The sequence below is a fragment of the Carettochelys insculpta genome, chromosome 4 (assembly GCF_033958435.1).
Source record: "Carettochelys insculpta isolate YL-2023 chromosome 4, ASM3395843v1, whole genome shotgun sequence".
Taxonomy (NCBI): domain Eukaryota; kingdom Metazoa; phylum Chordata; order Testudines; family Carettochelyidae; genus Carettochelys; species Carettochelys insculpta.
The window spans coordinates 139,298,050-139,412,617 of record NC_134140.1 but is presented as its reverse complement, the minus strand read 5'-3'; the positions used below and the strand labels follow the sequence as shown (position 1 = coordinate 139,412,617).

Below are 114,568 nucleotides of genomic sequence, written 5' to 3'. Positions count from 1 at the left end.
GGATGGCAGACGAGCCGCCTCCCACCCACGCTTCAGGCCATCCGGTGGAGCGCGGGTCCGCTGCTCTATCTGCCACGCATCCCTCTCCGCTGGAAAACTGGCAAGGCCTAGAGAGCAGGGTCGCTGAGCGGTTGCGGAGGCGGACGGGGCTACTCCAGTGTCTCTCCCTCCGAGGGAGAGCGCTGGTGTTGAACCAACTAGTCCTGTCCATGCTCTGGCACCGCCTCAGCACCCTGGTCCCACCCCCCGGGTTCCTGAACCAGCTCCAGAGGTTAATCCTGGAGTTCTTCTGGCCAGGACTGCACTGGGTCCCTGCAGGGGTACTCCATCTTCCCCCGGAGGAGGGGGGACAGGGCCTGACCTGCACGCGCACTTAGGTCCATGTCTTCCGCCTCCGGGTCCTGCAGAGGCTTCTCAACACCAACAGTGCAGATAGTCTGGCATGGAGCACGCTGGCGCACGCTTTCCTCCGCCATTACCGAGGGCTCCGATACGACCGGCAGCTCCTCTATTTATCCTGCAGAGACCGTCCGCGAGGCCTCTCAGAGCTGCCGGCCTTCTACCAGGACCTCCTCTGCACTTGGCGGCTGCTCGCAGCCTCCAGGTCCTTAGGGGCCACCGTGGGAGAAGACCTCCTCGCGGAGCCCCTGTTACACAACCCCCACCTTCGTGTGCAGGTGGCGGAGTCTCGCACGGTGCGCTGGAGGCTGGTCCTAGGTGGAATCACCAGGGTCGGAGACCTCCCGGACTACGACCGGGGGGACTGGATGGAGGCCCCGGCGCTCGCCCGGTGCATGGGGCTCTCCGACCTACGCTCCCCCCATCGCGTACTCCAGGAGGTGAAGGCTGTCCTGCCCTCCACCGCTCATAGTTACTTCGGCCGGGTCCTGTGACAGGGTGCACCCCGCCCCCCTCCCACTCCTAGCCCTCCGGACCTCTCCGTGGGCCCCCGGCTTCGCGATCCTGCCCGCCCCCCTCGCCCCCATCCCCTCAGCCGGCTGCACACTTTCCAGCTGGTCCCCTTCCGAACCGCGCCTAGACATCTTCTGTACGCGCTCGTGCTTCACACGCTCCACTTCCCCACCCTCGTGTCCCGCCCCGATCACAAATGGCGGGACCTCTTGCCGTCATCGGAGGGTGGGGACCCCCGGTGGGCCGGCCTCTACTCCACCTTGGTCCCGCGGCCCGCCAGGGACATCAGCTGGAGAATCCTCCACGGAGCGGTGAGCACGGGCGTGTACCTGGCGCGGTTCACCCCCATCCCAGACACCTGTACCTTTTGCGGCACGAGGGAGAACCTGGTGCACATCTACATCGAGTGTGCCAGGCTGCAGCCCCTCTTCCAGCTCCTCCAGAACCTCCTCTTGAGGTTCTGGCTGCACTTCTCCCCACACCTTCTCATCCTCTCACACCCTATCCGTGGCCCCACAAAGTCGCGGGACCTCCTCGTCAGCCTCCTCCTGGCCACGGCCAAAATGGCCATTTACAAAACCAGGGAGAGGAGGCTGGCGGGGGGGGGCGACCTGCGACTGTGGGGCCTACTTCCGTTCCTCCCTCCGTTCATGAATCCGAGCAGAGTTCCTCTGGGCGGTGTCCACCAACTCCCTGGACGCCTCTGAGGAACGGTGGGCGCTGTCTGGGGTCCTCTGCTTGGTGTCCCCCTCCGGCTCCCTTATTTTAAACCTTTGACCCTCACTCCCATTCTTGGTTTTCTTTCATTGTCCCCCGTATTTATTTGGGACCGGGCTGTTTTTAATGGGTCCCCTCTCATCGTGGAATTCCAATATGTTAAACCCTAACCCTAACCCCTAACCCCAACCCTAACCCCTAACCATAATTATCTGCTCTCAATGGGACAGCGCTTGCCTTGCATTGATAATGCTCTGGGCTCACCCCCTCACATGCTTTCCATCACATCACAGGAGTAGACTGATGCTTTACTTCTTTTCCTTGGCTACTAAACACAGCACAGAAGAGAAAACAAGCCACTTAGCATCTCAATCAGCAATATCACATAACCTCAGCTTTTCATGGCTGGCACACCACTTGACACCACTACTCCCTCTCATTACCACTGTAGGACTCCAAGTAGAAAGGTGATAGTTATCCCTATACCCCAAAGAGTCATTCTACATACTCTATTGCTCACTGTCCCCTACCCAGGAAAAGTCAAGACCTGTCAAGAAACCTACAGCCAGCACAGATGAGGAATTCAGAGCACAGACCACTCACAGCCAGTTATGTGGAAGGCAGGAAGCTGAAGACTGTTCATGCCTCCTTAGAAGGGTGTCTAGGCTGCTCAGGTGCACTTCTGCCAGCTTCTCCTTTGGATGTAGCTCCTGGGTGACTCGTCTACAAGTGCAGCAAAGAAAGCTCAGAATGAACCACTATTACACTAAGCTCTTTTGCTGTGAGGAATCTTGCTTCTATCTCCTTCCTCCCTCTCCCATCCCTATTAGCCGCACTCGTTGACCAACAATTGAATCAATAATATCAGATCTTCGCTCTCATGTCTCCTAACCCAGATAATTTGTGTTCCTTCTTACTTTCCCACAAGTCCCTAGACCTTGTCTGCGGAGAAGCTCAGCTAGAATGCCTGCCCACGTTCTGTGGTAGACAGCACGAGCAGAGGTAACAACAAACAAAACAGAAAGAAATATCGTGTTGGCCAGCACACTGGAGAAGACAGAGGCAGAGACACACAGAAGAAACAAGGCAAGTAAGCAACTCTCTACCTCAAGTCACTCTTCTACACACCCATCTCTCTGCTGAGGAGGACATCCTGCTTTTGCCCAGAGAAATGAGCAGTACCTGTAAATGGTGACCTGGTCTCCCTTGTTCCTACTAGTCAGGAAGCCCTGCTTACAAACCCAGCCCTAGTTAACACAACACCCCTACCTGAAGCTCCCAGCTGGACGGCCCTTGCATGCTTTTTTCCCCACTTTGTGTGATGGGAGTGGACCGACTGTTCACTTCTTTTACCTTGGCACTCAACCCAGCACAAGGGGGTACAAACAAACAAACTAGTTAGTATCTCAGTTAACAACAGTGCTTATAACTTCTTTCTCTCGCACCTAACATGTCACAGGGATCCCACCATCAGCCATTCTGCTCCCATTACCACTGTAGGAACACGACAAGAAAGGAGCTCATTGCACCTTCATCCAAAATAATCATTTTGCTTAGCACATTATTGCTCTTTCCCCAGACTCAATTCTGCAGGGGTTCCTGCCCAAACAGGAAGCTGACAGCCTGTAAAGAAACCTGCAGTGAGTACAGAGGAAAATTCAGAAAGGTGACAACTCACACACAGCTAGTTATGAGGACAGCGGAAAGCTAAGGATTGTGCACGTCTCCTTAGAAGAACATCCAGGCTACTCAGATTCATTTCTGCCAGCTTCTCATCTGAAGGGGAATCCTGGATGAGGCTGCTGCAAGCAGAGCAGAAAAATACAAGCGTGAACTATCAGCACACTAAGCTCTACTGGTGTGTGAAATTTTGCCTTCTTGCCTGCCTCCCTCTCCCATCTATCATTCCCACACTCCTGCCACAGCCCCTCCCTGGGTATGCTTTATATTCCTCCCTATTTCCCCATCTCTCCTGAGCCCATGCCTGTGGGAATGCACACCTAGAATGCCCGCTCGCATCTTGTACCAGGAGACAGCACAAGCAGAGGCAAAGACAGAAAGAGAGTGTGCTGGCCAACACACTAGAGAAGAAGAGTGCGACACGTATGGGAGGAATGCAAACAACTCATCACCTGAAGTCATGATCCTACATCCATCTATCTGATGAGGATGACACGCTGCTTTGGCCCAGAGAAATCAACAGCCTCTGAAAATGAGGACCCTATTTGACTTGCAACCACTGTTGCTAGTTGGGAAGCTCTGCTTACAAAGCCAGGCGTCCCTACTTGGATTTAGGTGGGCCATGAACAGATGCAGTGCCAAACCAGACACTTTTCCTCACTATGGCGATGCGTTCCCTAACTGCCATGGGGTGTCATAGTTTGTCCATGAGAAACCCTCTCGGGATTTCGGGGTATTGTTGCTGCAAGGGGGTTGGGGTGGAGGAAACACTGCACATTGCACCAACTGACCACCAAGTGTCACTGCTGCACCAAGTGAAGCGCAATCCTCATCTCACGTCGTTGACTACGGGGTGGTCCTGCCACTCCATGGGAAAGACTATTATTATACTACAGCAACGAAGGGTCCTGTGGCACCTTACAGACTAACAGAAAAGTTTTGAGCATGAGCTTTCGTGACCACAGACTCACTTCATCAGATGCTGGTTATTACTATTACTCTACCTGACCGCTGTGTGGTGCTTCTGGCTCCATGGGAGATGCTTGCTGCAGTTGCCTGAAGTAGCCCGAGTGTCACTGCAACTCAGTGGAAGGTGATCACATGGGGGGGGGTGATTGCCTAGCCTCCATTTTTTTCCAATCTACAGAATAAAATTTCTTCTGTGCACCAAGGCCAGTACAGATGTGCACCAACCCTAGAAACGCACACTGCCAGCTCGGGGCACTCTGGTAATAGCTGGGCAGTACCTGAATCTCTCCTGGGCCCTCACCCCAGCATTAAGCATACTCTGAACACCGGAGAGGGGAGTAGGGGAAGCACGGGGGCAAGCGGGTAGGGTCAACTCTGTATGCTAGCCAAATAAGTAAAAGCCTCAGAAATGCAGGGCCAGGATTTTATGATGTGCCAACTGCATTATGCATAAGACCTGCCAGTCTTAAAAAAGAACAAACAAGGTTTCATTGCGATAAGTAAATTTCCCCTACCCCTTTCACTTTTCCTAGACCATCAGCAATTCTCAATTTTCTAACTGTCTAATACTTCTATTACTATTCTATAATTCTAAGCTAATGTATCCCCTCTGCCGGAAGGAGACGGCAGCAACCACGGCTGGATTCAACATCTAGGGGTTCCTTTTCATCCATCTCACATAGAACCAGCTCGAATCCCCAGCCAGTAGCCTGGGAAATTCACACACCTCTGGGCTCCTCAGAGGGGCAATGCTTCCCCACCCACGAGCACAGAGTCTGAGTATTGAAAAGAAACTTTTCATGAAAAAGGCAGAAAAGGCATATGGCATAAACTTAGGAAAATACCACACCCAGAGTTCATAACCAATCTTCAAGTAACTGTCCCAGCTCAAAAGGATTGAGCAGTGTCCTTTACCTCTCAGGCTCACCAGTCCAGTACTGTAAACAGCAAATCCACAAAGCCAAACTTTCTCCAGACCCTGCTTCAAATGCCCCACTTACAACTCTGTCCAGTCCATGCAGGCCCTGACACATCACCCTGATGCATTCCCTCACTGAACCTGAGGCCATAACACCTTTGCACTGGTCCAGCATTCCGCTTGCCCCCTGCCCACCGCCCACAGGCCGTTCACCAGTCAGTCTTGCCAGCCACGGGTCATGCCTGCCAGCCGCCTGCTGCTTCTCCTACTGGCCGGCCACCAGCTGTCGGTTATGCCTGCCAGCCATCCATGGCTCCTCCTACCTGCTGTCCACTGCTCACCTTCTGCTGTCTTGTGGGTTTGCTGTAGGCAAAACCCTATGATTCCAGCTGTCCATAGCTTCAGCTACCAGTGATTTCAGCTCATATTAGCATTCAGTTCTGGGCCTAGCCACGGTATCTCAGTGTCCGCCAAGATGGATTCTCATAGAATAACTATAGACCTATCTTTAGGTCTACCTTTGAACAGCATGGAGGGAGAACTAGTCAAACCAATCTTACAGCTGGGCTATATCTACACTAGAAGCATCTGTCAACAGAACAAAAAAGCAGTCAAGTAGCACTTTAAAGACTAACAAAATAATTTATTAGGTGAGCTTTCATGGCACAGACCCACTTCTTCAGACCATAGCTATACCAGAACAGACTCTGTATTTCAGGCACAGAGAACCAAAAATAGTAATCAAGGTAGAGAAATCAGAAAAAAAATTATCAATGTGAGCACATCAGAGAGTAGAAGCGCAGAAGGTAGTGGGGGGAGTCAAGAATTAGATTAAGCCAAGTATGCAAATGAGCCCCTATAGTGACCCAGAAAATTCCAATCTCGGTTCAAACCATGTGTTAATGTGTCGAATTTGAATATGCAAGAGAGTTCAGCAGCCTCTCTTTGAAAGGTGTTGTGAAAATTTCTCTTCAGTAACACGCAAACTCTTAAGTCATTAACAGAATGGCCCACTCCATTAAAATGCCGACTAACAGGTTTGTGGTTCAGGAGTGTTTTTATGTCTGTTTTGTGCCCATAAACTCTTTGTCTAAGAGAGTTTGAAGTCTGTCCAATATACAAAGCATCTGGGCATTGTTGGCACATGATGGCATATATGATGTTAGTTGAGGAACATGACAATGTGCCCATGATTCTGTGAATAACCTGGTTAGATCCAGTAATGGTATCTCCAGAAAAGATATGTGGACAAAGCTGGCAGCAGGCTTTGTTGCAAGGAAAAGTCCCAGGACTGGTGTTCCTGTGGTACAGACTGTGGCTGTTGGTCAGAATCCTCGTAAGGTTGGAGGCTGTCTGTAGGAGAGAACAGACCTGTCACCTATTGCCCTGTGCACGCACAGTAGGGAGCAAAAACCAAACCAGTTAGCATCTCAGTTGGCAGTATCACATAACTTCTTGTCTCTAACATATCACAGGGCTCTATGAGCCCATCCTACTTCTGCTGGAAGAAGTCCAAGGCATGTACATCCAAAATAGTCACTCTGCATAGATTATTGTTCCTTCCCCAGAATCATTTTAAGAAGGTCCTGTGCCCAATGAGGACACATGCATACTGTAATGAAAAACTTACATTCGGTACAGATGAGGAAATAAAAAAAAACAACTACTTGCTCACAGACAGGTATGCAGAGAGCAGATATTATGCTTTAAACGAAGTACACAAGATTTTGTATAGGGGAAAAGGCAGTTTGCCGCATTTATTGAGAATATAACAGTAGCATATGCTTTTCAGTAACACCCACATACACATACCATGCACACAGTCCCACCAAACCATGTTATAGTTACCATTCCAGAGCCTGGATCAATCTAGTGGCCAGCTAGATTGATCACAGAGGGAGGAGCAGGGCCTTGTTGGGCGTGATCTGATGCTGTCCTAGAGTTGGTGGCAAGACGAACCCAAAGTCCCATGGCAAAGCATCCTGCTTTTATAATCCTTTTCTCCATTGAGGTTTTCTGTGTCAGTCTGTGACAGATATGTTATCTTCTTGATAACAGTCGTTCTCGAAACATCTCCGCAACGCTCATCCTGTAATCAGTTGTCTTTTGGGTGCCTGCTCCATGCTTTAGAGTTGCCAATCTGCCAATGCAATCACTTCTTGACTGAGTACACACTGATAGTCCTTCTCTGACACCATTAAGTCTTTCTTCATCCATGCTTCACCCCTCCTTTCTTGGCCATCTGGCTCTGGGGATAACCTTCGCACCTTTATCTCAACACAAACACACCACTTTCACACATAAACAATTCTTACAAGGATTCTCAGAGAAAAGCAGAGTAAAAGGCATTGTAAATCAAACAATGAAGGCTTCAGCCTTCAGCATCACTCTGTAATCTTAAGGTAGACATAATACCAAAACTGTCTCTTTACCTACTAAAGGCACTAAACTCTAAAACAAAAAGAGACATAATTAATTAAATAACTTAATCAATAAAATCAATAAAATGTTGTGCTAATGGCTATGTCTACACTAGCCCCAAACTCCGAAATGGCCATCTAAATGGCCATTTTGAAGTTTACTAATGAAGCGCTGAAATATATATTCAGCACCTCATTAGCATGCGGGTGGCTGCGGCACTTCAAAATTGATGTGGCTCGTCCCGACAGGGCTCCTTTTTGAAAGGACCCCGCCTACTTCGAAGTCCCCTTATTCCTGTGAGCAGATGGGAATAAGGGGACTTCGAAGTAGGCAGGGTCCTTTCGAAAAGAAGCCCCGTCGGGACGAGCCGCACAGCAGTGAGCCGTGTCAATTTTGAAGTGCCATGGCTGCCCGCATGCTAATGAGGTGCTGAATATGTATTTCAGTGCTTCATTAGTAAACTTCGAAATGGCCATTTACATAGCCATTTCAAAGTTTGGGGCTAGTGTAGACACGGCCAACATGTTACCTTACATTGCTACATTGTTGAGCCTAAAATTCAAAGTTTAAAGAGAATAAAACTTTCAACTCCAACACAGATAAGAGCTGTTTTGTCTCCTTAGAATAACGTCTAGTCTGCTTGGGCCCAGTTACACATCTCATAGAACTCTAAGGGGCCTCAGGAGGTCATTTTGTTCAGTCCCCTGCCTTCTTGGCACAACCAAGCACCATTCTTCCCTCCCACCCTTTCATCTATTTTGCCACAGATCCCTAAAGGGCCCCCTCAAGGACTGAGCTCACAACCCTGGGTTTAGCAGGCCAATACTCAAACCACTGAGCTATCCCTGCCCCCAACTTCTTCCAGCTTCGCCCCCTTGGCAGGGCTACTGGATGATTCCCCTGCAAAGGGACGAAAAAAAGCCAAACAAGAGTCATGACAACACTAAGCTCCACTGACGTGCAAACTCTTATTTTCATCCCCAATGCCCTGTCCCATCCATATTGGCCCCACTCCATGACCAGACACTGAGTCAACAACCACAATCACAGCTCCTCCCACACACCCACTGCTCAATGGGATTTACATCCATTCCCACTTTCTTATGTAAGACTCTGCCTGATGTGATGTACACCTGGAAGACCTGCCTGTTTCCCACATAAGCAAGAGGAACAAGTACACGGAAAGACAAAAAGTGAAAATATGTTGGCCAACACGCTAAAGGAGAGAGGGGGAAAATATGGGAGGGAGGCAAGCAACATGCTACCTGAAGTCATCCTGGATCTAACTAGCTATCTGCTGGCAGAAGTAGAATGTCCTTCATAGAAGAAATTAGGAGTTCCAGGGAATTGGGACCTTGTGACCTTCATAACCACCGCTGCTAGTTGGGAAGCTCTGCTTACAAACCCAACTGCACCTAACTAGCTATTCCTACCTGGATTCAGGTGGGCCTTGAGGAGAGACATCTCCAAATTAGACACTTATCTCAAGGATATTGGTGGCAGCTCCTCTCTCAGCTGGATGGCTCTTGCCTGGCATCAGTAATGCTTGCACGCTTGCTATTCTCACTCTTTCCATCGCATGACAGGTGTAGACTTGGACTGTTGACTTCTTTTCCCTTGCTATTAAATCCATCATGGGGAAGAGGTGGGTGGGGGGAGAACACGTTAGCATCTCAGTCACCAATATCCCTGTAAACTTTTCTTCTTGCATCTAACACCCTGAGGGCTGCAACATCAGCCATCCTCCTCCCATTAATGCCGTAGGAGCCTGTTGCACCTATCTCCTAAATAATCACCCTGTAGATCAGACTATTGTCCCTTCTCCAGTCTCAATTCCATGGGACCCTGTGCCCAGTCAGGAAAATTACAGCCTTTGAAGAAATCTACAGTGAATACAGATGACGAGTTCAAAAAGCTAATCACTCAGTCAGTTTTGCACTAGCGAGAAAGTGAAGGATTACTCCTGTATCCTTAGAAGGATGTCCAGGATGTTTGAGCCCACTTCTGCCAGCTTCACCTGCAGTACAGGCTTCAGGATCATTCCTGTGCAAGCACATGAGAAAAAACCCAGTGTGAGCTATCACTAGAGCAGGCTCTACTGGCATGTGAAATCTTGCTTTCCTCTCTTCTATCTATACCAGCCCCACTCAAACAGAGATTTGGTCAACCACCACAGTCTCAGCTCCACTGCCTCCACAATTTACCTCCCCCTCTTGCTTCTCTATGGCTCCCAAGACCTTGCCTATAAGGCTGCATTTCTGGAATGTTGATCATGTGTTGCAGAAGGAGACTGCCCAAGGAAAGGCAAGGACAAAAAGACTGTGCTGGCCAGCACAGGAAAGAAGAGGGTGTGTGGGGTGCGGGGGAAGAGAAACATGGGAGGAAGGCAAACAACTCACCATCCAAAGTCATACTCTTAGATCCATCTGTCTGCTGAAGACCATATTGTGCTCTTACCTAGAGAAATGAGCAACACCTGAAAATGGTGACCTTGTCTCCCTTGTAACCACTACCGCTAATCTGGAAGCTCTGCTTAACACCCATCTCATGATGACAGGGGATCCCTACTATGAGGCAGGTGGGCCATGAGCAGAATCCTCACCAAACCAAACACTTATCTCACTGACAAGGGAGCTACTCTACTCCCAGCTGGACGTCTCTCACCTCGCATCAATGATGCTCATAAACTTGCTGCTCTCTCTCTTTCTTCACATAAAAGGAGTAGACTTTGGCTGCGTCTACACATGCACGCTACTTCGAAGTAGCGGCACCAACTTCGAAATAGCGCCCGTCACGTCTACACGCGTCGGGCGCTATTTCGAAGTTAACTTCGACGTTAGGCGGCGAGACGTCGAAGCCGCTAACCTCATGAGGAGATAGGAATAGCGCCCTACTTCGACGTTCAACGTCGAAGTAGGGACAGTGTAGACGATCCGCGTCCCGCAACGTCGAAATTGCTGGGTCCTCCATGGCGGCCATCAGCTGGGGGGTTGAGAGATGCTCTCTCTCCAGCCCCTGCGGGGCTCTATGGTCACTGTGGGCAGCAGCCCTTAGCCCAGGGCTTCTGGCTGCTTCTGCGGCAGCTGGGGATCTATGCTGCAGGCACAGGGTCTGCAACCAGTTGTCAGCTCTGTGTATCTTGTGTTGTTTAGTGCAACTGTGTCTGGGAGGGGCCCTTTAAGGGAGCGGCTTGCTGTTGAGTCCGCCCTGTGACCCTGTCTGCAGCTGTGCCTGGCATCCCTATTTTGATGTGTGCTACTTTGACGTGTAGACGTTCCCTCGCTGTGCCTATTTCGATGTTGGGCTGAGCAACGTCGAAGTTGAACATCGACGTTGCCGGCCCTGGAGGACGTGTAGACGTTATTCATCGAAATAGCCTATTTCGATGTTGGCTGCACGTGTAGACGTAGCCTTTGACGGCTGACTTCTTTTCCCTTTAAAGTGTGCGTTTATTGGGGGAGAGAGAAACAATCAGTATCTCACTTGGCAACGTCACATAATCTCTTCTTCTCACATCTAACATAATGCAGGCCCCCACCATCAGCCATCTCCCTGCCAGTTGGAACAAAATCTGGACACTGTATGAAGCAAGCAGGAGGGTTTATTATACACAGCGCTGGTAGAGTGCCACTTCACTCATCACGACTTAGTGGAGCACTGACACACAATAGATTACAATTGATTATATCGATTATTTGTAGGCGTGGGGGTGGAAACTACAGCATGGGTGTTACTCAAGGCTGGATAGGTCCTAGCAGCAAGATGAAATGAGCACAGTAAGCCAATAATCTAAAAAGATTACAGAGTATCCTAGCCCATAGTTTACAGAACATTTTATCTTGAGTACAAGTGGTTTTCTTTAACAAGTTACTTAAATAAAGCAGACATGTAACAACATCTATGTGTCTAATTGAATAGATGATGCATCTACAAGAGCAATGATGGTGCCTTTACATGGGCATGTTCACAGGTGATTATCTAGAAGATTAAAGCAAAAGACCGTAACAGCATAGGGCAATAACATATTTGTTTTGAGTACCAGCCTGGGATAGCAAATGGGATAGTGCTATATCCTGGTTCTCCATCCATTCTCATTTGCATGGCCTCTTATTGGAATGTGGCTGCCGGGGCAATTATCCCGCCCTCCAAACTCCAAGGCCCTGTTCACGTTGGGACAGCCTTCACTGGGTTTTGCAAGTGAAATGGGGGAGGGGCCCCAAGCGGGGATAACCTTCCACTCATGCTAACTGGGTTTCTGAACTACGGGATTATAGGCCTACTCCAGACTTTAGGATTTGAATAGGGAATCCTTAGCAGAACACCATAACCTGCCTCAGAAATTTTCATCCTACATTCCCATTACTGTTGGAGGGCAAAAAACTACAAAGTATCACATCTCACCTACTTCCAAACAAGTCACTTTGTAGAACAGACTATTGTCAGTCATTCCCTCAGACTCTGTTCCACAGGGCCATGGGCACATGCAGGAGGGGAGAGACTGAAGAACCTACAGCAAGTACAGATGAGAAGTTCAAAAACTGACCATTTACTCTCAGCCAGTTCTGAAGAAGGCAGAAAGCTAAGGATTGTTCGCATCTCCTTAGCAAGACGTCCAGGCTGATTGCATTCACGTTTGTCAGTTCTCCTGTGACTGGAGCTCTGAACCATTCTTCTGCAAATGCAGGAAAAAAAAAGCATAAACCATCCCTACACCAAGCTATACAAGTGTGTGATATCTCATCTTCATCCCTGCCTCCCTCTCACATCAACAGTGGCCGCACTCAATGAGCACAGACTAAATCAACAGCTACAGTCATAGTTCCACCTTCGCTCCCACCACCCTACATGGTTTATATGTCTCTCCTGCTTCTGCAAGGCTCTCAAGATGTAGCCTGTGAGGACACAAATCCAGAATACCTGCCCATGTCCCATATGAAGGGGCAACACAAGCAAAAGAAAGGACCAAGAAACACCATGTGTCAGGCAACACACTGGGGAAGAGCGAAAGAATACACAAGAGAAAGATAAGCAAAACGCTACTGGAGTCATCCCACTGGGTCCAACATTGTGAACAGGACACTCAGCTTCAACCCCTGAAATTGTGGACTTCTGCTTACAAATGCAGCCCTACATAATAGAGCATCCTTATCTGGAGCCACGAGGAGGAGGAATCCTTGCCACACCAGACACTTACATCAGTGACAGTGATAGCTGCTCCGCTCCCAGCTGGACGTCTCTTGCCTCATATCAATAATGCTCGCAGGCTCGCTAACTGGGGACTTCTTTTCCCTTGGTACTCAAAGTACCACAAGGGGGGAAAACTCAAGAATCTGAGTTAGAGCTGAGTAACCACTTCTTGTCACATCCAACACATTGTGGGGCTTTGCCACCCTCTCCCATTACCGCTTCAGGACTACAGCTAGACAGTAGTCCATTGCACCTTCATCCAAAATAATCACTTTGCACAGCAAACTATTGCTCCTTCCCCAGATTCAATGCCATAGGTCCTGTGAAAAATCCCACAGTCAGTAGAGATGAGGACCTGAAAAAAAATGATCACTGACTCATACTCAGTTATGCAGAAGGCAGAAAGCTGTTTAAGACTGTTTCTATATCCTCAGAAGGATGTCCAGGCTGCTTGGATCCATTTCTGCCACCTTCTCCTCTGGTCAGGTCTCCTGCATGGCACCTCTGCCAGAGCAACAGAAAAAGCCCAGCATGAGCTATCATTACGCTAAAGTCTGTTGCTGTGTGAAATCTTGCTTTCATCCCTGCATCCCTCTCTCATCCACATCAGCACTACTTGATGAACAGAGGATGAGTCAACAATGGCAGAGGTCTGCTCTCTCATCCTCTACCCTGCATGATTTACATCCCTTCCTACTTCCCCATGGCTCCTGAGACTTAGCCTTTGAAGATGCATACATGGAACACCTGTCCATGTACTTTAGGAGATGCTACCCTCAGAGGACAGAGAGAGAGAAAGAGAGTGTGTGTTGGCCAACACACAGGGAAAGGCAGGACAGAGTAACACACAAGGCAGAGGGACAAAGTAACAAATCCAGAGAAGAGCAGAGCAACAAGAATGACTAAAGGCCTAGAGAACATGAGCTATGAGGGAAGACTGAAAGAACTAGGCTTGTTAAGTTTAGAAAGGAGGAGGATACTGAGAGGAAACATGATAGTGGGTTCCAAGTGCCTGAAAGAAGGTTACAAGAAGGAGGCAGAAAATGTGTTCTGCTTGTTCTCTGAGGACAGGCCAAGAAGCAATGGACTTAAACTGCTATAAGAGAGGTTTAGGTTGGACATTAGGAAAACTGAATTGCCAGGGGGGTTAAACACTGGAATAAATTGCCTAGGGAGGTTGTGGAATCTCCGGCACTGGAGACATATAAAAGCAGGATAGACAGACATCAGGAAAGTCTAGACAGTGCTTGGTCCTGCTGAGGGCAAGGGACTGGACTTGACCTCTCAAGCCCCCTTCCAGTTCTAGTGTTTTCTGCGAGGAAAACAATCAACTCACCATCTGCAGTCATCCTCCTACTACATCCATCTAGCTGCTGAGGATACACTGCTTATGCCCAGAGAAATGAGCAGACCCTAAAATGGTGACCTCCCTCATAACCAATACTGCTAGTTAGAAAGCTCTGCTTAGAACCCCAGTGCTAGCTACTGCAGCTTCTCCGTCTGAAACCAGAGGCCATGAGCAGCGCCCTCTCCAAAACAGATACTTATCTCAGTGAAACTATCTGCTTCTCTGCTCCCAGCAGGACAGCTCTTGCCTTGCATCAATAATGCTTGTGGGCTGGCTGCTCTCACTCACTTTCCACCACGTCACAGGAGTAGACTGACACTTTACTTCTTCTGCCTTGCTACTGAACACAGCACAAAAGAAGAAAACAAACCAGTTAACATCACAATCAGCAATGTCACACAACCCCTTATTTTCACACCTGGCACACCATTCAGTGCTGCCACTCCCTCTCATTACCACTGTGGGACTCCACGTAGAAAGGTGATCATCATCCCTACATCCAAGGTTGTTGCTTTGCATTGCACACTATTGCCGCTTCTCCAGACTCAATTGCTCACCGTGCCCTGCCCAATCAGGAAAGTCACAGCCTGTTAAAAGATCTACAGCCAGTGCAGATGAGCAATCTACAGCACAGAGCACTCACAGCCAGTTATGCAAAGGCAGGAAGCTGAAGATGGTTCATGTCTCCTTAGAAGGGTGACCAGGCTGCTCGGATCCACTTCTGCCAGCTTCTCCTTTGGATGTGGCTCCTGGATGATTCCTCTACAAATGCAGCAGAAAAACCTCAGGATGAGCCATCATTACACTAAGTACTTTTGCTTTGAGAAATCTTGCTTCTATTCTTGCTTCTCTCTCTCATCCATATTGGTCCCACTTGTGGGCCACAGTAATATACAGCTTCACTCTCATCTCCTACTCCACACAATTTGTGTTCCTGCCTACTTTCTCATGGCTCCCTAGACCTTGTCTGTGGGGAAACTCAACTAGAATGCCTGCTCACATTCTGTGGGAGACAGAACAAGCAGAAGTAACAACAACAATGAAAGAGAAAGAGACCATGTTGGCCAACACACTAGAGAAGACAGAGGCAGACACACACACCAATGGGAGGAATCATGACAAGTAATCAACTCTCTACCTCAAGTCATCCTCCTACATACCCCATCTCTCTGCTGAGGATGACATCCTGGCTCTGCCCAGAGAAATGAGCAGTACCTGAAAATGGTGACCTGGTCTCCCTTGTTCCTACTAGTCAGGAAGCTCTGCTTACAAACCCAGCCCTAATTAACAAGATATGCCTACCTGAACGCACGTGGGTCACGAGCGGAGCCCTCTCCAAACTAGACACTTACCTAATCAGAAAAGAATCTGTATAGCTATGATCTGAAGAAGTGGGTCTGTCCTACAAAAGCTCATCACCTAATAAATTATTTTGTTAGTCTTTAAAGTGCTACATGACTGCATTTTTATTCCAGAAAAGGGTGGACGCAGAGCCATGTCACAGGTGTTCAGTGAAACAGGAGGCTGGAGGTATAACAGGCTTCCCTTTCCAGAGATTACTGCTGCTCCTACAACAGTTAGTTGAACTGTTGTTCCCATTTATTTAAAGTCAGTCTCTTGACAGGAACCCTGGAGTGAACTCCTGGCCCCGTCTACATGAATGATAAAATAGCCAATGAAGTCAGTGGGAGCAGTTAGGCCACCAATGAGCCTTGCAGCTTGTATAGACATCTATTGAAGGGACACTTAGAATACAGGATGGTCTTATATTAAATAGGAACTAAAATATACAGGCACAACAGGTGAATTAAAATACAGAATCTAGGACAATGGTACTGTAGTTAGAAAAGGAAAAGATCTGTTAGATCAGTAAGCCATTTCCTTGTCAAAGCAGGCTATATATCAACAGTTACAGACTGAAAAATGTAACTAAAGCTAATATTTGAAATCAAGTTCATGTTACACAAATTTAAGGAAAGGCACTGTACATCTGGGGTCAAGCTTGGGTTATAAATAATTACAAGTAAAGGTTACAAAAAGATATATAGGGTATATAATGAGCACTGTCCCAGATTACGGTGAGTGAGTTTTAAAGCGTTAGGCAGCAAGTTGTTCTTGGGTACACCATCCCATAAAGTGCATAGAGTCAGAGTCAGTAGCAATAAAGCAAATATGTATAGGAGTGGAGTTTGTCCCTTGGTCCGTTGGAGTCTGGTGGGTCTTCTATAGAAACAGAGTTTGTCGGGGAAGGAATTGGGTAATTTCCCTGAGTCACTTGTCAATGTTCTTATTCATGTGTCCTGGTATTTTTGGTATCCTGTGATGCACTCTGTGTATATGTCTCTGGACCATATTTGATGGTGTCCAATGCCATGATCTGCCTCAACATGTGAGCATAGAGCCAACCACTTCCACATGCTTGCAGCATCAGCTCATTATCAGGGTCCCATGTAGATGCACCCAGGGCTCCGAAGATCAGGGCATGGATTTAGATGTTGTAATCCTGGGCTCTCAGGGTGTTGGTCAATGTGGTATTTTTTTCCACCTTCCAAGATAAGGCCCTGTGGAAGGCAAACGTGCTATTCTGGAAGGGTACTGTAAGAGTCCTGGGACACCCAGGCCCTTGGCCTAGGGCGGGGCGGCAACCAAAAAGGGTTATAACACGGGCCCAGCCCTCAGTTTGGGGCGGGGCAGCAATTCACAAAAGTAACACAGTACAGTCCCAGCCCTCAGTTCAGGGCGGGCAGCAGTTCACAGTTGTAACACAATCCCAGCCCAGCCCTCAGTCTAGGGTGGGGCAGCAGTTCACAAGGGTTTGAGCACACGCCCAGCCCTCAGTTTGGGGCGGGGCAACAGCACAAGGGTTTGAGCACAGGCCCAGCACGGGCTGGCCCTGTCAAGGAGGGGGTAGGGGCTCGCAGGCCCTCCCACTCCACTGCGACCTGGCCCGGGGGATTGCTCACACACGACCATGACAGTGGGGATCCAGGCCGCAACACACTGCCATGGGTTTGGGAGCGTCGTTCCCCAGGCCACTTCCTACCTCTACCTCCACCAGGGGAAGGTCCCAGTCCATCTGGTCAGGGGGTCCCGCAGGGTCGGTCTCCTCCAAATCGTCCACTTTCGGGGGCTCCGGCTAGTCGCTCATGTCGATGTCATTGGGATAGTCTGGCGGCAGTAGCATGGTGGGCCTGAGGCGATCGTAGGCCTGGGGGCTGCAGGGGTCCGCCGGGACTCTGGGGCAGGCCGCTCCTGGGGCCTTGTGGTCGCTCACCCTCGCCAGTCTGGCCGCGTCCGGAGTTTCCTCCAAGGCGGGGGGTCTCCACCGGGTCTGGGAAGGTCTGGGAAGTCCGGGTAGTCCCCCTGGGGCATCTGGATCCGTGGTTGCTCGGGGCCGCTGGGGGCTTGCTCCTCCAGCCTGGCCGGGCGGCAACAGGCCCTCTGCCCCTGGCGCTGGGGAGCTCACGCAGGCGCCTCCTCCCTGCCAGAGGCCCGGGCTTTAATGGGTCCCGAGCCCTGCCCTTGGCTCTTCTAGCCCTAGGCCCTGACCTCTGAGGGGCGGGCCACTGGTGTTCTGGCTCCGGGCCCACCCACCAGGGCCTCTGCGCAGCCTCCTCTGCCTCTGAGTCAGCAGGAGGCAATACTGACTCACTACACTCCCCCCCCTCAAGTCTGTCTCCTGTGCCATGGGGGCAGACTCCTCCATCTCCCCCAGGCGTGAAAGGAAGTCAGCATTTGTATGGTCCTTACCTGCCCAATGACGTACGTCGAACGCATATGGCTGTAACGCCAAATAGCAGCGCATAATTCGGGCGTTGGTATCCTTCATTCGGGACAGCCACTGTAAAGGAGCATGGTCCATAATTAGGATGAAGGGGGCTCCCAACAGGTAATATCTAAGGGCGTCGCAGGCCCACTTCACAGCCAGGGCCTAACTTTCTATTACAGCGTAGCACTGTTCCCTTGGGAAAAGCTTCCGGCTTATATAGACCACTGGATGATCTTCTCTGTCAATCTCCTGGGATAGGACAGCCCCCAGGCCTACCCCCAAGGCATCAGTTTGCAGGATGAACGGACGGGTGAAGTCGGGGCTGTAGAGGACAGGTTCCTGCATTAGGCACTGTTTCAGTGTATGGAATGCCTTGTCCGTAGCTGCGGTCCATACCACCCTTTGCGGCTGGGCTTTTGTCAAAAGCTGAGTCGGGGGGCGGCAATTGAGGCAAACTGCAGGATGAAGCGTCGATAGCACCCTGCCAGTCCCAAGAACCGTCATACCTGCCGTTTGGTACTGGGGGGAGGGCAGGCCGCTAGGGCCTGCACCTTGTCCACGAGGGGCTTTACCTGGCCCCCTCCTATAGTGTACCTGAGATAAGTCGTCTCTTGCCATCCAATGCGGCACTTCTTCAGGTTCATCGTCAGGCCAGCTGCCCTCAGGGACCTAAGGACCGCTGCCACCCGGTCCAGGTGTTCCTCCCAATGGCGACTATATACGACGATGTCGTCGAGGTAGGCTGCGGCGTAGTCCCGGTGGGGCTGAAGTAGATGGTCCATAAGCCGCTGGAAGGTCGCTGGGGTGCCGTGGAGACCAAAGGGCATTCAGGTGAACTGGTACAGGCCTGATGGAGTTGCAAAGGCCGTCTTCTCTCATGAAGAAGGCACTAAGGGGATCTGCCAGTGCCCTTTACTGAGGTCAAGGGTACTGAAATAGCAGGCCGCCCCCAGACGTCCCAACAATTCGTCAAGCCGGGGTATTGGATACGCATCGAATTTGGAGATTGCGTTCACCCACCTAAAGTCGATGCAAAATCTCCGAGTGCCATTGGGCTTAGGGACGAGCACTACAGGGCTGCGCCACTCACTTTGGGATGGTTCTATCACTCCCAGGGCCAGCATCGCCCGTACCTCCTCTTCCACTACCTCCCGCATCTGGAAGGGTAGTGGGCGCGTGGCGTCACGAACCCCCTTCCCAGGCTCCGTACAGATGACATGGCAGACCAGGGAGGTGTGTCCGGGGAGGGTGGTGAAATTCTCCTGGAATGCCTGGAGGAGTCACTGGGCCTGCTTCCATTGCTTGTCAGTCAGCGTTGCCCCAAGGACCGGTTGTGCAGGTTCCTCCCTGTGAGGCACCTGGGGTCCCAATTCGGGGTCCAGGGGGCAGGGGTTTATCATGAAGCCCTCCCAGTCCTGCCACGGTTTTAAGAGGTTGATATGGTATCGCTGCGTCTTCTTACGGTGGTCGGGTTGGTAAACTTCATAGGTGACAGGCCCCACGGCTCAAATAATCTCGTAAGGTCCCTGCCACCTAGCCAGCAACTCAGATTCGCTGGAAGGTAGCAGGACCAGGACCTGGTCACCTGGCTCGAAACTGCGGCTCCGCACCTCCTGGTTGTAGGTTCGGGCTTGGGACGCCTGTGCAGCTCTCAGGTTTTCTTCTGCGAGGGTCCCTACCTGTTCCAGGCGCTTCTGGAGCTGGAAGACATATTGTAGCAGTCCCTATGAGGGGGACGCGGTTTGCTCCCAGACCTCCCGCATAAGGTCGAGTACTCCCCAGGGGGCGGCATCCGTACAGTAACTCGAATGGAGAGAAACGCGTGGAGGACTGGGGCACCTCCCAGATGGCCAAAAGCAAGGGAGGTAGCAGCTGATCCCACTGGTGTAGGTCCTCTGGTGGGACTTTGCGCAGCATCTCCTTCAGCGTACGGTTAAAGCGCTCTACCAGGCCATCCGTCTGGGGGTGGTACACAGAGGTGTGTAGTTGCTTAATCCCCAGGAGCGCACAGACCTGCTTCATCAGGCGGGATGTAAAATTGGTTCCCTGATCGGTGAGAAGTTCCCACAGCAGCCCTACTCGGGCGAAGATCTTCATTAGCTCTCCCGCGATAGTGCGGGCCATAATATTGCACAGTGGGATGGCTTCCGGGAAATGGGTGGCATAGTCTACAAGGACCAATACAAACTGATACCCGGCCACGCTCTTAGGGAGCGGGCCCGCCAGATCCATAGCCACCCGCTCGAACGGGGTCCCTACCACTGGCATCGGGATTAACAGGGCCTTAGGGACCCGTGGGGGAGCAGCAAGCTGGCACGCGGGGCAGGAGCTACAATAGTTCTTGACCTCCTGGTGGACCCCTGGCCAGAAGAATCAGGAAAGTATCCAGGCTAAGGTCTTTTCTTGGCCCAAGTGGCCGGCGGTGGGGATAACATGGGCCAACTTCATTATGGCCCGTCGGTGGCATTTCAGCACCAGTAGCTGTGCTCGTTGCTCCTGGGTCTGGGGGTCCCGCTCCACCCAGCACAGCCGTTCCTGGCGCAGCTCGAAGTGGGGCCACTGTGCCACGAGCTGGAGGTCCGTTGCCACCCCGTCGACTGCCACAACCTGGGCATAGGCCCGGCTTAGCGTGGGGTCGTCTCTCTGGTCCCGGCAGACATCTGAGGTTACCCCGTCATCAGGGCTGGTCCCCTTTGAGCCTTTGGCGGATCCTTCAGTTAGGGGTCCCAGGTCCAGCCCCACCCTCTCCTCAGGTGGATCCTCTGGAGTATTCCCCTCCAGGACAGGGGCCGCCTCCCCCCTGAGTCCGGTGGCCGGGCGGAAGATACCCACAAAGCCTGGTCAGTCCTGGCCTAACACCACTGGCTACGCCAGTCGGGGCGCTAGGCCGACCACCAAATGATGGGTCACCCCTGCCACCATCAGGGGCACCCACGCGCTGGGGTATGGACGCACGTCGCCATGAATGCACTGCAGCTGAATGGTCCCTAGAGTGGGGTCAGCCTCCAGGCCAGCCCATTGGCGGACTAGGGTCTGGCTGCACCGAGTCCACTAAGGCGACCATGGCCTCAGTCCCCACGAGGACCGGGACCATAATCGTGGGCGCCTGTGGGGGTCGCGCCCTCTTTTCGGCCGCCCATACTCAGCCAAAGCTGCAGAGTTGTTCTGGACAGTCCCTTTGGAGATGTCCCCATTGCCCACAGTGGAAGCAGGGTCCCAGCACTGGTTGGGGCCCCCCGTGGGTCTGGCACCCACCTGGACCTGGTAGCCGCATGTTGGTAGCCCTGTCGGATCCTGTCTGGGGGTTACTGGGGCCTGGCTTCCAGGGTAGCCTCCGATGGGGACCGGTTGATTCTCGTAGCAGGCCGGGCAGTTCAGAGCGGGGCTCCCCTTGTTTCTCGACTCCCCGGCGAGTAGGCCGTGCCACCTGGGCCGCACCCATGGGTGCCTCTGGCTCCTCCGCGGCAAGGACGTCCTCCATAAGGTTGACAGCAGCCTGAACGGTGGTAGGCCGGTGGCACCGCACCCAAGCCCGCCCTCTTGGAGGGAGGATACGGAGGACCTGCTCCATGAGCTCTAGGGAGGTCCTCACTTCCGGTTGCAGCCACCTCCGGCACGCGTCCCTTAGCTCCTGGGCCACGCACCGCGGCCGGGCCCCCGGGTCATAGGTCAGGGTCCGGAACCGCTGGCGGAAGGTCTCGGGGTAACATCCAGGGCATCGAGGACGGCTGCTTTCACCCGGTCATAATCTTGGGCATCTTCAATAGATAGGGCCCGATAAGCCCTCTGGGCCCCCCCGGTCAAATAAGGGGCCAGCAGGGTAGCCCACTGGTTCCCGAGGCCACCCAGCCACCACCGCTACTTGTTCAAAGGTGACTAGGAAGGCCTCCAGATCATCCGCTGGTCCCATCTTGGTTAGCCGTACTGGCAGGACTGATGCGGGGCCTCCCCCTTGGGCTCCCTGCCGTGGCTCTGCCGGCAATGGCACCAGGGCTGCTAGTTGCTGCAGACATTGCCTCTGGTGCTCCTGGTTCTGGGCCATCAGTTCAGTCAGCAGCTGTGTCTGCTGTGCTCCTAGCTGCTGGAGCAGCTGCTGTTGCTGGGCAGTCTGCTGCTTTTGCTGACTTTCTGCTAAGTACTTCAGCAGCTTGTCAATCTCCATCATTGGAGTGGGGATAGCAACAACAACAACCAACAAAAAAAAAAAGTGGATAGTTACCCGCACTGTCTGGAGGTCTCTTCTGCTCTGTGGGCCTGCGAGCCCACTCCCTCACCCTTTACGTCAGGGGCGGGGACCGACTACCCCCATTCTCCACCACGTGTAAGAGTCCTGGGACGCCCAGCCCATGGCCTAGGGCGGGGCAGCAACCAAAAAAGGGTTATAACACGGGCCCAGCCCTCAGTCTAGGGCGGGGCAGCAGTTCACAATACTAACACAGTACAGGCCCAGCCCTCAATTCAGGGCAGGCAGCAGTTCACAGTTGTAACACAATCCCGGCCCAGCCCTCAGTCTAGGGTGGGGCAGCAGTTCACAAGGGTTTGAGCACAGGCCCAGCACGGACTGGCCCTATCAAGGAGCGGGTAGGGGCTCGCAGGCCCTCCCACTCCACTGCAACCCGGCCCAGGGGGTCGCTCACACACGACCACGGCAGTGGGGATCCAGGCCGCAACATGCTGCCATGGGTTTGGGAGCGTCGTTCCCCGGGCCACTTCCTACCTCTACCTCCACCAGGGGAAGGTCCCAGTCCATCTGGTCAGGGGGTCCCGCAGGGTCGGTCTCCTCCAAATCGTCCACCTTCGGGGGCTCCGGCCAGTCGCTCATGTCGATGTCATTGGGATAGTCTGGCGGCAGTAGCATGGTGGGCCTGAGGCGATCCTAGGCCTGGGGGCTGCAGGGGTCCGCCGGGACTCTGGGGCAGGCCGCTCCTGGGGCCTCGTGGTCGCTCACCCTCGCCAGTCTGGCCACGTCCGGAGTTTCCTCCAAGGCGGGGGGTCTCCACCGGCGTGAGGGTCCTGGCAGGTCTGGGAAGTCCGGGTAGTCCCCCTGGGGCATCTGGATCCGTGGTTGCTCGGGGCCGCTGGGGGCTTGCTCCTCCAGCCTGACCGGGCGGCAACAGGCCCTCTGCCCCTGGCACTGGGGAGCTCGCGCAGGCGCCTCCTCCCTGCCCGGAGGCCCAGGCTTTAATGGGTCCCGAGCCCTGCCCTTGGCTCTTCCAGCCCTAGGCCCTGCCCTCTGATGGGCAGGCCTCTGGTGTTCTGGTTCCGGGGCCGCCCACCAGGGCCTCTGCGCAGCCTCCTCGGCTTCTGAGTCAGCAGGAGGCCAGCTGCAGGTGCTCCTGCAGGGCTGCTGCTGCTGCCGTGGGACCCTCTCCCACGGCTGGAAGGCGAGCATCTGGGGGCTGGCCGGCCTCGGCTGGCTGAAGCCCCCACAGGGCTGCCTTCCCCACCGCCCTCCCTTTCTGGGGTCAGCCTCCCTCCTGCCTCGGGCAGGCAGGCTCTATCTTCTCCCCCCAACCCTCACCCAGTTCTTTTAGGAACTGCTGAGTGGGTGGAGGGTGGGGGCCTCTTGCCCCCTGCCCTACATCAGGGCCCCCTCCCCTTTTTCCATCTTTTGGGGGAGAAACTGCTGGCCCCCCATTTGGGCCCACCTTCCAACCAGCAGCTGCTGCATCCTCACCACCTGGAGAAGGTAGGGGGCTCTCTTAAAGCGGCAGTTGGGCTCCCTCCACACAGCCTCCTGTGGAGTGGCTTGGGGAGGGGTGAGTTTGGGCAGGGCCCCTCTCCACCGGGGCTCCGGGGGGGAGCTGCATAGCCAGGGGTGGGGTGTTAGGGCGTGGCCCCTGCCCCACCCCTGCAGCCACCCCCCCCCCCTTCTACTGCCCCCCACACACCCAGCTGCCGCTGGGGCCCCCTCCACCTGGGCCCCTCCAATCAGCTGCCCCTGCCTTCTCCCCTGCCATCTCGAGGCTCTGCAGCAGCAGCTGCTGCGGGCCTGCCCCTCAGGCGCACGTGGGCAACCCCTCTCCCCATTAACCCCGCCATCCCCCTTAAGTTGGCTGTGCCTCCTCCTTTGCCCCCCACGTGCCCACGCCCCTTCCCCCCCCTTTTCTGTTTACTTAAGCGCCTGAGCCCCCCCACAACCCACACACACAAACAAACTTTGATTCCCTCCACACCCCAGTGCAGAAACAGGAGCCCTCTTACCCTCTTGTGCTGGGAGTTGTGGCCTTTCTTTTGTGTCTCCCTTTCCCTGACCTTGCTGCCCTTGCCCTGCCCTTCCCCCATCTGACTGGGTCCTCAGCCCGGCCAGTGGGGGAGGGGCAGCCACGCCTCACTCCTTCCTTCCCTTCCACTCTCCTCCCCCTCCCCCGCTCCCTCTTAAAGGCCCCCACCCTCAATAAACTTTTTCCCCCTCAAACCCACCAATATGACCCCCACGCCCACTGGAGGGTCATCTGGTGACCCCTCCCTCCCTCTCCCCTCCACTGTCACCCCTCCTATCCCCGAAACGGCGGCCCACTCGTCCAGGGCTGCCAGAACTTCACGACCACGTCGGCTGAGGGTGCGGGCGCAGGCTCCGGGGCTCCTACTGCCTCCGCCGCGGTGCCCCCTGGCGACCCAGCCCCAAACCCTCCCCCCCAAAAGGGCAGGAAGGGCCAGGGGACAAGAAAGGGCAAGAGCCCCGCCCGGAAGGCCAAACCTCCCGTGGCAGGGACTCTCCCCCAGGCTGCCCAAACACCCAGTGCAGCCTCCCCTTCTCCCCTTCCCCCTGCTCCCTCCACCGCTCCTGGGGGCCCCGACCTCTCGGCCCCCAGGTCGTACGCCCAGGCGGCAGCCGCTGCCCCGCCCCCTGCTCCTGCCGCCTCTGCCAGGACTACCATCCCCAACGGTCGCGGCCCCTTCCCCGCGCTCACCAGGAGGCACGGAGTCCGCTGCCTCCTGGTGGCTGCCTCGCCCCACGTGGAGACCTACGTGCGGGCGTTGGCACGGGTGGTGGGGCCCGCAGCCGTGGTGGCGGCCTCTCGGATGTTCGGGAAGATCGTCTTCTTCCTGGCTTCGGAGGCCGCCGCCCAGGAGGCGGTGGAGAGGGGCCTGGTGGTTGGGGGCGTGCACGTGCCCCTGGAGCCGCTGGAGGACCTGGGCGTGCGGGTGGTTTTTTCCTCTGTTCCACCCTTCCTTCCCAACTCTGCCCTTCTGCCTTTCCTCACCGCCCTGGGCCGGCCTTTGACGGTCCTGAGTCCCCTCCCACTAGGCTGTAAAGACCCCGCCCTCCGGCACGTGCTCTCCTTCCGCCGGGGTGGCCCAGGAGGGGACTATACTGGTGCCCTATCAAGGGGCCCAGTACCGGGTCTTTTATACCCTGGGGGAGGCCCGGTGCTTTATGTGCCGGGCGGCGGGGCACGTCCGGAGGGACTGCCCCCTGGCCCGGCACGAAGGGGAGCCCGGGACCTCCTCCGACCCGGGGGGCGTCAGCCACGGGATCGGCGGCGCCCCGACCGCGACAGGCCCCGGGACCGACCCTCCTCCTCTCGTCCCGGACGGATCCATCGCCGCTCGGGCGTCGGAGGATGCCCGGCCGCATGGTGCTGGGCAAGAAGAAGCAGGCGCTGGCGCCCGAGCGGGCACAAGAGCCGGGCCTGCGGAGGAGAGGGAGGAGGGGCCGGCGGCAGGACTAGAAGAGGGCCCGTCCCGGGGCGGGTCGTCCCTCCCCCTTGCCGCCCCGCCCCCCTTACCTCCCTTCCTCCTCGTCGGCCCTGTCCCCTGGCCCCTCCTCCTCTACTGCCCAGCCCGCCTCCTCGGAGGGCTGGGTGCTGGTGGGGGGGAAACGAAAGAAAAAAAGTGCGCGCACCCGGCACCCCACCCTGTCGGAGGACGGGGTGGAGGCGCCGCGCAAAGCGCTAAAAAGAGCCGCCAGCCCAGACCCACCTGCCGAACCCCCGGCTACTGATCACCCGCCGGGGGCGACGGAGGCTGCCGCGGTGGCGGCTGAGTATGGTACCATCCCCTCCGCCCCGGAGCCAGAGCCTCAGGAAGCTGAGAAGGTGTTTTGTGCACCCGTGCCCTCCCCCGACACCCCTCCGGCCGCGACCCAGACTGCTGCTGCGGAGCATCCGGAGGAGGTGAGCCCCGGCCTCGCCCTCCTCTCGCAGGAGGTCGAGGCCCTAGGCCTCACCCCGGTGGCCCTGGACGTGGACAGCCTCCTACTGGAGGCCTGTGGGCCGTCCGTCCACTCACCCCCGCCCCCTCCACTCTCCCCCTCACCATATACCAGCGATCCCTCAACTACCACCTCTCTCTGCCTTGGGACGTCCCAGGAGGCGACCCCCCCCTTAATTAGGGATGACCTCCCCACGGGAGTCGGCCAGCCCCTGGGCGCCCTGGGAGAAGCAGAGTTCCCCATGTCCCCCGCCTTTGGCCCCGAAAATGAAGACCCCAACACCCACCCCCTCGACCAGTTGGCACCTCCTGCCGAGCATGTCGGCACTTCGCCCCTCACCCCCTCCCCCGCCCCACCACCCGAGGAAGCCCCTCCTCCCGAGACACCTTCTCTCCATATCCCCGCCCCTGCCCCCATCTTAGCCCCACCACCTGCCATCATCCCCGTACCTTCTCCCAGCCAACGCCCCGCCCCAGAACTTGCAATCCTACCCCCCCCAGACCCTCCTCTCCCTCCACTCCCTCCTCTTCCTCCTCCCCCTCCCCCACTGCCCGCTCTCCCTCCCCCTCATGAACCTTCCCCTCCCCTGATGAGCCCCATCCCCCCTGCCCTCCCCCCTACCCCTCCTCCTCCTACCCCTCCCCCTGATCCCTGCCCACTCATACCTGCCCCTGAAACCGTAATACCTCGGGAGGCCCCCCCTACATCGCCCTCTCCCAGCACTTCCGGGGCTGCTCTCCCTCCGCCGCCCTCATCCCCCCCAAAACCAGACCCCAGTCCCTATCCCAATCTTTTCTGTGGCCGTGGGGCCCAAAGCAACACAAGGCCGACGGGTACTGGAGACCCCGAGGCCTCGGCACCCCATGCGCTGGTGGGAGAGATGCGCCGGTTCTTGGAGGACATTCGTGGCTCCAAGAACAAGGTTGCTCTCGCCCTCCAGCGCTGGGGGGACTTCCACACCATCCTGGAATCCGTGAGGGCCCTTCTCAAGGAGGGCAAGGGGACCGGGAGGAGGGACGCCTCGGCTTACCAACGGGCCCGCAGCTTCCGTGACGCCCTCGTCGCCTTCGGGGTTGGTCACGGTTTGCTGCGTGGCCCCACGGGAACCGTCGGTACTCCCTCCGGCGAGGATCCTCCCCAGCCCTCCAAATGGCGCCGATCCTCTTTGCCACTCTAAATGCCAGGGGCTGCGGGTCGGGTCTCCGTAGGTGCCGAGTGCTCTCCTTCCTTTGGGAGGGGGGGTACTCGGTCACCTTCCTACAGGAGACCTACACTACCCCAGCCGCCGAAGCTAAGTGGCGGCTGGAGTGGGGAGACGGGGTCCACTTTAGTCACCTCTCGGCCCATCGGGCCGGGGTGGCGACCCTGTTCTCCCCAGACCTGCGGCCCGAGGTGCTGGGGAGCGTCGAGGTTGTGCCCGGCCACCTGCTGTATCTCCGGGTGCGGGTGGAGGGGCTGCCTCTCCATCTCGTCAATGTCTATGCCCCGTCACGCAGCCCGGAGAGAACCCCCTTCTTCCGGCAGGCGGCAGCCTTCCTCGACACCATCGATCCTCGCGAGTGCCTGGTCCTCGGCGGGGATTTCAACTGCACCCTCGAGGAGCGGGACCGCACGGGGGCCGAGCATTGCCAGGCCGCTGCGGGCGTCCTCAGGGAGCTTCTCATCCATCGCTCCCTGGTGGACGTCTGGCGCAGCCACCACCCGGACGAGGCCGCTGGTTTTACCTGCGTCTGGGTGGTGGGCCATCACTCTGTACACTCCCGGTTGGACCGCATCTACATCTCACGGCACCATCTCTCCCGGGCCCACGCCTCCAGCGTGCGGCCGGCCCCCTTCTTGGACCACCACCTGGTGGCCGTGAAGGCTTCCCTCTCGCTGGGGAAGCGGGGGTCGGCCTACTGGCACTTCAATAACAGCCTGCTGGAGGACGTGGGCTTCGAGGCGTCCTTCCGGGAGTTCTGGCTGGCCTGGCGCGAGCAACGGTGTGCCTTTCCCTCGGCGCGGCGGTGGTGGGATCTGGGAAAGGTGCGCGCGCGGCTCTTCTGCCGCGACTATACTCGGGGGGCCAGCCGGCGGCGGGATGCGCTGATAGGGCAGCTGGAACGGGAGGTTCTTGAGCTGGAGAGGCGTCTAGCCGCCAGCCCCAACGATCCATCCCTCTGCGGCACGTACCAGGAGAAGAGGGACGAGCTCAGGGCCCTCGACGCCCTCCGGGCACAGGGGGCCTTGGTGAGGTCGCGAATCCAACTCCTCCGGGAGATGGACCGCGGCTCCCGCTTCTTCTACGCCTTGGAGAAAAAGAGGGGTGCCGAAAAACACATCCTCTGCCTTCTTGCGGAGGACGGCACCCCTCTTACGGATCCGGTGGAGATGCGCGAGAGGGCCCGCGCCTTCTACGCCACCCTTTTCTCCCCGGATCCGACCGACGCTGACGCCTGCAGGGTGCTCTGGGACCAACTGCCGTCGGTCAGCACGGGCGACCGGGACCGGCTAGAGCTTCCTCTCACTCTGGCCGAGCTCTCGGAAGCCCTCTGCCTCATGCCCACCAACAAATCCCCAGGCATGGACGGGCTGACCGTGGAGTTTTACCGCGTGTTTTGGGACGTCCTCGGCCCAGACCTGCTCGGCGTCTGGGCCGAGGCCTTGCAAAGCGGGGTCCTCCCCCTGTCATGCAGGCGTGCCGTCCTCACCCTGCTGCCCAAGAAGGGGGACCCCCGCGACCTCAGGAACTGGCGTCCCATCTCGCTCCTCAGCACGGACTACAAGATCATCGCTAAAGCCATCTCCCGTCGCTTGGGGTCCGTGCTGCAGGACGTGGTCCACCCCGACCAGACCTACACCGTCCCGGGCCGCACCATCCTCCATAATCTGTCCTTGGTCCGGGATCTCCTAGAGCTTGGGTGTAGGGACGGCCTGTCGTTCGCCCTCCTGTCCTTGGATCAGGAGAAGGCGTTCGACAGGGTGGACCACGGGTACCTCCTGGGCACCCTGCAGGCCTTCGGCTTCGGACCCCGCTTCGTCGGGTTTCTCCGGGTGCTGTACGCTGCCTCGGAGTGCATGGTCAAGCTCAACTGGACCCTGACCGCTCCGGTCAGCTTCGGACGGGGAGTACGACAAGGCTGCCCGCTCTCAGGACAGCTGTACGCTCTGGCCATCGAGGCCTTCCTCTGTCTCCTTCGTCGACGGTTGATGGGGTTGGTGCTTCCAGAGGCAGGGCTGCGGCTAGTCCTGTCGGCGTACGCCGACGACGTGCTCCTCGTGGTTCAGGACCCGGGAGACCTGGCGCGTCTGGAGGCTTGCCAAGCTATCTACTCGGCAGCCTCCTCCGCCCGGGTCAACTGGGTCAAGAGCTCTGGCCTGGTGGTCGGGACTGGATGGCAGACGAGCCGCCTCCCGCCCGCGCTTCAGGCCATCCGGTGGAGCGCGGGTCCGCTGCTCTATCTAGGCGTCTTTCTATCCGCCACGCATCCCTCTCCGCCGGAAAACTGGCAGGGTTTAGAGGGCAGGGTTGCTGAGCGGTTACGGAGGTGGACAGGGCTGCTCCAGTGCCTCTCCCTGCGGGGGAGAGCACTGGTGCTGAACCAACTCGTCCTGTCCATGCTCTGGTACCGCCTCAGCACCCTGGTCCCACCCCCAAAGTTCCTGGACCAGCTCCAGAAGTTAATCCTGGAGTTTTTCTGGCCAGGACTGCACTGGGTCTCTGCAGGGGTACTCCACCTCCCCCCGGAGGAGGGAGGACAGGGCCTGACTTGCATGCGCACTCAGGTCCATGTCCTCCGCCTCCGGGCCCTGCAGGGACTTCTCATCGCCAACACCAACAGTGCAGATAGTCCGGCATGGAGTACGCTGGCGCACGCTTTCCTCCGCCGTCACCGAGAGCTCCGATACGACCGGCAGCTCTTTTATTTATCTTGGAGAGACCGTCCGCGAGGCCTCTCGGAGCTGCCGGCCTTCTACCAGGACCTCCTCCGCACTTGGCGGCTGCTCGCAGCCTCCAGGTCCTTAGGGGCCACCACGGGGGAAGACCTCCTCGCGGAGCCCCTGCTACACAACCCCCACCTTCGTGTGCAGGTGGCGGAGTCTCCTGTGGTGCGCCGGAGGTTGGTCCTAGGTGGAATCACCAGGGTCGGAGACCTCCTGGACTACGATCGGGGAGACTGGATGGAGGCCCCGGCACTCGCCCAGCGCATGGGGCTCTCCAGCCTACGCTCCCCCCGTCGCGTACTCGAGGAGGTGAAGGCCGCCCTGCCGCCCACTGCTCACGTTTACCTCGGCCGGGTCCTGCGAGAGGGTGCGCCCCGTCCCCCTCTCACTCCTAGCCCTCCGGATCTCTCCGTGGGCCCCCGGCTTCGCGATCCTGCCCGCCCCCCTCCCCTCCACCACCTCAGCCGGCTGCATACCATGCAGCCGGTCCCCTTCCGAACCGCGCCTAAGCATTTTCTGTACGCGCTCGTGCTTCACACGCTCCACTTCCCCACCCTCGTGTCCCGCCCCGACCACAAGTGGCGGGACCTCTTGCCGCCATCGGAGGGTGGGGAGCCCCGGTGGGCCAGCCTCTATTCCACCCTGGTCCCGCGGCCCGCCGGGGACGTCAGCTGGAGAATGCTCCATGGAGCGGTGAGCACGGGCGTGTACCTGGCGCGGTTCACCCCCATCCCAGACACCTGCACCTTCTGCGGCACGAGGGAGAACCTGGCGCACATCTACGTTGAGTGCGCCAGGCTGCAGCCCCTCTTCCGGCTCCTCCAGAACCTCCTCTTGAGGTTCTGGCTGCACTTTTCCCCGCACCTCCTTATCCTGTCACACCCTATCCGCGGCCCCACAAAGTCACGGGACCTCCTCGTCTGCCTCCTCCTGGCCACGGCCAAAATGGCCATCTATAAAACCAGGGAGAGGAGGCTGGCAGAGGGGGCGACCTGTGACTGTGGGGCCTACTTCCGTTCCTCCCTTCGCTCACGAATCCGGGCAGAGTTCCTCTGGGCGGCGTCCACCGACTCCCTGGACACCTTCGAGGAGCGGTGGGCGCTGTCCGGGGCTCTCTGCTCGGTATCCCCTTCTGGCTCCCTCGTTCTAAACCTTTGACCCTCACTCCCGTTCCTGTTTTTTTTCCCTTTGTTGTCCCCCGCATTCATTTGGTGACTGGGTGTTTTTAGTGGGCCCCCCCCTCACTGTGAGAGGGGACTTTTAGCCATGGGCAGGCCATGCCTGCCCACCACCCCCCCAGTAACACCAATAGGAGCAGGAAGCCTGCTGCAGGCGCTCCTGCAGGGCTGTTGCTGCCGCTGTGGGACCCCCCTCCCATGGTTGGAAGGCGAGGTACCAAGGGCCGGCAGGCCTTGGCTGCCTTCCCCGCCCCCCCGTTCTGGGGTCAGCCCCCCTCCTGCCTCAGGCAGGCAGGCTCTACCTTTCTCCCCCCCCTCCTCCACTTCTCCAGCTAGTTCTTTGAGGAACTGCTGAGTGGGTGGAGGGTGGGGGCCTCTTGCCCCCTGCCTTACAGCAGGGGCCCCCCCCCCTTTTTTCCATCTTTTGGGGGAGAAACTGCTGGCCCCCCATTTGGGCCCACCTTCCATCGAGCAGCTGCTGCATCCTCACCACCTGGAGAAGGTAGGGGGCTCTCTCAAAGCGGCGGTTGGGCTCCCTCCACACAGCCTCCTGTGGAGTGGCTTGGGGAGGGGTGAGTTTGGGCAGGGCCCCTCTCCACTGGGGCTCCAGAGGAGGGGCTGCATAGCCGGGGGTGGGGTGTTAGGGCGTGGCCCCTGCCCCGCCCCTGCAGCCACCCCCTCTCCTACTGCCCCCCCCCAACACCCAGCTGCTGCTGGGGCCCCCTCCACCTGGGCCCCTCCAATCAGCTGCCCCTTCCTTCTCCCTCTGTCATCTTGAGGCTCTGCAGCAGCTGCTACAGGCCCACCCCTCAGGCGCACGTGGGCACACCCCTCCCCCCATTAACCCTGCCATCCCCCCTAAGTTGGCTGTGCCTCCTCCTTCGCACCCCCACGTGCCCACGCCCCTTCCCCCCCCTTTTTTGTTCACTTAAGCGCCTGAGCCCCCCCCCACCCACACACAAACACACACACAAACTTTGATTCCCTCCACATCCCAGTGCAGAAACAGGAGCCCTCTTACCATCTTGTGCTGGGAGTTGTGGCCTTCTTTGTGTCTCCCTTTCCCTGACCTCACTCCCCTTGCCCTGCCCTTCCCCCATCTGACTGGGTCCTCAGCCCGGCCAGTGGGGGAGGGGCAGCCACGCCTCACTCCTTCCTTCCCTTCCACTCTCCTCCCCCTCCCCCGCTCTTTCTTAAAGGCCCCCACCCCCAATAAACTTTTTCCCTCTCAGACCCAACAATATGACCCCCACGCCCACTGGAGGGTCATCTGGTGACCCCTCCCTCCCTCTCCCCTCCACTGTCACCCCTCCTATCCCTGAAACGGTGGCCCACTCGTCCAGGGCTGCCCAGAACTTTACCACCATGTCAGCTGAGGGTGCGGGCGCAGGCTCCGGGGCTCCTACTGCCTCCGCCGCGGCGTCCCCTGGCGACCCAGCCCCAAACCCTCCCCCCCAAAAGGGCAGGAAGGGCCAGGGGAAAAGAAAGGGCAAGAGCCCCGCCCGGAAGGCCAAACCTCCCGTGGCGGGGACTCTCCCCCAGGCTGCTCAAACACCGAATGCAGCCTCCCCTTCTTCCCTTCCCCCTGCTCCCTCCACCGCTCCTGGGGGCCCCGACCTCTCGGCCCCCAGGTCGTACGCCCAGGCGGCGGCCGCCGCCCCGCACTCTACTCCTGCCGCCTCTGCCGGGACTACCATCCCCAACGGTCGTGGCCCCTTCCCCGCGCTCACCAGGAGGCACGGAGTCCGCTGCCTCCTGGTGGCTGCCTCGCCCCACGTGGAGACCTACGTGCGGGCGTTGGCACGGGTGGTGGGGCCCGCGGCCGTGGTGGCGGCCTCCCGGATGTTCGGGAAGATTGTCTTCTTCCTGGCTTCGGAGGCCGCCGCCCAAGAGGTGGTGGAGAGGGGCCTGGCGGTTGGGGGCGTGCATGTGCCCCTGGAACCGCTGGAAGACCTGGGCGTGCAGGTGGTTTTTTCTTCTGTTCCACCCTTCCTTCCCAACTCTGCCCTTCTGCCTTTCCTCACTGCCCTGGGCCAGCCTTTGACGGTCCTGAGTCCCCTCCCACTAGGCTGTAAAGACCCCGCCCTACGGCACGTGCTCTCCTTCCGCCGGCAGGCCCGGGTCCAACTGCCGCCGGCGGCAGCACGGGGTGGGGTGGCCCAGGAGGGGACTATACTGGTGCCCTATCAAGGGGCCCAGTACCGGGTCTTTTATACCCTGGGGGAGGCCCGGTGCTTTATGTGCCGGGCGGCGGGGCACGTCCGGAGGGATTGCCCCCTGGCCCGGCACGAAGGGGAGCCCGGAACCTCCTCCGACCCGGGGGGCGTCAGCCACGAGATCGGCGGCGCCCCGACCGCGACAGGCCCCGGGACCGACCCTCCTCCTCTCGTCCCGGACGGATCCATCGCCGCTCGGGCGTCGGAGGATGCCCGGCCGCATGGTGCCGGGCAAGAAGAAGCAGGCACTGGCCCCCGAGCGGGCACAAGAGCCGGGCCTGCGGAGGAGAGGGAGGAGGGGCCGGCAGCAGGACCAGAAGAGGGCCCGTCCTGGGGCGGGTCGTCCCTCCCCCTTGCCGCCCCGCCCCCTTCTTACCTCCCTTCCTCCTCGTCGGCCCTGTCCCCTGGCCTCTCCTCCTCTACTGCCCAGCCTGCCTCCTCGGAGGGCTGGGTGTTGGTGGGGGGGAAACGAAAGAAAAAGAGTGCGCGCACCCGTCACCCCACCCTGTCAGAGGACGGGGTGGAGGCGCCGCGCAAAGCACTCAAAAGGGCTGCCAGCCCAGAGCCACCTGCCGAACCCCCGGCTACCGATCATCTGCCGGGGGCGACGGGGGCTGCCGCGGTGGCGGCTGAGAAAGGTGACATCCCCCCTGCCCCGGAGCCAGAGACTCAGGAGGCTGGGAAGGTTTTTTGTGCACCCGTGCCCTCCCCCGACACCCCTCCGTCTGCCACCCAGACTGCTGCTGCGGAGCACCCGGAGGAGGTGAGCCCCGGCTTCGCCCTCCTCTCGCAGGAGGTCGAGGCCCTAGGCCTCACCCCGGTGGCCCTGGACGTGGACAGCCTCCTACTGGAGGCCTGTGGGCCGTCCGTCCACTCACCCCCACCCCCTCCACTCTCCCCCTCCCCATCTACCAGCGACCCCTTAATTACCACCTCCCTCTGTCTTGGGACGTCCCAGGAGGCGACCCCCCCCTTAATTAGGGATGACTTCCCCGCGGGAGTCAGCCAGCCCCTGGGCGCCCTGGGGGAAGCAGAGTTCCCCATGTCCCCCGCCTTTGGCCCCGAAACAAAAGACCCTGGCACCCACCCCCTTGACCAGTTGGCACCTCCTGCCGAGCATGTCGGCACCTCGCCCCTACCCCCCTCCCCCGCCACACCATCCGAGGAAGCCCCTCCTCCCGAGACACCTTCTCCCCATATCCCCGCCCCTGCTCCCATCTTAGCCCCATCACCTGCCATCATCCCCGTACCTTCCCCCAGCCAACGCCCCGCCCCAGAACTTGCAATCCTACCCCCTCCAGACCCTCCTCTCCCTCCACTCCCTCCTCCCCCTCCCCCACTACCCCCTCTCCCTCCCCCTCATGAACCTTCCCCTCCCCTGATGAGTCTCATCCCCCCTACCCTTACCCCCACCCCTCCTCCTCCTACCCCTCCCCTTGATCCCTGCCCACTCATACCTGCCCCCGAGACCGTAATCCCTCGGGAGGCCCCCCCTACATCGCCCTCTCCCAGCACTTCCGGGGCTGCTCTCCCTCCGCTGCCCTCATCCCCCCCAAAACCAGACCCCAGTCCCCACCCCAATCTTTTCTGTGGCCGTGGGGCCCAAAGGGATACAAGGCCGACGGGTACTGGAGACCCCGAGGCCTCGGCACCCCATGCGCTGGTGGGAGAGATGCGCCGGTTCTTGGAGGACATTCGTGCCTCCAAGAACAAGGTTGCTCTCGCCCTCCAGCGCTGGGGGTACTTTCATACCATCCTGAAATCCATGAGGGCCCTTCTCAAAGAGGGCAAGGGGACCGGGAGGAGGGATGCCACGACCTACCAACGGGCCCGCAGCTTCCGTGACGCCCTCGTCGCCTTCGGAGTTGGTCACGGTTTGCTGCGTGGCCCCACGGGAACCGTCGGTACTCCCTCTGGCGAGGATCCTCCCCAGCCCTCCAAATGGCGCCGATCATCTTTGCCACTCTAAATACCAGGGGCTGCGGGTCGGGTCTCCGTAGGTGCCGAGTGCTCTCCTTCCTTCGGGAGGGGGGGTACTCGGTCACCTTCCTACAGGAGACCTACACTACCCCAGCCGCCGAAGTGAAGTGGCGGCTGGAGTGGGGAGACGGGGTCCACTTCAGTCACCTCTCGGCCCACCGGGCCGGGGTGGCGACCCTGTTCTCCCCAGACCTGCGGCCCGAGGTGCTGGGGAGCGTCGAGGTTGTGCCCGGCCGCCTGCTGTACCTCCGGGTGCGGGTGGAGGGGCTGCCTCTCCATCTCGTCAATGTCTATGCCCCGTCACGCAGCCCAGAGAGAACCCCCTTCTTCCGGCAGGCGGCAGCCTTCCTCGACACCATCGATCCTCGCGAGTGCCTGGTCCTCGGCGGGGATTTCAACTGCACCCTCGAGGAGCAGGACTGCACGGGGGCCGAGCATTGCCAGGCCGCTGCGGGCGTCCTCAGGGAGCTTCTCATCCATCGCTCCCTGGTGGACGTCTGGCGCAGCCACCACTCGGACGACGACGCTGGTTTCACCTGTGTCCGAGTGGTGGGCCATACATCTGTACACTCCTGGTTGGACCGCATTTACATCTCACGGCACCATCTCTCCCGGGCCCACGCCTCCAGCGTGCGGCCGGCCCCCTTCTCGGACCACCACCTGGTGGCCGTGAAGGCTTCCCTCTCGCTGGGGAAGCGGGGGTCGGCCTACTGGCACTTCAATAACAGCCTGCTGGAGGACGTGGGCTTCGAGGCGTCCTTCCGGGAGTTCTGGCTGGCCTGGCGCAAGCAACGGCGTGCCTTTCCCTCGGCACGGCGGTGGTGGGATCTGGGAAAGGTGCGCGCGCGGCTCTTCTGCCGCGACTGTACTCGGGGGGCCAGCCGGCGGCGGGATGCGCTGATAGGGCAGCTGGAACGGGAGGTTCTTGAGCTGGAGAGGCGTCTAGCCGCCAGCCCCAACGAACCATCCCTCTGCGGCACGTACCAGGAGAAGAGGGACGAGCTCAGGGCCCTCGACGCCCTCCGGGCACAGGGGGCCTTGGTGAGGTCGCGAATCCAACTCCTCTGGGAGATGGACTGTGGCTCCCGCTTCTTCTACGCCCTGGAGAAAAAGAGGGGTGCCAAAAAACACATCCTCTGCCTCCTTGCGGAGGATGGCACCCCTCTCACGGATCTGGTGGAGATGCGCGAGAGGGCTCGCGCCTTCTACGCCACCCTTTTCTCCCCGGATCTGACCGACGCTGACGCCTGCAGGGTGCTCTGGGACCAACTGCTGTTGGTCAGCATGGGCGACCGGGACCGGCTAGAGCTCCCTCTCACTCTGGCCGAGCTCTCGGAAGCCCTCCGCCTCATGCTCACCAATAAATCCCCGGGCATGGACGGGCTGACCGTGGAGTTTTACCGCGTGTTTTGGGACGTCCTCGGCCCAGACCTGCTCCGTGTCTGGGCCGAGGCCTTGCAAAGTGGGGTCCTCCCCCTGTCATGCAGGGGTGCCGTCCTCACCCTGCTGCCCAAGAAGGGGGACCCCCGCGACCTCAGGAACTGGCGTCCCATCTCGCTCCTCAGCACGGACTACAAGATCATTGCTAAAGCCATCTCCCGTCGCTTGGGGTCCGTGCTGCAGGACGTGGTCCACCCCGACCAGACCTACACCGTCCCGGGCCGCACCATCCTCCATAATCTGTCCTTGGTCCGGGATCTCCTAGAGCTTGGGTGTAGGGACGGCCTGTCGTTCGCCCTCCTGCCCTTGGATCAGGAGAAGGCGTTCGACAGGGTGGACCACGGGTATCTCCTGGGCACCCTGTAGGCCTTCGGCTTCGGACCCCGCTTCGTCGGGTTTCTCCGGGTGCTGTACGCTGCCTCGGAGTGCATGGTCAAGCTCAACTGGACCCTGACCGCTCCGGTCAGCTTCGGACGGGGAGTACGACAAGGCTGCCCGCTCTCAGGACAGCTCTACGCCCTGGCCATCGAGCCCTTCCTCTGTCTCCTTCGTCGAAGGTTGATGGGGTTGGTGCTTCCAGAGGCAGGGCTGCGGCTGGTCCAGTCGGCGTACGCCGACGACGTGCTCCTCGTGGTTCAGGACCCGGGAGACCTGGCACGTCTGGAGGCTTGCCAAGCCATCTACTCGGCAGCCTCCTCCGCCCGGGTCAACTGGGTCAAGAGCTCTGGCCTGGTGGTCAGGACTGGATGGCAGGCGAGCCGCCTCCCGCCCGCACTTCAGGCCATCCAGTGGAGCGCGGGTCCGCTGCCCTATCTGGGCGTTTTTCTATCCGCCACGCATCCATCTCCGCCAGAAAACTGGCAGGGTTTAGAGGGCAGGGTCGCTGAGCGGTTGCGGAGGTGGGCAGGGCTGCTCCAGTGTCTCTCCCTATGCGGGAGAGCACTGGTGCTGAACCAACTAGTCCTGTCCATGCTCTGGTACCGCCTCAGCACCCTGGTCCCACCCCCGAAGTTCCTGGACCAGCTCCAGAAGTTAATCCTGGAGTTTTTCTGGCCAGGACTGCACTGGGTCTCTGCAGGGGTACTCCACCTACCCCCGGAGGAGGGAGGACAGGGCCTGACTTGCATGCGCACTCAGGTCCATGTCTTCCGCCTCCGGGCCCTGCAGGGACTCCTCAACACCAACACCAACAGTGCAGATAGTCCGGCATGGAGTACGCTGGCGCACGCTTTCCTCCGCCGTTACCGAGGGCTCCGATACGACCGGCAGCTCTTTTATTTATCCTGGAGAGACCGTCCGTGAGGCCTCTCGGAGCTGCCGACCTTCTACCAGGACCTCCTCCGCACTTGGCGGCTGCTCGCAGCCTCCAGGTCCTTAGGGGCCACCACGGGGGAAGACCTCCTCACGGAGCCCCTGCTACACAACCCCCACCTTCGTGTGCAGGCAGCGGAGTCTCCCGAGGTGCACCGGAGGTTGGTCCTAGACCTCCTGGACTACGACCGGGGAGACTGGATGGAGGCCCCGGCGCTCGCCCAGCGCATGGGGCTCTCCAGCCTACGCTCCCCCCGTCGCGTACTCGAGGAGGTGAAGGCCGCCCTGCCACCCACTGCTCACGTCTACCTCGGCCGGGTCCTGCGAGAGGGTGCACCCCGCCCCCCTCTCACTCCTATCCCTCCGGACCTCTCCGTGGGCCCCCGGCTTCGCGATCCTGCCCGCCCCCCTCCCCTCCACCACCTCAGCCGGCTGCATACCTTGCAGCCGGTCCCCTTCCGAACCGCGCCTAGACATCTTCTGTACGCGCTCCTGCTTCCAACGCTCCACTTCCCCACCCTCGTGTCTCCTCGTCTGCCTCCTCCTGGCCATGGCCAAAATGGCCATCTACAAAACCAGGGAGAGGAGGCTGGCAGAGGGGGCGACCTGCGACTGTGGGGCCTACCTCCGTTCCTCCCTTCGCTCACGAATCCGAGCAGAGTTCCTCTGGGCGGCGTCCACCAACTCCCTGGATACCTTCGAGGAGCGGTGGGCGCTGTCCGGGGCTCTCTGCTCGGTATCCCCTTCTGGCTCCCTCGTTCTAAACCTTTGACCCTCACTCCCGTCCCTGTTTTCTCCTTTGTTGTCCACCGTATTCATTTGGTGACTGGGTGTTTTTAGTAGGCCCCCCCTCACTGTGAGAGGGGCCTTTTAGCCGTGGGCAGACCATGCCTGCCCACCCCCCCCAGTAACACCAATATGAGCAGGAGGCCATACTGACTCACTACAGGTACCTTAACATCTACCATAATGACCCTCCTCTGCTCTTCACTGGTCACTACTATGTTGGGCATAGCTGTCTGTCTGTTCCAGAGATGGTGGAATTGACTTCTGTGGAATGGGGGGTTGGCAGCCACAAAGGACATGGGGCAGCTTCTTATTAGCATAGTTATACTTCTTGTAGTGCTTGTTTGGTGCCTGTGGTAGATGGCTCATTTGAAGGGAACACAGATGAGCCACAACTGATTGATTGTTTTCTTCTTTCTTCAAAACACATTGACTTAAAAGTTGAAAATATATTTTAAGGCTGAAAAATCAGTTTATCTTTGGAAATGCTGACACCATAAGTAGACACAGTAACCAGTACTGGTCTCACTGAAGACATATATGGTGGTATCAAAACAAAACGCAGTCAAGTAGCACTTTAAAGACTAGCAAAATAGTTTATTAGGTGAGCTTTCGTGGGACAGACCCACTTCTTCAGACCATAGCCAGACCAGAACAGACTCAATATTTAAGGCACAGAGAATCAAAAACAGTAAGCAAGGAGGACAAATCAGAAAAAGATAATCAAGGTGAGCAAATCAGAGAGTGGAGGGGTGGGGGGGGAAGGTCAAGAATTAGATTGAGCCAAGTATGCAGACGAGCCCCTATAGTGACTCAGAAAGTTCCCATCACGATTTAAACCATGTGTTAATGCGCTGAATTTGAATATAAAAGCCAGCTCGGCTGCTTCCCTTTCCAGAACGGTGCGATAATTGTTCTTCAGTAACACACATACCTTTAGGTCATTGACAGAATGTCCCATTCCATTAAAATGTTGACTATATATACGGTGGTGATACCACTTCACTTTGCCTATTTAATAGTCTCCTGCCAATTCATCCCAGGATGGCATTTGCTGTCTTAGTTAAGAGCATCACAGGGGGAGCTCACGATCATATGCTTTCCATCAAGATTTCTACGTTCTCTTCTGAGCCAGTACTTTCCAGAATGCAGTCTTGCTTCCCTGGTTTATTTATTCTTGGTTTATAACATTAGTTAGTCCACTTTACCACATGATCCAGATCTCTCTGTATAACTGATTTTTCCTTAACACCATTCACCACTCTATCAATATGTATGACAGATCCTAACTTTACAAAAAATGATTGTATATATTCTTCCAGAATGCCAGCTCTATATAGCAGGATGTCACCATAGAAGCCCAAAAAGTCGCTATATGTCACTATTTAAGCATTCAAGAGGCCTCAAAATGTCCATAATCAGAGACAAAAACAACTGGAAGTCCTATGGCACCTTATAGGCTAACAGATATTTTGGAGCATAAGCTTTTGTGGGCAAAGACTGCTTTCTAATCAGAGAACTTGAGATTTCTGAGCCGGAACAAGAGGACACTCCCAGCTGCTGATGAGGAAGCAGCAGCAATGCTGGGAACGTCCGCTCTTGTTGGAGCTTGTTTGTTAGCACTGGCCGGCTCTGATAGCGTCTCGGCTGTCTGCGGCGGGCTCGGGGGTTGGCTGCTCTAGTTACATGAGGCAGGGCTCGGGTGCCCCCTACGTCTTTAGCAGGCATTGGATTGTCTCTCCATCCCTTTCTTTAGAGCTCTGCTGCCCCGCGGCGCAGTCCTGATTTCCTGAGCCCAGACTGCCTCTCTTGGGCAGCGCAGAATGAGTACCACGCAAGGCTTGTCTCAAGGTCTGCCCGGCACGGCTCATCCCCGAAGGGGTCCAGGGAATCTGTTACGTCATGCCGACAGACAGGCAGCGGCCGCTACACGGTGGTGTGCCAGGTCTGGAGTAACTGGGACATAGGACAGTGGGGGTGCCGGTCCCAGGCAATGGGTCCCTGACCCTGGCCACGGCCGAAGAAGGTAGAAAGGGCTCCGTTTCCGGTGGTAGAGCCGGGCGTGGCGGCCAGGCTGCGTCCCTCCCCTGGTAGGGCCGGTTACGCGCTGGCGTGGGGGCGGGCTCCAAGCCAAGCGGGGCGGGCGGGCTGGCCGGCCGGTGCCCCTCCCCCGGCGGGCGGTGCTGCGCTCTGCTCCGCTCCCCTCTCCTCTCCCAGAGCCGGCCCGGCGCCCAGTATGGCGCTGACGGCTGCTCAGGCAGTGGCGGGCAGGGGAGGCCCCGGCCCCTGGGCAAAAGGGGACTACGCTGAGCGCCCCGCCCAGCCCCTAGGGCCATGACCGAGACCGAGCCCCCCGCGGCGGCCCGGCGGTGGCGAGACGCCGCCCTGCGCGCTCGGAAGCTGCGGAGCAACCTGCGGCAGCTGAGTCTGGGCCCCCGCGAGGAACCGGAGCCCGCGGGGCCGCCCGCGCCGGGCCCAGGGCCGGGCGAGCCGGCGGCGCTGAGCCTGAGCGGGTGCGGCCTGGAGGAGCTGCCCGAGGGGCTGGGCGCCGCGCTAGGCAGCCTGCACGTCCTCAGCCTGCGCAGGAACCGGCTTGTCCGCCTGCCTGCAGCGCTGCGCCACCTGGGCAGCCTGGCCGAGCTCGACCTCAGCTACAACCGGCTGGGCGGCCTGGGGGACGGCGAGGCGCTGGCGCTGCTGCAGGAACTACGCAAGCTGAGCCTGAGCCACAATCAGCTGGGCGCGGACGGCGCAACGCTGCCTGAGCTGCTGGGCGCGCTGTGGAAGCTGGAGGAGCTGGACCTCAGCTTCAACCGCCTGCGCCGCTTGCCCGAAGCGCTGGGACGCCTGCAGCGGTTGCGCTCCCTGGACGTCGACCACAACCAGTTGCCCTCCTTCCCGGCGCCCCTGCTGGAGCTGGGCGCGCTGGAGGAGCTGGACTGCTCCGGCAACCGACAGCTGCGCGTCCTGCCTGAGGGCATTGCTGCCCTGCGCCGCCTGAAGATCTTGTGGCTGAGTGGCACAGGGCTGGGTGCCCTTCCTGATGGGCTGTGCCAGCTGGCTGCGCTGGAAAGCCTCATGCTGGATGGGAACCAGCTGAGGGCCCTGCCCCCTGGCTTTGGGTGCCTGCAGAACCTCAAGATGCTGAACCTCTCCTCTAACCTGCTGGGTGACTTCCCTGAGGCTGTGCTCGCCCTACCCAATGTGGAAGAGCTGTACCTGAGCCGCAACCAGCTTACCCTGTTGCCCACCCGCCTCTGCCAGCTGCGCCAGCTCCGCACCCTTTGGGTGGACAACAATCGCATCCGCTACTTGCCTGACTCCATTGTGCAGCTCCACAGCCTGGAGGAGCTCGTGCTGCAGGGCAACCAGATTGCCATCCTGCCCGAGGGCTTTGGGCAGCTCTCCCATGTCAGTCTCTGGAAGATCAAGGACAACCCACTTATCCAGCCGCCATATGAGGTTTGCATGAAGGGGATCCCTTACATTGCTGCTTACCAACAGGAACTGGCACACTCCCAGCCAGCTCTCAAGCCCCGGCTCAAGCTAGTCCTCATGGGCCTGAAGGATGCTGGCAAGACCTTGCTGAGAAGGTGCCTGATGGAGGAGGAGAGGCAGCGAGACTCTCCCCTGGTTGCAGCTGGCAAAAATGGTGGGAGAACCCAACCCAAAGGATACTCTACACAGCAGCAACAAGACATCAGCCTGGGCCTGGCTCCTGAAGGTGCTGGGAAAATGAAACTGCACCATAGCCCCATTGCTGAGCCTGGAGATGCTACGTCTTCAAAAGACACCTCATTAGGACCTGTCTTCATTGAGCAGCAGTACCCTCTGCTGTCCCCTTCCCTTAAAGTTGCTGGAAAAACCAAACTAGAGCATCATCCTACTGAGCACCAGGATGTCTGCCTGTCTCAATCACCAACAGTTAATGGAGAAGCCCAGATAGGACACGTTCCCCAACTGCTGGAGCAAGATGCCCCCTTGAGACCATTGGTAGCAGGACTGCCAGGCACCAGCCAAGGCATTGAGGTGACAGACTGGACAGCAGATGCAGAGCGGGGTCTGACCTTCATTGTGTATGAGCTGGCAGGGGACCCGAGCTATGATGTGATCCAATCCTTCTTCCTTTCACCTGGAGCCCTGTATGTGCTGGTGGTGAATCTGAGTGCCTACACTCCACATCGCTTTTACTCCTCAGTTGGCTACTTTCTGCACTGGTTAGGTGCCAAAGTGCCCCATGCTGTAGTGTGCATGGTGGGCACCCATGCTGACCTGTGTGGTGAGCGTGAACTGGAGGAGAAGTGTCTGGATATCCACCATCAAATTGCTGTGCAGGAGAAGCGGGATGCTGAGGAGCTCCAGAGCTTAGCCCAGCAGGTGGATGAAGCCCTTGGGCAGGACTTTGATCTGCGCTGCTCCAGCCCCCATACTGCTTTTTCTGGGGTTTCAGACAAAAATCTGAGGCGCAAGAAGGCCCAATTCCAATATATGCTTAACCATCGGCTCCAGATCCTCTCACCGGTGCTGTGCATCAGCTGCCAGGACCATGACCTGGTGTGCCGCCTGCGGGAAAAGCTGCTGTCAGTCGCTGAGCACCGGGATATCTTCCCAAACCTGCACCGGGTGGTACCCAAATCCTGGCAGGTGCTGGAAGAACTGCACTTCCAGCCACGGGCTCAGCAACTGTGGCTCAGCTGGTGGGATTCAGCACGGCTGGGCTTGCAGGCGGGACTGACTGAGGACCGACTCCAGAGTGCCCTGTCCTATCTGCATGAAAGTGGCAAGCTGCTGTACTTTGAAGAGCATCTGACTCTTCGGGAGTATGTATTTCACAATCTGCCCAGGCTCATTGATATTCTCAATGTCTTTTGTCAGTGGGATGCCGCTGTGCTGCTCCAGAAACTGCTTAGTGACATCCATATAGATGAACTGAGAACCACCCAGCTCCACCACTATGTGGAAGGGTTCCTGCTGTATGGACTCCTTCCTGCCCATGTTATCCGCCTGCTCCTCAAGCCCCATATCCAGAGCCGGGAGGATCTGCAGCTTATCCTGGAGCTTCTAGAAAAAATGGGGCTTTGCTACTGCATCAATAAGCCCAAATGCAAACCCCTGAATGGGGCTGCTGCTTGGTACAAGTTCCCCTGCTATGTGAAGAATGAGGTGCCTCATGCCGAGGCGTGGATCAATGGTACCAGCCTGAGTGGACAGTCTCTTGCTGTTGAACAGTTGCAGATTGAATACATCTTTCCCTTCATCTTCCCCCCTGGGTTATTTGCCCGCTACAGTGTCCAGATTAACAGCCATGTGGTTCAGCGGTCCGATGGCAAATACCAGATTTATGCCTACAGGGGGAAGGTGCCAGTAGTGGTGAGTTACAGGCCTGCTAGCAGCAAGCTGCACCCTGATACTCTGTCTATTGCTAGTCATGCATCTCTACCAAATATATGGACAGCCTGGCAAGCTATAAGTCCCTTAATGGAAGAACTGAATGTACTGCTTCAAGAATGGCCAGGTCTTTACTACACTGTGCATGTCCTCTGTTCCAAGTGCCTTAAAAGAGGATCACCAAACCCACATGCTTTCCCAGGTAAGGTGTGAATCAACTTGCCTTTGATAGCCTTTAAATAATTTAAGTATCACTCATTCTTCCAAAACAACAAGACGTTTTGTGGCACCTTACAGACTAACATATTTTGGAGCATAAGCACAAACATTATGCTCCAAAATGTTAGTTTACAATGTACCAGAGGACTTCTTGTTGTTTTTGAAGATACAGACTAACTTGACTGCCTCTGATACTTGTCTTTCTTCCAAGGCATTGGTTATCAAAGCTGTTTGATTTTTTGTGGGTAACTTTTTGGAAAGTTCTTTCTTAGCCTAATTCTGTCCCTTCTCTTCAACGACAGTACTTGGGAGAACATCAGTATAGCTGGAAGGAGGCAGGCTGAAAATAAACCTCATGAGAGCTTCTGCAGGGCTATATTAGCCCCCCCCCCCCCCCCCCCCGCCCTCCAGCCCACTTGGCTGCCTTCTTGTTTTATGGTCTATTTTTGTCCCTTAATAATATTATCGTCCCATAGAGTAAGACTCAACCCCCAGATTAGCTGCATTTTCTGTTGTTTTGTTTGCCTTCACTTTGGGGCTGGCTGTAACTTTGTCGTGTTTGAATTTACATAATCAAAATACCCAAAAGTTTCAAAAGGACTCTTCGGAATGCAAAGGTTTGTGTTCATTTAAAAAACCTTCAGAAAGGCTCAAATTCCTTTCTAGATCAAGGAGGAAGAGTCAGTTAAACAGCTTTGCAAACCACCTAGAAGTGGGTCTCAGATCTCAGTTTGAGAACCATTGTTTGGAGAATAGCGCAAACATTTTTAAAACAAATTTGCATTGACACTCTAAGTATACGTGAAACTTTATAACCAATGTTTTGCAAGAGGAGGTGGTTACCACAGCAGTATGTATCTTGGTAATGGAAGTTTTCAGATGACCTGTGGTTTGGATTCTGTTCCGTGTAGTATGTAGGCAGATGCTGCTATCTCAGTTTATAAAGCTGTTGCCAACTTTGCTGCTGCAGCCTCAAAGAGAGCCAGAAAAGAATGCTTTACCAATCTGTGTATGTGTTCATGCAAAATCAAATAAACTCTGAACCTTAAGCAATACTCTGAGCTTTCTAGCTTTTCCCACCCAATAATGAAAGTACTTTTGAGATGTATTTTATTTGTAAAGATTTTTAATTGGAAGAGAGGTGGAGTAGTACTTGTAGAGCTGCTGCTTCAGATCCTGTGGTATGTGGACAATTTAATCATTTCTTGGGCTCTTTAAACCTTAGAGTTGCTTCTTGTGCTCCAGTCTATGTCCAGCTCACTTACATTTTCTCAGTAGATTTAAGTTTATAAGTGGTTGAAGGGGAGTGTGAGCTTCCATTTCTGGAGGCTTTTGCTTGGGTGTATTGGTAACTTGAAATTTGAGGAATGTACCTGGACTTCTCTATTGTGGACACCCAGTACAGTTTTTCTTGAATGTTGATCCATCTGATGTTTATGCTATATGGAATTTGTTAATCATAGAATACTAGGACTGGAAGGGACCTCAAGAGGCCATCGAGTCCAGCCCCCTGCCCCAATGGCAGGACCAAGTACTGTCTAAACCATCCCTGATAGACATCTTTCTAACCTGTTCTTAAATATCTCCAGTGATGGAGATTCCACAACCTCCCTTGGCAATTTATTCCACTGTTTGACCACCCTGACAGTTAGGAACTTTTTCCTAATGTCCAACCTAAATCTCCCTTGCTGCAGTTTAAGTCCATTACCTCTTGTTGTATCCTCACAGGCCAAAACAAACAAGTTTTCTCCCTCCTCCTTATGACACCCTTTTAGATATCTGAAAACTGCTATCATGTCTCCCCTCAGTCTTCTTTTTTCCAAAGTAAACAAGCCCAGTTCTTTCAGCCTTTCTTCATAGGTCACATTCCCTAGACCTTTAATCATTCTTGTTGCTCTTTTCTGGACCCTCTCTAATTTCTCCATATCTTTCTTGAACTGCGGTGCCCAGAACTGGACACAATATTCTAGCTGAGGCCTAACCAGCGCAGAGTAGAGCAGAAGAATGACTTCTTGTGTCTTGTTCACAACACACCTTTTAATGCATCCCAGAATCATGTTTGCTTTTTTTGCACACCGTTGACTCATATTTAGCTTGCGGTCCACTATAACCCTAGATCCCTTTCTGCTGTAGTCATTCCTAGATAGTTTCTGCCCATTCTGTATGTGTGAAACTGATTGTTCCTTCCCAAGTGGAGCACTTTGCATTTGTCCTTATTAAACTTCATCTGGTTTACCTCAGACCGTTTCTCCAATTTATCCAGATCATTTTGAATTATGACTCTATCCTCCAAAGCAGTTGCAACACCTCCCAGCTTGGTATCATCTGCAAACATAATAAGCATACTTTCTATGCCAATATCTAAATTGTTGATGAAGATATTAAACAGAACCAGTCCTAACACAGACCCTTGCGGAACCCCACTTGTTATACTTTTCCAGCAGGATTGAGAACCATTAAGAACTACTCTGAGTATGGAAGCAAAGGAAATAATATAAGTAAAATGAAAAAATAGCATCAGTCAGTACAGGTTGAACCTCTCTAATCCAACACGCTCTTGTCTCGCAACATCCATAAAACAGCATGATTTTAGTTGGCCAACCAATAATCATGAGTGTGCCAAGTTTCCCGTGATCCTATAAAATTTGTTTACAGCCACGAGTCCTGGTTCTCAGTGTTCTGTGTTATTTATCTGTAATTTACAGATGTGTCTTCTAAAAGCTGGGTAAGCAATGGAAGTCTTGGAAATGCTGCTAGACAATATTGATCTAACATAGTCCAGTAAATTCTCTCATTTTGCACTGGTCACGTCCTGAGGGTGCCGGCCTACTGAGGTTCATCTTGTACTGTATGTGCATGCTTCTCTAGCTGGTGTTCCTTGTCCCCTCCCTCTCCCTTGGTCTTTGATAGTTCCAGCCCTGGAATGATCGCTGCTGGACCAGTGGCATTAATAAATGGAAAATTCCACTTCCAGCACTTGTCAGGTGAACTAAATACATCTAAAAATGAAGTACAAAGGAAACCAACTCTCTCTCAACTTTGGCAAAAGCTGTTGAGTACTTCCACTCACCTGAATGAGATGGGTAACAGAAATCCCACTCAGACCTAAATAATCCTTTTTCCTCTTTGTGTTTAGTTTCTTGAAATTATTGCTCTTTGATTTTTTTTTCCCCAATTGCATTTTTTGGCAGCTGTGTAAAAGAGTTTATTAATGAAAACCTTGGGTGGAATTTGTATTTATGTGGAAGAAACTACATGAGTAGTGCTGATGAATTGTGTGTTACTCATTTTGCATGAATGCTTTGACACTTGACATAAGGAGGCTTGCTGTTTGTAGAATCTGTTGCAACTAGGCTACATCTATATTAACTCCTGAAGATTGACTGATTAGGTTCATGTGAAATGGCATGATCAGGGGGTCAACATCGACCTTGGAATGCCTCACGAGCTGCAAGGATTAAGAAAGGTCAACAGGAGGGGCACTCCCATCGACCTTCTACTGTGAAGAAAGTCGTGGAAGTCAATGGCTGCAGTTGATTTTGGTACACGATTGGCATACCAAAAATCATATAGCAGCCACTGACATTCCAGGTAAGTGTAGACATAGCCTACAAAGATTAGATCTTTTAATTGTTATGAGTGGTATTTGAATTCTTTTTGCTTGAAAACCTTATCAACAAAATCAGTCTTCAGTTTGAAATAGATTAAATTATTTTGAATTTTTATCCTGTTATCAGTCTTTCCAATTATGGCAGCTTTTTGTTCAGTTAAGAATTATACACTCTGTAGGTTAAAATGTAATTTTGGACTCCCAGGAAAATGCTAGGTCGAGATTTCCAAAATTGTCCAATGCAAAGCTCCACAATTACCTGATTTTTCAAAAAGACACTGCAGCCAGTAGGTCTCGTTGACTCAAAGCTTCTACTTTATATATATAGATATAGATATAGATATAAAAAACTTTGCATTTTACGAAAGAGGTTAAAATAGAAAAAAAAAAAAGCAGTCAAGTAGCACTTTAAAGACTAACAGTCATTTATTAGGTGGTGAGCTTTCGTGGGACAGAGCCACTTCTTCAGAAGCCATGTTAGGTTTTTTTCTTCTGATTATGTGAAATGGTATGCATAGACAAAATGCAAGTATTGTTTTCTTAAAAGTTAACGTATCAAAGTGTAGAAAGACGATGAAGGAAAATCTAGCAACTTGCTGTTTGTAAATTCTGGGTAGCACTTTTGATGAAGATGATTTGTGCAGTGGGAGAGAACTCTTTTTTCAGTATAAACTCTGCCTATGTAAGAGGGAATAGCTATGTAAGTTGGAAAAGCTGTCCTGATGATGTGGCTCTGTCCACACTGGGCTGAGGTTTGTGTAACTTAAGTTTCTCTGGATGTGCATTATTCAGACCCGTGAATGATGTAAGTTATATCAAAGTAAGCTGTAATATAGACCAACACTCAGTTTGTGTCATTGGGAGCAGCGGGTTACTTTAATAGAACCATAGAGTTGGAAGAGAAACCTCAGGGGGTCATTGAGGTAAACCCCCTGACTTTGGATATTTTCCTAACTTTTGTCAGATATCAAAGAATTAAACTGATCTGTTTGATTTTGGAGAGTACTTAGGAGAATGTGTGTCTGAAAACAGTGGAACAAAACCAAATCAGAAATAAGATGTTAAAGTAAGAAAATTATGTGCTGGTTGTGGTTGAAACACAGCTAGTGTTCTTTTTTTTTTTTTTTTTTCCAAGGCAATTGATTCTACTGCATAATATATGCAGTATTGGTTACCATATCTTGAAAAGGCTATTGTAGAACATTACCATTCTTTTACTAATAAAACTTGTTATTTGCAATTGAATGTAGTCTGTATACTACATTTGTTGTTCTTGCTGATCAGGAGGAGGATGCACTATATCTATATACTTTCATTTAAATAATGAAATAGCTTAAGTTACAATGAATCAATTAAATGCTTATATTTTTATGTTATGAAATGGTGAATGACACATTTCTTAATTACTAGATTAATTTTATGTGTAGTTTGTTAAACTCTGGATGGAAAATAAAATTCAGTTATAATACACAATTAGAATTTTTTGTTAAAGCTACTAAAAATCTCGATCAAAATATATTTTAAATACAAAACTGATCTTTTTTTAATGCAAAGAAGTATCTGTAACTAATTAAGTATTTGTTTCTGGTCACTTTCAAGATTTAGGGTTAATGGGATTTGTCCTCCTATAGTTTATTCATATTTCTTGCTTTTTTATACTCAACTTTTTTTTATTTTTGAATGAACTAGTCATTGAACTGAATTAACTGAATAAGCAGAAATTAAGGAAATAGTCAGAGTACTTGGAGAATGTGTGTCTGAGAGTGTGTCTTTGCACCTGCAGAAGAGGCTACTGTTGTCAAAAGCTGATTTTAGCATTTCGGCAAGTGCTGGTTTCACATGCTTAGCCAGAGACTTCCACCAATTTAGTAGTGTGACTTTCTTTAAAATCAGCAGCAAACATTATAAAATACATTTACTCCATAAAATTAAATGTGTTGAATTTTTAAAAATTGGATTTTTGATTTAAATCAAAAAATTTTAGTTAAATAAAATAATGTTTGTTCAGTCTGCCAGCTTGCACTGGAAGTCACTGGGAAGAGAAACTACAATTTTCTCTCTCTCCTTGAGATTGGGACCCTAATTGTTCATGTTAAAGGTGTTTTTTTGGTCTGCCTCTACAGGGAATGGAAAATGCCAACAGACTTGCCACATGTTGGCAGAAATCCAGTAATTTGTAAAAAATACTGATACTTTTTAAAAAGCAACCTTTACCTTCACCTTGGTTAAAGTTATTGTGTCAAGCATGACATGGATGCCTTGATACAATGTAATCTCAGAGTTATGAACACTTTAGGAATGGAGGTTGTTTGTAACTCTGAAATGTTTTTGAATCAGACATTGGTCTTTCAAATGTTTCCAACTGCACAGTGACTTAATCCATCTTTGAAACTTTACTATGCAGAAAAAGTGCTACTTTTAACTGTCTTTAAAGGAAATAAGCAGTTTCCTTACCTTTTCATTTTTTTAAGAAACCTTTCCCTTTTTTGTAGTTTACATTTAACACAATCCTGTACTGGTTTTTTTTGTTTTTGTTTTTCAGCGTGGTTGGGTTTTTGTTTTTTGTATTTGACTCTGCTGCTGATTTTATACTTCCAGTTCTAAATAAAGTGTGTCAATAACTGCACAGTTCATAACTCTTGTATTTGTAACTCTGTGGCTTGGCTGCATTTTCTTTTTTTTGACCGCTTGTTTATGTCAGTCCTATGCTAATTTGTGCACAGGGGTTGGAGTCTTCTGTTAGCATTATCTTTTAGGGCTTGCTCTGGCATCCTCTGCAGACCTGGGCTCATGTGCTGGTATGTGGGGCACTGCCACCCTGCACCCTCTCAGTTCGTTCTCACTGCCATTGACAGTGGCTGGAATATTCCTTGCTCTTGGCAAGTGCCCTTGATGGTGTTTCTAGACTCTGACTTATCTTCCTGTAAACAATTGAGTTGCTTGTTGTTGGATAAAGTCTCTTCAGGAATGAAACATGCAGGGTTTAAGCCATGCATTGCTTGTTATATACCAGTGCTGGCTAGTGACCTGCACCCAAGTTGCTTGATGTGTTTGGGTGTACATGTTATGGAAGAGTGCCAAATCTGTAAGGTTTCAGACCACACACTCTCAAAGGACAGAGGTCTCCAAGTCAAAGCCCTTCTCTTGTAAGCTCTCCTGCACCTGGCATCAAAGCAGCACGCTGCCAGCACTGGGCCCATCCTGTCACCAATCCCCCTCACTTCATCCTAAGAAGAATCACAAGAAGTTACAGCCAGCCAGGAGTGTCTCCCCTCTACAGTGGGAGCCTGTAGATGTGTTGAGACCTCTGCCTGGCCTCTATGTCAGCCCAAGAATGGTACTGAATTCCCAGTGGCTGTAGTGCAGTGGATGCTCCAGGTTGAGGATGAATTGCCTGTGCAGCCTGTGGCTGCATTCTCTTCTCCTGATGAAGTGTGGGCTAGGACAGCTAATGTGCTGCTGCCTGATGACTTTTGGGCCCATCAGGAGGTCCTCTAGTGTGTAGCCTCCAATCTAGATCTACAAATTGAAGGGGTCAAAGAACAAACTGGCCGTCTTTTCAACATTTGGGCAGTGGCTGCTGCTCCCTTAAAGGTGTCCTGGCTGGTGCATGGCAGGATTCTCAAATAGGTCAAAGCACTGTGGTAGACACCACCTTCTCTAATCCTCATGTGTAAGTGGGTAGAAGAAAAAGTATGTTGTTCCAGCCCAGTGGTATGAATCTAAGTATACCCACAGTTCTCCTGGATCATTGGTTGTGCCAACAGCCAATGAATGGGAACAGAAGGAGGCAGTTCAATGCAACTATGAAAAATGAGGATGCCAAAAAGCTGAACCTTTTTGCAAGAAAGATGTATTGTACCACCAGCTTACACTTGTGCATCACCAAGCAGTAAACACTGCTGGGGCAGTAAGCCTTTAATACTTGGAAACCTATGTCCAAGTTCATAGACTCCCTTTTCTAGGACTCAAAGCAAGAAGTAGTTGCCACTGATGAGGGTAAAGCTGTGGGCAGCACCAACCTCCCAGTAGTGCTATCTGCAGCAGATGTGGCAGCATGATCCAAGGAATTGGCAGTCTTCATAAGACTGCAGTTCCTGGCTCCACTCCATAGGGCTCTCACAGGAGGTCCAGTCATCTATTCAGGACCTTCCCTTCAAAGGCGGCACTATTCGCACAGTACAGTAAACAGACACCAGATGGAACTGGATTGAAGGGCTCCAGAGCCTCCCTGTGGTCCCTGGGCCTATATGCAATTCAGGCCTTAAGGAAGCAATTGTCTGCCCCCACCTCAAACCAGATACTTGGTGCTGTTGCACCAGAGCTTTTAGGACAAACAGTAGGGGCTTCAGGCACTGCCATTCTGGCCCACCGTTTCTGCCCAGTAGCTGGCTCCTGCTTCCACTCCAGTGGGTATAGGCAGGAATTTTGAAGGTGTGCGTGAGAGTGACACACCAGACTCTGCAAAGGATCTTTTGTTTTAAAGACAGCTGGCCGGCTTTCCACCAGCATGGCACTGAATTGCATCAGACTGCTGGGTGCTCAGTAGCTTTGAGACTAGTTATACCCTACAGGTATTTTTTATGCATTCTTCCCACCCCAATTCCTCATCTTTCTTCATAGACCTTTTAATGAACAGTGCTTCATCTAGGAGGTGAACTACTTCTTGTGCCTGCAGACCGTGGAAGAGATTGCTCTAGAACTGAGAGGGAAGAGCATCTGCTTTTGGTACTTCCTAATCCCAAAGGCCAAGGGGGCCTTCAGACCCTGGACTGGCATCTCCTCACCAAGTATCTCAAGAGTTGAGGTTCTGCATGGTCTCTTGCTGGATTCAGAAGACTGGTATGCTGCCCTCAACTTCAAGGACGTATACTTCCCTATTTCTGCTTTCTACGGCCACAGGCATTTCCTCCATTACTGTAGCAGACAGATGCCGTTTCCAGTTTATCATGCTGCCTTTTGCCTTGTGACCTTGTCACAAATCTTCAAAAAAGTGGATAGTGGTGAAACATTGAGGATTGCAGATTTTCCTCTACCTCAACAATTGGTCAATCAGAGATTGGTCTTAGGCCCAAACTGAGCATAAGCTTGATCAATTATGGATTGCCTGTTGGGATATAGGTCTACAAACTAGCAGAAACCTACTCTTTCCCTGGATAGCATTTATGGTGTGGTTCTTGACTACCTAGGCCAGAGCCTTCTTGCCAAAATACCAAGCCTAAGCCCTGTCAGATCTAATTGCTTGCAGAGCACCCAATCCCTACCAGTCCTCAAGCTGTTAGATCATATGGAAGCATGTGCATATGTGATCAGGTATGTGAGGCTATGACTACAGCCTCTTCTGGTTTGGCTTGCAACAACCTATAGTCCCAAGAGCTAAAGTTTTTAGACCATCTGGTTGCTGCCCCATCACTTATTCTAGCATCCCTCAGATGCTGGACATATCTCATATCAATGCTGCAGGTAATTCCCTTTTGCAACCCAGACTCCTTTGATGATGCTGATCTCCAATGCCTCAGTGATTGCAGCATGCAAGGTCTCTGGTCATAAAGCAGTTGTTCTCTCCACATAAAAGTCAGGGAACTCAAAGGCTATATGCCTAGCTTGCCAGGAGTTTCTCCCCTATCTGAAGGGCAGGGTAGCTCACATTTTGATCTACACTAACGGTGCAAAATTCGATATCAACAAGCAAGTCGAAGTTCACTCCTTGACCCTATGCTGTTAAGCCATCTGGCTTTGGGACTTAAGTGCATTATGTCACTCATCCAGTAGCTTCACACCTCCCTGGGGGGTCAGGAATTCATTAGCAGATCTCATCAACAGCTCTTTTTTTGTCTTACCACAGTTGGTCTCTTCATCCCTGGAAATGGCAAGTATGACTTTCCCAAGGTGGAGATCTTGCCAGGGGATCTGTTTGCATACAGATTGAAGAAGTGTCAACAATTCTGCCTGATTCAGGGGTTTAACAAGGCCTGGCTTTCTGGCTGACCTTTTACTATACTGATGGCTATCAGCACTCTTCTGTGCTTTTTCCACCTATACCCCGCATGCACAAGATCTTAAAAATAAAGAGACCAGGTAAAAGTCATCCTGATAGCTTCCTCAGTGGCCTTTCTTGTGCAACTCCCAATTCAAGATATCTGCAGGACTGCTATTATATTGTGTCCCATTACACCAGCACACCAAGGACGATGCCAGATTCAGCCAATCAGTTTTGCAAGCCATGTGACCGTGGACTGCAAACGCATCTCCAAGGATACTGCCTGTAAGTCACCTAGCATGCATTTGAAGAGGAAAAGATGGTTACTCACTGTAGCTGTTCAAGGTATGTTGCTCATGTTCAATCTATGACCCACCCTCAGTCCCTTCTACTGGACGAGAAGGAACAGAAAGATTGTGGGGCCAGTGGCACCCCCGTACAGGCACATGAGTGCGGGACTCCGGAGGGTACCAGAGCTGGCCTCACAGACATTATTAGGGGAGAATTCTCCTGCTGCTGTGCACATTGGCATACACAGACCACAGAATGGACATGGGGAATACATCTTGAAGAGCAAGAGTTACAAAACATAATTGTCTTTTTATAAGATATTACTACTGTTACTAAAGTGGTAGGAAATGTGCCAATACATTGTTACACTTGGAAACTTTCCATCTACTATATATTTGAGAGAGTGTGTCCATCTGAGTCCATTTGTTGAAGAACTCCTAGTAAATGGTAATAGCTAGGACCGCCAAATTTGGTGTGCAGCTCCCTCATGTCATAACTTAAAAGTCAGGGTTTAGTTGTGCCAGGACAATGGGATGTGCATGGAATGTGATCCTTTCTCATCAAATGGAAAGGGGAGGGTTCTGTTAGCAGGGGCAGTTATATTCCAGAATGATCACTGGGATGAAGCCAGGGGCAGCAAGCACGTCTCCCCTCCAGCCCTGCAGATTTATGGTGCAGCTGCCTGCCAAGATCATAGAATCTTAGAATGCTAGGACTAGAAGGGACCTTGAGAGGTCATCGAGTCCAGCCCCCTGCCCTCATGGCAGGACGAAGTACTGTCTATAACATCCCTGATAAACATTTATCTGACCTGTTCTGTTCTTAAATATCTCCAGAGATGGAGATTTCACAACCTCCGTAGGCAATTTATTCCAGTGCTTGACCACCCTGACAGTTAGGAGCTTTTTCCTAATGTCCAACCTAAACCTCCCTTGCTGCAGTTTAAGCCCATTGCTTCTTGCTCTATCCTCAGAGGCCAAGAAGAACAAGTTTTCTCCCTCCTCCTTATGTGACACCCTTTTAGATACTTGAAAACTGCTATCATGTCCCCCCTTAATCTTCTTTCTTCCAAACTAAACAAGTTCAGTTCTTTCAGCCTTTCTTCATAGGTCATGTTCTCTAGATCTCTGATCATTCTTGTTGCTCTTTTCTGGACCCTTTCCAATTTTACTTTGCATTTGTCTTTATTAAACTTAACCCTGTTTACCTCAGACCATTTCTCCAATTTGTCCAGATCATTTTGAATTTTGACCCTATTCTCCAAAGCAGCTGCAACCCCTCCTAGCTTGGTATCATCTGCAAACTAAATAAGCATACTGTCTATGCCAATATCTAAATTGTTGAGGAAGATATTGAACAGAACCAGTCCCAGTACAGACCCCCTACAGAACCATGCTTGTTATACCTTTCCAGCAGGATTGAGAACCATTAATAACTACTCGGAGTACGGTTATCCAGCTAGTTTTGCACCCACCTTATAGTAGCCTCCTCTGAGTTTTATTTGCCTAGTTTATTGATAAGAATATCATGCAAGACCCTATCAGATGCCTTACTAAAATCTAGGTATACCACATCCACCACTTCTCCCTTGTCCACAAGGCTCATTTATCCTATCAAAGAAAGCTAACAGATTGGTTTGACGTGATTTGTTCTTTGCAAATCTATGCTGGCTGTTCCCTGTCGGCTTACCACCTTCCAAGTGTTTGCAGATGATTTCGTTAATTACTTGTTCCATTATCTTTCCTGGCACAGAAGGTAAACTGACCAGTCTGTCGTTTCCTTCTCATTCCCCTTTTTGTAGGTGGGCAGTATATTTGACTTTTCCCAGTCTTCTGGAATCTCTCCTGTCTCCCATGATTTTCCAAAGATGATAGCTAATGGCTCAGATACCTCCTCCAGTATTCTAGGATGCATTTCATCAGGCCCTGGTTCCCAAGGAGCAACACTGACAACTGAGTCATGCCCACCTCTGCCACCCCGGTCCGGCCCTGGGGAACAGCTCCCACCTGCTTCCTACCTCTTGCCCTGAGCCCCCCAACCTCTCCAACCCCCTGCACTGAGTCCTGTCCTCAGCCTCTTGCCCTTAAGGACCTGAGCAATGCCAGGTAAGTCTTCTAGTTATTACATATTTAAGGTGTTTGGAGTGTAGTGGATCCCTGACTTGTGCGCGAATTATGTTCTGGGGGACCAGGCGTAATGTGAATTTTGCATGAGTCAAGGGTAGGGGCAGGGCTGCCAGCTCCAGCCAGGAGCGGGCCAGAGTGCAGTGCTTTGCCAGCTTTACCCCCGGGGAGCTGCCGGGGCTGGAGAACTCTGGCAGCAAAGCAAGCTGTGAGCCAGGTGGAGCAGTGCTCCACTGCTGGTTCCAGCTGCCCCGGCTCTGGGAAGCGGCGCCACTGCCCCAGTCTGCCCCCGACTCCCCCAGCTGTGGGAAGCCATGCCACTGCACCGGTCTGCCCTGCCTGTTCCCATAGCTGGGAAAAGCCGGGTGGCAACTGTACCACTGTGCCTGTCTGGTCCCCAGCCCCCCCAGCTGGGGAACCTGGGGGCACCAGCTCCAGCCCCCAGGGAGCTGCTGGGGTTGGGGGAATCCTTGGCAGGAAGGCAGCTGAGAGCCAGCTGAGCACAGCCCCTTTGCTGCCAGGGATTCCCCTGACCAGTGGTACCCTGGATCCAGAGCTGCAGACCGCTGCACTGGGCCAGCCCCTGGGCTGCTGGGATCCTCCAGGGCTGGAATTGCTGGTGTAGCTCCTGTTGAGTCCCAGCAACAAATTTTACTCATGTTAAGGCAAGAAACACGCAAGTCAAATTTGTGTAAATCAGGGGTTTACTGTATGTGATAAGCTTAATATCATATAATACTGTTGGTTTATTGACTGGGTAGAAATTCTGAAACAGCTACATAGAAAAGCAGTAGTTCAATAAAACTTCTTTGTATTTGAAGCAAAGAAGATTGGTAGGCTGGAAATGGGGTGTATTCTTTTTCATGTTGGCACAGAGTCTGCATTTTTAATGCATATAACTCTCTTGAATTTTTTAAAATTTCTAATGATACTGAACAACTCTTATATCCCTCTCTTCCTTGCTGCCCCTTTCCTTAAAATATTTGGGTAGCCCAAAATGCTCAAGCAACACTTCAGTAAGTAGTCAACAAGTCTGCATGTGATCAAAGGAAATTCTCATGGGCCTATATTATAAATTATACCCGTTGAACCTCTCTTGTCTGGCAACATTCATAATTTGTCATTATTTTGGTTAGACAGATGTCTGGTTACCATGGGTGTGGCCAAGTTTCCCTTTGTCCCATAAAGGTTGTTTACAGCCCCCAGCCTCTGTGTTTTGTGCTGTTATTTAGCTGTAATTTACCCCTGAATGTCTTCTAACAGCACAGTAAGCAGTGGAAGTGTTTGGTAGTGCTGCTAGACAATATTGACATCCTGTGGTCTGGTAAATTCTCTGGTTCGGCACCAGTCAGGGCCCAAGGGTGCTGGCCCAGAGTAGTTCAACCTGTAGTGGGGGTGGGGGGAAATAGTGTTTAAAACAGCTTACAATTATTGTACTTTTGTTAAGGAACCATGGTTAACCAATATAAAATTGGTTTATTAATTCAACACATTTTCTTGGTCTTGGTCCTGGCGTTGCAGGACATGACATGCCTTGTAGACAGTCATCTGTTGCTGTAGGCCCACTAGCTCAGTGATGATAGTATAATGCTATGTTCAATTAATGGATCTTTTAGTTTGGCTACTGAAGCAAAACAGAATTCTGTGGCTTTATTGCATTACTTTTTAGACTTGCTGGATTTGTTTGTGCAGGAAGTGACCTGTAAAAGGAACACACTGCTTTGAATTGGTCTTTGTTTTCAGTTACATAAATGTTAATAGACACTTTTCTGAGTTTGTTCATTTTGTTGATGTAAAGTTCACATAGATTTTTGCTTTAGGGATTAGATTGAATGCATTCATGTGTTCTCTGTTGCGTTTTATGCCATATGCTAATGTGTCTTGTGTACTGGCTGGAGACGCTGTTCTATAGGGATTCCTCTGTCTCTGACCACTTGTATCAGAATCTTGTATTGTCTGCTTGGTTTAAAAACTTGTAGTTCTAGTGGTCGTGTATCACATGACTGCTGGTTTGTTTGGTTATAATACAGACCAACACAGCTATCTCTCTGTTAACATACACTACAAGATAAATTTGAATTTGTCAGTTAGCTCGGTAGACTGTCTTCACTGTAAATACCATTAGCTCGATTTAGGGTGCACTAATCTTGGGATTACAAAATCTCATTTACCTGACAGGAATAGCGTCAAGCTCAAATTCAAAAGTTTGATTAAAGGCAAGTGTGGAAGTGCCCTGTCTTAAAATCAAATGTATTAGCTTCCAGAGGTGTCCCGTGTATAGCCCACAATGCCACCTCAGTGCTCCGCTCTGGCCTTTGCTCTCCCGTACCAGTAAGACTGTGAATTTCCAAGTGGGAGCAGCGAGCCTTTTAGCTGTGGGTTCATGTTAGTATGAGAGCCTGAGAAATGTCTTTCTTTTGTTCTTTGCTATTAGCGCTATGAGCACATTTGCCCATTCAAATAGCCCCTGTGGGGAGTTTGCAGCTCTGTCTGTACACTTGTTGTATTTTTCTGTGCTGCCTGGCACCAGCCCAGGCCCTGCCATACTATGTGTCAGCAAGACTGTGGTGGGGGTCGTGCATGCCGAGAAAATTCTCAGTGGTTTACATTTGTGTGCGAACCCTCTTTCCGACCCCACAGGTGCCACACAGTCTGGATCTTTCCCGCACTCAGCCACATCATGTGGGTAACCCCCAACCCAATCCAGTGAAGGGACATGTCTGCCGTTGGGTGCTGACCATGCTGATAGTCACGCGTTTAGGGCTCCAAGGGTGGGAAAGATATTTGGGGCTTTGCTGCTGCCATAAGGAAGTCTCCCTTGACAAGAAAGATATTCCGGGTTTTGCTGCTGCCATTGGGAAATCTCCCTCAATAGTTAAGATACTGGGGGCTTTGCTGCCGTGGCTTTGCTTCAACTTGGCCCCCCACTGAATGCCCCTCCCCCGCCCATACTGGGGCTTGCTGCCACTGGGGAAAAGTCTCCCCCAGCAGCTAAGAAATTCGGGGGGTTTCTGCTGCCATGGGGAAGGACCACCTCAACTGGCCCTCCACTGAAACCCCCTCCCCATTCACCTATACCGGGCCTTGCTGCTGCCAGGGAAAAGTCTCCTCCGGTGGCTAAGGGGCTTGCGGCCGCTGGGGAAAGGTCCCCCCCAGCAGCTAAGACACATGGGGACCTTTGCTGCTGCCAGGGAAAAGCCCATAATGGGGTTTGCTGCCATTGGGGCAGGGAGTCTCATGAGCTTGGGGGAGGTGATTTCCCCATGAAGGGGCCATGTCCGCTGGGTCCTCAGCTCCTGCTTTTTTTTCTTACACTTTTTCTATCCTTTTTCTTTTCACTTTAAAAAAAAAAAAATAGTCCAGGCCCCTGTATTATTTTCAGGGATCACATGCAATCTTGGGAGGTGAAATACTCAGTGGATGGCCAGTTGAGAACACAGTTGTTGCACGGAAGCCTTTTAGTGCATCAAAAAACCAAAGATTCCCCGATATCAATATAGTGAAGGGGGAAACCAAAAAATATTTTTTCTTATGCTTTCCTATCCTCTTTCTTCTCACTTTAAAAAACAGTCTGGGCCCCTGCATTATTTTCAGGGATCACATGCATGCAATGATGGGAATTGAAACAAGTGGATGGCCAGTTGAGAATACAGTCGCTGCACGTGTGTTGGCAATGTAATGTGGGGGAAATCAAAAATTGTTTTTTCCTAGACTTTTCTATCCTCTTTTTTTCTAACTTTGAGGGTTCCTGCATTATTTCCAGGGGTCAGCATATTTTCAGGGTTTGGGAGGGGAATAAGGAAAATGCAATGTGGGAAGATGATGTCATGGCCAACAAGCATACCCAGAATGCTGCAGGGATGAGGGAACTGTGGGATACCTTCTGTGTGTGGCAGCAATTACTCGACTTTGAGGAGCAGTTGGGAAGTGAGGATGGTCAAATTCAAATGTATAAATTCCAGAATTAGAAAACTGATATAAATTTGAATGTATCTTGTCGTGTAGACATAGCTATACATTGTTAGGGTACATTTCAGTAGGCTTAGTGCAATTAGCCAGTATCCCTGCTGAAATTTTCAAAGCAGCGGGACCAGTATCACTTGAAACCTTTAACAACATCTTGATCAGCATCTGGGAAGAAGACGACATGCCCAAGGACTCTAAGGACGCCACAATCATCTCGCTCTTCAAGAACAAGAGCAACAAAGCTGACTGTGGAAATTACTGGGGCATCTCCCTTCTCTGTACTACTAGGAAGATCTTGGCTCGAGTCACCCTGAACCATCTGATCACCAGCATCTCAGAGGAGAACCTACCAGAGGCACAATGTGGTTTTGGACCAGGCCGCAGCACCATTGACATGATCTTTGCTGTTCGTCAGGTCCAGGAAAAGTGGATAGAGCAGAACTTGGATCTGTACGCTGTCTTTATAGACCTGCCCTCACCAAGACGTTTGACCCCATCAGCAGAGAAGCCCTGTGGATTACCCTGTCAAAACTCGGCTGCCCGAGAAGATTCATTAACCTCATATGCCTGTTCCATGATGACATGACTGGCTTTATTCTTTCAAATGTCAAGTCCTCAGATCCATTTGAGATATCCAATGGTGTGAAGCAAGGGTGCGTGCTGGCCACAGTGTTATTCAAACTCTTTTTCACATGCGTCCTCAGCCTCGCAGTTAGAGACCTGGACCATGGAGTCTACATAAAATATAGATTTGATGGGTCACTTTTCGACCTTCATTATCGGAATGCCAAAACCAAGACGCTTGAGAGGCTCATCCTTGAAGCCCTTTATGCTGATGACTGTGCACATATGGCACACAAGGAATCTGATCTCCAGCTCATCGTCAACAAGTTTGCTGATGCCACTCGCCTCTTTGGTTTGACCATCAGCCTAGGAAAGACCAAGGTACTGTTTCAACCTGCTCCAGGATCTGCTGCTCTCCCCGCTTCAATCTTTATTGAAGGAACCGAGTTAAAAACAGTAGAGGAGTTCAAGTACCTTGGCACTGTGATAGCCAATGATAGCTCCCTTGACAAAGAAATCAATGCCAGAATCTGCCAGGACAGCCAGGCACTAGGATGTCTGAGAGCGCAAGTGTTGAATCAGCACAATATCCAACAGTCTACTAAACTGAAAGTGTACAAGGCTGTAGTCCTGACCAGTCTCCTGTAGGGCTGTGAAATGTGGACCTTGTACAGAAAACGTATAAAACTGTTGGAGCGCTTCCATACACACAGCCTGAGATCAATACTGTACATTCAATGGCAGGACAGAGTCACAAACCTGGAAGTCCTGGACAGAGCAGGAAGCTCAAGCATTGAAGCCATGATTCTGAAAGCCCAGCTTTGCTGGATAGGGCACGTCATATGAATGGAGGAGTCGGGAATCCCTAAGCAACTCCTCTACAGTGAACTCTCCCAAGGCAAAAGGAATCAAGGTAGATCCTCACAAGAGATATGAAGACTGCATGAAGACCAACATTGCTCATGCTGGTTTAAAACCAGATCAGTTAGAGCAGCATGCAAAAGACTGAACAGGCTGGCATGCTCTCGTACAACATGCGTATTACAACTTTGAAGAGCAGTAACATGTACGCCTTATCGATACTTGTGAGAGGAAGAAAGCAACAACAGCAGCCGCACCAACAGAGCCAGGACAGTTGCCTTGCCCCCACTGTGAATGCCCATGCCATTCAAAGCTTGGAGTCCTCAGCCACATGCAAGTTCACAACCAATGAGCCTGTACAAGCTCAAGACGTCATCGTTGGACGTGACGGACTACCTATTACTAGTGCAATTAGCAACTTGTCATCAATATATGTGTCATTGGCAACAGTTTGCATGGAATTGCATTTAAGAATGCATTTTTTTTTAAAAATATCTGCTCTAGGAATTATTTTGGAGAAGGCCTGTGACCTGTGCTATATAGGAAGTTGGAATGGAATTAGTTCTTTCATTCTGCTTCTTTTCTAGCAGCTACTTCAAATTTTTCACGACAGTCATATAAAAGGAAAAATAGTAATGTAAGGTATGGCTGTCTTAAAGCCTATTAGGCCAGTCTGGTTTAAATCCACTGATGTGCTGAAATTGGTTCTCATGTCTTCATAAAAACTGATGTTTTGCAATCATTATCCTTTATTTGTACTTTTTTCTCTTAACAATTTGCATCAGTGATGTTGTGATTGTGCAGGCAAAACATTCATTACATGAGTGGTCCACTGCTGCTGGGTACAGTCATACCCTGAGATACACCCGTTCGGGTTATGAGAATTTGACTTTAGCAGCTGAGCACCGTGAGATGAGAGCCACCATGAGGTCATCTTCACACTTGTATAGTTGGTGCGTGTTGTGTTGAGTTCTCCTCTCGGAGTACTCGTGGTTTGCTAGTTTATAGCAGTGATAATCTCATGCATCATGACCCTAAAATGAAGAAAGTGCTAAAAAAACTAAGTAAGGAGCTAGAAAAGCCAAAAAAAAGACAGAAAAGCCATACCTTTAAGTGTAAAATTGGATGTGATAAAGAGTATTGATGAAGGACGGCGTAACAAAGATGTGATGCAGGCACTCCATTTATCTTTGTCTACTGTGTACTATCTACATGCAAAAGGAAAAAATATTGAAAACTGCTGAGACTGCTGTTGGTGGTGCAAGTTTAATAACGTTGTCTTCGAGTAGGCACCCCATTATACAGAAACTTGAGAAACTTTTGTTGCAATGGATAGAGGATTCGGCAAAACGCCACATGACTTTTCTTTCTTCTCATAAAAGAAAAGGCACTATCATTGTTTGAGCTATTGAAGGCACAGGCAATTGAGGAGGGTGATGAGACGGCCAAGGATTTGAACTTTAAAGGCAGTAATGGACGGTTCGACCGCTTCAGGAAGAGGGGACTCTTGCATAGCTTTGAGGTTACAGGCGAGGCAGCATCCGCTGATCTTGCAGCAGGCAGTGCTTTTCCTGAAAAGCAGAAGAAAATTATCCAAGAAGGTGGCTACGCTAACAAGCAGATTTTCAATACGGACGAGACTGGCTTGTTTTGGAAGCAAATGATGTCTCGTACCTACATCTCCAAAGATGAAAAGCAAGCCAAAGGATATAGGGCCTCTAAAGACAGGTTAACGTTGTTGCTTGGTGGCAATGGTGAGGGTGCCATAAAGCTCAAACCTTTGCTCGTATACCGTTCAGAAAATCCATGGGCTTTGAAAGGTATCAATAAGATAAGCCTTCCAGTGATTTGGCATTCAAATAGAAGTGCATGGGTGACTCAACAAGTGTTTCTAGACTACGTGCAGAGTTACTTTTGTCCCTTGGTTGAAAAATATTGCAAAGAAAATAACCTAGACAACAAAGCACTTTTAATCATTGACAATGCTGCAGGCCATCCAACAACAACTGTTGATTATGGTAGCAATGTTCAGGTTGCATTTTTGCCTCCGAACACAACATCTTTGCTACAGCCGATGGACCAAGGTGTCATTGCTACATTGAAGGCTTACTATGTGCAGCTTGTGATGAAGTATCTCATTGATGGTTTGGACAAGGTGACAGTCACGGAATTATGGAAAATTACAACATACAAATGGCCATTGAAAATATAGCAACTGCTTGGGACAAAGTGACAGCGAACACTATGAATGCTGTCGGGGAAAAAAAACTTCTTCCTGAGGCTGTGCATGACTTTCAAGGTTTTGAATCATGAAGATGACGATCTGTGATGACATTGTACAGCTGGCAGCAAAAGCAGGTGTTGACGAGGTCGACAATGAAGATGTGCGAGAGGTGTTGGAATCTCACTCTGAAGACCTGATGGATGATGAGCTAATTCAATGAGAAGAAGAGTGTTTGAAGGAGGAGGCTGAACATTTTGAAAGAAGGGAAATTCGACAAAGAGGAAGAACCAGTAAAAGAATTTGGCATGAAACAGTTACACAATTTGTTCTCCATTATCGATAGTGCTTGTGCTTTGGTGGACGAAAATGACGGCAATTTTGAAAGAGCTTGGAAAGCTAAAATTCTCATGAGAGAATCGATTGAATGTTACAAACAACTGTATGATAGAAAGGTGCAAGAAGGCAAGCAGACAAGTATTTTATCGTTTTTTTTCATCCAGCCACTCCTGCTGCTGCTGCTGCTTCCAAGCCTCAACCTTCAACCTCTGGCTTCTCTCGTCCTCCCATTGCAATGGAAGAGGAAGAAGACGACAATGTTGACGATCCAGAAATTATGGAGCGCGAAGAACTCAGCCACTCTTGATCCTCCTCACCTTTGCCTTCAGTTTTTACTCCATTCTCACCAGTGCCACCATCACCAACTAACAAACAACAGTGACTCTCCTCGCAGTCTCCCTCACCTCATCTTCTCACCTTTCCACACAATGTCAACTTGTTTGCTGTGTGATATCATTTGCATTGTTTTCATTGATTTCTTGTGTCTTTACTGTTCTAATCTTTTTTGCATTGAAGCTAAATTACATAAACATTGAGTATTATATGTGTGTTTTGTTTGTGAGCATAGTCTTAAGTGTACGGTGTATAATAGCTACAAAAGTGTTTAACAAGAACAGGTAAACAGCCATATTATAGAGTAATTAATGAAGGGAAAATGCCTTGTTGGGTTGCGTTATGATAACTAATATTAACTATTGACATAATTTTGTTCATTTTAATGGGATTTGGTGTTTTAGCATAAATGGGTATAAATATTGGGGCTCAGGAACGCATAAAATTTTCTCCCATTGAAATTTATGGTAATTACGTTTTCGACTTACAAGAATTTACCCTAAGAGGGGTTTTTCAGGAACAAATTACCCTCAGGAGGTGGGAGAAGAGTGTATTCACTTCAGAAGGCTCTGAACCCATACAAGTACTGAAGGATTTTTGGTTCTAGATCATTTTTTGTATTTTTGATTAATATTTGAAAGACTTTCTGTGAGAGGGAAAAAAGTGTATTTTTTTTCCTCTTCTTCCAGAAATCTACCAAAATCACCTTCTTCTTTTCAAAGTACCGATTGTTCTTAACTTTTTCCTTGGCCGTAATAAAGTAAATTACTTATTTCTCTCCCAGCAGAAGGCTGTCTTCTGGAGAGCCCAACTCATTGTGCTTAATTTTTCTGAAGGCACTTGGAATACATATAACATTAAGAACATTTTCTCAAACAAGGCATGATCATGCCATTGTTAGAAATTTAACAGAACAGTATGATAAAATTCTTTAGGCTGAAGAAGTAATGTTGAATAAATAGCCTTTGGTCAGAGCAGACAGTTGCTGTGTTTATTGTTCATGTGATCTTTGATTTAGTGTTGTCTGCCAGTTCTTTCAGTGAAATCACTGTTGGAACAGAGCTTTTGTCGCTTTGCAAAACTCAAGCGTTCGGTACAGCATTGTTGAGGGCTTGAGGCTTGGCTTTGAAAAGGTTTACATAGTGTGGCAAAGGTGAAGTCATCTATACAGTACAGTTTCTCTCGCTTTAATATATGTAAAAATATGTATAAAATCTATGATTTTTATAATGTACTGTTGACAGATGCCAGACTCTCCCTGTCCTATGTGCAGCTCTGTCAGCAGCAATATTTCAAGTGCTTCCTTTCTGCTGCACCAAGGTGCCTCACTTCTGATGCAGAAGAACTACCTCAAGAGCCTGTTATACATGTATTACGTTACTTGTTCATCTTCCGTGGTTAGGAAGTTTTTTCCGTTTTACTAATCTAGGGAATTGTCACCTGCAAACTTTGTCACTTCCTTGCTTACTCCTGTTTTTAAGATAAATATAGTAAATGATTCCTGTTGATTATCTGACCACTGATTCCTACTCCCACTTTTCTTACTGGGGCTGTTTCTGTTTAGTGATATTACCTTGCCACTTAGCCCATGAATACTAGTAGTGGTAATACTGTCCTTTGTAGTGGCTGGCTAGTTAGATCCTATCCTGGCCCATCCATGTAGCTGCTTTATCATTTTAATTTAATTATTTCCACCAGTGCACTGGCTCATGAAGACTAGCCTGTAAGTCCTAGGGTCACTGATAGTGTCTCCTACATAGATAGGGACATTTGCTACTTCTGATACAGTCTATCATTTTAATTAAGACTGCATATTTTTGTTGGTAGCTTAGCCCCTTTGTTAAGATTGTTCAGAATTTTTAATGCAGACTCCCCAAGACCGGATGGCATTTAATCAATGTGTTCAGTCCCCTCTCAACATGTCTGACAGTATCTTACCAGTACTGCTTGGAAGGAGTTGGTCCAGGGTCAATTATAACTGCAGTCTTTTCTGTGGTTCAGAAATCTCATGCAGTTTCTTTGTGGTGGCCAGACCCCTTCAACTGCTCTTGCCACTCTGCAGTGGTCCAGCAGGCCTACTAGTTCGTTCTCAGGCTGCTGGTTCTGATTCAGTGAGAGTATTCCGCATTCATTTTTATCCCTTTTGGCTCTATGCTCTTCCATTTCACTCTTCCTAATTTCCATCTGGCATTTTGCCTACCTTTGCTAAGGCTGTTTTTCTTGATTTCATTTGGGCTGTATGTCTAGGTTCTGGGCGTGTTTTGTTTGTGTCGTGATCTTTTGATTTTAACCATTTAATGATACTGGTTTTTTTTTTTCTCTTGCCTTTCAGTTTTCTGTCTTTTTGCTTAGCATGTGCATACCTTCTGGGACTTGATCATAGCATGCTTAGGTAGCCTCAGTAGCTGAATCTAATTTCTGACACTAGGTGGTTTGACTTTTTTCCTTTTTCTGTATTTACATCCTGCTTTCTAAAGGGTCATGAGTCTCTTATCCAGTCAATAAACTGTCTGTATTGGAAGTTTCATGAGTTTGCCCCATGTGCAGATTTTAATGATGATGAGTCTGAAAGAAGAAAGGAGGGAGGTTATTCTTCTGCTAATGCGGATGAGATGCTGTTAGAGATGGAGATCTTGAAGCAAATGATAAAAAGTTGCTTTGTGACCCATAACAGATGGCGTTTATCTGAAAATTAATTCTCAAGGAACTGAAGAGCAAGTAGCTTAGCTGCTGCCTATAATTATATAACATTGATCTAAAAACAGCTTCTGCGTCAGCAGACTGAAAAATGGTCAAGTTTTGGGGTTGTTTTTTAAATCAGTCAAAAGTGAGTAAGATGATACCTTGTAACTTCAAGATAATACATCATAATGCAGAAAATATAAAAATGACATCCTAAATGATGGCTATGACTGCAAAGCTTGATTTTAGTCACTTTCTCTCAAAAGAGATGTCAGAAATGGAAATGTGCAGAGAGGGACAGTGAACTGATTGGAAACACTGGGGTTTAGGGATTCGGCATAGAAAGAGATTTAAAAGATTAAGCCTGTTCCCTTTCAAAAGGGGACAAATAGAAGGAGATATTGTATAAGCTATTTAAAATAAATGGTGGTATTAGAGGACAAATGGAATGCAGCTATTTACTTTTTCTTGTAATACAAGATCAGCAGCTTATTTATGAAATTAAAACACACAGGCAAAGGAAGAAAGTTTTTTTTTTTTGTTTAACAAAAGACACCAGACCAGAGAATTACTCTGGGAACTGCCTGGTACCAAGCTCTTGTGGAAATCTGCTACCTTTATGTATCTGTGATAGGAGCTGTATAGCAATAGTAGTAAATGGTTGGATGTGGAGTCTTGCTGGTATGAACAGGAGAGTTGACCCATCTGGACTAAATGCTGCCCTGCATCATGATGAGGTACATGTAGTGTAACCACACGTATTTCAGTGCGTCTGCTCTGTATTCACAACCACGTCATTGAGAAGAGAAGTCTCAATTTCCACAGTGACGAAGTGGGGTGATAATACAGGTTGAACCTCTCGTCTTGCACCCCTCAGGGCCTGACCAGTACTAGACAAGAGAATTTGCCAGATTATGGGAGGACAATACTTTCTAGCACGTTACTGACAAGTGTCAGAGGGGTAGCTGTGTTAGTCTGTATCTGCAAAAACAACGAGAAGTCCTGTGGAACCTTATAGACTAACAGATTTTTTTGGAGCATAAGTTTTCATTGGCAAAGACCCACTTTGTCAGATGCATGAAGTGGTACTCCCTTCTTTTCATGAGTCTATTTAGACCTGCCTCTGGAATCTCCACTGCATACATCTGATGAAATGGGTCTTTGCACATGAAAGCTTATGCTCCAAAAAAATCTGTTAGTCTTTAAGGTGCCACAGGACTTCTCGTAGCACATTACTGAAACTTCCACTGCTTACCGGGCCCTTCTCAACTGATCAGGAGGTCCTCCTGGGAAGTAAAAGCCCTCCACTTGTGTCACTTACATGTCCTAGTGGAATTAGGAAAATCCAATGAGTGTTGTGTCAGATTCAGATATACTTGTGAAGCCAAGTATACAGCTTGCTATAAAATGGACCTCAAATTTGTCAGCTCTCAATAAATAAGATCACTAAGCTCCTTTTTAACTGTTCTGAGCGGGTCATGATCTTATGTTCTCAGGGTTTTGTTTTGTGGGGTTTTTTTATTACTATTATTTTTACCTTGGAGAGTAATCATGGGCTGCAGTCTGTAGTGTGTTAGAGTTGAACGTATCTTAGAAAAAATGAAAACTCTTTTAGGTCTGGATAGAACAGTGTCCTTTCAGGAATCTGTAATTCCTAGTAGCCTAAAAGAAACAAACTTTCAGACTTGCGTCTTGTGAAGAGGGCATCTATGCACAGTTTTCAGTGTTCTTTTCTTAGTTTCTGGCAGTTGCCTCGGAAAGGTACTATTCATGCTGGCATTCCAGACACTGAGGCTGTCTCTATGCTTGTCCCCAACTTCGAAGGGGGCATTCTAATCAGGGCCACAGGAGATTACTAATGAAGTGCTGCAGTGAATATGAAGCACTTCATTAGGCTAATTTTCACCCGTGGCAACTTTGAAGCTTCAAACTTCGAAATGCTGGCATGCGTGTAGCCACAGGCACTTCAAAGTGTCCGCATTACTTCAGAATCCCTTTACTCCGGGTATGAAGCTTCGAAGTCATCACGGGGGAAAATTAGCTTAATGAAGTGTTGCGTATTCACCGTAGCACTTTATTAGTAATCTCCTGTGGTCCTGATTACCATGCCCCCTTTGAAGGTGGGGGCAAGTGAAGACACAGCCTAAGAAGAGTTCAGTCTTTCACTTCTCTGTGCAGTACTGCAGTGGGCTCATCCTATCTTTTCTCTAAATGGCTAAGAAGGATCATACATACCTTGCTGTAGCCCAAGAGATTTGATAATGATGACAATCACTCATTGCCAAGTATGATTATCTTCCATAGGAGTTGTGGACCCTCAAATGGCTTAAAGGCCTATCCTTGAACCACAAATTCTGTTACAGGACAGATGTTTTCAGGTACAGTAGGGAGCCGTTGACCATGACTGAAAACCAGTCTGTCCTTCCTCCTGTGCCTCTTGTCCTCCTTAGCTTGTCTGGGGGCAAGTTCAAAATGCAGGGGGCCTTCACATAGGACTTCTCTCCATTTTGAGTGATCCTGGACAAGTGTCTTCCAAGTGTCAGTATCAATATAGCACTTCAAATGATCCTTCAGCAAGGCCTTATAATGCTTTTGTTGCCCTCCTATGTTGCAGTACCCATCTTTCGTACAAAATAAACAGGACCTGTTTTGGGAGGTGATGATCTGGCTTCTGGACAACATGACCAGTCCAGTGGAGTTGCTGATGTGATCATTGCTTTGATACTGATAGTCTTTGCCTCTTCCAGAACACTAATGTTGGTGCATCTATCTTCTCATTTGATCTTCAAGATCTTGCAGAGGCACTAGTGGTGATGCTCTCAAGGACTTCAAATGCTGTCTGTAGGTTGTCCAGGTTTCAGACCCATACAACAAAGTTTGCAGAATAATGGCTTGATAGAAAAGAAGCTTGGTGTCTGTCTGAATGTTGTCAAGTATCGGAGGGGTAGCCGTGTTTAGTCTGGATCTGTAACAGCAACGAAGGGTCCTGTGGCACCTTATAGACTAACAGAAAAGTTTTGAGCATGAGCTCGTGTTGCTCATGACCAGCATCTGATGAAGTGAGTCTGTGCTCATGAAAGCTCATGCTCAAAACTTTTCTATTAGTCTATAAGGTGCCACAGGACCCTTCGTTGCTGTCTGAATGTTGAGATCTTCAAAAGCCTTGTGCTGTAAATGAGCAAAGGCTGCATTGGCATAGCTCAGATGGTGTTGGATTTTGGCATCAAAGTCTGCCTTGGGTGAGAGACGACTTTCAAGGTACAGGAAACGGTTGACATTCTCAATTACCTCTCCACTGATTTTAATAGATGGAGTGTGTGGTACCTCATTTGGAGAGAGCTGATAGAACACTTTGGATTTCTTGATGTTGAGGGTAAAACAAAGACTTGTGTAAGCATCAGCAAACACTTTCAGGATACTTTGAAGATCTCTCTCAGAGAGGACAAAAAGTGTTGTCATCAGCATGAGTTTTCAGCTTGCTAAGCCTGAGCAGCTTCTCATCTGTTCTATGAATGATTTCAACACCAGCTGGGAGCTTCCCAGGAATTAGGTAAAGAATGACTGCACTAAAAACTGCAAACATGGTTGGGGTGATAATCAAAGGCTTTAGTTAGCTCAATGAACGTCATATACAGTGATCTGTTTTATTCCTGATGCTTTTAATGCAGCTACCGTGCTATAGAGCTCATAGCTGCAGTTCCACAACATGGTCGGAAACCACTCTGTGACTCCAGTAGAATTTCTTCAGAGGGGGCAGAAGGTGAGTTGAAAGGATCTGTGCCAGAACTTTGCTTGCAATGGCAAGGAGAGAGATACCATGATGATTTCGACAGTCCACTTTAATGCCCATTCTTGAAAAGGGTGACAACCAGGGTGTGTCTCATTTTGCTAGGTGTCTTCTCCTTTATCCAGATTTTAAGGACAATCAGGTAAAACTGCCAGATTAGCTCCCCTCTGCTTGCGGGAGGAGCAGTGCTGGTCAGTTTCCCAGCTCCTGGAAGCGGCAGGGAACCGGGAGCCAGGGTGTTGCCTGGTTTCTGGCTCCCTGCCACTCTTGGGAGCCAGGAAAGTGACCAGTGCTGCCGCACCTGGCTCTGGGCTCACCGAGAGTCAGGCATAACCAGGACTGGTGGACCCAAAGGCAGCAGGGCCCTTCCCTCAACGTCCCAACTTAATGAAATTTGACTTACATATGGTTGCCCAGGAATGCAACCTATGAGTAAGTCAGGGAGTCTACTGTATTGTCCATCTTCTGTGTGCAAAAAGAATAATTTTCCAAAAGCACTTAAATCCCATTTGCAACAGTGATTTTTGGCTCTCAGTGACACTTAGGCTTGTAAATACCTATGTTCTCCAGTAAACTCTTACATATCCAGAGGTAGCTGGATATTCAAATATTCTGAATAATAGAGAGGTATACCTAGCAATGCATAACACTGAAGAAAAACAAGATTAGATATTAAGAAACAAACTAAAATTTATGCAGAGTACTTATTTACCAACAGTAGTATTGTACACTGTAAACTGATACTGTAATTGCTGTATTTATTTGTGTTTACCTTCACTATACTGTATTTATGGAAAAAGTAATTAAAATTTACTTATGGTTACGATGCCAATTGAGAGTTCTGGATGATAAAATGCTGGATATGAAAGAATGTATTGTATTTTAAAATAGTATGTACTCTTCTAAGTCTTTTCTCTGCTTTTGAAAATGTGATCTGAATTTCCTCCTTCTTCTGCCCAGAGTAAAAAATTAAATTAACTTCTAGAAATTGATTATTTTTAAATTTATATCAAATCTAATTAATCCTCACTGCTGAGACAGTATTTTACCCAATTGTCCTTGGAGTCAAAGCTTTAGTTTTACTCTCTGTATATTAATGTTAAAAGAAAAGCTGTTCTGTTAATACAAAAATATTTTTTTTTTAAATTTTATGTATGTGTTGGTTGCAGTATGACCCTGGAAGGAAAGAGAGATTTTCAATAAGGAGTTTGTGACATGCTGCTGAAAAAATACACCATCAAAATACAGAGTGATTGGCTAAACATTTCAGACAGAAAGTCTAGATTTCTTGTACTTTGAGAGAGGAGGAGCATATTCATTCTGTGACCCACTCCTGACACTGGTGTCCCACAAAGTTGTCTAATCCATCAGCAAGTTTAACCAGAAAATGGAATTCTTTCCTTTTCTTTGGGGGATTTATATTTGTACAACTTAGCATTTAAAAAACAAAACAACAGAAAAAAAACAGACAAATGGCAGATTTGGAACTGGAACATGGGAGAAGGGAAAACCCCTCATGGATTTTTCTGGTTTTTTTTTTTTTTTTTTCCTTTCTTTCTTTCTTCCAGGAAGAGGAGGGCTGCTCAGGCTGTGTAGGATTTTAGGATTTTGTTGGGGGGTGGGGGGGAAGGAAGTGAGGAGAGAGCCTGCTATCAATTACTGGCTGTTGCTCTTTCTATCTGGTTTCAGAGAAAAGCCTTAGGTTAGGCATTCTAACATGGTTATAGAAAAACAGGGCAGGGCCATCCTTTGTGACTTTGGATCTCAGCAACTGACTAATCTGGAGTGGCTTTTTATCAAATGCATGAGCGGGTCTGACCCAAGGCATAGTCACAAAGTGAGCCCAGGAATGTGGGTCAGCTCTAGATATGCACCACCACTGTCAAGTATCAGGCAGCTGCAGAATCCTCTTTTATTTGCTATGCTTAGTTCTCTAAAGATCAATGCAGAAGATGGGTATGTAGTGCAAAAGTTCCAAACAAGAAGTCCATATTCTGCCATGGAATGTTCCCCTAGAATTGTTGCTGTCTGCACAGAATTGCAGGAGCTATTAAGAGTAGGATTTGGCACAAAGCATAAATGAGAATGTAAGATAAGTACAGTAAACCCTCACTTTACGCATCTTCATGGTGCATGAAACCCACTTTAATGCAAGTTTCACACAATGTGAAGCTGCTGGGCTCTGAGCCTGCCTAGCTTCCCGCAGCAGCGAGCAACTAGGCAGGTTAAGAGCCACTTCCCCATGCCTTCCGAGTGGCTCTAGGCACCGCTCTGAGAAGATAGGGAGAAGGCTTTTAGCTCGCCTATCTGCCTGTCACTGTGGGCAGCCAGGCAGGCTAAAACCCCCTTCCCAGAGTGGCACTGCTGTCAACTTGACAGCAGCGCTGCTCTGGGAAGGTAGGGAGAAGAGTTTTTTAGCCCTCCTAGCTTGCCTGCTGCTGCAGACAAGTAGGGGGGCTAAAACTCCCTTCCTTCCCCCGCACCAGGCTCAACCCCCCCATGGCCCCAGCTCACTCCCCACCACCCCCTCTGCACTGGGGCCTCCGCTTCCAACCCGTGCGTGGGGCTCAGCTACTATCCCATGCCCACCACCCCTGCAGACCCACCTCCAACACCCCACCCAGCTCAGCACCCTGCCCCAATCCCTGTGCCTCAGCTCCAATCCCCCTACACCGTGTCTCAACTCCACCCCCCTCCCTTTCTGTGGCCCTAACCCACCCCAGGCTTAACCCCCCTGCTCCCCTCCCAAGCTACTGCCCAAGCCCCCGCAACTTATATGAAATTTGAGGCACATGAGGGTTGCGTGTATCTTGGCGGACTACTGTATTCCAGCCAACAAAGAGCTTGCAGTCTGATGGAACATGATCTCTAAGCTAGAGAGCTGTAGCCTGGAAAAGATGAGTCCCAGATTTGACCACTTTTGGTTTATGCAAAGAAATAGTCTCCTCTCGGTAGTCATAGAATCCATCTAGACAGATTTGTTCTGACTTATGTTATGGTAGGGTAATCTCTCTAAGGCAATGGTTCCCAACCCTTTGACTAGTGCAGACTCTAAATCTCACACAGCCCCAAACTATTTGCGGGTCTCCCCAACAAAGTCAATTCTATTTTCTATGATCATTTTTATTTTATTTTTTTCACTGACTCACTGCAATACCCTCGTAGACACCCATGTTGGGAATTGCTGCTCTAAGGGGTGTATGTATGAGTGCCAATCACTGTACTGCATAGACACAAATACTAGGGGCTGTCTGTAGCTCTCTCCACTGATCTGCAGCTGTTTTACTGACACCTACAGTTCATGTTGTGTATGCAGAGCTTTCTTGTAAGGTAAATTTCAGATCCCATCTGTCCTGGAATCCTAATTAGGAACACCTAATCTTCAGTCCTTGTCTCTTGGACTGTAGAGACTCACTTGAATTTGATTTGGAGTAAGTGTGTAGGGATGTAGGTTAGGAGAATGGGAATAATGGCAGGTGTTCCCTTTGTCTAAAGCAGTGTGTCTTCCAGCTATAATCATCACCATGGTTATGCAGATGAGAATTTTGTTGTGTTGAAAAATAAAATTCTACATAAAACATTTTGTGGCATTGGTCTTAGATGCCTCCATTATTGGTCTTTGTGAAATAACCTGTGTTATGAAAATGTATGTGAAGCTCAATGTGTGTGTTTTTCTCTTTCGCTCTCAGGAGAATTGCTGAGTCAGCCTAGACCAGAAGGAGTGACGGAGGTCATCTGTCCCAGGAATGGCAGCGAACGAGTCAATGTCGCACTGGTTTACCCCCCCACCCCGACAGTGATCAGCCCTTGTTCCAAGTGAGCTCTGAGAGACCCACGGACCTCCAGTTTCAGTACATGCCAAAAACTCTACATAAAATAAGTCCTCACTAAGCATTTTTGAAAACTAGTTGCCACAGAGTCCAGGGACTATTCTAATTATTGGTGAGACATCGACATCCTATTCTCAGAATAAAGGTACAGTACAGCAAAATCCTCCTCAGTTTTGCTGAATGAAGAAAATATTTGACTAACTGGTGATTCTTTGAGTGCTGCTCCATATGCGTATTCCATATGTGGATATGCGTGCACCTCAGCCCAGAGATTTTAACAAGTTGTGTCCATTGGCCTGGATGTGCACAGCAGATCTCGTGCTCCCAATTGAGAGTATCTAAGAGGCAGCATGGGTAGACATCACCTTAATTCCTTCTTACCACCACGCAGCCTGAGTTGGAATCCAGTATTCTCTTTATTCAGTTTTTCAGAAAAGCTATAAATAAAACAACATAGCTTATTTTAGTTTAGTGCAATTAGCAGTATAGTTTGTTTCACCAGACTGGAGACTCCTTCCCCATTGTCTGGAATTATGCCCAGAGTTCCCAGCTCCAAAACCTGCATCTTGCACCGTAGAACTCTTTCCATGAGTGACGAAAAGTAGGGCTGCCTCTCTGGGTGAGATGCACATTTCTGCTAAGTACAGCAGTTGTCTCATTTGCACTGTGAACTTGCAAAGCCTGCAAACTTTGCCTTAGTACTGCTTGATGAAGAGTGTGAGGCCCCTTTCCAATCCAGCCAGAGAGAGACCCCTGTATGTTGATCTCAACAAATGATTAGTGCCCTTATAAGCACATGTTTAGGAGCAGCACCTTCCATTTCTAAGCCCTCCTGGGCTTCCCATTAAAGTTGAGGGACACTCGGGTGTGAGGCTAGATCTTCATCAGTGATTATCCATAAGAGAGAGATTCCTTTTCCAAGCCCATTGAGGGCAGGCAAACAAGGGTTTTACATGTAAACCTTAAGTACTAGTTCTGGCAGATCAAAATAAAAATCCACATACAACCCAGGCTTGAGGGTAAAGCGTGTAGGAAGAAGAATCCACAGGTGATTCTGGCACTGAAGCATGAAGACAGCCATTTGCTAATTCCACCCACAAGTGTGGGTCTACACTTTTTGGTACTGACTTACTTGGCCAAAGAATTTGCACACCCAGGGATGTACCTATGCTATCAGAGTTGACTAACTGACAACCCCTTCAACCCCACCCCTACACCAGGGGGATATCTTTCTGCCCTTCCAACAGTCTCTCCTCTTCTCTGGCCCAGTCCTCCTGAGCAGTGTTTCTTAAACTATTCTGTGGTATGCCAGTGTTCCATGAACAACTTGCAGGTGTGCCAGGAGTGTGTGACACTTTTTTGATACCATATGCTGATGGCATATATTTTCTGTTATTAAAACCAGATACAATGTTTCTACTTCATTGCTGTGATACCTGATCACTTCATTTTGTTTTTCTGTTTATATTGCTATTTTGTTTTTTGGAGGGGATGGTCTAGCAACAGGTTTGTTTTTTTAAGAAAATTTCCATAGGTGGTCTGCATTTAAAAAAAAAATGGTGTTCCGTGGTCTCAGTTTAAGACATTCATTGTTGTCGTCGTCATCATCATTGTCCTTTATGCCTACTGGCATGTAGGGCAGCAACAAAGGTCCTCTCAGTAGTGTCCCAAGTATAATTCATGCTCTCCATTTCTACGTCAGCAGTCCAGTGCAATGTTGTCTTGGGTTGTCCTCATTTCGACTTCCCTTCAGGAGTTTAGTGCACAGCAGTCTTTGTGATGGAACTTCCATCTTTCTTGAGCATACGCCCAATCCAGCTACCAGCGTCTTTTCATAATGATGGTGGCCATGTCATCTTGCTTGCATCATGTAAGCAGGTCCTGATATGAAATTATTCTTCACCAAAAAATACAGAGGATCCTCCAAAGGCTTCTTATGTGAAAGTCAACAATTTACTGAGGTCATACGCTGTCATCCACCAGTGTTCTGGTCCATATAATAATGTTGATAAGACACAGCTCTGATAAAACTTCAGTTTGGTGCAGATGTTGTACTGTGATGACTTCCATACAGCACTCAGACTCATGAAGACACATCTTGCTTTACTGAGTCTGCTGTGAATATCGATTCTGACACCTCCATCTTGTCTGATGATACTACCCAAGCATATAAAGCTCTCTGTGGTAGGAAAGTCATGGCCATTGATCTTGACTGATGCTGGTGCCTCAATATTTAGGGTCATGACTCCTTCTGGCTAACTCTTAGTCCAACCTGTTTTCCAAAGGCACAGAGTAAATTTTTCTTCTCTTGCATATGATGATGCATATGGGGTAGCAACATGAGGTCATCAGGAAAATCAAGGTCCTCTTGTGTGAAGAAGACAGGGCATCTGATGCCTCTTGGCTCATCTTCTATTGTATGTGGCATAACCCATTCTATAACTAAGTTAAAAAGCATCAGAGACATGATGCGTTCCTGCCTTACTCCAGCAGATCATTGTTTCCAATACTGCATGTGAATTTGTTATAAAAACTCTTGATGAGCTGTACTACTTGTGTTATTCCATATGGTCTCAAAACAAACCAAAGACTATCCCTATGAATACTGTCAAATGCTTTTTCAGAATCCATACTGTTGATGAACAACAACTTCTGCCATTCAGTGCATCGCTCAATGATGTTATGCACTACAAAAATTTGACCTACACACCCCCTTCCTTCGCGAAAGCCAGCTTGTTTCTTCCTCGTTGATTTCTCAGAGTCTGAGATCCGCTTAATGATCATAGAATCATAGAACACTAGGACTGGAAGGGACCTTGAGAGGCCATCGAGTCCAGCCCTCTGCCCCAACGGCAGGACCAAGTACTGTCTAAACCATCCCTGATAGACATCTTTCTAACCTGTTCTTAAATATCTCCAGTGATGGAGATTCCACAACCTCCCTTGGCAATTTATTCCACTGTTTGACTGCCCTGACAGTTAGGAACTTTTTCCTAATGTCCAACCTAAACCTCCCTTGCTGCAGTTTAAGCCCGTTGCCTCTTGTTCTATCCTCAGAGGCCAAGAAGAACAAGTTTTCTCCTTCCTCCTTATGACTCCCTTTTAGATGCCTGAAAACCACTATCATGTCTCCCCTCAATCTTCTCTTTTCCAAAGTAGACAAGCCCAATTCTTTCAACCTTTTTTCATAGGTCACATTCTCTAGACCTTTAATCATTCTTGTCGCTCTTTTCTGGACCCTCTCTAGTTTCTCCACATCTTTTTTGAACTGCGGTGCCCAGAACTGGACACAATACTCCAGCTGAGGCCTAACCAGCACAGAGTAGAGCAGAAGAATGACTTCTTGTGTCTTGTTCACAACACGCCTTTTAATGCATCCCAGAATCATGTTTGCTTTTTTTGCAACAGCATCACACTGTTGACTCATATTTAGCTTGTGATCTTAGCAAGGATCTTGCTTGGCACTGAGAGGAGATCAATGCCATGCCAGTTGTTACAGTCATTAAGTGCTCCTTTCTTGGGTATCTTAACAATAATTCCATTTGTCCATTCCTCTGGAACCTGCTTCCCTTCCTATACCGCTGTAATGAGCGATTGGAGAATAGTGGCTGCAAGTTCTGGGTCTGCCTTGAACAGTTCAGCATTGGGGTTGTTGTGTCCTGCATCCTTACCATTCTTTAAGGATATTATTGCCATGCTAATTTCTTCAGTTTTGGGGGGATCAGTGTTTGTGTCAAGTTCTGTTTCTCCTTCTAGAATATTGGCTGCTTCTTCTGGTAGTGGCCTGTTTAGAACTTCCTGAAAGTATTCTGCCAAACAAGCCTCTTGTTTCCTCTTTGTTGTAAGTAGATTTCCTTCTTTGTCCGTGATGGGGACACTTGTACTGGCATGATACGTACCACAAACAAGCTTGGTGATTTTAAAAATCTTCCCTTGGTCTCTTTTTGAGTTGGTGCTTCTTCAGCTTTTGCTTCTAGTTCTTCTATGTAAGCTCTCTTATGAGCTCTCAACAGTTTCTTGACATTCTAGTCTGCTGTTTTGTATTGCTGCTGATATCTTTCTTTCAGTCTTCCTGATCTGGCATCTGTAAGTATCTTCAAGGTCTGTCTATTATCTATTGCCTTCCGTGTGTCTGGCATGATCCAAACTTTTTTCTTCTGTTTTTATTTGAAACCTAGGCAGTCTTCACTGCTCTTTACATTTATTGCTGTAATTTGTTCCCATTTCTTATTTATTTCTTCTATGCTGTGCAGTTCTTCTTCAAGAATTCGTGAGGCTTGAAACCTATTTTTCACCATAAGGACAAAAACATTCTTAACTTTGGGGTCTTGTAGCATCTCTACATCAAAGCATTCCTGCATGGGTATCTTGCAACCAGTGCTTCTTAGCTTAAGCTTTATGAGTGTTGTCACAAAGTGGTGATCACTGCCAACATCAGCCCTTCTTCTTCGAGTGTCCCCGTGGGTGCTCCACAATAGGTGTCGGGCTTGCCCGGCGCCGCAGATCGGATCTTCCAAGCAGTTTCTGCTGGACCGCGCATGCGCCGGCACGCACCGCTCCCTTGCGCGCTCCTGGCCATGTGCGCGATCCGGTCCCCGCCAGTTCCTCTTAACCGCCGTCGGCTGCAGACAGAATCCGAACTAGGCTAAGGCCAAGTAGCGTATTCAATGACTTTAACTGTTTTTCTTTAAAGTTTTTCAAGTACTTAGGCTACTGCAAGTTAGCCGGTTGTTATTTTTGCAAAAAAAAAAAAAACCAAAAAAAAAACCAAAAGCAACAAACAAACTACAAGCGGGACAGCTTCAATCCAGTCCCAGTAACAAGCGCCGGAGGCCAGGAGCATAGGGCCATCAGCCCTCCTGCTGCGGCAGGCCATCGGAAGGGGAAAACAGCACAGAGAAGGTGCTAAGTACCCGTTTAACAACTGAAAGACTCACCAACAATGTCCTCTTCAGGATTTAAAAAACGTGAGTCCTGCCGAGAGGCGATGTCAGCGTCCGATGGGCACAGTCTATGCATAAGGTGCCTTGGGGAGTCCCATGTTACACAGAAATGCTCCTTCTGTGCTAAATTAACAGCCAGAGCAAGGAGAGACAGGGAGATGCGGCTTAAAATGCTGCTTTTTGATAAGGCCCTCCAGCCAGACGTGCTGGAGCGGCCGCAGCAGGAGGGACCCTCCGGGGCCCATAAAAGGAAAGCTGCCTCCCTCACCCCATCAGCGCAGAAACGGAGGAAAGCCTCCCCAGCCCGATCCCTGCCGGCAGCAACAGCGAGCGGGTCGGGAGGAGCGAGCAGCCCCCAGCCGCAGCAACAGCTGATCGGCGGCGGCACGGAGAGCCACGTGGAAGTGGCTCAGCCTCCGATAATCAGCCAGCCGCCCCGCACCGCAGGCAGGGCGGCGGCTAAACAAGCGCCGGTGCCGGCGGCACCGCAGGCAGCGGCACCGACGCCCGGGGAACCGGCGGTGCAGAGCGCGCAGGCACGCAGCCTGCAGGCACCGAAGGACACCGCACGTGCGGCACCGCCTTCGAGCGTGCTGAGCACGGTGCGGACAGGGCCGGGATCCCCTGTGCGTCAAGGGGCGGAGTTACCTCCTCCAGGGAGGGGGAAGGCTGCACACAAGAGGAGGCATTGCAGCCCCTCTCCGGACAGGGCTGTGGAGTTGCTTTCTCACAGCCCTCCGCTTATGTTGCAGACTCCAACCAGAAGGCAGGGGTCCCCCCTAGCCTACCCGGAGCCCCTTTCTCCATTTTTGCAACCAGCCTCACCCTGGCTGGGACCACCTTCACCCTTCCTGGGGTTTGAACTGCTGGACTATTATGCAAAATCGCTCTCTCCAGTGTCTCGACGATCTCCCTCCCCCAGACGCAGAGGGTATGCACCAAGGGAGTGGTCTAGGTCACCTTCCCAAGAACAGTGCCTATACTGCCATGGTCGCCCCTACCACGCGGGGCATAGACACCATCGGCAATCTACTAGGGAAAGATCCCCACAGACGATCTCGTACCCCCGAGGGCAATTGCGACCGGGGACAGAGACTCAAGCATCTCAGGGGGGACTGGTTATGGAACCCCGAGATTTTCCCTCGCAAACCTCTAGCGAGAGGGTGTACCATCACCAGCAGGAACCGGAAGGGTCCAGAGAGACGTACCCCAGCGGTTCCTCGCTCTCCTCCCCGGACGAGGCTACGGCCCCGGGGGACGTCCATCCTCCGGACGATCTCAAACAGTTTCAAGAGCTGTTTAAGAGGGTGGCCTTCGCGCAAGGCATCCAGACAGCAGAGGTGCAAGAGAAACACCATAAACTCCTCAAAAATTTGAGACCTCCGGCCTCCTCCAGAGTAGCAATACTGCTTAATGAAGCGATCTTAAGAGTCCGCCACTATGATATGGCAGACCCCTGCGACTATTCCGCCTGTCCAAAAGAGAGCGGATAAGAAATACTTCGTGCCGGCGAAGGGCATGGAGTTCCTGTTCAGCCACCCACAGCCAAATTCCTTGGTGGTGGAGTCGTCGCAACAAAGATCAAAGACATCTCAATTCAGGACAGGGGGAACAGACAAAGATGCCAAGAAGCTAGAGCTGTTCGGCAGAAAGGTCTACTCCTCCTCCACTTTAACGTTGCGAATGGCAAATTACGCAGCGCACTTAGCGAACCATAATTTCGACAACTATTCCAGGTTAACCTCCCTCATGGACTCGCTTCCAGAGGACAAAAAGCCGGTGCTCAAGGCCATAGTGCAAGAAGGCTACGCGGCCTCGAGGACGGGAGTTCAGATCGCCCTGGACGTTGCGGACACAGCAGCACGTTCCACAGCAACGCCCCTCCATACACAAAGAAAAGGTACTAACCTCAACAAAGACGGTACCAGTACCAGCAACAGCGCCCCCAGTACCACAGGGGTTACGAGCAAGGGTGACATCAACAGCACCAGCAGTACAGAACTCCCAGGCGACGTTCACAACAGAGCCGTGCGTCCTCGGGGCGGGGGCCAAAGGCCACAAGTTTGACATACAGATCCAGGGCTGCGCCATCACTACCATCGCACAAGGTCATCCGAAGCGACTATTCCACCATCGCCTCCGACCATTCTACGACCAGTGGCAAAGGATCACCACAGACAAATGGGTGCTGGAGATCATAGCCACGGGGTACGCCATCCCCTTCCAGTCGCTCCCACCGTCACGACCTCCACCCAAGCCCCACCTCCAGGAGGCCTCCCATGTAGCGAGGCTCAGGCAGGAGGTGGACCATCTCATGCTCATAGGGGCAGTGGAAAGAGTGCCGGAGCAACTGCAAGGGAAAGGGTTCTACTCCAGGTACTTCCTCACAGAGAAAAAGACAGGAGGCTGGAGGCCCATCTTAGACCTTTGCGGCCTCAACAGGTACCTGCGCAAGCAACGTTTTCGGATGACCACAATCGCCTCCATCCTTACAGCACTGGACGATGGAGACTGGTTCGCAGCCCTCGATTTACAAGACGTGTACTTCCACATAACTATCCATCCGGCTCACCGGCGATTCCTCCGGTTCATGGTAGGCAACGAACACTTCCAATACAAGGTCCTACCGTTTGGCCTCTCCTCGGCCCCCAGAGTCTTCACCAAGACCTTGGCAGTGGTGTCAGCCTACCTGCACAGACAGGGGGTATTTATTTTCCCGTATCTGGACGACTGCCTGCTCAAAGGGGCCTCGAAGGGGGAGGTTCTGCGCATGATACGCGTCACAGCAAACACGTTCTCTTCACTCGGCCTGGTTATCAATCTGGCAAAATCGAAAATAGACCCCACACAGGACATAGAGTTCATAGGGGCTCGCATAAACTCGGTTACAGCGAGAGTATATCTACCAGAGGCTCGCTTTCGGGCCATCGGTTCCCTCGTGCAGGTCATCACCTTCAGCCCTACAGTGCCGGTCTTGACGTGCTTGAAGCTGCTGGGCCACATGGCAGCGGCGACGTTCGTAGTACAGAACGCCAGGTTACACATGCGCAGCATGCAGCACTGGCTGGCGAGTGTATACAAACCGGCAGTACACACCATTCACAGGGTGGTGTCGCCCACAGCCGGGGTGCGCAAATCCCTACAATGGTGGGTAAACCCCAGGAACCTGCTAACAGGGGTACCCTTCCACCAGCCGCAAATATCGGTTTTTCTCACTACAGATGCCTCCCTCATAGGGTGGGGAGCGCACATGTTCGAAGAGGTGACTCAAGGACTGTGGTCACCCACGGAACAGTCACTACACATAAATATACTGGAGCTCAGAGCAGTGTTCAACGCCTGCAGACACTTTCGAGACCACATACAAGGCAAAGTCGTCAGGATCAGTACAGACAATACCTCCACCATGTTTTATATAAACAGGCAAGGAGGAGCTCGATCCTGTGCCTTATCCGCGGAAGCAATCCGCTTATGGAACTGGTGCATCGCCAACAATATAATCTTGAAAGCCTCATACTTGCCGGGTGCGCACAATGTGAAGGCAGACCAGCTGAGCAGGCGTTTTGCACTCACACACGAGTGGCAGATCCGTCCCGATCTGCTACGGCCGATTTTTCCACGCATGGGGTTTTCCCCAAATAGACCTGTTTGCCACTCAGCACAACAAGAAGTGCCCACGATTCTGCTCCAGGGCAGGACTGGGATGGGGGTCCCTGGGGGACACGTTCGCGATCCCGTGGAGGGGCCCCCTGCTTTATGCGTTTCCTCCCACAGTGCTGATCCACAAAGTCTTGCAGAAAGCCAGGAGGGAAAGGGCCCGGATAATCCTGATAGTCCCAACGTGGGATCGACAACAATGGTTCCCCCTACTCCTGCGCATGTCGGACCGTCCACCGATGCCTCTTCCGGTGGCGCCGGATCTGCTCACGCAAGCCCAGGGGTCCATAGTGCACCTGCACCCCCAAAGCCTGCGACTGCAAGCGTGGTTAATCCATGGCTCAGCTCCCTAGAGAGCACATGCACAGTGGAAGTACAGCAAGTCCTAGAAAGTAGCAGGAGGACTTCCACCAGGAAGACCTAGAAGCAAAAATGGACTCGCTTCACGGCTTGGTGTTCTACCAAACATCTGGCCCCCCTTTTGGTGCCTATTCCTACAATACTAGAGTATTTACTGGACCTCAAGAGAGGAGGACTCTCGCTATCCTCGTTGAAGGTCCACCTTGCCGCCATCTCGGCGTTCAGACATGAGGAGGAAGGGCACATGGTGTTCGCCCACCCTATGGTTACCAGGTTCCTCAAAGGGTTGGTAAACCTATACCCCCCTCGGAAACCGATTCCACCTTCGTGGAACTTGGACCTGGTGCTTACCACGCTAATGGGACCACCGTTCGAGCCCTTGGCCACGGTTCCCCTCCGCCTCCTTACAATAAAGACGACCTTTCTTCTTGCAATTACGTCAGCTCGTAGGGTGAGCGAGCTCGCGGCAGTCATGGCAACGCCACCCTGCACTGTTTTTTTCAAGGAGGCGGTAACCATACGGCTGCATCCAGCCTTTGTTCCCAAAGTTTCTTCCGAGTTTCACATTAACGAACCTATTGTTCTACCCTCATTTTATCCAAAGCCTCATAACTCCAACGAAGAGGCGCGCCTACACCTCCTGGACGTGAGGAGGGCGCTAGCCTTCTACGTAGACAGGACCAAGTCCTTCCGGAAAACGGATAGACTCCTAGTCTCCCTCGCTCCCAAATCGAAAGGAGAAGGTCTCTCCTCGCAGAGAATCTCAAAGCACATTGTATCCTGCATAAAAATGTGCTACGAGCTCAAAAAGACTCCTTTATCGGCCACTCCCAGGGCTCATTCCACTAGGGCGGTGGCGGCATCAACAGCCTTTTTCAAGGGCGTTGCGTTAAAAGACATTTGCAGAGCGGCGACCTGGTCATCCTACGACACCTTCGCCAAACATTACGCCCTTCACAGGGTATTCCAAGAGGATACCCGTCTCTCTGCAGCGGTCCTCTCGGGGACAAGCTGCACATAATTCGATTACCCACCTCCTATCTTGGGTTACTGCTGGGTAGTCACCTATTGTGGAGCACCCACGGGGACACTCGAAGAAGAAAGAGAAGTTACTCACCGTAGTAACGGTGGTTCTTCGAGATGTGTCCCCGTGGGTGCTCCACTACCCGCCCATCCTCCCCGCTTCGGATCTCTGTTAGTGTTTTGCAGGGGCACCCGAGGCGGTTGGTCGAGGAACTGGCGGGGACCGGATCGCGCACATGGCCAGGAGCGCGCAAGGGAGCGGCGCGCGCCGGCGCATGCGCGGTCTGGCAGAAACTGCTTGGAAGATCCGATCTGCGGCGCCGGGCGAGCCCGACGCCTATTGTGGAGCACCCACGGGGACACATCTCGAAGAACCACCGTTACTACGGTGAGTAACGTGTCTTTCACATGTCTATTTTTTATTCTGGCTCTCATCAGTATACTGTGGATTTGGTTTCCATTCCAGCAAGCATTTCTCTGTTCCTTTCTTCAGGATGACAGCTATTCCCTCATGGTGTTGGTCATCATTGCATATGGGAAAAAAGGACTTTTTTTTTTCATTCTTCCTGATCCAATCCATCTGCTCTCACTGATACCAAGGATTTATAGCTTGTTGCATCTCATTTCATTTGTGATGTGCGCTAGCTTTCCTGTTTCATACATGGTATGTACATTTCGGAACCCAATTCTGGTCTTGGTCTTGGTGCTCAGGACTTCCATCTTCATGCCAGTGGCTTAATTTCTGCTTTCAATAAGTGACTCTGGAAGGCCATCAGAATTGAGAAGGAATTCTTTTTTGCTATTTCTGTAACAAAAGGCTTTTACTAGATCAGGGTTGTTAGCACTGAGGCAAACCCTCAATCCTGGAGGATCGGTCTGTATGCTTAGTCTGGCTACTCCCCACTGGACCTTTCTGGCTTGGTTGAACCTACCAGGAGCACTAAGCACCCACTGGCATAGGTCCTGGGATTGTAAGAGCATGAAAGCTACCCTGACACGCGTATGCATGAGGGGAGCTGAGGGACATTACTACACCAGAAAATGATACTGCTTAGCGTCCCAGGAACCATCTCTCTTACAACCATTATGGGAGGACTGACATGATGCTAAGAGCTCCACTAGTCCATCTGGAGCAATTTTCAGATTCAAGTGAATCTGATAAGCTGTCATCTCCTCCATTTCCCCCCTTCTCCCCACCTCTAGAGATCCAAACCCAAACAGGTGATCCAAGGTTTACTGTCTCTGCCTTTGTCATCTCTTTCCTAGGGACTGATTGTTTCCTATGCCAGGGTACTCATTCAGATGGTTGGCTCTCTTTCTGGCCTTACTGGGGACTCAAGGATCCTGGATACCAGATGTTCAGGATCCATCCAGGAAACGTTCTGCTCTTCTTGCCCACAGCCAGATTCGTTGGTGTATGAGGAGGAGAATATTACCCTGGAACAATAGGTATTAACAATACCAGTGAGAATCTCCTCCTCTTCTACATCCACACTAGATCTTCTTCCACATCCACACTAGACAATCACCAGCAATACCATGACTTGTGCAAAGAGTGGCTAATTATTTCTTGATTTCTCTGGATGAAGTCCAACTCCCATACCACCAACTGTTGAACATTCTGCAGCTTCAGGACCCAAATAGGTGGCTCTCCCAGTTAATGAGAGCATATTGGAACCAGCAAGCATGGCACACTCAAGCATTCTGCGGACCCATACCTCTGAGTGTCAACAGGTGCTTTCTGAGCCCAGGAGAAGGGGACAATTTTTTGTTTCCCCACCCTGCTCCAAACTCTCTGGAGGTACAGACTGCAACAGAAAGGACTAGGTCACAATACCTAACTACCAGCCCATCAGACAAAGGGTCCTGAAGATGGGACCTTCTTGGGAGAAAGTTCTACGGGAAGTGGAATTGCTTCTACACCTAAGGTCAACAGAACAGACCAGGTCCTGTCTCGGTATCAAGAAAGAGCATTCTACCATCCACATTTCCACAGCCCCCCCAAAAAATGGAGAATGACTTATTCTGGATCTTCAGCATTTCAAAATCTTCATTTGAAAGTCAAAATTTAAGATGGTTACTTTGGTATTAATAGTCACCTCTTACAGAGGAGATATGGTTTGCAGCCCTCAACATGGATGCATATTTTCAGGTACACAGTCTCCATTCCCACAGGATGTTCATCTAGTTTATGTGGGAACCCTTCCAATTCTGGAGCCCTCCCCTTTGGACTACTGGTAGCACCTAGAGTGTTTGAGAGCTTTTTTCTACAGTGGCAGCACACATGGGATGTCAGAGCTATACAGTTTTTCTGTATTTGGATTACTTAGAATCTTCTCAATGGGAGGTCAGGTCAGTTACCAATTCCTCATTTGGTTTCTCACAGCACTAGGCGTTTGCATGAATTGAAAGAAATCTGTTTTATCTCTTGTGAGGATGATAAAATTTATTGGGGCAACATTGGACTCTTTCTGCAAGAGCCTTCCTCCTCACCGGTATGCAGCTGGATTTCTTTGATTTCCTGTAGACCAAAGCTACAGTGAGAATTTTGCTATTGCTGGTAGGCTACGTGGAAGCATGTACTAATGTGACACACTTTCTCAGTCTTCATCTATATTGATTCAGGCGTGCAGGCAACTAAGTCTACTCATGGAACAAGAACCACATCAGATCCCAGGTTCCCGCCAGGACCATCACGTTCTTCATTTGTTCAAATCCAGAAAAGGTATGAGTGGGAGTCCCCTTCTCTACTCCCTCTCCCTATGCCACCATCCATGCAAGTGGCATTATGACCATTGCTTTGATCAGGAGGATCAATGAAGTGATGGCCCTCATGGAAGATCCTTCTTTTACAGTATTTCTGGACAGAATGTCCCTTTTTCCTTCACCCTGAATGTCTTCCCAGGCCAATCTCTGAATTTCCCTTTAACCAACCTATTCACTTGCCTGTCTCTTTGTCCAAACCCCATGCTTCTCCTGAAGAGAAATGACTTCACTCCTTTGATTTTGGGATTCACTTGTTTTTTACCTGCAAAGAGCCAAACCTGTCAGAAAGTCAGCAAGACACTCCATTGAAGTACCTGAGAGATTTCAAAGGATTTTTAAGTGGGTTTTGGCTGCATTATCAAGTGCTACAGGCCAACTCAATTCCTGCTCCTGGAGATGTAATAGCACCCTCTGTGACAGACAGGCTGCCATGGTGGTATCCCTGCAAGAAGTCTCAATGGAGGACATATGCAGAGCAGCCTCATTGAGCTCCAGAGACACTTTTGCTAGGCATTATACACTAGTCCAGGCCTTTGCTGCAGATGTACTCACTTCCAAACTTAGCACTGCTTGCCAATCCCCAGATGTGAAATACCAATGCTTAAAGAAATGGAGTTTGCTTATTGTAATGGGAAATTCTTTGAGATGTATAGTCCTAGCTGTATTCCATGACCTTCCCTTCATCCCCTCTGCTTCAGAGCTGGCTAGATTTGCAGGGGGAACTGAAGAGGCATCAACTCTCATTACCTCTTACGGCCTTACTTGGGAGCAAGGGGAGAGCTACTTCATGTTTGCAGGCCAACTGATACTGCTTGTTAAAATCTCTGGTCAGGCACATGCCTGCTCACGTGTGGAATACAGATAGGGACCATACATCTCAAAGAACTTCCAGGTACAAGAAAAAATGTTATTTTTGTTTTTCTGACTGCATATCACTTGATTGAAATGGCCAGGTTTACAAATGATGTCTTCAGTTCTATGGATGCAACTTACTGGTATGGCAGAGGTTCTCAGACTTTTTTTGCTCATGTGAATCTCATCAGAGATTCATGTCCCATGTATGTCCCCTCATGGGAAAGTGTGCACTTATAGTAGTAGTAGAAAAAAGTGTACAGAGACTGTGAGCGGAGTGTGTAGACAGTTCTCTTCATGGGCACCACCTCACAGGTCTTGTTCTCAGCACAGTTTGCCCTAGTCTCTCTGCAATGGGTTAGCTGTGTTTAAATCAGCTTGGGAGAGGTGGAAAGCTATGTTGAGTTGTATGTTGACACAGCTTTCAAACACAGCTCTATCTGTAGACCTTACATCTCCTGAAGCTCCTTATTTACAGCTGCACCTCTCCTTTGTTTGATACTTTGTTAGATTTCAGAAGCAGATAAATGTCTACCTTGAAAAAGAACAGTTTGAGACGGAACGCAATCACTGTAAGGCTTATCTCCTAAATATTAGTGCATTTTGTCCTTTGCAGCCCCTAACAGAAGTGTTCCAGTCTGTGTAGTTTTGGTGGTAGCTCATTTGTCAACAAACCCATGACAAAAACAGCACTGTCTGTTCTAAAAAGGGACCTTTTTATTTAGACTGAGTAGTCACAGAATTTGGCAACTGGAATAATGTGTATTAAGCTGTTCATGATGACCCCTACACACCATGAAGAACTGCTGCTATGTGATAGTTTCTTTGTCCTTCTCTTCTCCAGATGAATGGCAATGCTTTTGCTAAAGGTTTTATATTGGGCGGCACGTGAAACTGTGGAGTAGCTGAAGGATCTGTAGCACAACTTTCTGTCTCGGATTTGGAGTCCTGCCTTTACAGTGAGACCAGGCTTTGGAACTCTGAACAATTGAAGTGGAAACATAGGTGTGTAAGTCTGCTTGAGATGCACTTGCGTACAGTGCAATATGGAGGTCATGGGTGAACTAGAGTGACATGAAACCACTGTCTGCAACAATCAGATGGCAGCACTGATGGCTGGAGATGAAGCACTGGGATTGAAATTTTATGGACCCTTTGATTACCTGCTGTGCACCCATTTGTACCTGTTGATGAATGTAAAAATATTCTTGGTACTGTTTCATTCAGCTATAACTGAAGAAAAGTCAGTTGAAATTTGCTGTTGTAGAGCTTCCTGGAGTTGTTCCCACACAGGTGAGTGACGTTGTGTCAGTCATGTTTTTCAGCGGGGCTTGGCAGCATGAACATAGCTATTGTATCACTTTAAAAGCAGACTGGTACAGCAGGCCAGTGAGATCTGGCTTTCCTTCACCATAACAAACTGTGGCACAAATACTCCCCTCATGACTTGGTAGAGGGATGGGCTGTGTTAATAGAGAAGGTTTCGTCTGATATGAATACCAATATCAAAATTACTGTCCTGGACAGTTAATTGCAAATGCATTTTTTTTAACCATGTGGCTGTAAATGTACATGAACCTAAATCATTTACTAATGGATTTAAGGAATCAAAGGGTGATATGGAATAAGAGGACAGTAAGGATCTGGGCTGGCATGTGCTAGATTATAGTTGAAACATAATGCTTAGTATGTAGCAGGTAGGGTTTGGGAGAAACTGAATTGCAGCTCACCAATTAGCTACACATTTGAAGTCCTTGATGTCCTGTTGATGTCTCTTACTTGCACAAGTCAACACACTGCCCATACATATCCTGCTTTCTATGGCAGTGGCATCTAGTAGGATTCATCGCGATTGCCACACGCATCCCCACCCCCATAGAGTCAGGCACCAGCCCTTCCAATGGCTGGTGACTTACCAGAGGCGCTGCAGCTGGAGACCACACTGGCCCCACCCCACAACTGCTGGGCCTTGTAGGCAGAAACGTGCACTGGGCCCCACCCTCAATTACTGGGCCCCACAGCTGGAGACCGTGCTGGGCCCACAGCTGGCACTGTGGTTGGAGCCACACCAGCCACTGCTGCCATGCGCTTTTTCCACAAAGTGGTGGGGAGCGGAGGGCAGGCAGAGGGCCCTCCATTCGCCACACTGCAGTGTCTCGTTTGCCACATGTGGTAAAACAGGAGGCATATTGGACCTTGCGATTCTATGGTGTTTGTAAGAGAACTAGTCTGTAAACCTTGAACTGAATTTCTTTACATTCCAGACAGAGCTATTACTTTGAATCCTGTCCTGAATGCACAATAATGTAGAGATAGGATGTTGGCCTCATCCTTCCCATTCAAATGACACTCACAAGTATGAGACTGAGAAGATATCTATGCCCCTCTCTGACAAACCTGCTTTCTTGCAAGATGGAGCCTCCATTCACTACCATTCCTTATCAATCACCCAGTGCTAGCTGGACATTTCCATCTCAGGGGACTGGCTTTTAGACTGGAAAGGGCCATGGAAACAGGCTGATTCCACTAGTACTGTCTGGTGGGGTTCCCTTGCTCTCCACAGCTCATTTAGTGAGTTGACCAGATTGTCAATTCCCTGTGTTGCCTCAGAGCAGATAATTCCAGGGATCATATTTTGTTTTGGAAACATTGAAGTGGTCCCCCTGAAGTCATGTGTCATTATTTCCAAAACAAAAACTTTAGAAATTTCATCTCACAAAGAAAAAAAATCAAGTTTTGTAGCTTTTTGTCCTGACTTAGGATGATATTTTCATAGAATCAGAGAGTTAGAAGATGCTTCAGGAAGTGATAGAGTCCAACCCCTTGCTGAAAGCAGAACTAATTCCAACTAAACCGTCCCAGCCAGGGATTTGTCAGACTGTCAAAGATCTCTTAGGGAGGAGATTTTATCACCTCTCTAGGTAACCCATTCCAGACCTTTACCATTCTTCTAGTGAAACAGTTTTTCCTAATATCCAAGCCAGACCTCCCGCACTGCAACTTGAGACCATTGATCCTTGCTCTGTCATCTGTCACAACTGTGAACAGTCTCTTTCCATCCTCTTTGGAGCTCCCACTTCTGGAAGTTGAAGGCTGCTATCAAAGTCTCCCTAGCTCTTCTGAAGACTAACTAAGCTTAAATCCCTCAGCCTCTTTTCATAAGTCTTCTGCTCCACCCCCCTAAGCATTTTTTTTGCCCTTCACTGGACTCCCCAGTGCATCCATACCCTTTCTATAATGGGTCCCCAGAATTGGACAAAAAGCTCAAATTCACTTTGCCTGAAACTTTTTTTTTCCCAGAACTGAAATCCCAATTTCCAGGCTGGCATTACAAAATGCATTTATGAGCACCAGGGTTCACTGGCTCTAAACCAAACCTCACTACATGATTGGCTGCAGCACTGTTAATACCTATAGCATCCTTTCAAGAGACAGCAAAAAGTCTTGTGGCACCTTATAGACTAACAGATATTTTGGAGCATAAGCTTTTGTGGGCAAAGACCCGCTTCATCAGATGCATGAGTGGGGGCGGGGGTGGTTTCAGAGGGGTATTTAAAGAGTGGGGTCCCAGTAGAGGGGGAGGGCCAGAGCTGACAAGGTCTATTCAGCAAGGTGGAAATGGCCCAGTATCAACAGTACTTATCAAAAGAGAGAAAAACAAGTCAGATCAGACAGGGGGATGTGAGCCTTTGTCAACGTCTAATAGGGAGCTGTCAACACCCAGAGCAGAGAAACTGTCTTTGTAAGCTGCGAGCCACTCCCAGTCTCTGTTTAATCCATGATTAATACAGTCAAATTTGCAAATAAATTGCAGCTCAGAGATGTCTCTTTCCATTTGATTTCTAAATTTGTTTTGTTTCAGAACTGTCACCCTTAAATCTGCCACTGAGTGTCCAGGGAGATTGAAATGTTCTCCCACAGGCTTCTGTACATTACCATTGCTGATGTCTGATTTATGTCTATTTATTCTTTTACGGAGAGACTGTCCAGTTTGGCCAATGTAAATTGCAATGGGGCATTGCTGGCACATACTATATTAGTAGATGTTCAGGTAAAGGAGCCCCTGATGTTAGGTCCTGTGATGATGTCACTTGTGTACATATGTGAGCAGAGTTGGCAGCAAAGACTGTCACAGGGGCTAGTTCCTGGTCTAGAGTCACTGGTTTGTGATTTGTAGTGGCTGGTGAGAATTTGTTTAAGGTTGGCAGGCTGTCTGTAGGCGAGAACAGGCCTGCCTCCCAAGGTCTGTGAGAGTGAAGGATCTTTGTTCAGGATGGGTTGCAGATCACTGGAGAGGCCTTAGGTGGGGGCTGTATGTGATGGTCAGTGGTGTTCTATTGTTTTCCTTGCGAGGCCTTCCTTGTAGCCGGTGGCTTCTGGGTACCCATCTGGCTCTGTCAATCTGTTTCCTCACTTCCTTTGGGTGGGTATTGTAGTTTGAGGAAAGCTTAGTAAAGGTCTTGTAGATGTTTGTCTCTGTCTGATGGATCAGAGCAAATACAGTTGTACCTCAGTGCCTGGCTGTAAACAATGGATCGTGTAGTATGCCCTGGATGGAAGCTGGAGGCATGTAGATAAGTATAGTGGTCCGTGGGTTTTCGGTATGGGGTGGTATTTATGTGACCATCGCTTATCTGCACAGTAGTGTCCAGGACGTGAATTTCTTGTGTGGACTGGTCCAGGCTAAGGTTGATGGTGGAAGGGAGGATGGTAAGTAGGGTGTTTGGAGTTCATTAATGAAGTGCTGTGGTGCATATGCAGCACTTCATTAAGCAAATTTCCCCCACCCCCACAGCAACTTCGAAGCGTTAAACTTTGAAGTGCCAGCTCGTGTCTAGCCACAGCTTGCTTGTCGGTACTTCGAAGTGTCCAGGCTACTTCATAGTCCCTTTACTCCTCAAAATTTTGGAAGCTAGTGTAGACAAACCCTCAGAGAGGAAAAAAGTGCTCCGTTGAAATGAGACCTAGATGTTTTTTGAAAGCTCTGCTCCCCATTCTTCTAGATATACTGCTGGGTAGGACTCTGCTACTGAAAGCTGCTGGCTTCTGTTCCTGGTGGGACACTAGCCTGCAATCTAGCTTGCAGGAGCTACAGCTGTCATCTTACAAGGGAAAAGTTCTACATCAATTGTAGGCAATCTGCAGCCTGTGGATTTCCTAGCTGCTCCTCTCCTCTGTGCACTTCTCTGCCCATGTGGGCACCAGAGCTACGCATTTACTTCTCCCCTCTCCCTCCCAGCACTTCCAGAGCACTGGAAGTCAGCCAGTTTGCACTCCAGATCCGTTCCTCCAGAGCTGGAATGCCTTGAATCAGCTGACTGCAAATTGGCTGATTGCAGGGCTCTGAAAATGCTGGGAGTGCGGGTGGGAGGGAAGTAGAGATAGAGATGGAATACTCCTCTTCTCTCTGAGCACTGTTAGAGCACTGTGAATCATCTGACTCATGCTCCTTCCCAGAGCTTGAATACAGCTGGCAGCATTCAAGCTCTGGGACAGAGGAGTAAGAGTGGGAACTGACTGAATAATCAGCCAATGTACAGCACTTGGAGAGATCCAACCATAAGTCACACTGAGCATGCTGTATTATAAAATTCGTGTACGTTTGTTTTTTATTATTTGAAATTGATGACAGTCCTGTTAATATATATGTGATTAAACCATTCATACCTGTTTTGAAATATTCAGAATGCTGTGTATTAATGTATTTAATCTTATTCTTGAGGTCCCTGTTAGCACATGTGACCGAATTCAGTCTTGTAGCCCACTGGGATGAGGGAGGGCCACTTGTAGTTCAATCATTAGCCTGGTTTGCCCATAACTATTCTACACTGTGTGTGTTAGGTTTTGGCCATCTATTGCAAAGGGGTGAGGTGGAAAAGGAAGTAGCAGTTTCTCACTAGGCTAGGATGCACAGCTCTCCTAGCATAAGTCCTGGAAGCTATCTGGGGAGAGGAAGGATGGGGCTGATTTCACTTTGCCCCGCCTTTGTTGCAGCCACTTACAGCAATGTAGAGTGGGTTTAAAATGCCAACAGCTTAGGAAAGTAAGGCAAATCAGACCTGCATGCTCCCTTGTTACTACTAAGAGAGGGCTGGCTGCTTCGTGAACACATTTTTTTTGTAATTTAACCCCAAGCAAATGTATGGTGTTCTCTTGACATTTTGCCAAGGGAAAGCCTGGTACTGTAAACAAGGAAGCGGACCTGGTGTGATGAAGTTGAACTAGGTCTTGATGGCCTCTGCTGAAGACCTTGTGCTCTTGCCACACCCAGCCTCAGAACAGGGAGGTAGAGTGCTCCTCCACCCTGCTTAGGTCACACAATATTTTAAAACACTATCAATCTGCATATTTTGTCAAAAATCACACAATATAGTCACACCATTTTCAGTTCTTAGTTGACAAGTGTTTTGAAATAAACTGCCAAAATAATGGAAAATGTCATACTGTTATTGAATGCCTGTTGTTTTGACAAATTTTGCAGCATTTAAAATTTTTAATTTTTGGCATAGAATTCCCTAAAGAATACTAGGATTCTGTGTGGTGCAGTCAGGGCGCAGGAAGCTCGATGCAGGGAATCTGGATGCATAGGGACTCATTGGCTTGTTCTGGTGGCCAGAGGAATAGGAGTAGGACTCTGCAGGGGAGTTTAGATGAAGGTAATTAAGGCTTATGGGGGGGTGTCAAGGAGGGGGGAACTCAGCAGGAAATCTGAGTGCTAGGAGGAGTAAAGTTTAGTGGATGGGAGTCAGGATGCAGCTGGTTGGGGCTCAGTGAGGTGGGAATACAGGTGTGTAGAACTCCCAGTTCAGGGGGTGAATCTCTGGAAGTGGGGATTTGGGTGCAGAGTTTCTGGATGTGGGAAGTCTAGGTATAGGGGCTTCTGATACAGGGGGAAGCTTGGCAGGGTGGGAGTTTTGGGGGCTCAAGGGGAGTTTTGGGGGTGCAGAAGCAGGGTACAAGGTGCAGGGGTATGTTTGGATGCATGGGGAGCTGGGTGGATGGGGAGGAGCTCCCTGTGCAGTGACTCCTCCCCCATATAGCTGAAGAGCATTGGGACCCAAAGCATGCAACCATGCTGCAGGGGAGGGGTAAGTGAGTACTAGTGCACCACTTTGCCTTCTGACCCACTTAGACCGCAGTGGAGGAAACATTTCCCTTGTCATAGGGGTCTAATGTATTCTTCATAACATATGTGGGGCAAAGGGGGAGAATTTCATGCCAGCATGGCGGGGTAGAGGCAGATCTCATGGCTAGTAATTGTGAGGGCACAAGGGCCATCAGGAGAGTGCAGAGAGGTGCAGTGCAAATCAGCCATGCTTTGAAAACTAAATTTATGAATGCGCAGGCTGGTATCTGAATTTGCTGTTGTTAAGTAGACCCCCCCCCCCATGATGTGTGCTTGCCCTTTATGAAACCATCTCCAACTGCATGCCTGCCCTCACAACCATACCCAACTGCAAAGCATGTTAACTAATAAATGAAACTTTTTTTTCTATCCAACCTACATTTTTTTTTTATTTAGGAGGCCCTAATGGCAAAGGAATGGGTATAGGGAAAGCAACAGGATAATGATGCCATATTTGGTGGAATGTCAGCCTCCTCCTGTGCAGTGATTCCCTGGGAGTAGACTATAGGGATGTCCATGACCTTCACCCTCTCTTTCTGAGGCCACAACCAGCAAAGGGGACAATGTGGGGAGGAAAGTCTGAAATGGGGAATGTACTGAATGGGGGAAACAGTTACTTCTTTAAATTATTGATTCCATGAGTTCTGCCTGCCTTATTAGGGACAGCACTTTAGTATGATTATCCAGCATTTGTCTCCTCCATTCTTGCATGTCCTGAGTGTCCAGGGCGGCTTCCACACATTCTTCTTATGCCTCTTCAAAGTGCTGCGCCATGAGCTCCTGCTTTGTCTTTTGCTCCTACATATTTGTGTCAACCTCACTTCAGTGAAGGAAGTGGGGGTACCAGTCCTTGCACTCCTGCTTCCAAGGACATTTCCTGTTTTCTTTATAAAAAAAAAAAGTTGAAATATTAAGCACATTGTCAGTAGCAACATTTTAATTTTTACTCAGAACAACGATCATACTGACACACTGAACGGCTGGCTGTCTCTATTGAAGAACATATGTCTACAACAAGGTCAGTCTCTGGACTCTTAATGGTTAGAATGCATGAATCCAACAAGAAGGATTCAAGCTCGTCTACAGCTGACGTTTACCTTGCACACAATGGTAAATATTTTTGGCTAATGGGAAAAAATAAAGTGGCAGCAGTTGAATGGGGCATGCCACTGAAAACTGGAGGTTGTGCCGCATGTCTGATCACCCACAAGCCACGGGAGGAAGCGGGGGAGGCCTCATCACCTTGGAGTCTTTAAGCAGTGCTATTATTTAAAAGCAGGCTGCAGGAGTTAAAAATCATTAAAAATCACTGCAGGCGTGCATGTAAACCAGGGCAAGGTCCTATTGCCCGCCATCCCCGGGGAGGGAAGTAGGATGGGGTTGTGATGCAGGTTTGATGGCCTATCAGCCCAGGGGTGTGGGGAGCTTGCCATGTGGGATTCTTGGGCAATGCCACGATTTAAAAGCCATAGTCAGGCTGCCTGAGTTTTGCTCTGCTCTGAGTCATAGGGAAAAATTAAAAGTCACTGCAGTGACTCATGAAACTTCACATGCGTTCTAGGTTGCCAAAGGAGACATCAGCCTCCTCAGAATAAGAAAAAGAGAGAAGGAAAGAATACTCATGCTGTCTGAGTACCAGGCTGGAAAATATGCAAGAATGCTCTGTGATGCCATGATTCCAGATTAGTTATCAGTGGCTTGGTGTGGAAACGTGTCTTACCATGGAAGCAGGCATGTCAGGTCCCCCAAAAATCTCATGAGGAGTTTCCAAAAGTGTCTGACTAAAACCTTCGGTGAAATGTCCAAACAGTATCGGAGCTCCATCCCCAGAAATGTTAACAAGCTGTTCTAGAGGACATGGGCATAGATCCATCCTGCCATGCTTGCATCATAGTACTATCAGTATAAAAAAAAGCATATTCACCAGAAGTCCCTCTCCAGCATCACAGTTTGCCTTGGAAACCTCCTGGGATGAGGGGACCAGTTCCAATGACCCAGACCAACCATTGGCTTCTTTGGTCTTTTCGTATGCCTGCCTGAGCTCCTTGATTTTTAGTGCAGGGACTGCTGTGCGTCCCTGATGTGTCCTTTGTGAAGCAGACTTTGTGATATCTTGGCATAAATGTCGACATTTCTTTTGCTGGTTCTGCGCTGCATCAGGACAGATTCATCCCCACACACAGTAATGAGGTTCTGGATATCCTGATTGCTCCATGTTGGGGCTCTTTCGCGATCTTGTGAACTCATGAATAGGTGTGCTGCTGAGGTGTGCTCCTGAGGTGTGCCTGCCATGCTGGCAAGAAAGGAAGGGAAATAAATTCAAAATTCCCAGACTGATGGCCCCTGATGCCAGACTGTCATCTACTTCCTACTCACCTGGAGAAAATCAGAGGTGAAGCGATGACCAGAAAAAACACATTGGAAGCATTGTGGGATACTTTTGGAGGCTAATAAAAATTGATTTTAATAATGCTGCCATCTGCACTAGCATAAAGTAGACATTGAAAAATCAATTTTGGTGTTACTTCTCGTGAAATCAGATTTACAAAAGGCAACTTTAGAGCCTCTTAAAATCAACCTAATGAGCCCTGTGGTGAAGACTGATGCTTTATAAAATTATCCTAAGTCCCTCAAACTCGATTTTGTCTGCTAGTTGAGGCCAGGCCTAAGAGGAGGTATATTAGCTTTCAGGTACCTAAAAGGGTGTTACAAGGTGGAGGGAGAAAAATTTTTCTCCTTAGCCTCTGAAGATAGTACAAGAAGCACTGGGCTTAAATTACAGTAATCAAGGTTTAGATAGGGTATTAGGAAAAAATCCTTACTTGTCAGGGTGGTTAATTGTTGGAATAAATGGCCTAGAGTGTTTGTAGAATCTCCCATCATTGGAGATATTTAAGAATGGGTTAGATAAATATCTATCAGGGATTATATAGATGGTGCCTGGTCCTGCCATGAGGGCAGGGGACTGGACTTGATGACTTCTTGAGGTCCCTTCCAATTCTAGTATTTTATTATTCTGTGGCCTTTGTAAAGGGAAATCATGACTCACCAATCTACTAGAATTCCTTGAGGGGGTCAACAAGCATGTGAACAACAGGGATCCAGTGGATATAGAGAACTTCAGGTTTTTCATAAAGCCTTTAACAGGGTCCTTCACAAAAGGCTCTTATGTAAAGAAAGTTGTCATGGGATAAGAGGGAAGGTCCTCTCATGGATCGGTAACTGGTTAAAAGGTAGGAAAAAAGGGTTGCTATAAATGATTGGTTTTCAGAATAGAGTTATATAGAGGCATCCCCCCCGGGATCCATTCTGGGACCAAAGCATTTCTGCATATTTATAAATTATCTGGAGAAGGGGGTAAACAGTGTGGTGCAAAATTTGCAGATGATACTGCACTTCTCAAGATAGTTGAGCCACAGGCAGACTGAAGAGGTACTAAAGTATCTCTCAAAACTGGGATCTGATGAAGTGGGTCTGTCCCATAAAAACTCATCACCAAATAAATCATTTTGTTAGCTTTTAAAGTGCTACATTTCTGCTCCTTTGTTTTGCTGGTCAAAAAAATGGCAGATGAAATTTATTGTTTATGAATGTAAAATAATGCCCATTGAAAAACATAATCCCAACTATACATATAGAAAGATGGAGTTAAATTAACGGTTAACGCTCAAGAAAGAGATCTTGGAGTCACTGTGTATAGTTGTCTTTAAACATACTTGGTGTACCATGGCAGTCAAAGAAACAAACAATCATTAAGAATGGATAAATAACAAGACAGAAAATTCAGTCCTTCTGTACAAATCCATGGTATGCCCATATCTTGCATACTGTGTACAGTTAGTCACTCCACCTAAAAATTTTTTTTTGAGTTGGAATAGGTTCAGAAAGGGCAATTAAAATGAGTAGGGTTATGGAGCGACTTCTGTATAAGCAGAGATTAATAAGATGGCCTTTTCAGCTTGGAAAAAAGGTGACAAACGGATGAGGGTTATGATCTGAAAATCATGAGTGGTGTACAGACAGTTGATACAGAAGGGCTATTTATTCCTTCTTATAACCAAAGAACTAAGGATCACCAAATAAAATTAATAGGCAGCAGGTTTCAGACAAATAAAAGGAATTATTTCTTCACACAACAGTCAGGCAAAGATTATAATGGGTCAAAAAAGCATTAGATATAGTCATGAAGAATACAGTAATAGCTATGTGGCACAGCTCTATTAGAGGATGGGCGGGGATGGTGTCCCTAGCCTCTGTTTGCCAGAAACTGGGAACGAGTGATGGAATGGATCACGTGATTACCAGTTCTGTTCATCCCTCTAGGGCACATGGCCCTGGCCGATGTCATAAGACGGGATACTGGGTTAGATGGACCTTTGGTCTGTCCTAGTATAGCTATTCTTATGTTCTCTTCCCTGCCACTGATATGTCCCTTTTATTTTCCCCAGAGGAAGAAACTGGTGATTTGTTGCTGTGACATTATGGGAGAAAAAGAAAACACCAGACTGGAGTCTCTTTCCTAGCTGGATTACTGTTTCCCAGTAACTTCGCAAGATCTGTGTTCATGCACAAGAAGAGTTAAAATGTTTTCAAGGACTAAATGCCGTGGCTTGCTAAAGAACAAAAGAAAAAATATTTTACACTTGAACGTCAAAATCTTCATCATCCTCCAAGAAAGAGCTGGTTGACAAACGAACGTTGTGAATGGCTTCTCAGGGATTGTTTGCTGAACTCAAATAGCCATAATTATGGGATTGATCGCAGTATTTACAGCACTCCAGAATGGGTCTATTTCATGTGAAAGAGGGATCACTCAACCAAAATTTACTGCTGTTCAGTAATTAGTGTAGAACATTGTAGTGTATCTTTATTTTTGTATTCTGCAAAACCATTTTATTTTCTATGCAGTTTAAAATTTCCAGTGTTAGTGACTACTGGGTGCAATATTCTGCATGAGAGCCCTGCTAAATAGCTCTTAGGTTTTTGGTTTGTTTTCACTGTATTCAAATATTGCTCACTGGTCTTGTGCTCCTTACACACATTTGCTGACTTGGTATACTCCAGGCTATGAATGTTGAACAGCTCATCAGCGAAGCTGCTGCTGGAGATAATTCTCCCTCTCCATGATGAGGATATGCTGCCTGATGTTAATCATGTATTTCTTCTCTTTGCTGCCAAGAACTCCACCACCCCCCAAAAAAAAAAAAAGAAATCTCACAGCCTGAGGCAGAACAAAGTGGTGGGAGCCAGAAGCTGTTGTTTTGAAAATATTCTTGCTTCTGAGTGCCGTGCTTAAGCATAGTACAATGATAAGGAGCAAGGGAACTAGGAGTTCAGTGAAAATAAGCTATGGCTAAGGATAGGTGAAACACCAGTGAGATTGATGTCACTGACCTCACAAAGGCGGATTTGATATTAAGGAGTGCTAGGGAAAGATGTGCAGGGAAACATACAATTTCAGCCTGAATGCACACCCCTGACTATCGTATTGTGCTTGGGAGATAATGAACTGCTGCAGTCAAGCAGGGATTTAAACCACTAGGGTGTCCAATACTATCTATGGGCCCTTGGAGGCAGGTCAGGGCACTGTTGTCTTTGAAAATGTGTTATGAAGAAATAAAGTGCACTGACTGTTTCAGAGACATTAATGGGGAATTTCAGCCCTTTTTAAGTAAGAGGATAAATGTATAGTAGCTAATATTTTCAACTAGAGAGCGCACATTGTGCTTACTAATGTTTCCAGTCTTCAGCTTGCTGGTTGAGCTGTGTTCTACAGACCTAGCACAGTTCAAAAGGCTACAGAAAAGCAAACCAATAAATCACTTACCCTTGGGGCAACAATGAGAGGCAGATAGCATCATTATTTTTGGAGTGTGACCAGTAGCATTTTATATTGTATTTAGAAGCGGGTTTGCAGGACTGAAGTGTTGGTTAAGTCACTCTGTGCTTACTTTACATGTTGACAGAAAATGTGCATACCTACATGTACGTAATCAGAGAGGGCATGGAAAGTTGGGAACTCTGCCAGTGGGTATTACTTTATATATCTTATATAATGAGGAATTTGGAGTATTCTTGTAGTACTGAATTGTTGCTAGACCGTATGCATCCCTTTTGTAATTGCATTGACATCTTTGGAGTCCTTACCAGAGAGGAGTTTGACTCCTTGGTTCCCGTTTCTGCTGTCTGCTTTGCCTACAGCCAGAGCTGGGCCGACTAGTCTCTTTGCAACGTACATCATTCTCTTCAGGTTCAGCCTTTGCTAAGTGCTTTAGGATTCAGTTTTAAATCTGAATACAGTTGAAGTTAAGAACTGATTGGGCTAATCAAGTGAGTTTGCACTCTAGTCCATAAAGGCAATTTAGGGTTCATGCACCAGGAATCAGAACTGAAACAGATGGTTCTCCATGGGCAGTCCCTGGTAAGGATTTTTGGTAACTGTGTATACCTTAAAAGGCAGAGCTGTGTTCAGCTTCTCTGGGTACATCAGCATATTTAGTCCCTGCTATAGTGCTTCTGACCAATAGCAGTTATGCCAGGGCAAATTATTTTTGTGCTGTTTCCTAAAACTGCCAAAGTGACAAAGGCTTTGCCCCCGGTGACAGGCACTGTTCTGAAGGGATGCAGAAAATGTATGAGAGTGGCTGAAGAAACAGGTGGAAATGCTTCTTTGCTGGGCAGGAACAGTCATCCTTCATGCAGTAAGCTTTTTCCTGTCTCACGACCTGGCAGCTCCAGAACCAGACACCCCAGGAACTCTGCTATTTAGACTCCAGGCTGGATCCTGCTGGGATAGCATCATTGGAGGAACTGTCAGATTCTTTCGGAAAGGCCAGAGTTCTATCCAGTAAGCACAAGAACAACGATTCTGACTAGGCAGGTCTTCCCATTGCAGAAAATGCCCCTTGAGCCTCTTCTGTCTTCTATTTGTGCCTTGTGTGGTAGAAAAGCCATGTCCCAAATTTGTGTCAAGGTTCTGCCCAAATGGTTTCCCCTCCTAAGAACTTCTGCTTATGTTCGGCTTGTCCCTGTTATTTGCACTCATGCAAGGACAGCAGCTGGTATTGGTGTAAAGCTGATGCTGCAGGTACAATTATCCATTAAGCTCCACAGCTGGGCAGAAAGTTACACAATATCCTTGCCAAAAAGATTGAAAATAAATCTGATCTTAACTTGAAACAAGGCCTCTCTTCCCATTCATTTAACTCAGGTCAGAATTGCCACCTTTTTTTTTTCCCTCAAAAATCTATTTCTGGTTCTGAACAGAGATGATAGTACACACCCTGCACACCTGGGATTTCATGATTAAGCCAGAGGCTGAGTACTACCTACTTTGGTAAAGTACAAATTCAGATCGATCCTACAACTCAACAAAGTGTAAACACTTTTTCTGTAACACTATGTGTGACCCTCTGGAACTCCAGCAGTCACTGTTTTGTATCTAAATATCAGAAAACATATAAACTCTACCTCTTTTTATTGGTGCTGTTTCTCAATGTGGGGGTGGTGGGTTGCAAGTGCTGGGCTGGCATTAGAGGGCAGCAAATACAGGCCCCATGAAGCTGAGACATTCTGAAACCTGAGTCCTGATACCAGGGGCTGCAATCAGACTCCTTAAAGCGGCTCAGTGGTTTGGAGACTGAGAGCCACTGATTTGGAGAACTGAGATATTGCAAACCAGTCCTTTGGTACAATCTTTGTTACCTTATTTCCACTGAAGACCACTACAGGGTTACACTCATATGTATTTTATTAAATGCCACTGTTGGATTAACGGAAAAAAGAGAATTGGCTTTCAAGCATACACACACACCGCTACATGCATATCCTCCTGCTCTCATACACTTACACGCAAAGAGTGGCATAGATACAGTGGAGAAAGTGAAGGAATAGTGAGTCCAGTGTGTCTGCCTGGAGTCACAAATCTGGGGTGGCAAGGCAATTGCATGACCCCTCTTGTCAGCTTGTGCTCTCTTGTCAGACTAGTATTTAAGGAGCAATCTACCATCCATGGAGAGGAGCTGCTTCCTGCAGTATGGTGACGGCAAGAAAAACACAACCTTCTAATGTCTGACTGTCCCAGGATATGGTATGACCATGAAACATCGCCACTGTCCCAGGATTCTGTATGACTCTCTGAGGCAGTGGGTCTTTGCCCATGAAAGCTTATGCTGCAAAAAAGTCTGTTAGTCCATAAGGTGCCACATGATTTCTCATTGTTTTTATATGACCATGAATCATCAGCTAACAGCAGTGGAACTTTTATCTTCTCTTGATGGGGCTTCCGGCTCTTCTGTGGGTTCTTTTGTAGGATTCAGCTCTTATTATTCTCTAGCTGTCAAGGTGCTGCTATCAGACAGGCTGGCTTTGGAGACTAATTTCATTGCACATGCACCCATATTTACGCTTTCCTCACTCATACAAAGGACAGCTCACTTCAGAGAAAGCAATTTCTTTTACAAAGGAACAGCCAGGATTTCTGACAGACTTAAGGTATATAAACTATTTCTTACTAATAATACTTAATATAGACTATATATATAGACTTTTCTGAAAGAATTTCTTTCGAAGGAGTACATCCACACACAAAAAAGCTGATTGAAAAAGTGATCTGCTCTTTCAAAAGAACATCCACACAGCCCCTGCTCTTTTGAAAGAATGGCCAGGGATCGAAAAAGCAGGCACCATGAGGACTGCTCTTTCAGGAAAAAAAAAGACCCGCAGAGAGTCTACACACATTTTCTTTTGAGAGAACCTTTGGAAAGAAGGTGCTCTTCCTGAAACGGGAGTGGAAGAGTGCTTTTGAAAGGCGCACCATGTTCTCTCAATTTAATTTTGAAAATGCTTTTTGTGTATAGACGTTCCTTTGCATATTTCAAAAGAGCCTCTTTCAAAAAATATTTCAAAAGAACTTGCTAGTGTAGATGTGGCCTATCTTAATACCTAGCTGCTGCTACAAAACAAGGCTTATGAAACAAAATATAATTATATAGAAAAGCTAAATCTATAAACACAGCTACAAGACTTACTACCAACATACTTAATGTTCATATAAATAAATGCTAAAATACTACATCTTGGCTACGTTATTTCGTACATAAACTCACACTCCTTTATGATGAGATGCTACATAGCTCAAAGGTTGTCTAATGCAATAACTTAAAGTTACAAACACACATCCGCAGTATACTGGGTTGGAGAGAGGCTTTTTGTCTTTGGCTCCTCTCTTCCTTTTAGGGTTACAAGACGACCTTGGCTCTCTTGAGCCGAACAACTATCAGACAATCTCTTGCTATTCCCTTCCAGGGGCTGTGATGTGTCTTCTGTCAGCAAACTCTTCTGGTATCGACAGTATCTAAGCATGCTGAATATGGTGCATCATTAACAAACCTGGAAACATGGATTCATGGCAGGAGAATATGAAAAGGCGCTGGGAATTACAGTAGATGAGAAGCTGGATATGAGCCAACAGTGTGCCCTTGTAGCCAAGAAGATTAGCAGCGTACCAGGGCGCATTAGGAGCAGCACTGCCAGCAGATCTGGGGAAGTGATTATTCCCCTTTATTTGACATTGGTGAGGTTGCATCTGGAGTACTGCATCCAATTCTGAGCTCCCCATTACAGAAAGGATATGGATGCACTGAAGATTCCAGCAGAGGGTGACAAAAATGGTTAGGGGGCTGGAGCACACAATTTGAGGAGAGGCTGAGGGATTTGGGCTTTAGCCTATAGAACAATGAGCGGGAATTTGATAGCAGCCTTCAACTACGTGAAAGGGGAGGAGGCAGAGAAGTCGAAAGAGGACAGAGAGAGAGGCTGTTCTCTGTGATGACAGATGATAGAATGAGGACCAATGGTCTCAGGTTGCAATGGGAGAGGTCTAGGTTGGATATTAGGAAAAACTATGTCACTAGGAGCGTGGTGAAGCTCTGGAATAAGTTACCAAGGGAGGAGGTAGCATCTCCTTCCCTAGAGGTCTTTAAGTCTCAACTTGATAAAGCCCTGGCTTAGACCATTTAGTTGGGATTGATGCTGCTTTCAGAGGGAGGTAGGACAGGAGTATGGACTCAATAACCTCCTGAGGTCTCTTCTAACCTTATGATTCTGTGAAGTGTTGTGAAAGACATTTTGGAAAATAAATATTTTAATTTTCTGTATCCAGCCCAGTTACCAGTCACATTTCTGAGCTGGTCTACAATTCCATTTTCTCTTTAACAGTTAATTTCTAACTAGAGATGGACCCAAAAGTAGCACACAATCTAAACCGCTCTGTAATATGAGGATGATCACCGCTAGGTCCAGATTTCAACTTCACAGCGCAGGTTTATTTTTATGATAGGCCAGTTCAGAACGCCAAATCTCAACCAGTTTGTGAAATGGCTTCGGTTTGGATTTGAAGTTTAGGAACTTTTTGATCAAAACTTCACAGCTGAGCCCTTCTGCTGTTAATAGTTCAAAGTTTAACAATGTGAGTTCCCAGTTTTTATTATTTATTATAATATATTCCAATATTAAGGTCTCAATCTAGCAAACCTTTAAGCATATATTCAGTTATAAGCATCTAAGTGGTTAATTGAAATCAGTGCAACTGCTCAAGTGCTCAGGCTTCATATTTAAATATTCTCATGGATTAGTGCCTTTGGGGGAAAAAAAGTCTTAAATTTATAGGGGAACCCCCAGGTCCCCATCATTCCTGGCCCCTGCTGCCTCTTCATCCCTCTTCCCTCTTGGTGGGATGACGCGCAGGACTGGAGCGCTGTCATGAAAGGGTATAAACTGTTCAGGAAGAACAGGCATGGGAGAAAAGGAGAAGGGGTTGCACTGTATGAAAGAGAGTACTATGATTGCTTGGAACTCCAGTACATAGAGGGAGAAAAGTCTGTTGAGAATCTATCGGTCAAGCTTAGTGATGTAGGCAGCACTGGAGATGTGGTGGTTGGTGTCTGCTCCAGGCCACCAAATCAGGATGATGAGGTAGATGAGGCTTTTTTTGGACAACTGAGAGAAGTTTCCGGATCGCAGGCTTGCGTTATCATGGGGGACTTTAATTACCCTAACATCTGTTGGGAGACCAATATGGTGGTACACAAGCAGTCCAGGAAGTTTCTGGAGAATGTTGGGGATCAATTCTTGGTACAAGTACTGAAGGACCCGACCAGAGGTTGTGTGCGGCTCAACCTGCTGCTTCCAAACGGAGGAACTAATAGGGACGGTAGAGATGGGTGACAACCTGGGAAGCAGTGATCACGAGATGGTAGACTTCAGGATCCTGACCAAAGGAAGAAAAGAGAGCAGGAAATTACACACCTTGGACTTCATCAAAGCAGACTTTAACTCCTTCAGGAACCTGATGGGCAGAATCCCCGGGGATGCTACCATAAAGGGAAAAGGAGTCCAGGAAAACTGGCAGTATTTTAAGGAAGCCCTATTGAAGGCGCAGAAAGAAACCGTTCCGATGCACAGCAAGAGAAGTAAATATGGTAGGAGACCAGACTGGCTTACTGGGGAAATCCTTGGAAAACTTAGGCACAAAAAGGGAGCTTACAAAAAGTAGAAACTGGAACAGATGTCTAGGGAGGGATATAAATGTATAGGTCAAAAATGTAGGGCAGTTATCAGGAAGGCAAAAGCGCAACTAGAATTGCGACTCATGAGGAATGTGAAGGATGACAAGAAAAGTTTCTACAGGCATGTTAGCAAGAAGAAGGTGATCAGAGAGGGTGTGGGGCCCCTACTAGATGAGGGAGGTAACCCAGTGACAGATGATGTAGGGAAAGCTGAAGTCCTTAATGCTTTCTTTACCTCTGTCTTCACGGACAAGGACAGCTCCCAGACTAATGTGATAAGTGATGCAGTGTGGGATGAAGGTGGACAGCCTTTGGTGGGGAAAGAACAAGTTAGGAGCTATCTAAAAAAGCGAAACGTACATAAATCCATGGGCCCAGACCTAGTCCATCCGAGGGTTCTGAGGGAGTTGGCATATGCCGTTGACAAGCCCTTGGCCATTATCTTTGAAAAGTCATGGAGATCACGAGAGATCCCAGATGATGAAAAAGGCAAATGTAGTGCCCATCTTTAAGAAAGGGAAGAAGGATGATCGAGGGAATGATAGGCTGGTCAGTCTTACATCAATCCCTGGAAAAATCATGGAGGGGCTCCTCAAGGAAGTCATTTTGAGGCACTTGGAGGAGGGGAAAGCGGTCAGGAATAGTCAGCATGGATTCATGAAGGGCAAGTCATGCCTGACCAATCTGATTAGTTTTTATGATGCGATAACTGGCTCTGTGGATAGGGGAAAATCAATGGATGTGATTTATCTTGACTTTAGCAAAGCTTTTGATATGGTCTCCCACAACATTCTTGTCAGCGAGTTAAAGGCATGTGGATTCGATAACTGGATGGTAAGATGGATAGAAAGCTGGCTAGAAGGTCGGGCCCAGCGGGTAGTGATCAACAGCTCCATGTCGGGATGGCGGTCGATTTCTAGTGGAGTGCCCCAAGGTTCGGGTCTGGGGCCTGTTCTGTTCAACATATTTATCAGTGACCTGGATGAGGGGCTGGATTGCACCCTCAGCAAGTTTGCGGATCACACTAAGCTAGGAGGAGAGGTAAGCTGTGTTTACACGTGCACGCTACTTCAAAGTAGCGGCACTAACTTCAAAATAGCGCCCGTCACGGCTACACGTGTTGGGCGCTATTTTGAAGTTAACTTCTACGTTAGGTGGCAAGACGTCGAAGCCGCTATCCTCATCAGGAGATAGGAATACCGCCCTACTTCGATGTTCAACGTCGAAGTAGGGACCGTGTAGTCGTTGCGCGTCCCGCAACGTCGAAATTGCGGGGTCCTCCATGGCGGCCATCAGCTGAGGGGTTGAGAGACGCTCTCTCTAGCCCCTCAGCTCAATGGTGGCCGCGTGGAGCGGCCCCTTAAAGGTCCCCTCCCCCTCCCTTCCTGTGCAGGAAGCTGGGGGAACGTGCAGGTGGCAGCCTAGACACGCGGCGAGCCTGCACGTCCCTCAGCCACCCAGAACAGGGCCAGCACCTGCCATGGCTGCCCGGCAGCCCCCCCAGTGCCCCCAGGGGAGCCCCCCCCAGGGGAGCCAAAGCAGCCAGGCCAGCCAGCCCGGCAGCCAGGCTGGGAAGCGGCAGCGGGGCCCCTCCTGGACAGAGGCTGAGCTGCGGGACCTGCTGGAGCTCTGGAGCGAGGAGGAGGTGCTCCAGGTAATGGGGAGCAAGACGTGGAACGCGGATGCGTTCGCTCGGCTGTCCGCGGGCCTGGCCGCCTGGGGTCACCCTGCCCACACTCTTGACCACGTCAGGAGTAAGGTTAAGGAGCTGCGGCAGGGTTACGCCCGGGCCCGGGATGCGGCCGACCGATCTGGGGCCGCCCCCGTCACTTGCCCCTTTTACAGGGAGCTCAGGGACATCCTGGGCCCCCCGGCACACCTCCTCCCCTCCAGCCACCCTTGCTACTTCGGCCGACAAGCCCCAGCAGGCCCTTCAGCCGGAGTCCGCCCCGGAGGTAAGCCCCGCCCCCTGCCCCCCCCCCCCCCCCCCGGAGCCCACCCCCGGGCCATCGCGGCAGGAGGAGCGGGGGCTCGTCCTCCACAGAATCTGGGCTGCAGATCCTCCTCCTGCCTTCCCGGAGCAGCAGCCGGGCCTCCACCCCACCGGGGATCTCCGGACTGTGGGAGTGGACCGACAGGTATGTACCCCTCTCTGGTGTACACCCCTGGGCTTGAGGGGCGGGGGTAATAGCTATGTGTCCAGGGCCCCCCACATGCTCACATAGCCATGGCCCCAAGGACACCAGGGCCATGGCCCTCACAGCAGTGCATCAGCCCCTGCCCCCCCGCCCCCACCACCCCACACGACAGTGCCATGCCCCATCCCCGGGTCAGGGGGGAGCGGAACCTCGAGGGGCCCCCAGGAGGAGGTGGTGGGACACCCCGCAGCAGCAGCAGCAGCAGCATGTGATGGAGTGGGGGGAGTGCAAAAGGGACACTCAGGCTAGATATGAGCAACAAGAGCCGAATAGCTCCCGGAGCAAAGGATGATCCTGGGGCTACAGCTGGCAGGTGACACCTCTGCTCTGGACAAAGAGGAGGGAGGAGTCGAGGTGGCTTTGAATCGGGGTCGGGGGTGGTGGGGGCCGCAGGTAGAGGCTAGGGGAAGGGAGAGCTGGAAGGCAGCCAGCCTGAGGAGGGGGAAAGCTACATCCCAGAGGGGCACCCCTTGGGGGTCTTCTCCCCAGGACGGGTTGGAAGGAATGTCTCTTCTGACAGCTGGTGCTGTCACTCCTGGGAGAAACTGGGCATCTGTGGCCTAAGAAACCTTTCCTGTCAGACCCTGCGGAGTGAAGTGAGAGTCGCTCCAACCAGGGGACGGGGTGCAGTGCAGGGGAACCCCTGAACCCCATCCATCACAGCAGCATCTCCCGGGGACGGGGATGGGGAACCTGCAGCACAGGGCTGGGGGGACAAAGGCCACAGCTCGGGGCCCACACTAACGCCTGTCTCCATTCTTCTCCCCCCCCACCCCCCCCGTGTCCCGCACCTGCACCATCGGAAGGACCGGAAGAGAGCGCCGGCGAGGCATCAGTCATCCCGGAGACCCCTCCGGGGCTACTGCTCCAGGCAAGCCCCTCGGCTGAGGACCGACCGGCCCCATGGCGGGCTAGACGGCGGACCCCGCACCACCACCACCAGCCGACGGCGACAGCCCCCCAGCTGCTGGCCATCCACCGTCGGCAGCTGGAGGTGGCGGAGCAGCGCCTGCGGGTGGAGCAACGCCACCTCAACCTGCAGGAGCGGGCGCTGGCCTGGCGCCAAGAGGCATGGGGAGCCTACATGGACAATTTCAAATGCCTTGTTGACTACCTGGCCCCCCCATGCCGCGCCGGCCGCCGCAGCACCCACCCTGACTGCTCCACCCGCCGCACCACCTGCTGCTCCGCTTGTCGCCGTCCTGTCCGCCGTCGCCCCGCCATCCACCAATGAGGGCCGGACCGCCGAGGGACCCCTGGAGCCACCTGAGACTGGCCAGGCATATCTTCCGGTCCGCCCCACCCCCAGCCAGTCCTGGACAGGGCTGCGGCCGCGGCGGAGCTCCTGGCCGCCCACCCCCAGTGCCGGACTTTAGGGGTGTGGGGCCTGGGACATGGCCCCCCCCCGCTTGTATATAGTTGATTTTTAAAAAAGGACTCTGAGGGACAGTTGTAGGTCTCTTTTTTTGTGCCCCCCTTTGCCCGGTCCCCCCCCATTTAAATAGTTCTCCCCTTTATCATCCCTGGTTTTCTTTTTAGTGAACAAACTTTTTTATTACTATTGTTTTCTTTGTACACATTACTTTTGTTACACACATCTTGTATATAGTTTGTTCTTGTTTTAATTCTAGTTCCAAAAAAAACAAAGTTCTCAACGACAAACCAGTTTAAGTTCAGCCACAAGTGCGTGCTGTCATTTGTCCAGCAAAAGTGTGTGTGGGGGGGGGTGCGGTTGGGTGCTCCATGGTGTGGGCGTTGGTGTGGAGGAAGGGGTGGGCAGTGGGGGGGGCCTGGCAGAGTTCACCACGCGGCCTCATCATCGAAGTGGGCCCACAGGGCCTCCCGGACCCGGGTCCCTTCGGGGTCCACCTGCCGACTGGGGACAGCGGGTGGCTGCACGTCGGCCCTGCCCCCCTCCACAGCCCAGCCCTGGAAAAAGGCCTCCCCCTTGCTCTCCACCATATTGTGCAGGGCACAGCAGGCACCCACAATCTGGGGGATGTTGTTGGGGCCCGCATCCAGGTGGGTCAGGAGACATCTCCAGTGTCCTTTCAGGCGGCCAAATGAGCGCTCCACCACCTGGTGCACGTGGTTCAGGCGCTGGTTGAAGCGCTCCTGGCTAGCGGAGAGATGGCCCGTGTGCAGGTGCATGAGCCAGGGCCGGAGGGGGTATGTCACATCTGCGATGACGCAGAGGGGCATGGTGGTGTCCCCCACAGGGAGCTCCCGCTGGGGGATGTAGGTCCCCGCCTCCAGCTGGCGGCACAGGCCCAAGTTTCGGAAAACCCGGGCGTCGTGGGTGCTGCCAGGCCAGCCCACATAAATGTCCTGGAAACGGCCCCAGCTGTCCACCAAGGCCTGGAGGACCACAGAATGGTAGCCCTTGCGATTGATGTAGCGTCCTCCACTGTGATGTGGGGTGTGGATGGGGATGTGAGTCCCATCCAGAGCCCCGAAGCAATTGGGGAAGCCCAGGGTGGCAAAGCCTGCGATGGTGGCATCTGGGTCCTCCAGCCTCACGTGCCTGTGCAGGAGCATGGCGTTGATGGCACGCACAACCTGCAGGGAAAGCACATGGGAGAGCACCAATGGGGGTGAGCAGGGTGTGCATGGCCCTGCCCTCCCCCGCTCTGCCCTCCTCTGCCCTGCCCTGCCCTCCCCCGCCTTGCCCTGCTCTTCCCTCCTCTGCCCGGGCCCCCCCCTCCCCTGCCCTGCCCTCCCCCCGTGGGTCCTCTTACCTCCATGAGGACAGCCCCGACAGTGGCCTTGCCGACACCAAACTGCTGTCCCATGGATTGGTAGCTGTCTGGAGTGGCCAGCTTCCAGACAGCGATGCCGACCCTTTTCTCCACAGGGAGGGCACGCCGCATGGCAGTGTCCTGGTGCCTGAGTGCGGGGGTGAGCCACTGGCACAGCTCCATAAATGTCTGCCGGCTCATCCTGAAGTTCCTGAGCCAGTGGTCGTCGTCCCACTCCTCAAGCACCAGCCGCTCCCACCAGTCGGTGCTGGTGGAGTAGCTCCACAGTCGCCGGCGTGTGAGGCGGGGGGGGGGGCGGGCGGGGTGCTGCAGGGTTGGGGGTTGAGCCCTGCTGCCCTGCGGGCAGCTCCTCCTCTGGTGTAGCAAGGAGGTGCTCAGCTGCCTCCCGCGTGGCATGGATCAGGGTGAGCCCTGCTCCTGCCGGGAGGGCTGGGTGGACCTCTGGCGGCTGCTGCTGCTGCTGCTGGGGGTCCATGCTTGCGTCGCCCGGGGTCTGTGTGCCTATGGCTCCTCAGACCGCGTGCTGTGCAGGCTGAGTGTGTCTGGGAGGGGCCCTTTAAGGGAGCAGCTAGCTGTTGCTCCGGAAGCGCTAGTCCACCCTGTGACCCTGTCTGCAGCTGTGCCTGGCATCCCTATTTCGATGTGTGCTACTTTGGTGTGTAGACGTTCCCTCGCAGCGCCTATTTCGATGTGGTGCTGCGCAACGTTGATGTTGAACGTCGACGTTGCCAGCCCTGGAGGACATGTAGACGTTATTCATCGAAATAGACTATTTCGATGTTGCTACATCGAAATAAGCTATTTCGATGTAGGCTTCACATGTAGACGTAGCCGTAGATACGGTGGAGGGTACGGATAGGGTCCAAAGTAACTTGGACAAATTGGAAGATTGGGACGCAAGAATGCTGATGAGGTTCAATAAGGACAAGTGCAGAGTTATGCACTTGGGTTGGAAGAATCCCAAGCATTGTTATAGGCTGGAAGTCCAAGTGGCTTAGTAGTAGTTCTGCAGAAAAGGAACTGGGAGTTGTAGTGGACAAGAAGCTGGACATGAGTCAACAGTGTGCCATTGTAGCCAAGAAGGCTAACGGCATATTAGGTTGCACCAAGAGGAGTGTTGCCAGTAGATCCAGAGAAGTGATTGTTCCTCTTTATTTGGCTTTGGTGAGGCTGCATCTGGAGTACTGTGTCCAGTTCTGGGCTCCCAATTATAGAAAGGATGTGGACACTCTGGAGGGGGGTCCAGCGGAGGGTGAGCAAAATAATTAGGGGGCTGGAGCATATGGCCTATGAAGAAAGGTTGAGGGAATTGGGACTGTTTAGTCTGCAGAAGAGAAGACTGAAGGTGTATTTGAAAACAGCCTTCAACTTACTGAAGGGAGGCTGCAAAGAGGCTGGAGACAGGCTGTTCACAGTGGTCACAGATGGCAAAACACAGAACAATGGTCTCAAATTGCGGTTCGAAGGTCCAGGTTGAACATTAGGAAAAACTTTTTCACGAGGAGGGTGGTGAAGTATTGGAATGGTCTACGCAGAGAAGTAGTGGAGTCTCCATCCCTGGAGGTGTTTAAGTCTCGCCTCGACAAAGCCCTGGCTGGGCTGATCTGATGGGTTTGGTCCTGCCTATGGCAGGGGCTGGACTTGATAGCTTTTTTAGGTCTTTTCCAGCTCTATTGTTCTATGATTCCTCCTACCCTCCCACCCCCATTTCTTCAAGCATCTTGCTGAGAACCCACTAGGCAGGCTCCACTGCTGAGCTGTTGTATCTGCTGCTGTCACCAGCCTGGTCTTGCTTCTGTGCTCCAGGTGCCACTTAGCAGAACTCATTGATGCTGGTGCCTTTCTCAGGGGCATCCCTCTGCTACACTGAGCCTAAGTCTCACCTTAGCAGAAGTGGGGGGTAGCTTATCCCAAGCATGGCCTCTGCAATAGGATGCCAAAGGCTACCTGGTGAAGACCCTGGGATACCCTCTGAAAAGTTTGTCTTTTCTTTGTTGCTGTTGTGTGTTAATGCATTGATGTCTGTGTTCCACGTCTGGGCAGCTGTCGCTGTCTGAAATCCTGGCAGGACTTGTAAGCTAGCCTCTGAAGCAGTGGTGCTATCTCCACAGGGCAAGAAGGCACCAGAGAAACTCTGGAAAGTTGCTATATGTCACTATTTAAGCATTCAAAATGTGTCAATGTTCCTAATCAAAATTTCCACAGAAT

The 114,568-nt window shown here is 50.3% G+C and overlaps 1 protein-coding gene and 1 long non-coding RNA gene across 7 annotated transcripts; one reads left to right on the top strand and one right to left on the bottom strand.

Annotated features, from left to right (window-relative positions):
* Positions 1-11,201: 11,201 nt before the first annotated feature.
* LOC142012910 (uncharacterized) lies at positions 11,202-24,222 on the bottom strand. 3 transcript variants are annotated; one of them, XR_012645502.1, is made up of 5 exons: positions 24,127-24,222; positions 14,797-14,915; positions 14,610-14,716; positions 12,813-14,493; positions 11,202-12,290 (listed from the first exon to the last, which is right to left on the bottom strand). It is a non-coding gene; the product is annotated as an uncharacterized LOC142012910 (long non-coding RNA). The 3 variants fall into 3 exon arrangements; XR_012645503.1 differs by having other exon boundaries at positions 13,183-14,493; XR_012645501.1 differs by having other exon boundaries at positions 13,189-14,493.
* A 16,742-nt stretch (positions 24,223-40,964) lies between these two features.
* MFHAS1 (multifunctional ROCO family signaling regulator 1) lies at positions 40,965-105,483 on the top strand. Of its 4 annotated transcripts, XM_074993958.1 has the most exons (5): positions 40,965-44,505; positions 74,969-75,254; positions 89,555-90,003; positions 96,788-96,854; positions 100,285-105,483. In XM_074993958.1, exons 1-2 carry the CDS (start codon positions 41,250-41,252, stop codon positions 75,097-75,099), a joined length of 3,387 nt encoding a protein of 1,128 aa, XP_074850059.1. In that variant the 5' UTR covers positions 40,965-41,249; the 3' UTR covers positions 75,100-75,254; positions 89,555-90,003; positions 96,788-96,854; positions 100,285-105,483. The 4 variants fall into 4 exon arrangements, with proteins under 4 accessions (XP_074850059.1, XP_074850061.1, XP_074850060.1 ...); XM_074993960.1 differs by lacking the exon at positions 96,788-96,854 and having other exon boundaries at positions 89,555-89,715; XM_074993959.1 differs by lacking the exon at positions 96,788-96,854 and having other exon boundaries at positions 74,969-75,095; positions 100,285-105,482.
* The last annotated feature ends 9,085 nt before the right edge of the window (positions 105,484-114,568 follow it).

Coding starts and splice junctions, on each gene's coding strand:
- MFHAS1 (XM_074993960.1), top strand. CDS start 41,250: ATGACCGAGACCGAGCCCCCCGCGGCGGCCCGGCGGTGGCGAGACGCC. Junction 44,506..74,968: donor AAACCCACATGCTTTCCCAG/GTAAGGTGTGAA, acceptor TTTCGCTCTCAG/GAGAATTGCTGAGTCAGCCT.